Source organism: Pleurodeles waltl, chromosome 3_1, assembly GCF_031143425.1.
Source record: "Pleurodeles waltl isolate 20211129_DDA chromosome 3_1, aPleWal1.hap1.20221129, whole genome shotgun sequence".
NCBI classification, from domain to species: domain Eukaryota; kingdom Metazoa; phylum Chordata; class Amphibia; order Caudata; family Salamandridae; genus Pleurodeles; species Pleurodeles waltl.
In genome coordinates, this window is record NC_090440.1 from 292,915,609 (window position 1) to 293,059,787 (window position 144,179).

The following is a 144,179-nucleotide window of genomic DNA, read 5'->3' on the forward strand; positions in this document are numbered from 1 at the left end:
AGTCGGGTATTTTTATTACAGAAATAGTTGTCGGAGGTTGTTATAAGGTAGGTAGTAGATTTTCGGTGTTTGTTATGTTGGTTATGTTTAATTATTTCTTTTCGTATACTTTTGTATACGATAGTGGTTTCGTAAAAGTAAACAAATTTGTTTAGTAGTGTTATATCTTATACATGATTATACTGCTTTTGTAGTAGTTGGAAAGAATTTAATATATTTTTGAAAAATTTAGTTTTGGGATTTTTGAGAGAGTTAGTTAGTTTTATGAAAAAAAATGTAGTTTATTGTAATAGGTTTTGTGGTTAATTTTTTTTTGTGTTAGTAGTATCCTTTATATCATTTTCATGTCTTTTTCTTGATAGTTAATGTTTTAATTAATGATGTGGCTTTGGTTAGTATGTGATTAATTTTTTTACTTTTTTTTGGTAAAAAAAAAGTATATTTGGTATTTTACGTTTCTTAGATATTTTTCCAATTTCTGGTTTAGTAAAGTATTATATTTTCTTTCTTTGATTGTTATTATAGTATATAGAGTTGGTTTTGTTATCATCAATTTAATCTGAATATTTTTGAATTGTTTTTGGATGATTAATGTTTTTTTTTTTCTTTTCTCAGTATGAGATGCTTCTTTCTATTTTAATGAAGAAGATTTATTCACCATTATGTGTTTACACATGGTCCGGACACTACGGAACGCAGCGAAATTATCTGAACGCGGTCTCCCGTTCCCTACTACTTCGCTTTGATTAGGATACTCAGTGGTATAGGTGTTTCTACTACCCGCTACTTCTATTTATCCAAGGTACCACGAGTTTCAGATTCCTGGGATGATCAGGAGTCCCATTATTGATAGATGTCTCGATTTTAGCTCAGCCCTGATGAAGTCTTTGAGATTTATATCTCATAAGACGAAACATGTGTTGGCGTTTTGCTACTTGACTACCTTTCGGATGCTATGGTCACGGATGTGTTGACCTTAAGGATTGTTTTTCCATCACTTTGATGTAACCTATCTTTCAAGAATAAATTGAAGGTTCCTGTTTTCACGAGTTCCGGGCTCACAACGAAATTCCTGATTAGTACATTATGGACACTAAACACGTCTTATGTAATTATTTTTGATTCATGAGTGCCCTGACTTCTGACTTATCTGTGTTCGGTCTCTTCGGAAACCTCAGAGGATAAGGGAAGATCCTCTTGCCAGGAGCACCGTGTCCTATCTGCTATGTTTATCTATTACCATGTGGATTCACTGTGAGCGCCCAATTTCTATGTTCTTTCTTCCTGGTTGCTAGTGCCTTGGTTATTTAGTAGTGTTATATCTTATACATGATTATACTGCTTTTGTAGTAGTTGGAAAGAATTGAATATATTTTTGAAAATTTAGTTTTGGGATTTTTGCGAGAGTTAGTTCGTTTTATGAAAAAAAATGTAGTTTATTGTAATAGGTTTTGTGGTTATTTTTTTTTTGTGTTAGTAGTATCCTTTATATCGTTTTCATGTCTTTTTCTTGATAGTTAATATTTTAATTAATGATGTGGCTTTGGTTAGTATGTGATTAATTTTTGTACTTTTTTTTGGTAAAAAAAAAGTATATTTGGTATTTTACGTTTTTTAGATATTTTTCCAATTTCTGGTTTAGTAAAGTATTATATTTTCTTTCTTTGATTGTTATTAGAGTATATAGAGTTGGTTTTGTTATCATCAATTTAATCAGAATATTTTTGAATTGTTTTTGGATGATTAATGTTTTTTTTTTTCTTTTCTCAGTATGAGATGCTTCTTTCTATTTTAATGAAGAAGATTTATTCACCATTATGTGTTTGGATAAAGACATGAAAACTTCAAAGGTATGAACAATTTTTGTTGTGCACATTTAGTGTAAAAGAATTTTGAAAAAATGCCAATTTAATTCATGGTGTTTGTTTTTTTTAGAACTGGCAAGTAATTTTTTCAGTAGCTTAGTTGTTGTTAGTAATGTAGAATATATGCTAGACTGTTGAGGTAGTCTGATGGTGTTATTGTATCAAATTTTTGTATTTTTGCCAAAATTCTTTCGGTCATTTCTTTGCTTTTTTTACTTGTGCGTGGATTCAGGCTACCTGACAGTGATTGAGCAAGTCTCATTTCTTGGAAACTTTGTTCCTTTTTCAAAATTTCCATGAAATGATACAAGTTTGGGTGGGGTTTACCTATCACTTTATTGAAGGCGTTGTGCCATCCTTCTATGGCATTATTAGTCTTTGCACCACCTTCTAAACAGGTTTGGTAGCAGTTCCACCATTCTATTGGAAATCTTGGCTTTCGTCTGCGACCAGATCTGTTTAGGTGTCCAATCCAGGTTTCTTCAAAGTAATTTAGTAAGGGTTCTAATTTGTCTTCATTTTGTGTATAATAGTTAGACTCTGTTATTGTGGTGTAATACTCATCTACTTTTGTAGGTGGTACAAAGCATAATGCTGTGAGTTTTTTTAATTCAAATTGTAGTATGCAATCTGAGAAATATTTTCTACTTAGAGATGATTTTTGTATTCTACGCCAATATGCTTGTGAAAAGTGGAAAAAGCATCCTTGAATTTGGGTTTGTGGATATATTTTTAGTATTGTATTTATCATTGATAATTTGAAATCTAGTATTACTTTTCTAGGTGTTTTATTTAATGTTTTGTTTTTGATTGTTGATAAAAATTCACTGTAAGTAGAGGAATGTTTATCAGGTAGTAATGCATACACTAGGGGGATTGTAGTGTTATTTTTTGTGGCATGTATGGTGTAAATTTGAGTGAATGGATGGGGTGTAGATTTAAAGGTTCCATCCATCATCCAAATTTCACTATTTTGTAGGATTAGTAAATTGGATGATGTGCTGAATATCTTTTTTTAGGGTTTTCGTTGTCGTGGATGAGGAAAGTTTCTTTGGAGAAGGTAATTGTTAGTTCTGGGGGGATGTTAATGTCTTCATAGGTTTGTGGTGTTATATGTTGGGGATTACTTGCCAGTCTTTCTCGTTGAAAATATTCTACTAAGGTTTGGTACAGAAGGCATGCTACCGGAAATCTGTATTGGAATATTTTGTACTACCTCCCTTATAACCTGTCCGCAGGAGTCATTGGAGGTATGTGCAATGTTTTTTATTTTTTGTATGTTTTCTCTTATTTCAATTTCTATTGCAGAGGCAGAGTGGTTGTGATCTGTTGTTTTAACAACAGTGTTTTCTAGAGTTACAGCTCTGCCTCTACAATGTGAAGAGTAGAATTGTACACACCTCCAATGGCTCCTGAGGTTGACAACCTTGTCTCTGCAATAAAGATAACCTTCATACTTTAGTAGCTGGTTTCCGGTTCTTGAGGTTATGTAACTTGCTTCTCCTTGCGATGCCATTTGTGAAATATCTGTAAATAACATAAAAGAAATAGTTTAAAAGAAGTTTGCAGTTTTTATTATTAAATTTGTGGTGATTTAGTTTAACACTTAGTAAGTTAATTAATATATAATGTTTTCTATTTGTAATTATTTGGGGTAGGTGGTTTGTTATCTTTTATATTTGGTGATTGTGTGTTATTTGATGAGGGAAGTCATTTTTGCTTTTAGATTTGTATTTGTGGGTCTATTATGTTCCTAGTTTTTGTTATGAGGTAAGTAGTTGGTGGAGTTGTAATAGTATATTATTTAATAATTATTCTGTAGCAATTATGTTAATGTAAGTATCTAGTGAAGTTGCTTTGTTTATTTTATAATGTTTTGAGTATTTGTAATGTGATATGAGGTAAGTACTTGGTGGAGTAGGATTAGTAATTTTAGTGTTATTTACTGTGTAGCAGCTGCTGTGACGTAAGTATGTGGTGGAGTTGTTATAGTACATTTAATTAGGTTAGTGGGGGGATTTAGGTTTTGGGGAGGGGTTGGGGGGTTAGGGGGTTATAGGTTTTGGGGTGGGGTTGGGGGGGTGGGGCATTTTTGGTTTTGGTTAGGTGGTTGGGGTCAGGGGGTTTTAGGTTTTGGGGTGGGTTTGGGGGGGTGGAGTGTTTTTGGTTTTGGGGAGGGGGTGGAGGATCAGGGGGTTTTAGGTTTTGGGGTGGGTTTGGGGGGGTGGAGTGTTTTTGGTTTTGGGGAAGTGGTGGAGGGTGAGGGGGTTTTAGGTTTTGGGATGGGGTTGGGGTGTATTGGGTTTTGGGAAGTGGTGGAGGGTGAGGTGGTTTTAGGTTTTGGGGTGGGGTTGGGGGTGTGGGGTGTTTTTGGTTTTGGGGCGGGGTGGGGTTGGGGGTTGGGGGTGTGGGGCGTTTTTGGTTTTGGGGAGTGGGTGTGGGGTCAGGGGATTTTAGGTTTTGGTGTGGGGTTGGGGGTGTGGGGCGTTTTTGGTTTTGGGGAGTGGGTGTGGGGTCAGGGGATTTTAGGTTTTGGGGTGGGGTTGGGGTGTGGGGCGTTTTTGGTTTTGGGGAGGTGGGGAGTTAGGGTGTTTTAGGTTTTTGGGTGGGTTTGGGGGGGTGGTAAGTTTTTGGTTTTGGGGAGTAGGTGGGGGGTTAGGGGGTTTTAGGTTTTTGGGTGGGTTGGGGGGTGGGGCGTTTTTGGTTTTGGGGAGGAGGTGGGGGTTTTAGGTTTTGGGGTGGGGTTGGGGGGTGGGACAATTTTGGTTTTGGGGAGGGGGTGGGGGTTCAGGGTGTTTTAGGTTTTGGGGTGTGGTTGGGGGGTGGCGTGAGGGATATAGGCTGAATGGTGCTTATTAGTAATTCTTTTTTCAAGTATGGTTTTACAATGAAATATTGTTTTTAAGGTATTTGTAGTAATTTTGTTAGTAGTAAGAACAAGGTTGGTAGTTTGTCTTTGTTGTTAAGGTTCAAGTTGTTTTGGAAGTTGGTGTTTTGTTGTAAAATGTATTTATGTTTATTGTGGAGCAGCTGTTTAGAGGTGAGTGTTTGGTGGAGTTGTTATAGTTATTTTTTTGTATATAATATATGTACTGTGTTTGTGAAGAGTTTTTAATTTTATAGAATTTATGTGTGTTTGGTGTTATGTTAAGGGGTATTTGAATAAGAATGTTTGTTTTGTTTTATTTAACTAGAAAATCTGGTTGTATGTTATAATGAAAATATTATACTTACTTTGAGTTGTTTTTCTTATTTCAGATGTTATTTATTTTTTAATTAATTTCTTTCAATTTTTAAGGTCTTCTGGTGTTTTTTTGGGTTCATGGAGTCTGTAAGAAATAACAAAAAGTGTATTATTTAGTTTATTCTTTTGTTTTATTAATTATTTAGTTATTTTGATTGAGAAGTAATTTTTTTAGTAGGTTTCAAATTTGGTGAATAATATTTGGTTTTGGTTAAATTTATTAGGTGAATTTTTTTTTTTTGTTAAACTAATTTGTACTTTTAATATTTAATATATACAGTTTAATTCTATTATGGTATTCGTTATTTAACAATTTTTTTAATGCAATTGTTTATGGTTTAGTGAAATTGTTTTTGAATAATGGTAATGGTTTACCTTTGATGATGAAGGTGTTGTGTTTATTTTTTTGGTCAGATTCTTGATATTTATGCCTGTAACAAAATAGTACGAAAGGTATGTTAATTATATATTATTTTAGTTGTGGTATAGGTTAGTAAATTTCTTTATATTTACTTATGGATATTTTACCTTGTTATCTCAGTAGATGGCAGTGTTGGATATATTCTATTTTAATTCTTTTCCGTAGTGATATGCTTGTCTTCTCTGTAAGTTGTTCGGTTTAGTAATGAGTAGAAAATGGAGGTGGTTGGTATTTATATGTGTTTTTGTAACTATTGTTTTATTTGTAAATTGAATGTGTTTTGGATGTGTTTTTTTATTGCGAATTCGTTTGTGATGTTAGATTTATATAATTGTGGAGTGTATTTGTTTTGTACTTTGTATTTTTTTTTATGTTCGTTCTCGTTTGTTCAGTAGAGGAAGTACTTCCTGGGTTATGTAGAAAGTGTTGTAGGACTATCGTTTTATGTGTTTTTTTTTTTTAGTGTTGTGTTTGTTTTATAATTATTTAAGTATTATTTATTTTGTTTTAAAATGGTGTTTATATGTTTTGGATTTTTGTGATGTTTTGTGTTTTTGTATGTAGGAAATATATTGTTATTTTCGATTTCGTTTTTTTTTTTGCCTAGTACTGTAGTGGTTTTAATATTTTATTTATTAATCATTATTGTTTAGATGTGGTATTAATTATTAATATTTTTCGCTGTTTGGAGTTTGTTTTAAATATATTCGGGGCCGTATTTATACTTTTTGGCGCACAACTGCGCCAACGCAGTTGTGCGTCAAAAAATTTAACGTCGGCTAACGCCATTCCAAAGCGCCATGCGGGTGCCTTATTTATGGAATGACGTTAGCCGGCGGAGCTGACTGGTGTGCGTCAAGAAAAATGACCCACACCAGGCAGCGCCGGCGTAGGGGAAAATGGAGCTTGGGCGTCAAAGAATGGGGCAGGTCGGTCTGAGGCAAAAAAATCTGCCTCAACCCGATTTGCGCCATTTTTTTTTTACTCCCACCTTCCATTGACATGACTCCTATCTTAGCAAAGACAGGAGTCATGCCCCCTTGCCCAATGGCCATGCCCAGGGGACTTCTGTCCCCTGGGCATGGTCATTGGGCATAGTGGCATGTAGGGGGGCACAAATCAGGCCCCCCTATGCCACAAAAAAAAAAAAACTTACCTGAACTTACCTTAAGTTCCCTGGGATGGGTCCCTCCATCCTTGGGCATCCTCCTGGGGTGGGCAAGGGTGGCAGGGGGTGTCCCTGGGGACATGGGAGGGCACCTCTGGGCTCCTTCCGAGCCCACAGGTCCCTTAACGCCTGCCCTGACCAGGCGCTAAAAAATGACGCTAAAGCGGCTGGACGTCATTTTTTTTGACCCGCCCACTCCCGGGCGTAATTTTTGCCTAGGAGTATAAATACGGCGCACATGCCTCGGAGTCATTTTTTAGACGGGAACGCCTACCTTGCATATCATTAACGCAAGGAAGGTGTCCATGCTAAAAAATTACGCAAACTCCAAGATCTTTGGCGCTAGATGGGTCTAACGCCAAAGTATAAATATGGAGTTAGTTTTGCGTCGGATTTGCGTAAAAAAAAACGACGCAATTCCGGCGCAACAAGAGTATAAATATGCCCCTCGGTGTCTAGGCGTTTTCGGTGTTGGGTAGTATTTGTTTGGGTATTCGTTGTTTGGCTAGTCGTTTGTTTGGGTAGTCGTTATTTTAGGATACGTTGTTTAAGTATTCGTTGTTTGGGTAGTAGATTGTTTGGTTATTAGTTATTTGTGGAGTCGTTATTGAGGTAATATTTTTTGGGGTAGTCGTTTTTTAGGTAGTAGTTATTTGTGGAGTTGTTGTTTAGGTAGTCGTGGTTTACATAGTAGTCGTTTAATGGAAGATTTGTGATTTAGTGGTTTTCGTAGTCGTTAAATAGGTGTTCGTTGTTAAGGAATAATTTAGTTAATGTTTTTTTTCATTGTTTAGACTTCGTTGTAAAATAATTCGTTTTATAGGTTTTTTCGGTGTTGGGAAGTCGTTGTTTAAGTAGTAGTTGTTTAGGTAGTAGTGGTTTAGTGTCATATTCATGGAAAAGCCCAGCTCAGGGTTGTATGGATGTCCATAAGCACTCCTGTTAGGGTGCTTATGTTGGAATTATGGGCCTCCATCTCATTGGTACATGTTCCTCTGCAGCTGCTTGCCTTCCCAGAGTTCAGTTACTACCTGGCCCATTACTCCTGATAGACCCCCAAGATTTGGCTGATGGTGTCCTGGTCGTGAGTGGCCCCAGTGGCCTCACTCTGCCAGCCCACAATATCCCTCCCACGGACCTTACCCCCACAGGACTGTGCTCTTGGTCCAGTGTGCTCTCTTCAACTGGGGCCTGGTCCATCTGTGTCAGGGGTGGTGATTTGCACTTCAGGATCCAGGAAAGGGGAACTCAAGATTGTACTGACTGTGATAGGTACACAGGTTGGGGTACATTGCTAGCTGAGTTACAGTAGCCACAGGGGTGGAGAGTGTTGGTGTGGGCACAGTCAGACTCACTGTTGCTGTCTGACCAGGCTGCCCAGATGTGTCAGGTCAGTCATCCACATCCACATGTCCTGGAGTGTTGTCATCTCTGAGGTCTTCATCTGAGAGTGGGTTGGGAGTCTGTTCAGTGGGCAATATTTGGCCAGGTGCACGGCCAGTTCAACCTGTTGAGAAAGAGAGTACTCTGTTATTGGTAGAAGTGTGGCATCTACATCCAAATGTTTATTCTCACAATAAGTAGGGACCAAGAAAAATGTTAATAGGTAGGATTTCCACTTGTGATATATTTCCATGGTATTGACGTTGTTGACAAGACATTTGTGGAGGTTACAAAAATAATACAATTGTAAATAAGGAATGAACATGACACCTAAGAAAAAGTTAAGCCAACACGGTGGAGATGTCTCATTTCTAGTTGATCATTCCAAGGCCTAGTTGTATAAGATACTGATGACACAACTTGGTTATATATGAAGCAGTAGATATGGGAGCAGTGCAGAGTCAATGGGCTACCTGCCACTTTCTATTGGGTGAAGCAGCTTAACTACTTGAGGTGTCATTCATGGCCACAATAGTGTGATTTGGGGTTACCAGAACAGCATCAAGCTAGAATTAATCATGATATGTAGATTGCTTAGTCCATGATGAGTGAACATCAGTTGTGACATGGCTAACAAGTGTTTTTGTGCAAGTGCGTAAGGGAATCTTGTTTAGAGTCACAGAAAGAGGGCCTCATAGTAGTAGTTGTCATGTCACTCTCAGCCTCCCAACACTAGACAAATGGTGAACTCATGATGAGTGAACATCATTTGTGACATGGCTAATAAGTGTCTTTGCGCAAGTGCACAAGGGCCCTATGTTCAGAGTTACAGAAAGTGGGCCTCATGGTAGTTGTAGTCATATCACTTTCAGACCCCCAATACAAGACAAATGGTGAACTCAATGATGAGTGAATATCAGTTGTGACACAAGTAAGAAATGTCTTTGGCAAGTGCACAATGGCCCCATCTTTAGAGTTACAACTAGAGGACCTCATGGTAGTTGTAGTCATGTCACTCCCAACCTTAGACAAATAGTAACCTCCATGATGAGTGAACATCAGTTGTGACATTGCTAACAAGTGTCTTTGGGAAAGTGCACGAGGGCCTCTTGTTTAGAGTTACAAAAATAGTTCCCCATGGTAGTTGTAGTCATGTCAATCTCGGACTCCCAACACTGATCCTCTGATATCAAAACACTTTGAGACCCCATTCCAACATATGGCATGTGATGGAGATTGATACATGTGGTGTTATGTACAAGAATATACATTGACAAACTATGATCTCTGAAACTTTGAGTATTGCAGGTCGTGAAAGTAGATGAACAACACAACGGCAAAAGCTGAGATGTGAGAATGCAGGAAATTGTAGTTTTGTGACAGTTTTTGTGGTGTGACTTACCAGACTCCTTTCACCCAGCTATTACTGCCAAGCCTTCAGGATGTAGGATGGCCAAGACCTTCTCGTCCCAGGGAAAGAGTTGTAATGGGCTGCTGGGAGGACCACCACCACCAGTCTTTTCCTGGAGGCCAGGGAACACACCTTCCTCCTCAGGTCAGTCCACCTCTTCCTAATATCCTGTTTTGTGTGCAAGGTGGTACCTATAGCATTTACTCTGTTGACTATCCTTTGCCACATTTCCATTTTCCTACTGAGAGGAGTATGTTGGACTTGGGCTCCAAACAATTGTGCCTCTACTCTTATGATTTCAACCACCATGACTCTCAAATCGTCCTCTGAAAAACGTGGATTTTTGGGGGGGTACATGACTGAAAATAAAGTGAGTGACAGTAACAAACTGAACAAGACACATGATATTTGGGACAAAAAATGATAAAATAGAAGAAGTGTGTGAAAGATGAAAAATGGAAAGGAAAAAGGGGCTGCCATATGTGAAGAAAATTGCAAAAAGTACTGTGCTCTCTATCTTGCTGTGCTGCAGTGGAAAAGCAAAGGATCATGGTCTGGAATAGGGTGTTTTTTTATAGTGTAATTTGTAGGTGTGTCTTCTTGGCCAATGAATGTCAGCTGTGTAGTTTTTTAATCCATTCAATGGCCACTATCCTGGTGCTTTGCTGTGAGTGTACCATGACGGCCGACCTTAGTCAGCTAACCGCGGCAAGAGGGTTGCCATGTCAACTGTGTTTTTGTAAGAGGCTCAGCAATTGGCCGCAGCCATGATGGCAACAGAGTATGCACCGCCAACATTGCAGCCCGCCGAGCCTCTGGTGGTCTGCAAATGTCTACTCAGTTGGTCGTTCAACCTGCATACATCCTAATATGGCGGGCGGGAGACCGCCGGCACAGTGGTCTTCTTGGGACTGCCACTGTAGCGGACTGACGGTTCGACCATCAAAATCGGGCCTAAAATAACTCAGGGAAGGTGTTGGATACAAAAGGGCGACATTTACTATACCCACTGCAATCTAACTTAACTGAGGGAAGTTACCGGACACTAAAGAGGTAACATCAACCATTCCCACTGCAATACAACTTATCCGAGGTACGTTTTGGATGCTGAAAAGGTTAAATATACTATTTCCACTCCAAGAAAAATAACTCAAGGATGGTATTGGATACTTAAGGGGCACCATTTACTATTCCCACTCCAATCTACCTATACAAAGGGAAGGTGCTGGACACTAAAGAGACAGCGTTGATGTTAGAAATGGGGTCTCTAGTTGGCAGTCAGTTTACACCCTGTCCAAGTAGGGACCCTCACTCTAGTCAGGGTAAGGGGGTCACGTTCTTAAGACAACCCCTCCTCACCCCCTTGGCAGCTTGGCATGAGCAGTGCCATTTATCTCAGAGGCAATCTGTTAAGTATTTGTACCTGCACTCAGTAACACAGTCAAAACACTACAAATGGACACCACACCATTTAGGAAACATAGCCAATATTTATCTGAGTAAAACAAGACCAAAATGACAAAATTCCAACATACACAAGCCAAGATATGAATTTTAAAAGATGAAATCCCAATAAAGCACTTAGGAACATAATAGCTCCAACTGGTGCTATCACGGCATCTTTACAGAGTCGTTCCCACGGCACGGGCCCCAAGTACAGTACCTTAGAAACAAGACAGAGTGAATGATGTGGCACGGAGTCGGGGAGGTGTCGCTGGAGCCAGTGCAGTGTCAGATCTGTACTGCTGTGCAGGAGGTGAGGAGTCAGTTCCGTGTTGTTATGCAGGGGAGGTGAGGCGTCGGTTACTTACGGTGTCAAGGCATCAGTTATTACAATCCAGTGGGGTCAGTGAGTCCAGTGGGTCAAGACGCGATGGGGTGACCTCGTGGGGTTGTGGTCACACCACAGGGTCACAGGTGCCGCACCGGAGTCAGATGTCAGTGACACAGCATTCAGGACTCACGATGTTGTGGGATTTCAGCGGCGTTTGGCCTGCTGTGTCAGTCACGGTCGTCGGAGTTCAGTGGGGACCACGGCTTAGTGTTCCTAGTTCTTCTTGTTTTATGCCAGATGTAACTCAAAGGGCCCAGGAACTGGAGTAGGTACCTCTTGGCATGTCAGGGTCCTCAGCAAGGGAACCCAGGGGCTGGCAGGTGAAGTCTTTGATGTCTCTGAGGCTTCTTAACAGGAGGCAAGCTCAGTCCAAGCTCTTGGAGAAACTTAACAAGCAGGATATACAGCAAAGTCCAGTCTTTGTCCTCTCCAAAGCAGGAACTGCAAGCCAACCAAGCAAACCACATACAGCAAAGGGGAAGTGCTCCTCTTCACAGCGCTTCAGCTCTTCTCCATGGAAGAGTCTCCTCTTGATCCAGATGTGTTCCTAAAAGTCAGGGGTTTGGGTCCAATAATTATACTCATTTCTGCCTTTGAAATAGGCAAACTTCAAAAGAAAGTCTTTGTAGTACACAATACCCTGCCTTTCTTGCCCTAGTCCCAAATACACTCTAGGGGGTTGGAGACTGTATTGTGTAAGGACAGGCACAGCCCAATTCAGGTGCAAGTGTCAACTCCTCCCACCAGTCAAGGCCAAGAAGACCAAACAGGATGTGCAGGGCATGCCTCAGCTCCCACTGTATGACTGTCTAGAGTGAATTCACAGCACAGAAAGTGTATTCCACAGCCAGGCAGAGGCATGGAATGGTTAAGCAAGAAAATGTCCACTTTCTAAAAGTGGCATTTTCAAACACACAAGTTAAAAACGACCTTCACTAAGAGATGTATTCTTAAATTGTGAGTTCAGAGACCCCATACTCCATATCTTTATCTGCTTCCAATGGGAAATTAGGTTTAAGAGTTATTTCAAGGCAATCCCATGACAACCTATGGGAGAGATAGGCTTTGCATTAGTGAAAACCGAACAGGGCAGTATTTCACTATCCGGATATGTAAAACAAACCAGTACATGTCCTACCTTTTAAATACACTACACCCTGCCCACATTGAATTTGGTTGGCGGACCACCTAGTCGGAATTCGGGGTGTACGGCGCCTCTGTGATGGCAGTGACAAGACCGCCAAAATCGTAATCATAGAAACATTAGTAATCTCAAAATATAGTTAGACCTTACATTTATAATTTATACAGCACCTTCAAACTACTGTGGCCCTCATTACGACCATAGCCGTTGGCGGAGAAGTGGCGGTCTCAGGCTGGGTGTAAAAAAATTGGAATCATGACCATGGCGGTTACCGCCATAGTCATCTGCCACTTCTCCGAACTGACCACCAGGGCGGAGACGACTGCTGGGCTGGAGACTTGGGTCTTCAGCCCGGCGGCCGTCACAAGACCGCCGGTGGTATCATGACCCGGCTGACCGCCATGGATTTCATGGGGTTGGGCAACGCCATGAAATCCATGGCGGTAAGCACTATCAGTGCCAGGGAATCCCTTCCCTGGCACTGATAGGGGTCTCCCCATACCCCCACCCAGAGTCCTTCCCCGCCACCCCCACCCCCTGCCACCCCCCCTCTCCACCCCTACTCCCGAAATCACTACACAGACACACACCCAACACGCATGCAGACACCACCAACACACATACCCGCACACACACGAACAAACATGCCTACAGACACACACACAGTCATACACCCACACTCACATTCAGACATACACGCACACATCCATACAGACATACATACAGGCAGATACGCACACATTTCCAAACACACTACACCCCCCACATGCATACACGCACTCACACACCCCCTCTTCATACTCACATGCACACCTCCATGCATGCACACAACACACAACACCCCCAGCCCCCCTCCCCTAACGGATGATCAACTTACCTCGTCCGTTGATCCTCCGGGAGGGGACGGGATCCATGGGGACTGCTCCGCCGCCAGCACCCCGTCAACAGAACACCGCCACGCCGAATCACGTAGCGTGATTCGGTGGGCGGTGTTCTGTTGACGGGGCGGTGGAGGTGGAGCAACCTCCACTTCCCTGCCGACCGCCAGTATGGCTGCTGGCGGCTCTCTGTCCAGAAAAGGACGGAGGGCTGCCAGCAGTCATAATTTGCTGAGCGGAAAACCACCACCACTGGTGGTCTTCAGCACGGCGGTCCCTCGGCGGTCTTGTGAAAAGACCGCTGAGGTTGAAATTGCCCCCATAGTTCTTGATCCAGAAGCAGTCTGTTAGTTAACTCCCTAATGATAAAGTAGAGCTTCACCGCAGAGATCTAAGTAACAACTAGAGAGCAAACATTTTGGGAATCTTTAAGATTTTGGCGGACTGAAACATCCGTCTGCCAAACTCCCGATGAGAAGACCACCACAATGCTGGCGATCTCCCCACCAGCCCCACTACAATTTTCACACTGGGCTGACCAGTGGAAATCAAGGTTTCTGCCAATTAGCCCAGTGGAAAAGGTGCAGCAGCATTGTTCCCGGCTCATAATTGAGCCGGCGGCAATGCTGACGCACACATGGTGCACCAGCACCCTGGAAATGCACACTATCTGCAGTGTGCCTTTCAAGGGTGATGGGCAGGGGCACCCTTGTGGCCCCCTGCACTTGTTTGCCGCCAACCTTTTTATGGTGGTCAGACCGCATTGAAAAGGCTGGCTGAGAAAAAGATTGTAATCAGCACGGTGGCACATACTTCAGCGCCGATGTGGCTGACTACAACCACAACTGCTGTCATCCCGTCCAGATCACTGGACCTGGCGGAGACAGCAGTCTCTTGGAGGTCCGACCATCAAAGCGGCTGCGGTCCGGACCGCCACCGTGAGTCTGATGGTCTAGGACCACCAGATTTGTAATTAGGCCCTTTCTATGGAAGGCAAATGTGAGATATTCTTGAATGGCATTTTGTTGACAAGGAGCTTTTGAATTTACAGCATTTCCTGAAGTGCAGGCTGAAGTAAACGAGCACTGAGATGTTAGTGCAGGTATGAAGCTTGAGGGTTAAAAATGTTAGGGAAGTATGATTTTTAAAAATAATTTCAGACAATGTATCTTTAAAGGGCTGATCCTGGGGAATGTAGCATTTACCTGCTGGGCAAGTAGCACTACCTACGAATCAGGAACCAGGAAGCGCAAGTAACCCCCTAGGAGACACTAACACAGTCATGGCACAACTGCACCCAAGATTGCATTGTAGTCATAAACTTTGGAGGCGCCACACAGAGAAGTGGTAGGCCCCGGGGGACTTCACAATCAACAGGCAGGGAATTGTGACTGGACCAGCTCCCTACAACCATAAGGTTGCAGGGGAGTGAGGAGAGTCTAAAAAGCAGAGGGGCCTAGGGGTTGCCTGGCTCAACACCGATCGTGGCAGCAGGGTAGCATAAGGCAGTAGAGTGGACTGTCCAGTGACCCATGGTGAGGCTGCAACCTGAAAGGAGCAGCAGCAGGAAGGCAGAAGATAGAGTGATGAAGCACAACACCCAGTATGAAGCACTGACTGGAACTGTGCCTCTGTATATAATATGCCAGCCACACCATGATTGAGATAGAGCCTGCTGAGGGAAGAATGGAGCTCAATATGCGTGGAGAGTGCGGAGAAGGAATTTTAGTGCCTTTATGACATTTGTGAGGGCCGGAGTGCAGCTGCTAAGAATCATAGTGTTGTGACCTAGCAACCAAGTGCCTTGAATACTGGACGACCACGTGTGCACCCCCTACTAACTCACTGAGACTTTGAAGGTTGTAATGAGCAGAGGAAGCTGAGAACCCAGTTGGGAACAATATGAAGGTGATTGGTGGGGGTTCTCATGCCTGGTGAGCCACATAATGAGTGGGGGAGAAGGGGAGAATTTGGAATGAGAAGACTGCTTTTCCCATTCCTCACCCCTCCCAATTGGGTAGGGGACATAGACAATAGAATCAGCACTCTTGTGGCTCCTATTGGTGGTGGCCTCCCTTCCCTCCTGTGCATCTTCATCACTGAGTTAATCCCCGGATGTACTGTCCTTGCCTGTTAAAGGCTTGACATTTCTCTGACTCAGTGGTGTGGTACCCTATCGAATATTGGAGCAAAGGGAATCATTACCGATGGCAAACAATACTGACCCATGGCTCAGAGTTAACTGTTGTATGGAATATCGAGTGGGAGTGCTTGTGCCCAGGGTTCTGCCTGCAGGAACTGCAAAGGAACTGAATATGCAGAACTAGAGTCTAGTTCCGTAGTGCTGTGATCTTATGTATGGTAGAACCTGTCGGTGGTGGCTCCGGATAGGGATTTTGGGGGTTGAATTGGGGGACACCAGATTCCACAACAAGACAGTGCCAGAGGGGGAGAGCATGGTGAGGCCAAAGGTGATCAAGGTCCTTCAGAAGGACCCATTCCACCACATCGGAGTTGAATGGGAGCCAATGGAGGCTAACCAGACTGAAACTTGGAATCCCACACAGTCACCATTCTAGCAGCGATAAAAGACACAAGGACAGCACTGGAGCTCAAAATTTATGCAATGTCACAGGAGGTGTTTCTTCTCTAGACCAACCATAAGAAATTGGTGGATCGGGTGGCCGAGGCAGAGTCTATGCTGGCCCTCGAGTGGCCAACGTTATCTGAACATTCCCCAAGGCTGTAAAGGCTGGATCAAGAAGTGGCCTGGTTGCAGGAGTAAGTAGAAGACGCTGATAGCCACTCCCACCGTAACAATATTCGACTGGTTGGGGTCCCAGAATGGACAGAAGAGCTGATCATGGATCTCTTCCTGGAGTAATGGTTGGCATTGGTGCTGCTGGGGAGGAGGGGGAACCTCAAAGTTGCTTGATGTGGAATGAGCCCACAGAGTACAGGGTTGGCTACCACCACCCGGGCCCCCCTCCCGAGAGCGATGGTAACACAGCTGTTTAATTTTAGGGATCAGGACGCAATCCTGCAGGTGGCACGCATGCATGACTCATGGACAATAGAAGGACAATCTGTTAACATCTACCTGGATTATACAGCACTGGTTCGAAGACTGAGTGAGACTATCCAACGGGTGAAACAACATCTCAGAACTCTGAATATCTAGTACACTTCCATATTCCTGGTGACATTGAGGATCCTGCTGAAAAGAACTGCACCCACTTCTTCACTTCTACAGCAAAGTTCCGGGATTGGCTTGAACAGAGAGGACACCAAATACCAACTGAGAGGGGAGAAACCACTCAGTCCCAGCCTTGGCAGGAACAATGAGTGTTTCAAAGAAAGAAGACTCGGCTGCAAGCAACACCAATGAACACACAGGCGGAGTCTGAGAGGGCAAGAGTGGTCACCGACCTGCAAGGGACTCCATGACCAGAGACTGAGAACAGATGGATGTTACTGGTTAAGGTGGCGCCAGAATCTACAGAGGGTGAGTCCTGAGAGTGTGGTATGGAGGATGAGACGTCGCTAAGACAACAGATGAGATCCTTTGAGATGCTGGCTCTTGGCCACGGCCAGGGTGAATCATGAATCATGCCGGCATACCTCATGGCTGCCAGAGAGGACATAGAAATGTGGTGGGTCATCCCTGACCAGAATAGGGGACCTGTATTTACAGCCACTTGATGTTTGTGTTATGCTCAGTTAACCTTCAAGGGCAATAGACATACCATGAATTGGGGTGGAAACCAGTTAAGGGGCTGCAGCACAGTGTCAGGAATAAGGCCAGGTGCGGTCCAGGTCTCGCCCGAAACTCCGCTGCGCGGCTCTGCGGTGCCTGCGCACCAGTTGTCATCCCCTCTTGCTCCAAAGGTGGCCATCAGCGTCGTCTGCCCTGTGGCAAAGCTCATAAAGCTGAAGGTTCAGGACATTGGTGGACAAGATGCACTTATCAGTGCTATTCCATGAAGGGACTACAATTCCCATATTTTTAGAGGCAGCAGCCATCTTGGGGTGTGGCAGGCCTATAAAGCCCAGCCATACCCAAGCACGTTGCTCACTATTTTGAAGACTTCGATGCAGCCAGACCTTGTGGGGGTTTCTCTGAAGAAGAGCAGAGTTCCTGAATGGCAGAGCCGCATCCAACCGAAGTATCCTTGTTTCCATGGTGTTTATAAAAACGAGTAGGTTGTCCTCGTAGCGGTAAGGCCTTGATGAATCCAATTTTGGAGGAAGTTGTTATTTCCAAAGGCAAAGCGCCCCTTAGCACAACGAGCAAAGGTGTTCCAGTTCACAGATGTAAATCGCTTTAAGCACGGCAATTCAAGCGCTTCAGTTCACAGATGTAAAGCGCTCTTGGAAAGGCAATTCAAGCAATTCAGTTTACAGAGGTAAAGTGCTCTTGGCACGGCAATTCAAGCGCTTCAGTTCACAAAGGTAAAGCACTCTTGGCACGGCAATCTAAGCGCTTCAGTTCACAGAGGTAAAGTGCTCTTGGCACGACAATTCAAGCACTTCATTTCACAGATGTAAAGCCCTCTTGTGACCATAATTCAAGCGCTTCAGTTCACAGATGTAAAGCGCTCTTGGCAAGGCAATTCAAGCGCTTCAGTCCACAGGTTTATAGCGCTCTTGGCATGACAATCAAAGCGTTTCGATTCACAGGAGTAAAAGATTCATGGCACAACAATCAAAGTGATTCAGCACACTTGAGTAAAAGCGCTTCCTGGTATTATTAAGTAAAGCGCTTCAAGTTCAAGGAGTAGAAACATTTTGGCCTTTATTGTTGTGAATGTGAAAGTATTTCTGTAGATAAACAAATCATAGTTTTCATTGTTGTATGAAAAGCTTAAGATGTGAAAAGCATATTTAATTCTTTGAGATTTTCAAAGTCATGATCAAAGGTTTATGTTATGAATGTATAGATGTTACAGGATTGATATTCTGAGTAGAATCATAGTCCAAAGTTCTTGCCATCTCTTGATTCTGAGGTCATAGTTTACTCTTGTTCCATGTTTCAAAGAAGGGGCTTTGCCCTCATTTCAAAAGGGGGCTCCATCTGATATCTCTGAGACGCATTTAGTCAAGAGTCTAATGATGAGTTACATTTCTATGAATGAGCATGACTGGTGGTATAGGTCAGGGAATGGTGTGTGACTGGTTTTGTGGGTCAGCGAGTGGGTATATGACTGGCTACATTGGTCTCTTAGTGGGTGAGTGAGTGGCTGTATGGGCCTGTGATTGGATATGAGAGTGGCTGTGTGGGTCAGTGAGTGGGTGTATGAGCGACAGAGTGGGTCTGAGTGGATGTGGGATTGGTTTTGTGGGTGTGTGAGTGGCTGGTCTATAAATGGATGAGTGAGTGGTTGTGTGGGTCTCTGAGTGGGTGTGTGAGTGGTTTTGTGGGTGTGTGAGTGGCTGAATGGGTCTGTGAATGGGTGTGTGAGTGGTTGTGTGGGTCTGTGAGAGGGTGTGTGAGTGGCTGTATGAGCATGTGAGTGGGTGTCTGAGTGTCTGCATGGGATTGTGAGTTAATGATGCAGCACTCAAAAATATGTTATATCATGTCTCATACATGGCAACTCCATATATTAGAGCAAACTTTTATTTGATCATTTCAACCTTTTTAAATGTATTGCCTCGCGATGACAACTGCTACAGTGTCAGACGGCTTGAACAGGGTAGTTAAATGAATGGATTTTAGGAGCTGAAACAAAATAGGGCAAAAATGTAGAGACATGGTAATGGAACCCATCAGCGAATTGATGCTTCTATGCCTATCCCAAACCCACCTACTCTGCATAAAAAAAGACTATCTTTGCAAGGAAAGCCAATAATCCGAGTGTAATTTCTGAAGACAAACTAAACCTAAATCCCCACAGTAGGAATGTTAGTAGGTTTTCTCTCCGTTTAGTCCCAGAAATATACACCATTAAAGCACAGAAACAGTGTATGCTAACACTGTATCTGTGGCTCCAGGACCATTAAACTTCCTTATTACAGTCCCCAACATGCAGCTGTAAGACTATTTGCCATCAAAAGGAAATTGAACCTGTCTTGCGAGGTTTGCTAGAGATAAAATGGTTACACATTGTCGTCAAGATGGTGCACTGCTATTCTTTGGAATCATTTTATTTGAAATGCAATAAGTCTAGCAGCGAGGGGATGCGATCAGTTTTAGAAATCTGACACAGGGTATTTTCAGAAATATATATGTTTTTGATCTCGACCCTAACCTACCGATTGAGCGGGTTTATTTCCCCTCCTAGTCGGGTGTGATTTTCCTTCTCTCGGTATATATTTTCCCGTTATGCACGCGTTGAGGTACAGCTCTTATTCAGCAGCGATCACACATAAGATGGATGTGTTCAGATTTCATCGATCAACTGTCCACGTGAATAATTTGGATCCAACGTCAGCTAGCTAAGCATTTCCACCTAGGCACAAAATAGGTTTACAAATTAGCAATTGGTAATTAGTCATTTGTCAGCGACCAAAGGAAGAGAATCATTTTCAGATTTATTTTAGGAGCTGGAGGAGCAGTGATCTAACTTCTCAGTATCCCTTTTTCGATTAGGGAAATACTGTGCCGGGTGCAGCACTACCACCATTTATGGGGATTGCTAAATGACGTGTGCAGCGATCTGCAATATGCCCAAACACGTACGTAAACATAGACAGCGCAGTGGTCAGGTGCATCACATGATAAAACGAGGAGGCCCAATATACTAAGGAAAAAGTGGCACGGCTAAATGTAAGGAAGACTGAGAGCTTAAGCGCAGTCCCCGCCCCTCGCACTAAAAAACCCTCAAAGCAGCTACATAACGTACAATGATGCCCAGTGCAGAAAGTGACGAGGGCCCAGGAGACCACCTCCCCATCTCATCACTGTCATTAGGCATTATACAGAACAGAGACACCCTAAAAGCAGCCTCGCTCTCTCGCAGAAGCTTATCTACGCCCCCTCCCAAAGTCAGGAATCATCTAAAATGGATCGGAAATATTAACTTTGAGATTTACAAAGCAGGACACGGGAGCGGGGAAAGGTGAAGCTCATACCCGTTGCAACCATCTAGAAATAAACTTAAACTGACCAGAAACAAAGGGGTAAACATTATAAGTTATTGGAGCAGTTGTTGGCCGCTCGAACAGGATACATGAAGAGAGCTGCAGAGACAAAATGTGCCAGCCCAGAGTTACTGCTCCCTGCTCCGCTCTGTTTTAGCACCCACCTATAACCCCTTCGCTGCCAGGCCTTTTCCCTTCCTGTGCCGAGCCTTTTTTTGGCTATTTGGGGCAGAACGTTTTCTCCACACAAGCTACCCATACCAAATTTGCGTCCTTTTTTTCCAACATCCTAGGGATTCTAGAGGTACCCAGACTTTGAGGGTTCCCATGAAGGAGACCAAAAAATTAGCCAAAATACAGCGAACTTTTTTTTTTTTTAAATTGGAAAAATGGCTGAATAAGAAGAAGGCTTTGGTTTTCTCCCTGAAAATGGCATCAACAAAGGGTTTGTGGTGCTAAAATCACCATCTTCCCAGCTTTCAGGAACTGGCAGACTTGAATTAGAAAATCCAACGTTTCAACACAATTTTGGCATTTTACTGGGACATACCCCATTTTTACTATTATTTGTGCTTTCAGCCTCCTTTCAGTTAGTGACAGAAATGGGTGTGAAACCAATGCTAGATCCCAGAAAGCTAAACATTTCTGAAAAGTAGACCCAATTCTGAATTCAGCAAGGGGTAATTTGAGTAGATCCTACAAGTGTTTCCTACAGAAAATAACAGCTGAAATAAAAGAATATTGAAATTGAGGTGAAAAAAACAGCCATTTTTCTCCACGTTTTACTCCGTAACTTTTTCCTGCGATGTCATATTTTTGAAAGCAATATACCTTTATGTCTGCTGGACTGTTCTGGGGATATATAGGGCTTGGAGGTTCATCAAGAACTCTAGGTACCCAGAGCCAATAAAGGAGATGCACCTTGTAACAGGTTTTTATTGTATACCGGGCATACAGCAATTAATTTGATGAAATATAAAAAGTGAGAAATAGGTATCAAGAAAACCTTTGTATTTCCAAAATGGGCACAAGATAAGGTGTTGAGAAGCAGTGGTTATTTGCACATCTCTGAATTCCGGGGTGCCCATTCTAGCATGTGAATTACAGGGCATTTCTCAAATAGACGTCTTTTTTACACAATGTCTTACATTTGGAAGGCAAAAATGTAGAGAAAGACAAGGGGCAATAACACTTGTTTTGCTATTCTGTGTTTCCCCATGTCTTCCGATAAAAATGGTACCTCACTTGAGTGGGTGGGCCTAATGCTCGTGACAGGAAACACAACATGGACACATCACATTTTTACATTGAAATCTGACATGTTTTTTGCAAAATGCCTAGCTGTAGATTTTGGTCTCTAGCTCAGCCGGCACCTATGGAAACCTATCAAACCTGCGCATTTCTGAAAACAAGACACCTATGGAAATCCAAGATTGGGTGGCTTGTGGGGCTCTGACCAGGTTCGGTTACCCAGAATCCTTTGCAAACCTCAAAATTTAGCCCCCAAAAAAACTTTTTCCTCTCATTTCGTGACAGAAAGTTCTGGAATCTGAGAGGAGCCACAAATTTCCTTCCACCCAGCGTTCCCCCAAGTGTCCCGATAAAAATGGTACCTCACTTGTGTGGTTAGGCCTAGCGTCCGCGACAGGAAATGCCCCAAAACACAATGTGGACACATCACATTTTCCCGAAGAAAACTGACCTGTTTTTTGCAAAGTTTCTAGCTGTGGCTTTTGGCCTCTAGCTCAGCCGGGACCTGGGGAAACCTAGCAAACCTGTACATTTTTGAAAACTAGACACCTAGGGGAATCCAAGATAGGGTGGCTTGTGGGGATCTGACCAGGTTCTGTTACTCAGAATCCTTTGCAAACCTCAAAATGTGGCTAAAAAACACTTTTTCTTCACATTTCAGTGACAGAAAGTTCTGGAATCTGAGGGGAGCCACAAATTTCCTTACACCCAGTGTTCCCCTAAGTCTCCCAAGTCTCCCGATAAAAATTGTACCTCACTTGTGTTGGTAGGCCTACTGCCCCTGAAAGGAAATGCCTCAAAACACTATCTGGACACATCAAAATTATCAAATACAAAACTACCTGTTTTTGTGAGGGGTGCACCTGTGTTTTTGGTCCTGGGCTCAGAAGCCATCTGGGGAAACCTACCAAAACATGTCGAAATTGAGGGGGAAGCAAAGCGGGTCCAAAAGGGCAGTTTGAAAAAAACATTTTTAGGCTGACAAGTGCAGCATAATTTTTATCGGTAAAGATTAGGCAATGCTGGGTGGTAGTAATTTTATGGATTACTGCAGATTCCGGAAGGTTCCATCACGAAAATGTGGTAAAAATGTGTGATTTCCAGCAAAGTTGGAGGTTTGCAGGGCATTGTGGGTAAGAAAATGGTGCGGGGTGCATGTGAAGCACACCACCCTGGAATCACCCAGATGTTTAGTTTTCAGATGTGTGTAGGTCTTGTGGATTTTTCTACATGGCAGCGTCCCAAAGTCTAAAAAGTGCAGCCCTTACCATTCCAAGTGGGACAATTTTGAGAGTTAGCCAAGCTCTCATTGCCCAAATGTAAAACCAAAATAATCAAATGTCCTCTTGTTTGCCATGGGATAAGATGTTTTAGTGTGCGGGGGAGAGCTGAAAGACTGTTACCCCCTTCAGTTGGGGTGGGGGCATAACGAGGCCCATACTGGTTGGTAGCCACCACCACACTATATTTTTTCAAATTTCCTGGCATCTAGTAGACTTTCTGCCACCGTGGGGTGTGGATCAGGGGTAATTACTCCATCTTGGGGGGCAGATGGGCCTTCCAAAAATAGGCCAATCTGCCCCCAAGGTGGGCAGATATGGCCAACAGTAATGTGCCCCCATGGGTAGTGACCCTTATCCAAGGGGCTGCCCCTTCAAACAAAACACACACAGACACACACACCAATCCCTGGTGCCTCAGTGGTTTCTGCCCCCCCCCCCGGAGGTGGAACAGCCTAACAGAAATAGGCCGATTTGCCCCCAGGGGAGCAGAAATGGCCTAAAATAATTTTACCCCCCAGGGGAGCGATCCTTGCCTAAGGGGTCGCTCCCCTTGCGTGAAATAGGGGCAAAAAAAAAACCTGGTGCCTGGTGGTTTCTGCCCCCTAATAAAAATAGGCTGATCTGGCCCCAAGGGGTGCAGAAAAGGTCTAAATATAATTTGCCCCGTAGTGGAGAGACCATTGCCTAATTGGTCGCTCCCCACCTCTAAAAAACAACAGCAAAAAAAGAAAAAAAGATCCCTGGCGCCTAGATGTTTCTGCCCCCTCAGCGGGCAGATCAGCCTAATAACAATAGGTCGATCTGCCCCCTGGGGGCAGAAAAGGCCTTGAAAAAAATTGTCCTCCTGGGGAGTGACCCTTGCCCAAGGGGTCGCTCCCCTTATGACAATTTCTATTTAGAGAAAAATCCCTGGTGTCTAGTGGGCATTTCAGAAGCCGGATGGCTTCACAATCCGGCTTCTGAAATGCTCTGAGAGACTTCAAAGGGAAGGAAATTCCTTTCCTTGCCTTTGAAGCCTCTCAGGCCCCATCACGCTGGAAGCGTGATGGGGGGGGCCTCTGATGAGGTCAGTGCGCAATCGCGCGCTGACATCATCAGACGTCACTGGGGGCCTCAGGGGTGTCAGGGTAGAAGGGGATGGGGGGTGGGAGGGAATCTGAGCTCATGTGCAAAGACGTAATGGTTACGTCCTCGGCACAGGATCACTGTGCCTGTGGACCTAACCATTATGTCCCTGGCACAGAAGGGGTTAAGGCTTACTCCGTGGCGGGAGCACTGGCCCCCTCATGCCCTGATCCTCTTCATCCTCGCAGGTGAACAGGCTGAAAATACAGCAGCCAGCGCTAGTGGCAATCAGAGGAACGTTTTGAAATAGGAGTGTTGGCCTTGGAAGAAATCTATCTCTGCTTCTCCATTACCCTGTGTATATATACCACCAGATTCCAGAAATATTGTCTACAAATGAGCAAGAGCTTCACACCTTTAAAGACCTTGACTTGTCATTTTTAAAAAATAAAAAAATTCTTGGGGCTCGGCCACAGGACCCCACCCCCCAGGATCCGGCACATTTTGTGGGTGAGGAGTGCACATGTCCCCCTCTCTGGCCTGATTTTGGCCCACAGGCCCCCCACCATCTTGGGCTTGGTTCACTTTCTTAGGGGAGGGGGGAATGTGGTCCCCCTCCCTAGGCTATTTAGGACCCAGGGATCCCTTCCCGTGCACCACCCCTGCGTCCCTTCCTTACTAAAATGTGGGAGGGGGTACATGGCCCCACTTCTGGGCCAAGGTTTGCCCTAGGGACCCCATTCCTGGGGCCTGGCCAAAGTTATTAAGAGGGGAGGGGGGCACACAGCCCCCTCCTTGTGCCTGTATCAGTCCCAGGGAACCCCTTCCCCCTGGGGCCTGGCCAATGTGTAAAGGGGAGATGGGTGGCAAAGCCCCCCTCCCTGGGCTGATTTTGGCCCCAGGGACCCCATCCCCTGGGACCTGGCTATTTACTAAAGGGAGAAGGGGGCCACCTGGCCCCCTAAGTCGATTCCAGCCCTGGGGACGCTATCCCCCCCGGGCTTGACCATGAAAGGGTGGGTGCCCTTGTCCCACCCAAGCTACCTACCATATCTTCATTGGGCAATGTGGGGGTGACCCAAAGTCCCTGCAGCCCCAGACGGCTTCCCGCATCCAGTGGGAGCCTGCATTGCTCCTGCCCACAGGGAGCAGCTATAAATGCTGCTCCCTGCAGGAGGGAGCAATATTCAAATCTGTTTCCCTGCACACATCACTGCGGGCAGGGAAACAAATCTGAAGCCTGCTCCCAGGTGGCAGGAATATTTTTAAAGCTTAATGTTTGCTCTCACTTGGCAGGGAAACCGCTATGCCCCAGAGGTAGGCACTCCTTGGACATAGCAGGACCCGGTCCTGGGGATGAGGATCCCCAGGGCCATTAAGGGCTCTGGGAGTGGGGCTATGTGGCCCCACTCCCCTTTCTAATTTTGGTCAGGCCCCAGGGAATGGGGAATTTGGAGCAAAAATACACCCTCCTCCCCTGGGACCACCTGGCTCACACAGGGAGCACAAAAGAAACAAGCACAGAAAACCACACTTTAAAAAAAAATGCCTGTGGCAAAATTGAAAAAACAAACCTTTTGGCCCCAGAGTGGGTCCCTATGGAACACTACCACCAGGTGTAGGGGGTCAGGGTATTCCTACCCTGCCCCTTTATGGTATTATTTTGTTTTTTTACATGGATCTCAGTTGAGTCTGAGTCCCAAGATGGCTTCTACCACATCCTGGCTGAAGTGAGTGAGTGGGTGTGCGAGAGGTTCTATAGGTAAGTGACTGTCAGTGGTAGTGACTGGATCAGTGAGTTAGTGGATGGCTCGGTGAGAATATGGGTGAGTCAGTAGATGTATGAGTGACTAAATGCACAAGTGAGTGGCTGTGTCAGTGAGTGCATGGGAGAGTGAATGGGTGCGTGAATAACTCTATCAGTAAGTAAGTGGATGTATGAGTGGCTGTATGGGTGAGTGTCTCAGGTGTGTGTGAGTGCCTGTATAAGACAGAGAGTGGGTGTGTGAGTGGTTGTATGGGTGAGTGACTGGGTGTGTAAGTGATAGTATATGTAAGTGAGTGGGTGTGTTAGTGGCTCTATGGATCTGTTAGTAGATATGAGAATGCTTGTATGGGTGTATCATTGGGAGTCTTAGTGGCTCTATGGGGCTGTGAGTGGGTGTGTGAGTAGTTGCATGAGTGTGCTAATAGCTGAGTTAGTGATGTATGTGTGACTGACTGGTTATGTTACAGGTTGGGTAACTGAGTGTGTAGGTGTGTGGCAGTTCTTATGTTAATCTGTGAATGAGTATTTCAGTAGTTGTATATGTGTAGATGTATGAGAGTTTGTATGGGAGTGTGATTGGGTATGTGAGTGGTTGTGTGGATGTTGTCATCAGTGATGTCAACATTGATGTCATTTGAGATGTCATCAGTGATGTCACTGACCATGTCATGAATGATGTAATAGTGAGGTCATAAGTAGTGCGTTACAGGGCTGCAACTTACAGTTAGCATACATAACTATAAATGCTGAATTTCTCTGATTTGTGTGAATAAATTCAGACCCTAACTATAACATCCCTGAAACCTCTTTTCACTGAATTTCTATGGTTGTTTTTATTCTAGAATTTCTAACTATAATCTCCCTGTAACCTTTGACTTTTTCAGTGAATTTCTATGGTTTGTTAAATACTATTTACTAACTGTAACATCTCTGTCTGGTTTTATTTTTTTAGTGATGTTTTCAGTGTTTTTAGGGTTGTCCAAACATGTTTATATTAATATTATGTTTAAATATAAATATTATTTTAGTATATGAGTGCATCTAGAGTTGACTAAATGTTTGCGTGAGTGGTGTATGCGTGAATCTATTGACGTTGTAACATACTACAGTGTAGTTAGGTGTTATGTGGATGTATGTATGAATGTATACATTGGTTTTGTTGTGTGTTATGTCATCTATCAGTGTTATTATGTTTTATATATATTGGAGTATAGATAGCTAAGTTCATGTGTACCTGGGTGTATTAGTCTACCAGTGGAGACATAACTCACTTAAACTCAGCAACTCAAATTTTACCTTCTATTCATTGGGTATTGTGCTGTATATTTGTGCATAATGTTCCTCATATGTAAGGTTAATCTATTATAATAGAAGTATAACTCTTATTAAATGGGTTAAGTCATAAGTATATGTGAAAGCAAATATCCATATGAACATTCACCACTGGTAGGTTGGAAACATGATTAAATGACTGAATATTTTTATCACTAAGTAGGGAATAAGAGGTCTTGTCTTCATATGACAGTGTCTGTATGAGTTGCTAAGTATGTATGATACTACAGGATACATCGTTTCTGTCTATATCTAATAGGTATTAATACATTTAATATAGATATGTTTAATTTATTATTCTTATGATTATTATTTTTGATCTTTCCGGCTCTGTAAATTTGGGATTGCAGTGCTCGAAAATGTAGAGGGGCCTACTCTACGGTTTTTGGTCCCATCACATGAATGGATTGAAACCGTGGACCCGGATCCGTGGATCTCACTTATCATTAAAGTTACTTTTACTATACAGAGATGTGTTTTTTTATAGTGGAGTCAGGTTGCACCTATATGTAAGTAGATTGAAGTCTTCTATAGTTCTTTTATATTAAAATATGTGATTTTATGTGTTATGGGGAACCACTCCTCCACGAATTAAGCCGTTGATTCACTCAATGATGAAAGAGAAATACCAGCATTTCATTGGTTGTTTGTTGGCCACACCCAATAGCAGTTTCAGCCACACTCTACAGTGTTCACTATTGCTTTAGACTCTCTAGAGAGAGCAGTGCTGTTTTAAGGAGCTGTTCCTTTGGGTATTTTCCTTTCCATTTTTTCCTCAAGAAGAATGGCTTCAACTTCAACAGCAGTAGATTCAGAGGATCCCAGCATGGAGGAAGAGGAAGCTGCACCTCCAACAAAGAAGGAAAGTGAAATGTGGAGACACTTCACTATTAGCCCTGGTGAAAAGAAAATGACAGCAAAATCTGTCACATGCAACATTTGCAAGAAGCAACTTTCACTTGGGACCACCAAGAAATAATCCCTACAGAACAAGTTCCATATGGAAGCACCTTAGACAATCCATGAGAGGGCATATAACAGAATTCTTCATGAGAGAGAAGGTTCATCTCCTTCAACCAATGCTGAGGGACAGTCTTCAGATTTAACAACTGTGCCATCCATTTCTCCAGACCTGGCAAGAACAATTACCTACTGCTCAAAATGCCATGTTTTACTTGCTGCAAAAGTCTCATCTGTGGCTGATTTTTTCTGAGCAATTGCCAACCACCGTTGCTAGTTTTTCTTTTAATAGCTAAACTTACTTCTGAAGGTTTTTGAAGATGAAGCACGTTGCTTCTTAGTTTTTTTGTTTGCTCTTTTGTTTTAGAGCCATTAAAAAAAAATGAACACCAAAAAAAATAAAAAAAGTTCACAACATTTTGCAAAAAAACAAAGGCTCAGATTTACAAGACCATATTTCTTGCGCCTGCTCACTGCCACCTAACGACACCATGGGTATTCACAATACAGCACACCATGGTGCACGGTAGGCCAATAGCGTAAACATTTTTGGCGCTAATGTGGCACTTTGCTACTGTGAGAGAACAGGGCTGATTGCAGAGGCCCCCTAACTTTTTGCCCCCATTTTCCACTTTTTGCTGGTGTTTTCCTGAATCTGATGGTGCCCTGGGTACTGCTAACCAGTCCCGGGGCCTGTGCTCTGTGTAAAATCAGTTTGCACATTAGGCTAATTATAATTGGCTAAGTCAACCTACCTAAAAGTCACTAGTATATGGTAGGGCATGTAAGTTTAGGGACCCCAGCATAGGTAGTGCACCCATAGGTGCACTGCTGGGGTGCTCAGTGTCATTTTAAAGGCAGGTCTGCCTTGCTGGCTGCTTCTAAATTAAAGTTATATGCAAATTCGACTTTGGAATCAAAAGTAGTTCCAAAGTCCTAAACTACCTTATTTCTACATATAAGTCACCCCTAAGGTGTGCCCTATGTGCCCCTAGGGCTGGGTGCCATGTAACTATAAGCAAGGACCTTATAAAAATAGTTTTATAAGCCCTGGTGAGGTAAAAACAGCCAAATTCGTTTTTCCCTCATGGTAGTGAATGGCCTCCATAGGCTAGAATGGGGAGACTTTATTTTAATTTTAAAAATCCCCTTACGTAACAGATACCAGAAGTTTAGTATCAAATTAATTGTTATAATAAATCCCACAACTTCTAGTTGTGGGATTTAATATAACTTGTTCAGTTAAAGAGTTTTAAACTTTACCTGAAAAGTTGCCAACTTCAGCCCTGCAGTGTTTTTGCTGCTGTGCTCGGATTGGCCAGCCTCTGGCAGCCTAGCCAGGCTGCCTTGATGAGGTGTGAAGTGGCCTGGCTTCATACAAAGGGATGTGCCTTTGGGAGGAGATCTCCCCTCAGCAGATGGTGAAGCAGGAAGGGGGAGGGCTGCCAAACTGGTCTTCAAAGGCAGAGAAGGACATTTGGAGCAACCCAGCAACACTCCCACATCCTGCAAACCCAGACCTGCATCCACACCTCAGTTCCCTACCAGATCCCTACCAGGAAGAACTACAGAAGAAGAAGGACTGCCCTGCTGGACCCCTGGCCTGCACCTGGACCATGCACTCTGAAGGACTGCACCAGCTGCACACTTGGGCTTCACCACAAGAAGGACTTTGCCTGGCTTCAACTGGTTCAAAGAGGGACTCCCTGTTTGCTACAGGTGAAAAATTGCTAATCAGAGTCCCCTGCACCAACTCCTGAAGAAACCAACCAGCTGACCACTGCCCAGTGGGCAAAAAGGAGTTTGTGCCAGGTGCATTCTGGGAGTTGTAGTCCACACACCCAAGGAGCATCTCAGAGCTTCTGGAACCTTGGGGTGAGCTGTGGACCCCAAAAGAACCTTAGAAGAACATCTGGAAGAAGATCCAGAAGTTTGGAGAACTTTGGAGAACTTTTGGAAAAAAGCTCCATAGAGGGACCGACCCGCCACAGCAACTCTAGCCGGCTTGCCTCAACCGGGACCCGGCCTGACTTGCAGGTTCGTCCCGGTGAAGAAAATCTCCAAAAAAGAGACTGAGTCCGAACGTAGGAAGTTGACCGGGACTTCCCAGCCAGCATATCCAAGGAGGGCTCCAAGGACGTCGGATCAAGATCCAGGTTTGCCCCAGTCGAAGGATTTTCACCTCGAAAAAACTACTAAGTCCGAAGGTAAAAATCTCCACGAGGGCTCCTGCGATGCGTATCCGAGGAAGAGTTCCAGGAGGTCGGATTGGACTGGCAGGTTCGTCCCGCTGGAGAAAATCTTCAGAAAAACGACTAAGTCTGAAGGTAAACTTTCGACCGAGGCCTTCTGCGGGCTGTAGCTGAGCCGGGCTCCATCCCGGTCAAAGTGCGACCAGATGACCAGATTGGCGCTTTTTGTTTCTAGGCGCTAGAAAATAATAATTCTTTTCAAATTCATATCTCTGGTTCCCCTTATCCGATTTGATTTGTTTTTGTGTCATTTTAAAGATAAAAATATAGGGCCAGATGTATGAAAAGTTTTTGCACTCGCAAACGGTGCGAATCGCAAAAATCGGCCGTTTGCGAGTGCAAAAATGTGGTCTGAGATGCAGGAAAGGCATTCGCAGACCAAAAATAAGAAATCGCAAAAATTGCGATGTTCTGCGTTGTGACCTGGTTTTGCGAGTCGCATTTTGCGATTCGGTATTTCCAGTAGGAAATTCTGAGACGCAAAATGCGATTTGCAAATTCCAAGTCGCAAATAGATGCATAAAAAAATCGCAATTTGCGATTTTTCGCAGAATGGCATTTAGCACCTGCAAAATACCACTAAGTAAAACCAGGTGGTAACCAGGTGCAACCTATATAAAGAGGCCCAGAATGCCTCAGACTCTTTTCCACAATGGCTGCACTCTACGTCATGACGAGGAGGATGAGGATCTTGGCAGGTTTGAGGAGAGGGAGGAGGAGACAGGAGCGCATTTTCAGAGTGCGCATTACACTTTTTGACCTGACAGAGGAGGAAATATTTGAGAGGTATAAGTCGAACTCAGCCATGATACTTGATCTGATAGCTGAGCTACAACCCATACTGCAGCGCAGAACACTAAGGACTCACAGCGTACCCACCCATGTGCAGGTATTATGCTCCCTACACCTACTTGCCTCAGGGAGCTATCAAAGGGTCATAGCAGCAGCTGAAGGGGTTTCACAGAGTACCCTCTCCAGATTTTTCAATGCATTTATCAACGCCATGCTAAGCAAACTCCAACAGTACATCAGATTCCCCCACACCCCACAGGAAATAGAGCAGACAAAAATAGAGTTTTACCAGATAGCACAGTTCCCCCACGTCCTAGGTGCCATAGATGGCACACATGTGGCAATCTGTCCACCATCAGCCACAGAGTATGTGTACCGACCGTAAATACCAACATTCCATGAATATTCAGGTGATATGCAATGCCTCCTATATCATAACTGATCTCGTGGCCAGGTACCCAGGGAGCACCATTTATTAGTCCATCTTTCGCCACAGCGGCATTCACACAAGACTGCTAGCTGGGGAGTTGGGTGAAGGACATCTACTAGGTAATGTCACTCTGTACACTGGTGCATAGATGGCGAGACCATGTCACATGGCTCAGTTACTCATCACACCTTCTGTCCCTTCCAGGAGACAGTGCCTACGCAGTGCGCACCTACATGATGACGCCCTACCTCAATCCCACAACACCAGCAGAATGGAGATACAATGAAGCACACAGGGCAACCCGCAACGTGGTGGAGCGCACATTTGGACTGCTGAACAGTCGCTTCCGTTGCCTCCACAAAAGTGGAGGGGCACTACAGTACAGTCCAGATACCACATGTAGAATAGTGGCTACTTGTGCAATCTTGCACAATATAGCTACAACCAGGGGCATACCTATAGAAATCAGTGACACTGAATCAGATGAGGATGACGATCCCATACCTCCTCTACAGCCAGCAGACAGGACCAGTGCAGCAGAGGGAAGGCAAAGGCGTGCCGACATCACACACAACCATTTCAGACGTGAGTATGAATGACACAAATCCACTGACAACTGTACCTGTAGTGATATAAATGTATTACCTTACGTCAGGTAATGAATAATTGATAAATGAAAGAAACAGGTGATGTTAGAAACGCAAATTACCTAATGAACAGAGTCAAGCACTATTTCCTCATAGTGGCAACAGCAGTGTAATGGCGGCAAGAGTCACTTTCTCCTCCCACGCACACCACTCGGGTGCCCAGTTAAGTCACTGGCACCTTGATTGTCACCTTCAGTGGCAGTGCTGCGCCTGGCACTATGCCGTCTGGTGTCTGCTGCTGGTACGGCAACACTACTGAGGCTTGAACTGTCCTCAGTGTCCCCCAAGGCTACCTCACTGGGTGTGGCAGATCTCTGTCCCAATACATGTTCAATCACATTTGTGATGTGCACAAGTCCCTGGACAACGTCCCTGCTGCTATGTGCAGCCTCCACTTGTGCCGCCACTGCGCGACGGGCGATTAGTGCTGTTGAGTTCGCCATCCTGTTGGAGGACCTGCAGTAGTTGCCAAACATTGTCCGGAATCTGTGTTCCTGTCTGTGTCGGCTAACCCTTTCATGGCGCAGCTCCTGTCAGAGGTCACGGACAGCACTAGTTAGGTCCCTGGTGTCCTCATAAGCCTGCACCTGTCCCTCACGCAGCTGTGAAATATTGCTATTTAGTGCGTCCAGTTGCCGATGCAGGCCCATCATGTGTCGGTTGTGCACTCGCAGGTTCCGGTCCAAACTGAGGATCCGCTTGTTTTGCAGGCGCTGCTGCTGCAAAATAGCAGCCTCAAGGCCCCGAATAAGGACGGACCCTCACCTGCCTCATGATGTTGCTGCTGGGACTCTGTTGCAATCCTGCGTGGTGCTGGCTGACCCCTGCCCTCCTGATTCTGGCTGCGCCTGTCTGGTGCAGACGGTGTGCTTGGCCCTTCCAAGTGCTCATACGAGTCGCCGCTGAACTCTGGCAGTGGTAGTGCCCTGGGCCTGCGGCGGACAGTGGATATGTGGAGGGACCCACTGGTGTTGGTGTCCGAGGGCTGATGGGTGTCCGTCTCTCCTACACATGGACTGTGTGTGGCTGCTGGGCCTGGCCCACCTGCAACAACAATATGCAGCATGTCAGTTCTGTATGTTACATTATCTGTCAGAAAATGGCAATAAAGGTATAGGTACTGCTCTACACAGTGTTGTGTGTGTTGTGTTACCTTGGGTGTCACTATACTTCATTACATTGTTATGCTACTGTCTGTACTAGTTTGTGCACTGCCACTCCCATAATGCATTGTTGTGCTGCTTCTAAAATGTGGACTGGACTACTTCACACACTGCTTCACACTACTTGCTTATTCCTAAGGGGCTTTTGTGCATACACATATTGGGTTCACAAACAACATTGCACTTACCTTGGCTGGTACTCGGTGTGCCGGAGGTGTCGATGTCTGTGACCCCAGTCACAGCTTCAGGGAGGAGTGTGGATTCCACCAGGTCCTCCAATAATGTGGATGGTGCTTCGGTTGGTGGCCCGCCACCTGTACCCCTGGCCTCTGCAAGTCTCCTTGCCACCCTCTCCTTTGCACGGGAGCGCAGGTCGTACCACCTTTTTTTAATTTCCTCTATGGAGCGCTGTGCCACTCCAATGGTGCAGATTTTAGATTGAATGTCCAGCCATAATCTTCTTTTTTCGCTCTCAGGAACCTGGAGTGAAGATTTCCCAAACAGGCGGTCATGGCTCCTCACCACCTCTTCAGTCAGGACCTCAAGCTCCTGTTCACTAAATTTAAGCTTACGCTTCCTTTCTTGCTTCTCCTGTGATGGTCCTGGGGTCTCCATCCTGGCTCAGGTGTTTCTGCTCCTGCTGGGTGCTGCTCTGTGTGGCTGGGCTTCTCTCTCTCAGGATGCTGGTTTGGGTGTGGCACCTGAAACTGCCTGGGATGACTCATTTCCTGCTGGTGATGTCATCAGGCTCCTCCAGGTGTGCATTCTCGAACTTTCTCGCAATTTGCGATTTTTTACCGAATCGCAAAAAAATAGTAAATTGCGAGAATGCAAATTACGATTCTGTAAATGGGCCTCGCAAACCACAAATAGCGATTTTTAAGAAATCGCTAATTCCGAATCGCAATTTTGTTACATGGCCAATTGCGACTCGGAAATAGCGATTTCTTAAGAATCGCTATTTGCGATTTCAAGCTCATGTTTTCATACATATGGCCCATAATCTATTGTTATAATTTGGTTTGGGATTTTTAAACTGTTTCCTGTGTTTTATTTAATCACTGTTTTGTGATATTTGAATGCTTTACACTTTGGGCCTGATTACGATTCCGGCGGGCGGCGGAGGCCGCCCGCCAGAATTCCGCCCTCCATAATACCGCTCCGTGGTCAGAAGACCGCGGAGGGTATTATGAGTTTTTCCCTGGGCTGGCGGGCGGTCTCCAAAAGACCGCCCGCCAGCCCAGGGAAAAACTCCCTTCCCACGAGGATGCCGGCTCGTAATAGAGCCGGCGGAGTGGGAAGGTGCGACGGGTGCTGTTGCACCCGTCGCGTATTTCACTGTCTGCAAAGCAGACAGTGAAATACATTTTGGGGCCCCCAGGGGCCCCGCGACTCCCCCTCCCGCCATCCGGTTCCCGGCGGGAGAACCGCCAGGAACTGGATGGCGGGAGGGGGAGTCGGAATCCCCAAGCCGGCGCAGCAAGCTGCGCCGGCTTGGAGGATTCCTTGGGGGCAGCGGGAAACCGGCGGGAGACCGCCGGTTTCCCTTCTATGACCGCGGCTAAGCCGCTGCGGTCAGAATGCCCCGCGGGGCACCGCCGGCCTGTCGGCGGTGCCACCGCGTCCCGCGGCCCTGGCGGAAGTAATCCGCCAGGGTCGTAATGACCACCTTTGTCTCCTAAGTTAAGCCTTGTCGCTCGTTGCTAAGCTACCAAGGGTTGAGCTGGGTTTAATTTATTGAGACCTAACTGGACCTAAGTGGAGGTTAGTGGCCTATTGCTAAGTGGAGGTACTTAACTGCCTTTACCAATAACCCATTTTCCAACAGCTACAAAGTGCAAGGAGGCACACTGAATTCATTGGGTGCATCCTTTTAGCGCCTGCTTTGAGCAGGCGTTAAATATAATACCAAAAATGGTGCAATGAAATCTTGTAGATTTCATTGCACCATTTTTATGGGCCTCTTAATGCCAGAATGCCCCCCTTTGCATGCCTTATGCTTGGCACAGGCATAAAGTGGCACAAGGGGTTGCAAAGTGGCACACTGTATGCATTGAGCCACTTTGTAAACATGGCGCTGAGATTTTCAGCCTCGTTGAGCCACATTAGCCTAAAAACAATGACGCTATTGTGGTGCAAGGAGGCACAAGGGCCTTGTAAATCTTGTTAGAACCAGTTCATTCTTTTAAAGAAGAACTGTGTCTGTGTTCCTTTTATTACCATATGTGTGTAGATGTATAGTGTAATATATGCAAGTGTGCCTGCATCTGTTAGTGTGTGCATCCGTGTCTGCCTGGGTGTGTCAGTGAAAGGACCAATGTGCCCGTAGCTGTGCTAGTGTGTGCCTCAGTGTGTCATTGGATTTGTCAGTGTGTGCATCAATATCTGTATGCATTAGTGTGTACCTATGTGTATGCATTTTTGTGTGCCTGGGTGTTTAAGTGTGTGTATCAGTGTGTGCCTGGGTTTGTCAGTGCATGCTTCAGTGTGTGACCGGGTGTGTTAGTATATGTATGAGTGTGTGGCTGGGTGTGTGAGCATATGCATTAGTGTGTGTGTGTGTGTGTGCAAGAATCCTCAGCAGACCTCAAATTTAGCTAAAAAAACCTAATTTTACCCACATTTTTGCATGAGATCACCGACCAGCACAAATTTCCTACCACCCAAAGTTCCCTTCAGGCTCATGATAAAAATGGTAGCTCACTTGTGTAGGTGTGCCAAGTGCCTGTGACAGGGAAAAGCCAAAAACATGTCAAAATTGAGGGGGAACCAAAGCGGGACAAAAGGGCAGTATAAAAAAAAAAGTTTTTAGGCTGACAAGTGGGGTATAATTTATATAGATGCGGCGATGGTGGGTGGTATGAATTTTGTGGAAGGTTCCATCACAAAACTGTAGGGAAAATGTGTGATTTCAAGGAAAGTTGGAGGATTGCAGAGCATTGTGGGTAAGAAAATAGTGTGGGGGTGCGTGTGAAGCACACCACCCCGGACTCAACCAGATGTTTAGTTTTCACATATGTCTAGATCTCATAGATTTTGCTAGATGGCAGCGTCCCAAAGTCCAAAAAGTGCAGCCCTTACCATTCCAAGTAGGGCGTTTTGAGAGTTAGCCAAGCTCTCATGACCCAAATGGAAAATCAAAAGCCAAAATAATCAAATGTCCTCTTGCATGACATTGGGATGATATCTTTTAATGTGTGGAGGGGGGAGAGCTGAAAGACCCCTTCAGTTGGGGTGTGGACATAACCATTCCCTTACTGGATGGTAGCCATCATCGTGCTATTTTTTTTTTTTTTTCATTCCGTGGCATCTGGTAGGCTTTCTACCCCCGGAGAGTAGATCGGGGGTAATTGTCCCATCTGCCCACCGGTGGTCAGAACAACTTTGTCCCCATTTATTTGGGGTGGGGTATGGCCATTCCACCCATTCTTTAAAAATAAAAAAATCTTCCCTAGTGTCTAGTGGCCTTTCTGCCCCCCTTGGGGGGCAGATGGGCTTACAAAATAGGCTGATCTGCCCCCCAGGGGGTAGAAATGGGCAACATTAATTTCCCCCATGGGGAACGACCCTTGCCCAAGGGGCCGCGCCCCAATCAAAACACATACACACCAATCCCTGGTGCCTAAGTGGTTTCTTCCCCCCTTGTGGCAGATGGGCCTAATAGAAATAGGCCGATCTATCCCAAAGGGGGGCAGAAATATCCTAAAATAATTTGCCCCCATGGGGAATGGTCACTCCCCTTATGTAAAATAGTACAGAAAAAGAAATCCCTAGGGGCATATTTATACTCTGCGCCGGAATTGCGTCGTTTTTTTGATGCAATTCCGACGCAAAACTAACTCCATATTTATAATTTGGCGTTAGACGCGTCTAGCGCCAAAGTCCATGGAGTTTGCGTAATTTTTTAGCGTGGACACCTACTTTGCGTTAATGATATGCAAGGTAGGCGTTCCCGTCTAAAAAAGTGACTCCGAGGCATGTGCGCCGTATTTACACTCCCGGGTAAAAATGACGCCCGGGAGTGGGCGGGTCAAAAAAAATGACGTCCAGCCGCTTTTGCGTCGTTTTTTAGCACCTGGTCAGGGCAGGCGTTAAGGGACATGTGGGCTCGGAAGGAGCCCAGAGGTGCCCTCCCATGCCCCCAGGGACCTCCCCTGTCACCCTTGCCCACCCCAGGAGGACGCCTAAGGATGGAGGGACCCATCCCAGGGAACATAAGGTAAGTTCAGGTAAGTATTATTTTTTTTCTTTTTTTTGTGGCATAGGGGGGCCTGATTTGTGCCCCCCTACATGCCACTATGCCCAATGACCATGCCCAGGGGACACAAGTCCCCTGGGCATGGCCATTGGGCAAGGGGGCATGACTCCTGACTTTGCTAAGACCGGAGTCATTTCAATGGGGGTTGGGAGTCGGAAAAAATGGCGCAAATCGGGTTGAGGCGATAATTTTGCCTCAGCCTGACTTGCCCCATTTTTTGGCGCCCAAGCTCCATATTCCCCTACGCCGGCGCTGCCTGGTGTACGTCATTTTTTTTGACGCACACCAGGCAGCGCCGCCGGCTAACGCTGGCTAACGTCATTGAATAAATACGGCGCCCGCATGGCGCTTCAGAATGGCGTTAGATTTTTTGATGCACAACTGCGTTGGCGCAGTTGTGCGTCGAAAAGTATAAATATGGCTCCTAGTGTCTAGTGGTTTCTGACCCGGGCAAAATTACCTAATACAAGTAGGCCGAACTGTCCCCACTGGGGGCAGAAGTGGCCTAAAATAAAGTTTGCCCCCAAGGGAGTGACCCTTGCCTAATGGGCCACTCTCCCCCTGTAAAAAAAAACACAAAAAAATGTATCCCTGGTGTCTATTGTTTTCTGCCCCCCTCGGGGGTAGATCGACCTAATTAAAATAGGCTGGTCTGCCCCCAATGGGGGCAGAAATGGCCTAGAAATAAATTGCCCCCCTTGGGGAATGACCCTTCTCCAAGGGGCTGCTCCTCTCATGTGTAAACAAAAAAACAAGAAGATCCCTGGTGTCTAGTGGGCATTTCCCTTGTCCAAGTAGCCGCTCTCCTTGTTTCTAGTGTCTAGTCCCTGGTGTCTAGTGGGCATTCTAGGAATGCTCAGAGAGACATGAAAAGGAATGCTCAGAGAGACATGAAAAGGAAAGGCCTTTCCTTTCCTTTTCATGCCTCCCTGACCTCCCCTGCCCCTGTACTGAAGAGAAATAAATCAGTTTATCCTTGGATCACTCTGGAAGCTATGCTTCCACTGCGATGGAGGTGACCTCTGATGAAGTCAGCGTGCGATTGCACGATGATGTCATCAGGCGTCACTGGGGGGGATCGGTGGGGGGATGTTGGGGGTGGTAGGGGAAGCGATTCTCCTTCCATGTCTGCCCAGGGGAGGGGTGTGGGAGGCTCACACTGAGCGCTACAGTCCCCCCCATGGGCCAGGTGTAGGACATAACAGTTACGTCCTTGGCACACGAGAGCCATGGCTAAAGTTGTAACCGTTACGTCCAAGGTACCCAAGGGGTTAATGGGATGTGAATTCAGTATTGTCTTTGTTTGAACCCTGGCCAGAAAAATACATATTTGGATTTGAAGAAACTTTCAGTGTGATAAGCAAATTTGCTATGTTTAATATCTTGCAAAAGAGTATCAGATGTAAAGGCATTGGAGGTAAGTAACAAAATTTATGGACCAGATGGAGTTGTCACGGGCTACTCGCCGTTTATGCCTTTGGCCCACTAGAACTGCATAGAGGTCTTTATTCTTGCAGGTTCTGCCTTGACTCAGGTAGGGGCGGCCCTTCCTGATAGCCATGGTGCTGCTGACGGAGAAATGCCAAAAGCAGTCCAGGCCCTCCAGAAGGAGTCCCAGAGGAAAAAACCCAAAAGGGAAAAACCTCTAAGCAGGAACTCCCTGGAACACAAAGAAGCAAAAAGGTAAGTCTACCAACAGGAAAAATTATACTGAAAGAAGCTGGAACAGGCAAGGAAAAAAAACTGGTGAAAAAGTGGAAGTGTTGCAGTGCAAGGAGAACAAGAATCACTCACCTTATAAACCCAAGAACAGGAAATGACCAACATAAAGTAGAAAGTCACCATATTGGATTGGGAAATAAACATAGGAACATATAGAGAAAATACACCCTGTTGAAAAAGGTTCCTAAAGCATGCAGGGAAAAAGAAGGCATGTTGGGAAGAAGAAACAACATGACAGCTGAAGCACCACATAAATACATGAGGAAAGGAAAAAAAAAAAGGAAAGAAAAAAGGACAGGCTCACCAGGTAAGTGAGGGGTGTGGGGGAAGGTGCCCAAGGGAATATTGAGGCCGCACCATGCCCAAAACTCGCTGAGGCCCTATGCCCAATTTGGGGCCTTGAGCAAGAAAGTAAAGTATAGAGGGGGCCCGGCATGCCCGGCCACAATGAATCATGGCCGCGCCCGAGCCGAATGTTCAGCTCACGCCGCAGTCCGGTGCGGCATGACAGGAGTGTATTTTCAAGCTTGGAAGAAAACAAAGAGCCTCTCTGAGTCAGTCTTTTTTCCAAGTTTCCCTGAAAATAAGAAATTATGGCCGTAATTACGACCCTGGTGGTCGGCGGTAGTTTGGAGAAAGGTACTCTCAATAGGCTGGTGGTACGTTTTCCCAAATTATGACATTGGCGGTTTGGCTTGAGTCAAACTGCCAATGTACCACTCCTGCTGCCAGGGTGGTAACGGCCGCTGGGCTGGAGACTTTGGTCTCCAGGTAGGCAGCCATCACAATCCCACCCTTGGGATTATGACCCCGCCTACCACCATGGTTTTCGTGGCAAGCCTACCACCACAAAAACCATGGTGGTAGGCACTAGCAGTGCCAGAAAATTCCTTCCCTGGCACTGATAGGGGTCTCCCGCCTCCTCCCCCTCCCCAGAGTTCTCCCCCACACTCCCCCCCTTCTCCTGCCCCCTGCACATTTACACACCCACACGTGCACACATGCACAATCATACACACACGCATACCCACATCCACCCACGCATACACACATACATACCCATACACCACAACACACACCAACATACATTGTCGCACACACGCATTCACAACACACAACATACATGCACACTCACATTCAGTCATTCACACACTCATTCAACGCAACTCACACCCACATGCACGCATACAAAAACAGACACACACCCCCCACACACACAACACCCCCACACACACCTATGTGTAGTAGAATTCTTGACTAATTATCAGAACAGAATGATGGAATACGGAAGAGATGGGAATAATCAATTGCTGATATCTGATAATAAACCATATGATGCAGTGACTACTGCTACTTCTGCCAGGTGGATTATGTGGGTAATAGAACAAGCAGGAATAGATGCATAGCTATTTAAGGCACAGTCTTTAAGAGGTGCAATGGTAGGTAAAACGTTTTTGTTCAGTGGAAGATTGGAGGAAATTCTGAAAGCAGCTTATTGGTCTAATGTGAGTACCTTTGCATAGCATTACCTTAAACTAGTAATGCATGCAGCAAATGTGGTGTTGAAGGGCTTTCCACATGCATAATGGTAATCTCCGGTCTTGAAATGAAATGGCGATTCTCCAAATGTTGTGAGTACAGAGTCAAGATTTCATTAAAGACACAGACGCTAACATTAGCCTGTCCATCACTTCCATTAACAAAGGGGAATAAGTGGAGGGAAAGACTTATGTATATGGAGGTTCATCAACAAACTTTGTCCAACACCTATATTAGTGTACACTTGTGTGTAATTGGCCCAGATTCCTTGACAACACTGCACCGGATCCACACCCAAAAAATAGGTAAAGGTGCCTCAACATTATAATGATTTACAACTGCCAGTTAGCATACTTCACAACAATCTACCACGTCCTTCAAAAATGTTCCGGAGCCTGTCTTACAATCTCCCACAGTCTATTTATTATCTGTTTGGTAGGCTTGAAGAAAGACTACACAAGCACATGCGTACACAAAAAACTCAGTTTCCAGAGTTTCCTCTCACTTCCACCATTCCGTACTTCAACAACACATATTTCAGATACTTCACCCTCTCATGTACTTCCATTAAACTCCTATTCTACTAAAACTATAGAATGGAATGAATTTTTTTTATTTTATGCACAAAGAATAAGTAATCTATCAAAGGACCAGAGTCAACATTAACTGCAGAACTGCTGGAAGAACTTATTACTGTGATCAGTAAATGGAAAGTGGAGGGGCGATAAGCAGGCTGAGACAAAGGAAATCGGTGGTGGTTGGGCTGAAGAGTTAGTTCTGGTGACAGCAGCATGTGACAACAGAAACCAGTTACAGCAGAGCACAACTAGACACACAGGAGGTAGCCAGACCCAACAAGAGACACTGGAAGCTGCAGGATTCAACAAGAGAAACTAGCTGTACAAGGATACGATGAGTGTAGACGACACAGGGCAGACAGCCTACCACTTCAGAAATAGTGCTATGAACACATCAAGCAAGTAATGCTCCAAAACAAAGGGCCATGTGCGATGAAAAAGGACAGTGAATGTATGTCCAACTCCATATGACAAAACACAACATTGTAAATGTAAGCATATTGAGGTTGATTCACAAAAGCAATTATGAAAATGTAAAGTAGTATTGCAGAAGTACTTGTTTATGTAGTCATAAATATATTTGGGATCTGGCCAAGGAACATCCAAACCTCTATTAGTAAGAGTATAAAGAAGGCTCAGTTCTTTCAGTTTTTGCTAATTTGACATGAACATTTCTATTTTTTGTCCAATTGCGTTCCCATTTTAGATGTTTTGGAGCCAAATCACAAAGGCAAGCATCGAAGAGAAAGTTCAAGAGTACTGTAGGGGCACATTATATAACACTCCAAGATTCCTTTGTGAATAGGCCCCAAAGTTTTTACAATTCACACAAACCAATGAAAAACACACTCAAATGACATTGCATAGGCTTGATGGAGTGTTTACCCACAGTGCAATTGCTTTGAAATAAAAAAGCGCTAAGCAATTTGAGAAGACAGTGGACACTTTTCACTTTTAAGATGGCTTCAATGAGCAACAGAATAGGGCAAATGAGTAATAATCCTTATGGCACAGTAAGGGATTGTTGGAAATGGGGTTACTGATTAAGGGGGGGTGAAACCCTTCTCAAGCAGCAACCACAATTCTGGTCATGGTGAAATACAAGCAAACCCCAGTTTAACCTGTGCTTAACCCTTTGGTAGCTTAGCATGCAAGCAGTCAAGCTTTACTTAGAGGCCTGTGTAAAGTATTCATGTAGCACTTTAAACAGTAATATAGTGAAAACACAATGCAAGAAAAATCCCACACCAATTTAGAAAAATCAAATACAAATGAAAAACAAATTTGAGATGAAAAATTACAAATACCCAATCAGTAGAACAGGAGATATGCAGTTTCAAAGATTTCGGGTAAGTAAAGTACCTAAAAGCACAAAGCACCACTCATGGGTATCTGGTTGTGTGAAACTGGGTGAAAGTTACAAGTTCAGGCTGGCAGTGATGGAGTGCGGGCTAGATACAGGGACCATGGTAGCAGGGACAACTCCTCCGCTATGGCAGAGGAGGATCGCCCCCCCTGCCAGCAGCAGCAGCTGCAAACCTTTTACAATAAAACCAAAATAAACTATGTTTATTATGGTTTTATTGTTAAAGAGACGGGGCCATGGGCGATGACTGGGACGGAGGGGGAGTGCACAACACTCCCCCTCAGTGAGCATGTATGTTTGGCTGGCCATCTCAGGCCGGCCAAATACACATGGGCACAGGAGTCCCTCCTACTCAGCACTGTGTTGCTGGGTTGGAGAGAGCAGGCAGATGCTCCCACTCTACCTCAGAGCACCCAACCAGGGCACTCCGTCCACACCTAATGCTGCTTTCATGCTGCCAGCAGCATGAAAGTAGCATGAGGATTGGCTGCAGTACTGGAGCCAGAGGAGCGGAACGGACCAGCGTGGCGCAGGAAGGAAGGTAAGTTTTCTTTTCTATTATTATTTCTTTTGTCACCCCCACCACCATGGGGCCACACCCAGGGTCTAGGACCAGAGGGGCACCTCTTCGGGGTCAGGAACTCACTCCAGCAGATGCCAACAGAGCTCAGGCAGGTCCAGTTAAAGGTTCAGGCAACAAGTCAGCTGGGCAGATGTAGGGAGCCTCTGGAGATTGTTATGCCCCTGTAGTTCAGAAAAGGAGGTCAGTCAGCTGACCCTTGGAGACACTTCAGCTTGGGATGAAAGGTCCAGGTCCAATCTTCCTTCTTAGCAAGCAGGCAGCAGGGCAACAAAGTAGCAGGTCAACAGGGTAGCAGTCCTTCTGGCAGCATTGCAGCACAGCAGTCCCTATGGTGTAGAACTGACAGGAATCGGCATCTACTCAAGAGTTAAGTGTCAGGGTCCAATATTTATATGTTGTGTCAGCTCTGAAGTAGGAGAAGGTTCTAGAGGTTCCCACCCCCAAAGGTGTTTGGAATTCCCTGCCTCCCTGTCCTATCCCCAGCTGGTCTGTGGACACAAAAGACTACTGTCAAACCCTTTGTGACTGTGCTCAGGGAAAGACTTTGTGATGTGCAAGTGTAGTAGGTGACAGCTCCTCCCCCTCATCCTGTCGACACCTATTACCCTTTGTCTCACTGTCTGGGAGCAATACACAAAGATGGGCTGCGAGCTACACCTAGTCATGTGAATCAAGATTTAGGCTTCAGGCACCAGAAGGTTAGGGCAAGAACATGCCAACTTTCTAAAAGTGGCCTTTTCAAATTGTAATTTAAAATGCAACTTTACTGTTAAATAGGGTTTTAAGTTACAGGTCTTTAGATTCCAAACTCAACATTCCTATCTGCCCCCAATTGAAAGTTATCACTTCTTAAATGTAACACGGTAACCAAATGTTATCCTATGGGAGAGGCCCAGGACATGTAAAACTTGAAAGTACATGTCCATTTTTTTTAATAAACTGCATCCTGCCCTATGGGTTGTTTAGGGTGTTCTCTAGGAGTGACTAATATATATTAGAACATTGGAATGCTGGGGGCTCCATTGAAAACAATGGAGTGCTGCGGGCTTTTACTGGCCGGTAAAAGCCCGCAGCGCCAACATTCCAATGTTCGCTTTGTTTACAGCAACAGCTGTGAACAAAGCCTCACGGAGTCCGAGGGGATTTTAATCCCCTCGGGCTCCGTGATTTTTTTTTTTTAATAGAACATTCTGCCCTGAGTGGCAGAATGTTCTAATAGCCTTAGAACCCGCCGTAGCGGGCTCTACCGGCAATTAAAGTCCCTCTTCCTTGTTAAATGCCCTCGCCTTTGGCTCGGGCATTTAACGCGGGGAACGGGGCTTTAATAGCCGGTAGAGCCCTCTACAGCGGGTTCTAAGGCTATATAGTAAAAAGGAAGGTTTAGGCCTGGCAAAGGGTTTATTTTGCAAGAGTAAAATGCCAAATCAAAACTGCACACACAGGTTGCAACGCTAGGCCTGAGACATATTTAAAGGGCTACTTAAGTGGATGGCACAACAAGTGCTTTTAATTCACTGGCCCTGGGTACATGTAATACCACTTTACTAGGGACTTACAAGTAAATTAAATGTGCCAATTGGGTATAAGCCAATTTCACCCTTAAATAAGAGACCACAAGCACTCGAGCACTGTTCAGCAGTGGTAAGGTGTGCTGAGTACTAAAAGGCAACAGAAACAGGTTCTGAAAACAGGAGGGTGAAGGAAAAATGTTTGGGGATGACCCTGCAGAAAGTTTCAAGTCCAACAGGGATGATATTCCATTCTAGTAAAAGGCCGGGGAACATGTGGAATTAAATACTAGTTATCTTGTCGCAAGTTATTCCTTGCTTATCCAGCAGTTCTACTGCAGCAAGGTATTAATACTGGTTCAGCGCTCAGTTTAAAATGCGGACCAGGTCTTTTTCTTGACCTGTTAGAATTTAACATGGAGAAAAGACCCAGTATTTACTAGGACATCGATAATGTTGCACAGAAAACACCAAAACCGCATGCAAGTGCCCAAAAGGTAAGAATAATATTATAAGGTGAAATAATATTTGCATCCAATTCAGGCTACCCGCAATCAGGCAGATAGAAAATATATCCTAGGTCCCACAGAAATCCCTGAATAATTCAATAAACCTGAAACAGTCCTTCCTTGCTTTTTATTTAATTTTTCTTGTACCATTAAATCTTCGACTATTCTCAGACTCTTCTGCCACCAAGGAGCATCTGAAGTAGACCAGATGACACAGCTCAACTCATACTCTTCTAGAATGCCGTTATTTTTTGGCTTGGTTTCTTGATGTATCAGAATTCCTGATGAGGAGGAAGTAGTTACCAGCCACTGGGGAGCACAGTGCAAAGGGCAAGGAGTCAGCAATGAGGGGACCCTCATAGACCCTGGAATCAATAGAGAACTAGGTGAAGGTTGGTGTGGTTACACCTGCCTGAATTTACAATTAAATAAAGGTAATAACTAGATGTGTATGTGTGGCTGCAAAGCACTGCGGTGTGTTAATGTACATTAGAACATTGGAATGTTGGTAGCTCCATTGAAAACAATGGAGTGCTGCGGGCTTTTACTGGCCGGTAAAAGCCCGCAGCGCCAACATTCCAATGTTCGCTTTGTTCACAGCAACAGCTGTGAACAAAGCCTCACGGAGCCCGAGGGGATTTTAATCCCCTTGGGCTCTGTGAACATTTTTTTTTTTTAATAGAACATTCTGCCCTGAGTGGCAGAATGTTCTAATAGCCTTAGAACCTGCCGTAGCGGGCTCTACCGGCTATTAAAGTCCCTCTCCCTTGTTAAATGCCCTCGCCTTCGACTCGGGCATTTAACGCGGGGTGCGGGCCTTTAATCGCCGGTAGAGCCCGCTACGGCGGGTTCTAAGGCTATATTAGAACATTGGAACGAATGCAGCTCCATTGAAAACAATAGAGTGCTGCTGGCTTCTAATGGCTGGTAGAAGCCCAGAGCTCTCAAAGGTCTCACTGCTATTTTATTTATTAGAACATTCTGCCCTCTAGTGGTAGAATATTCTCATAGCCTTATAGCCCTCAGTAGCTGGGCTACACCTGCCTTCAACGCTGGAGCGGGCCTTTAATGGCTGCTATGCGGCTGCAAGGCTATAATAATAGCCCCTGGATCTCCCACTAAAGCCCAGTGCCGGTGACTGGATTTTAATGTTAAAAGGATTTGCCTCTCAGCCTGCTCCCATCGCAATTATCTCCAGATCCCGCGGATAGCTTAATGAAGGCTCAGCTGTAAAAAAGGGAATAGAACGTGAACAGATACCAGCAGAAGACCAACAACAGAATGCACGCCGGGACACCACATCTACTAAAAATGGCATTACTATGACTGGCAGCAGCATAGCATTCAAATATTGCTTTTCACGCTTGGGAGTTTACATGTAGAATATAAATTGAATGAGCAAAACAAATATATATTCCCACATCCTCAAACGGCGCATGTTTCTATTGCTCCAGGGTAGCACTGTATTTGCATCACATACAACCTACAGCCAACAAATAACATTTTGGTTTTCAGGAGGTAGTTAATGGAAAAAAAACTCAGTTGAGGCACGAAGCTGCACGCACGAATCCCATTTTAAATAAAACTCTGTATTACGGACGGAGATGAAATCCTCCTTCGTTCAGACAAATAACGTTTTTTTCTAAATGTCTGTCCTGCCTGCACGTTCACCGCATTAGCAGAGTCTGCGCTGGTGACAAATGCAGTAGGAGAGGAGACGCTTAATGCGAAGGGAAGGCGACAGTCTAATCTTCCGATCAGAGCCTCCCACGTCTACACTGATTGGAAGATGTTGACTTCGAATGAAACCATTTGATATTTTGTTTTCAAAAGCATTTCACATTCACTAGCCTGTGGAGTCCTTCCACGAAGCACAATTTCTGAAAATGTGCATTTTAGGAATGATCTGTTGCACTGTGAATATACAAACATCAGTCTTGTCAATGGAAGCAGCAGTATCAGCTCAAGGTGTGGTTCAAGAGCCGAAAGAGGTGGAAACCCACTTCAAGACATGGACTGGCATAATTTTTTATTAGGGTCGAGCACAAAGCGCTCTGTCCCTAGTGTAATCTCACTATAGTCCTTTAACCGCGCCCATCAGTGTGGTTGGTTCGTGGGTTTACCTTTTACAATTCGCTTCATTTCATTAGTGAAAGGCACGCATATGTCATGCCTTTTCCGGTGTTTACCCCTCTTCGAGCGTACGGGCCAACTACTGAAAACATGTGAGACTCCATTTTTTCCCTATGCTGGACTACTTTTTCTATTTATTTCTCAGGCACCGCGATCTCGCTGGGCAGCAATCGCTTTGCATGACATCGACCTTGTTTTATGGCTTATTGCACTTTTGTCGGTTACATGGTGCTAACGCAGATGTCTTAATTATAATTTATTAATGAGTGTTTATGTATTTTGAATAACGAATTATGTAGAAAATAAATAATATAGAAAAATAATGTGCACGTTTGAAATTGTTAACACGGAGAATGGCTACCAGTGTTCATGGAATGTACTAAATAAATTACTAAAATGTATGAGATATTGAAAATATATTAGATTAATGTAGTAATATGTCATATTATAGAGTTATGAAGTATGTTTTTACTTATAAATTGTAAGCCTTAACTTAGCGAGTGTCTTGGCCTAGTTTTGCCAGGCCTCATGCAAAAGTTGTATTTCTTAGTGTTTAATAGAAAATTCTCACAGAGTGAACAAACTGTGAGCTGTTCATTGTATTAGTAAAATGCTTAACCAAAGCTTATGTGTGAGCTGTACTTTCCCAGGACATGAACAATGAAGACACTGACTGGAGAAAAAGATGCAACAAAGTTGATACCTGACGAGCCGGATGATGAGACCATCGTAAGGCGAACCAATCAACGGCATAAGAAAAAAGAAATATTAGAATTCATAAATTTGGGACAGTTCATTCATTGGATAGAGTAATAACGTATGATTAATTGATCAATTGGAAATTGGGGGATAGTTTGGGTGACTTTGATATAACAATGTGACAGAGGAGAGAGATTCAGATTAGATTTATGCAGATTTAGAGAGAAGAAGAGACTTTAGAAGAGATTTGAGATTCTGTCATTGGGCTCATATTCTCTGACTGAGAGCCTGATGTGTTGCTGATCCACTGATGACCAGAGGACGAAGACTGATTCTGTCTGCTGACCCATATCGTGGATAGGTAGATATGACAATATGACTGAAATTTATTTTTGGGCCTTTTCTTTCTAGCTACCAACTGCGCTGTCTTAGTTAGTTTTCCTTAGCTAGATGTTTTCCAAATTCATGTTCTTAATTGTTTTGCATGAAGCCCCCCATGCTGATGCTAATCTGGGTTAGATGAAGATTTATACTTGACGATTGACAAATTACAGAGACAAATGGTTTGACGAACTGTTTTGCTGAACTTTATGGACAGTGTTGAAATATTGAAGCTGGTTTTATTATTGATCTATACTAATGCTCTAGACTGTATTGTGATACAAGCCTTGATTAGATTGTGTTTCTGGCGTTTTATGGCTAATTAATATTTCTCTCATATGCATTCTGAATTGATTTTGAGTTTCATCCACATGACTTAGTATTGTTAAAATAGGGACATAAAATGACTAAACTTTTACCAAAGGAGTGGTTATTCATGGCTGAAAGGTCATGGTGTGGGACAATTACTGACTCTATTGATTATTGATTATTGAGCTGACTAATGTTTGTTGATTGTTGTGATTGATTATTGTTTCGTATGCTGGAGCTGTGGTAAGATCATTTGAAACAAGTCAAAAGGTTCATCGACCTATACGCGTCCCCTTGTGAGTTTACTTATTAAGGACCAGCACGTTAACAATGGCTAATTGCACTTTTCCCAATTACATGGATAATTGCACTTTTTCCAATATGTTTCACTGCGAGCGAACGTCTGTTTCCTTTTGTGTGTCTCTGTCATGCTTCATGGTGGCCGCAGGCTTGCTTCTTTGAAACTGTTTTACTTTTCAGTTTATGTGGCAAGAAAAGTCCGGTTAGGAGTTTAAAACGCGAATAAGACCTGTTGCATTGCAAATGCTTGTTTTTCTTTGGAATTGTACCATTGTACTTACTGAGAAAGAAGCATTTCTTCTGGCACTAGATGTGGTTATTCACCAGGGGCCGATGGAACACACAATAGGGCACCTAAACAAAAGAATCACCATTAGTGAATTAGAGAGCTGAAAATATGTCCCAGGATTTCAAAACTGGGACAGTTTTGAACTCCTATGGACATGCTGCAATTTGTTTTTAGAGTTGCCAAACTGCATGGATTTGAGCTTGCTGCAGGCAGTGTTTGTTTTAATATTGATGAAATCAACAGTATAAGAATTGGCAAAGCAAATTGGTCTCGGCAATGCAAAGGTTTTTGGCATTGTCAATGTCTGTTAGCCATGTTGTACAGCAGCATAACTGCTTTTGAGCATCGCTGAAAGTCCTTGAAAAAAGTGGTACAACGTGGTCAGTGCAGGCAGTGTCATAGTATATTTTTGTCTGACAGCAAGGGTGGAAAAAGCAAGATAGCACAGGGGCCGGAAGAGCAACTCAACAAGGAAGGGGTGGATGGTGGGTGGAGAGAAGGTAAAAAGCATAGTATTTACTAACAGGTTCACCACACTTTGCATACATTTTACCAGCCTTGTGGTTAGCTGCATCATATTACACCAACTACAACAGTCTCCTTGAGACAGCACATCCACTTTCGAGCCTAGACCTAAAAAGGGGTTAAAACCTAGAAAGTAGGGAAAACAGTGGTTCACTTAACCATGTAGTTATCCTAGTCACTTAAAAGGACGTGACAGTCAATTACCAAACTATAGTTTAAATAGTCTCACTAATTAAAAATGCACATTAAATGTGCATTGAAAGAACAAGGTTCTCAAATGAACCTCAAAACACATGTACTGATTAAATCAGATTGGATCTAATGTGGTATAACTCATGAAGGGGAGCAAATCAACCACACTCACAAAAGTCCAAAAGGGTTAAAACCCAGAACCTTGAAAGTGATAGTTCACTTGTTTTTGTGGTTAAAAGGGGAAGCCTTACTAGCTTCACTATCACTTAAACAGACCAGACAGCCACTCACCAAACATGAATGTAAATATATTAGAACAGTGGTAATAGATTTAAAGGAAATACTTAATAGATTGATGTGAACAAAAAATCTTATCAATTGCTTGTTATCTCCTTGTTGTGTTTGGAGATAATGAAGCACGCCAGGAGTCCCGTTATATATATGGATTCTGCTGCCAACTGCAGCATCAGCGTGCGCATTGGTCAATACTCAAGGGCCTCATCCTAAGATGGCAGCCAGTAGGAGACGGTCGAGGCAATGTACAATTACAAGTATACTGAGCGCGGTGACTGACATTGGCATACTAGTGAAAAAGAAATCCTTTACAAAATAATGTATGCCGGGGGAGCATTCCGTCATTAGGAAGCCCACAAAAATCTACAAGATTTCATTATGCCATTTTTGGCATCATTTTTAATGCCTACTCAAAGCAGGCGTTAAAAGGACGCACCTATTGAAATCAATGGGCCTTCTTGAACTTTCCTCCACTAGTGATAACAATTTTGACACTAGTGGAGTGAAGCGCCACAATAGTGTCAAAAATATTGACGCTATTGGCCTAACGTGAGCCGTGGTGCGCCGTATTGTAAATATGGGGGGGCTCAAGAAATCTGGTGCATCAGTACTGATGTACCAGATTCTTGTAATTCTAGGTCATTGTATCCCTGTAGAGCAGAGCTTGATGACTGTGGTTAGTCCCAAAGACAGACTGATGATCCATGTGATATTTTACCTCAGTCTTTGAATGCATAGCGAATATGATGAGGTAAGAACAAGATTTACAGGCCTGCATACAGAAACAGAGCTTGGATATAGTGAAAACAGAAGCGTTCATGGAGTGTAAAAAGTAGTTCCTAAAACAGTTGCTAAAATGGAAGCAGTGGATGGATAATAGTAATTGGTCCATGCTCTCGGGGAGGGCTAAACACAGGAAGGGGCACAGCGCATGCATGCTATGGATAAATGAGGAAAAAGAATATGAGAGCGATGATAGAGCCAGCAAATTGGAAGCCTATGTGTGGGCTGAAGCCCACATAGTAAATACAACATGCCTCTACGAGAGACTTAAACTTTGCAGACCATATATGATGTCCACAAACTGCCCAAAAGCAACCCACACACTGTCCTTTCAGACCAGCCCTTCGGGCACTGCCTGATTGCCTTATTACATAGGCCAGTTCAACCCTGTTACTGACTGCATCCCTTAGACTTCGACCCTTGCAAAGAGACAAATAGAGCAGAACCACCTGAAGGGGGTCTTTGTAGGGAAACATAGCCTAATTCACTAAACGGATAAAGATTTATTTTTATTCAAAACCATTAAATATATATTCCACATAAAATAAAGCACTATTGTGTGTCATAAAATCAGTTAAAACGTGTACATTTTTGTATAAAAATGGATCAAGAAACGAATTAGTTTGGTGAGACAGTCTTTACTATGGCTATATAATTTGTCCAGCATTTCTGATACAAAGTTCATATACCGCACAAACTCATTCATTAGAATAGCCCCTGGACTGTTAAAAAAATCAGTAGTTGGGGCATCACAGGTTCATACGTTTAAGTGAGAAAGCTGAAGTTAAAAACTTCTTAGACTCACTTAAAAAACAACTGAAAGGTTAGTCAAGTACTAGTGAGGAGCCAGAAAATCAATTGCACACTTCTTTAAAACATACATTAAAAACAAAAATTGAACAGAAGATACAGAGCAAGACAGTTTTGTATTTTTCAATCTGTAATGTCATATAATACTTTAAGAAGTTGTTAGCAACTTGTTGAATTCAGAGCCCTGGGTAGCCAGTCTACTATGGTTGTTTTAATATTAAGAGAAAATGCACACAAGGAATGCCCAAAAAAATAATGTATTACAGGAAACCTAGGAGAAGCACTTACAGGAATTTAGGTCCTGTTGTGAAGATTGGCATTTGCATAACAGGGTGTTCCAGTGGCACCATTTCCAATTTCCAACACATTATTCATATTTAACGTTTGACATATTTCTGGAATTTACTGGAAGTATATCTTGAAACAACTGCAAGAGCATCTGGTAAATAACTGAGGTGAGTAGAATGCTGTTTGGAACTACCTGCTTCCAGCAGAATTTACCAGGCCACCTACACATGTGAATTCTACACCTGTTAATGCTCTCTATCCCAACAATTGTGCACAGAGCATACAGCTAGATGGGCACTTATATCCAGTTGCTGTCACAAAACCTGACGTAACCTCAAACCACAGGAAAATTATCCTATGAGGAGCTAGAACCATAGCCCCAGAGATAGCCATTTACTAAGAGTACCTCACTGAAGAGACCTCAGGTTCTCTTGGGGGAAAACCTGGACAAAGTGAATGCCATCTCACCTGTGACAGGAACATCAAGGACTTAAACAAAAGTGGAACATCCTCAAAGGTGAAGTCAAAAGCCTTGTGTTAGAAATTGAGTTTCTGGTTGGCAGAGGTATTCACCCTGTCCAAGCAGGAACCACAATTTTAGTCATTTTACACTAAAAGTTAAACTGTGTGCACCCTCTGGTAGCTTGCCACAGAGAAGTCAGGCTTAACTTAAGATGTAATGTGTGAAGTATTACTGCAACAATTCATGCAGTAAAACATGGAAATCACCACACAAAGATAATCCATGTTAGAACAATAGAGCTTAATATAATAAATAAAACAAGACCAAAAAGACAAAAATAGAATGGGTAGAAGTCCAGATATGAGTCTTTAAAGTATAAGTGTAGAGTTGCGCTTAGAAGGAATAAGCGATACAATGGGATTTCTGGTCATGCTGCATTGGGATAAAATCAAGAGTTCAGGCCATCCCTAATGTAGTGCAAGCCTGTTACAGGACCCATGCAGGGCCCCCTGAGCAACAGTACCTTAATCCTTGTCGCAGAACGAGATGCATCGATGATCCCGACGCAGTTGGGGTGTTGCTCTAGAATTCTCAACGGGGGTGATGGGTTCCTTCCGAGTGTGATGCGATTCTCCAGGTTAGTTCAAGCTGGCAGTGATGTGTTGGTTCCGAAGCAGTGGTTCTGGAGGTGATGAGGCGGTTCCGAGTGTGTTGTGCCAGTCCAATACCTGCTGCGGCGGTGATGTATTTATTCTGATCTCGCAGCTGGCGATGCATTGGCTTCTATTGGTGCAACCTTGGTGAAGCACAGGTTCTGGCAGATTCAGCACTTTATACTCACTTCCAAGGGCCCTGGACTGGGTTGGCACCACTTGGCAGAACAAGACTTGCAGCGAGCAAAGTCCAGGTGCTGGTTGTAGATGGAAGGGAAGTCTTTGATGTCACTGAGACTTCAGAACAGGAGGCAAGTCAGCAAGCCCTTGAAACCATTTTGGTTCTGGAATGGAGAGATGCAAGTCAAGTCCTTCTAACAGCCAGACAGGAGGGCAGCATGGAGTAGCTCAGGAGCGTGGCAGTCCTTGTAGCATCACTGCAGTCCTTCTTCATGGAAGAGTATCCAAAGGTCCAGAAGTGTGGTGTCAGAGGTCCAGTACTTATACCCAGTTTGAAGTGCACAGAGGTTCTCCCTCATGCCCTGACTCCAGACTCACTACAGGGGGGTATGCAGTGCTTTGTGTTTGGCAGGACACTGCCTTTTCAGTTGTAAGTGCCAGTCTCTTCCTCCAAACCTGCCCAGGCTGGCCCATTAGGGTGTTGATGGCTTATCAGCCACACCTAAGCTTCCTTTGTGGATGGTTGTCTATAAGGAATGCACAAGCTCAGCTGTCACTCCACCCCAGATGTGTATTAGAAACAGGCAGTAGACAAAAAAAAGCTGTAGTAAGAAAATGCTAACTTTCTAAAAGTGGCCTTTTCAGAACTGCAATTTAAAATCTGACTTCGCCATAAATTGTGATTTTAAATTGTGAGTTCAGAGACACAACACTTGTGAACATATCTCTTCCAGATTGGGAATTACACTTAAAAGATGTAATAGGGTAATTACAATGTTATCCTATGGGAGAGATAGGTCTTGTTTTTCACTACCAGGGCATGTTAAATTTAAAAGTACATGTCCTGACTTTGTAATACATTACACCCTACCCTGTGGGTCATATAGGGCCTACCTTAGGGGTGACATATGTATAAAAAGGGAAGATTTAGGCCTGGAATGAGATTTATCCTGCTATGATGACATTGGCACACAACCGTGAAACACTTTCAACTGAGGAGGGGCTACCCCATGCCTCTGGCTGCACTGCATGGTAGAACTGGTACAGGGCATAATGTAGATTGTCCTAGTCTTTTGATGGAAAGTCTTAATTGTATTAAAGACACGGAGGCGAGTATTATGCGTTTCTTTTCTTACTTTAATGAAACAGCAGCAGTCAGGAAACGTTCTAGAATTCCCAAGAGGCTAAGAAAAAAGAGCCAATGGGAACAAAAACTTAGTCAGAACATGTACACCAATCAGCATGTATATAGGGTATTATGACATCACTTGACTGCGAACAGCCCTCTTTTCTTGAAATATAAGTCAGTCAGTATTAAATAAAGGAAAAATGGCAAAGAGAATAAGAATAGCCATGAGAAAAGACAATAAGTCAGAACAAAAGTTCAAAATTCCAGGGAACCGAGAATGATCCCGGCAAACAGCTTCAGCTGGTAGTCCAACTCTAGAAGATGACAATGAAGTTTGGAGACTGGAAATCCAGGAAGAAGACAATGCCTTAAAAGGAAGGTTGAATGGTGGACGTTGATGCTAAAAAAAAAAGGAGGGGGAACAAACAAAGGTTAAACAGTGTGGAGGGATAATACTTGCATCTGTGTCTTTAATAAAATTAAGACTTTCCGTCAAAAGACTAGGAAAATCTACATTTTATGTCAAGACCGGAGGCTTCTATTATGCGAGTTCAAAGCATATTAATTATATTCAATAAAACGTTATCATCAGGTTTACAATAAAAAACATTGTCATTAGACCAGTCTGCAGATTTAAGAATATCCTCTAAACGGGGAACCTGCCCAGAAGGCTTTGGAAGCCATAGCTCCTTTGGAAGAGTGAGCCCCAAACATGGAAGTGTCAATACCCACCAAAGACATAATCCATTTGACCCAACGAACCAAAGTAGAGGCCGAAACAGGATTATAGGGTTTTCTAAATGAAATTAGAAGTTGGGATACAGAGGGCGTTCTTGAATCTGCAGTCTTTTGTTCATAGACTTTTAAACATTGTCCAACACATAGCTTTGGGTGATCTGGAAAATAAGGATAAAAAACTGAAGATAAATTGGTTTTGGTTCGACGAACCACAGTAAACAGTACTCTAGAAGGAGTATATTGGCGATTAGAAATATCTAAAGCTTTAACATCAGAAAGCCGTTTGATAGAAACAAGACATAATAGCATTGTTAGCTTAGCAGATAACATTTTTAAAGAAAGCATGACGTTATCGGGCCATGACAGGAGGAATTTTAGAACAATATTAACATCCCATAGTTGTCTATATTTGGGCATCGGAGGATTATAACATTTTACTCCCTTTAAACGACGTCAAATATGTTCTCCAACTGCTTTTCCATTCACGTAGGTATGGTTGGAAGAAATAGCTGATCTATATAAGTTGATGGTATGAAAAGCTTTACCTTTGCTGGCTTCGGCAGCTAAAAAATTAGCGATCAAAATCACATCTGCTGAAAAGGAATCAATGTGTTTTCCCAAACAACAGCTGTGCCATAAAGACCAGGATGATTTGTAAGCTTTCTTTGTCCCTGGAGCCCAGGATTGTGAGATATATTGTGAAGCTTCTGACGAAATGAAAAGGAAAGATTGGGAATGCCCAAGATTTTTCATGCAGACAGGGTTAGAAGATTGTCCAAAATGAGAGAGTGGGGACGACAAAGTGGATCTAACAACAGATTCGGGAAAAAAGGAAGAAGGAAAAGAAAGTATATTGAGAGTTCCAAGAGAGTTGGGAACCAGATTTGAATTGCCAAAAGGGAGCTATGAGCACTAAAGAAGCTTGTTGTCTGCTGAGCTGAACGAGCACCCTGCTGATCATGAGAAAAGGAGGAAAGGCGTAATTCAGGGAGATTGACCAATCCTGTAAAAAGGCATCGGATGCTAAGGCCAACGGATCTGGACGCCAACTGTAGAATTGAGGAAGCTGAGTGTTGAGGCAGGATGCGAACAGGTCGATAACTAAAGGGCCCCATTTGTTCTGTATCTTTTGAAAAATTGAGGCATGGAGTTTCCAATCGCTTGAGTCCCAAAGATGGCGCGAATGCCAATCTGCAACTGAAATGAGAGTTCCTGGAAGGTACTCTGCATGAACCGAAATATGGTTTGAAATGCAAAATTCCCAAAAGCCTTTGGCTAGTTCTGGCAAGGGTTTGAACTTCGTGCCCCCGAGGTGATTGATATAATGGACTGCCGAAATGTTGTCCATCCTGAGAAGGATAGCAAAACGACCTTTGTTTTTTGTGAGGCTTCTGATTGCAAAGGAGCCGGCAAGCATCTCCAAACAGTTGATATGCAATTTGGACTCCTCTAAAGACCATGTACCTCCAGCTGAGATTGGCCCACATCGGGCCCCTCAGCCTGAACAGCTTGCATCTGATTCTAACACTAGATCTGGGGCTAATGCAAAGATAGTTCTTCAGTTCCAGGCGTCTAAATGGTCTATCCACCATTGGAGTTCTGTGCGTGAATCGAGATGTAGTGGGATAGTGCCTGAATATGAAAGGCCTTTCCTTAAGTGACAAATTTTCAATCTCTGGAGAGCCCAATAATGAAGGGGACCTGAAAAGATTGCTTGAATAGAGGAGGAAAGAAGACTCACTATTCGAGCCAACGATCTTGGAGAAATTAGAGAGCTGCGTAAGATCTGCAGAATCTCTGATTTTATGGATTAGATTTTTGCAGAAGGAAGAAGGAGAGTGGCTGAAACTGAATTTATTTGGAAGCCTAAGAATTCTATAATTTGGGTGGGGGTGAGAAAGGACTTTTCTCTGTTGATGATAAATCCTAGGTCTGACAGAAGGGAACATGTTAGAGATAGGTGAGACAAGAGAGACTGAAGAGACTGGCTCATTATGAGAATGTTGTCTAGATAAATGATGAGTCTTACACCTTGAGCTCTGAGAAAGGCTACCACTGGTTTCATGAGCTTGGTGAAACACCATGGGGCCGATGATAGACCGAAGGGTAGAGATGCAAAATTAAAGCGCTGGTCTAGCCACTGAAATTGGAGAAACTTCCTCAAATCTGGGTGAATTGGAACAACTAAATATGCATCTTGAAGATCCAAACGAACCATCCAATCATGTTGGAGGAGCGTATCTCTGAGATGAAGGATGGTTTCCATTTTAAAGTGTTGGTAGACCACAAAATGATTGAAGAACTTGGGATTTATTACAGGCCACATCTTTTTGTTTTTCTTTCGAACCAAGAAGATGGAGCTGGTAAACCCTGACGGATCGGGTTGGGTAAGAGCGATAGCCTGTTTTTGCATGAGGGATTGTACTTCTGAAGAAATAAGGTCTGACATTTCTGTAGAAAAACGTGGAAGGGGAGGCAGCTGTGTTTGAACAGGGATTGAATAAAGTTTGATAATAGAACCTTGGACAGTGTTCAGAACCCAAGGGTCTGATGTGATTTCTGACCATTTTGAAAGAAAATAACAGAGGCGACCTCCTACGGGAATAGAAGCAAAAGGTAGACTTACTTGATTGATTGGAGGATCTGGAATTTCTGTAACCTCTGGAGTGGAAACCTCTGCCTCTCTGCGGGTAGAATTGTGGCCTATATTCCTGGTAGGACACATTGTGGTAGCCTCTGGAACCTTGGTTGGAATATGTACGGCCGGCAAAGTGGTTCCTTCCTCTGCCAGCCCTGCCAAAAACACGTTGTGAAAACATCTTTTTTAAGGATTGTTGGGCCTTATCTAAAGATGTGAACATTGCCATATATTTACTTAGTTCTTTGATGAAAGATTCTCCAAAAAGTAAACATTCGGTTTTTATATGAGGCTGAACAGTCGCCAATTTGACCAGCTTAGGATTAAGTTTTAACAAAAGTACTTTTCTCCTTTTATGTGTGAGCGCAGAGTTGGCATTCCCGAGAGGACAGAAAGTGCGCTGGACCCATAAGATGAGCTCTTCTGGATCAATAAAGGTACCATCAATTCTGGCCACCTCGGCAAGATCAAATATGCATGTGAGAGGTCCGAGGACATCTAACAGTTTGTCTTGGCAAGATGACCATGCCTTGTCCACTCCTTTGTGTGGATCTTTACCAAGTTTGGTAAAAATTGACTGAAGAGGTTGGTCAATAGAAGAGGTAATAGAGGATTTGTGGGAGAGGGAAGGACGAGGGCATTCGGACTTTAGCATGGCCTTGGTTTGTTTGTCTAAAGGGCAATTAAATTTGGCAGAGACATGTTCACACAGGGACCCACTCAGTGGAGTTGGGGTGAAGAATGTGGCAAGGGTCAAACATTGGAAAACCTTCAGGGTCCAAGAGAGATATGGGTTTGGAATTGTGAAGGGAGGATAACCTGGGGTTTTTTGAAGGAGGGGGTGAAAAAGAACTTGTCAGATAAATTGATATCTGAATCCAAATCAGGCATGTCGTCATCCGTATCAGGGATGGAAGTAATGATTATGGGGGGTATAATATTTTTTGATTTAGTTTTATGTTTTAAAGACGATTTTACATTGTCTGAATTTTTATACTCCTTGGAGTAGCCTTGTGAGGAACCGCGTCCTCTACCATGTGTGAGGAAACATCACTCGTCTTTGGTGCCATTTTTTGTAATTTTGTGGGATGTTTAATAGGAGAAAGGCGCTGACTGCATTCCCCCGCAGACTGGGCCGAAATAGTGCTGGAAATCATGCTAGGAAAAGATGATTCCCGATTTTTTGACAATTTCTGAATGGAATGTGAAACAGCTTGTTGAACAGAGGATTTAATAAAAGCATGAAGTTCCTGCCTGATGGAATTAATATCCTCAGGGGCATCATGACATAAAGGAGAGCTATCCATCTCCATAATATAGAATAAACTAAAACTTTAATGGAAAAGGTTGAAAAATTGGGAAAAAAGGGGTTAGAAATGAGGGAGGAGAAGGAACGAAGCTCTGCCTATGGGCGTTACCAGAGGAGAAGCAGGAAGCTGTGGCTGCCAAACGAGACAAGCACAGGTAAGAGGAGATTTATAATATTTTTATGGAGTAGAATAAATACTCCGTCGCTTATTGAAATGCGGTCGAGATCAGACGGCTGACAGAAAGAAGCGACGAAGCTCCGTAGTGTAAATAAACTCTAAAACTAGAGTTTTTGGAGCGCAGCACGAAAACTGGACATAAGCATTTTCTCAGACGCGCAATATGGCGACCGCTGTCTGAGGAAACGTTAAGACGGTTGGAAAAACTAAGCGTGCGAGGCACATTGCTCGGCAAGACCGTGCGGCAACTTGCCGACTAAATGGGAAACTTTGCAGAAACACAGCAGAGTGTGAAAGGAGCATATTAGAAAACACCATTAATAAAAATATAATGCAAATACAGATGAAACACAAGATACATTTGAATACAGAGAAATGAAGGTACTTAACTTGACTGCGAGCAGCAAGAAAAGAGGGCTGTTCGCAGTCAAGTGATGTCATAATACCCTAAATGCATGCTGATTGGTGTACATGTTCTGTTAGTTTTTTGTTCCCATTGGCTCTTTTTTCTTAGCCTCTTGGGAATTGTAGTAGGTTTCTTGACTGCTGCTGTTTAATTAAAGTAAGAAAAGTAACACATAATAGGAGCCTCCGGTCTTGACATAAAATTGATAGCACATCAGTCACTAGTGCCAAAAGCATGAAAACAGATGATAAATGTGGAGCAGACAGAGCTGTTATAAGCCACTGTGCAAATGGCAGTTCTGCTCCTCATCACAAAACATTCATGAACATTTACTCTGCCCTTTGTGTGGTATAACAACCTGTGCAGTAATTGGGTTACTGGACCCAAAAATACTTTTCCAGTAGTTCAGGAGTAGTGGGGACAATACTGTCTCGATTCTTTTAGTAAAATATGCTGCCTCGGGCAGCCCTTTGGCAAATGAGGAGAGTTTGTAATAAGAATAGTGGAAATAATTAATCTACAAGCTATGCACGTAAATCTCTCAACCCATGAAATACTGTGCAAATATCTGTCATTATTTGCACAACATCTTACTTAGGTTCCTACACTGGGACCAAAACATGCTGGTAATCTATGAAGGATTTGAATTGCTGGTAATCATTTCACGTACCTCCTGTAGTTTTGTGTCTTGCTTCTCTGGAATGCTTTCGCTGCTATATGAGTTGGGTCATAATGAGCTGTGCACGCTTGTTACACAAGAGCAAATCACAAAAAAGGAAAAGTTGCGGAAATGCCATACTGCACCAGACTTTTCAAAACATCTTAAGATGTGATGGAATGACTTTTTCAAATAGGATATGCCTAAAATGGCAATATCATTACCAACACAGACTTTGGTAACAACTGTATTTATTATGGGCCTGATTTAGAATTTTGCGAAGGGGGTTACTCCATCACAAACATGACGGATATCCTGTCTGCTGTATTAGAATCACATTACACAAAGGGAGAGTAAATGGGAGCAAGAGGAAAAACACGCCGTACTCAACTCCCACAGAAACACAATACTAAATCACAAATGTGAGTACGGGGTTCTAGTAACGTAAGTAGGTCAAAAGTGTACTAATTGTGACACTAGACCACTCGTATACCTCGACTAGAGGTGGAAAGCTGCGCTGTGAGGTGGTGTCAGATCTAAAGGGGGGGGGGGAAGGGAAATTTCCTTTACGGACTAGGGCCCATATTTATACTTTTTGACGCTAAACTGCGCTAACGCAGTTTAGCGTCAAAAGATTTTGCGCCGTCTAACGCCATTCTGAAGCGCCATGTGGGCGCCGTATTTATGGAATGGCATTAGCCGGCGCAAGCGGACCGGCACTGCCTGGTGTGCGTGGAAAAAAACCACGTAGACCAGGCAGCGCCGGCGTAGGGGGAAAATGGCGTATGGGCGTCTTAAAATGGGGCAAGTCAGGTTACGTCGAAAAAATCGTCGTAACCCGACTTGCGCCATGTTTTTTCGACGCCCATCCCCCATCAACATGACTCCTATCATTGTAAAGATAGGAGTCATGCCCCCTTGCCCAATGGCCATGCCCAGGGGACTTCTGTCCCCTGGGCATGGTCATTGGGCATAGTGGCATGTAGGGGGGCACAAATCAGGCCCCCCTATGCCACAAAAAAAAAAAAAAAATAATACTTACCTGAACTTACCTTAATGTCCATGGGATGGGTCCCTCCGTCCTTGGGTGTCCTCCTGGGGTGGGCAAGGGTGGCAGGGGGGGTCCCTGGGGGCAGGGGAGGGCACTCTGGGCTCATTTTGAGCCCACTTGTCCCTTAACGCCATGCCTGACCCAGGCGTTAAAAAGCGGCGCAAAAGCGCCGTTTTTGGTCACGCCCACTCCCGGGCGTCATTTTTGCCCGGGAGTATAAATACCACGTAAAGGCCTGGGAGTCATTTTTTAAGACGGGAACGCCTCCCTTGCATATCATTAACGCAAGGAAGGGGTTCACGCTAAAAAATGACGCACTCTCCGGGCACTTTGGCGCCCGAAGCGTCTAACGCCATAGTATAAATATGGCGTTAGTTGGCGTTAGTTTAGCGTCGAATTTGCGTCGAAAAAAACGACGCTAATTCGGCGCAAACGGAGTATAAATATGCCCCTAGGTGGTCTCACACACTATGTAGTGTCATGCTTCATCATATGACCACCTAGCCCCACCCAGGTAGGACAGTGCCACCTGGGCGGACTCAACCTTGCTGTTAAAGGAACAGGAGGGAGTGCGTAAATTAATTTTAGTGCTGTATTAGAATCCCATAATAGCCTATGGAGATCGTTATACAGCGGACAGGATATCCATCACATTTGGGGCAGAGTAACCCCTCTACCAAACTCTAAGTCCTACAGGCCTGATTAGGATCTTGATGGTGTTACCACTAAGCTGTGTTGGAGGCGGACCCAAAAAGACCGTTAAGTTGACGGTGTTCCACCCACTGTATTTAGATGTTACAGCTCTGCAAGTGGATGACTGGTAGCGGATGGCTTACAGAGTAAGACGGCGCTGGGACCCATTGGACTTATTACAATGACACTAGCTATGGAATAAGGGTAAGTCACACACACACTATCCCTTTGCCATATGTGTTCCCCTGCACTACACACTACACAACACATCACATATACACCATCATGCATTACATTTCCAACACAACACTTCTCATACATGCAATAAACACACATTGACATATATCCATGACACAACATACACACATCATTGACACTGTATCCGTACAAGACACATCCACAACAACCAACACAACTACTCACCCATTTACACAAACACACGTACATACAAGCACAACTACACACATCACAACAACATCCACCACACAACAACAATACTTGGTGTTGCCGTGTGAATGTCTCACATGGGAACACAACATACACAACAACATCGATCTTGCATGCAAGTGTCACACATACAGAGACAACCACAACACCCACTCCTTCTCCTTCTACCTCAAACAGCCAACAGTGTTCTCCACATATGCAGTCACAGTGATTTATGAAAAAAAATTACTGTGATGTGTATGCCTGCAGTGGTCCTGTCCTCCATGCAGTGCACACCCACCGTACCCTGTCAATGTGATGTCCCTACCTTCAAGTCCCTAACTTTATGGGGGGGTTGTGTTCTCTTCCTGGATTGATGGCGGCAGCGACGGCAGGTGTTGTGGAGTCATGTCCAGTCAAAGATGGAAGTGGAATGGGGAAAAAAGGTGAGTTTTCACCTCTTTTTCCCCAATCGCGAAACTCAGAAGTGGAGGTCAGACCACCACTTTTTGCTTTGTGGTAAGGCACATCCAGATCTGCATGGCGGGAAGGGTGGCTGGGGTCCTTGGGGCATCTAATTCTCTCTCTCCCAGAGTTGAAGTAGGTGACGTTTCGTGACACAGACGGTGGTTCAAAGGAGGGGTTTCAGCTATGGGACTGCCAACATCTAAATAGAGCAGGCGGACCATCATGGCGGCAGACAGGTTTTCAGTCAGAAACTCGACGACGGGAACAATACTGCCAACATCTACATCAGGCCCTATATTTTTTAGAGTGATTCAGTATAGACATCGTTTGTGTTACTTCTTAATGCAAATCTATTACAGTAGCTTCAGTGCCAAGCGGAAGCCAGAAACATGGGCAGTACAAAACCAGAGGTGTGTTTTGACACGCCTTTGAATCACACAGTTTTTATTGTTGTGCAGGTCAGAACTAAAAAGTAAATGATGCGATCCACATTCGCTAACATGTTTACTGACTTGCATGATTGCTGTAATATTCAGAATGACCACTTATGTAGAGCACACACTGCATTGCATACTCACCACCCTCAATGTAATGTACATAACCACATGTTACATTGCCATCAATGAAGACATCTACACTGTCTTTCAGCTGATAACCATGGTAGCTGATCCATCAGTACAAAATGATGAGGTGGAAAGGCCATTGAGTCCCATAGCCCTCTGTACCCATGCATCCGCAAAGGTCCTTGCTAACACGTCTTTTCACTTCCGTGGCATGTGTGGTACTGTAGAACTTGAGACCAGGCATTAAGGAGTATGTGGCACAGCCCGCCATATTGTCACACACTGCAGATGATCCAGAACAGTCCACCAAGCCCTGCATGCACCTCCCCTTTACTCTACAGTGCATACCTTGCCTGGCCCCAATCTAGCAAAAACCCTAAATTGCTGAAAGCAACACAAGAACACCTTAGCAATGATTACAAAACCATCTGTGAATCCCAGAAGGGGGCCTATGAAAGGATGGCACTATTTTGTACACAAGAAAGTAATACTCCCTCATGTCAGCCCCCCACTTTATCCACATCACAGTCACTTTAGTGAAGTGCAAGTGACCAAAGGAGTATTTTAGACTAACAAACCCACCCATCAAACCTCAGAGGGACTTACATCGGGTGAAAGACTGAGCAGCACATTTGCTTGTGAGTAACAGACTGCAATTTTGGGAATGTTGTTACAGGGTTTTTTGGTATTAGATGCGTGATAGAGAGGCTATTTCTATGGCATATTTTGGGGATAACCTGGGGAAACGAAGATAATACGCTTTTATGGGGCTGTTGGTAGTAGGAACTGAAGTACTGGGTTTTTCAGAACCCAGTGGTGCCAGGGAACACACCCTAAGACTTCGAGTCCTTCCTGTTTCAGACTACAGAAACACAGAGTCTTCTTGGTGAAGTCAAAGATCTTGTTTATTGGCTGCAGCCAGTAACAGGTATCCTAGAAGTACAACACAGTGTATATTCTCAGGAGACTGCTCTCCTTGCAAAGCTAACCTTCTCTTTTATACAAAATATTATGCTTTAGGCAAACATTCCTTATTTTACAGTTGATCATTCACATATTTTCACTACAAAGAAATAGCAGGGTTATGATGACAAGCCCATATTTCAGTTTGTCCAGCCCTCAATCAATTACCCGGCAAGGCTCAGTACTTTCATCAGATATCGACGGACCCCCAATATAAACAGGCACCTCCTCCTTGTAAAGCAAGTCATAAAGAAAGAAACAGGGATAGGTGCGTGTAAGATTAGGCATAGTTTGTGTGTGATGAAAGGTTTTATGATGTGTTGTGCCTTGATACTAATCTCATTCGGCCACTGGGAAAGAAACTGGCCGAACAGGTTTGGCTTCAGGCAGTGGAGTCAGCTTGCCCAGGTCACAGAGGAGTCAGCAAAGATGTACGTGTCCTTCAGACTCGTTTTCAGCATTAGACATTGGCCTATGTGAGGGCAATCACAAAATGGCTGTCGTTTAAATGGAACCCGAGGGTTCAGGACGGAAACTCTGATATTCGGGTGATTTCGTCACCCGAATATGAATACAATGCTTGTGCATACTATTCTAATCATTCTCGGTCTGCTGATACCAAAATCGTTGTGATACGACGATGTTTATAACACGGGTCCAGAATTTTCAGTACCACAGACCCTCCTTTTGCCCTTACATAGGCAATAACCTATACTCACGATAATCTGAGTCCAGGTCTATATTCATAAAGTCGTTGAGATGTTGCTGTAGCATCATCCTATTACTTAGCTCGTCCCTTGATACAGGTTTCCTTACACACGATGTAGCACAGAGGCCACATATTGCAGGAGCACACTGTACACACAGACAGGACAGGGAAAGAATGGCTAAGATCATCCCAATGACTACCAGAGTCTTCCATCCCCAGGCGGATATCAGCTCCCAGAACCACCCCATCAATGACCAATCTCCTTTATCCACGTGAATAGACTCGGAGATCTTATGCAGTTTGGAAATGGCCTGGTAGACTGTCGGAGCGTTATCTGGGATGAAAACACAGCAACTTGATTGGATCACTTTACATACCCCACCTCGGTCTGCAAGTATGATGTCTAATGCGACCCTGTTCTGAAGAGTCATAAGGCGATCCGACTGGAGCTCAGCAGTCAAATTACCAAGGGCACCGGCGGTTTCAACTACCGTGGATTCAACCACCTTTGTCAATTGCCTTATGTTCCTGCTGTTAACCATAGGACCCCAAAACGGCAGAAAACCCTTTACGAAATCTCCAAATTCTTGTCCTGTAGTGTCTTCTTTACTTATGACACCTCTAACTATCCTTGTCTTCTGGTAATCTGCCGCGGCCATGTAGGTGGGAGGTAACAGGAACAAAACAAAACATGTGCCTGAGAAGTCAGGGGGCAACCATCTATTATGGCAGATGAAATAGATACCCTTAGCTGCTAAGAACGAAGGAGAAGTCTGAGACGCAAAAACATATGTTTCAGTGCAGATACTTTTCCCTAACTGAGCTCTGGGATTCTTGCCATTACCTTGCAGACATAGGTGACCCTGATGGGGTACAATCCAAATCGTGGAGGATCTCTTTGCTCGCTGGTTCCCACTCAGAGTAACTCCATATCCTGTTATGTTCCATCCAATATATGCTAGTGTCTCATCTCTCGGGATAATCTCATAGGAAATATCTTCCCTAATCATATCTACTATACCCTTAGCTAGAGCACTATTCTTAGGATTATCTTTCACAGAACGTAGGGGGTTGGCTTCATACGCGTATATGAACACCGTTCTATATGCCCATACAGAACCATTATGGCTGAAAGGCAGGACCAGATAAGGGATACCTTTATCAGTAGTATGAGGCATAAGACCACACACCCAACAGTTAGTTGTGTTCACTACTAATTGGTGTTGGTGTAGAAGCTGAATGAATGAATTGTTGACAAATTCTAATCTTCTGGCAGACTCGTGTTCAGGCAGGGGGTGAAAAGAATGCGAGGAAACAGTAGAAGGAGGTATGGGCTGTGTAATGGGTGCAAATGTCACTTGAAAAGAGAATAAAACATATCCTATTCAAAACGTCATTACACTAAGCAACATAAAAATACATAATATCAAAAATCGTTTCTTTGTCATTATTATACCCATTCTGGCTTTAAAGTCCATCTGTCTGGCAGGTCTCTCATTCTTGAAAAACTCCATCCTCTCTAATTGCTGCTGGTAGGGTGTTCTATGCTAGGGAATGTTTCTGTCAGCCCAGGGCAACTCCCTTAGACCGACCAGAACTGTCGACCTAACGTCTTCAGCTGCACTCCAAAGACTTGGGCAACCACGACCCTACAGCTGAACCCGGATGGCGGTTCGAAAAGAAAAAAACAAAAATAAGAACGTTTCTCAGATGAGAGAGCCGCACTTTAAAAAAAAATAGCAAAGGAACGGGAAAAAAACTATTTGTCCTTAGTTCTTGGTCTCAAATTATAACGGCTTTTTCCAGGTACTGTCTGGTTCTGGAACAAGAGTTCAGGCTCTGTAGTGTTCAATCGAATTGACGGTGGCACAGCTTCTTGCAAATTATTGTCACTTTCTTGTTCAGAAATTGTTCCTATTACACGTGCATCGCTAAATGGCAAAAAACGAGGCACAGTCTCAGTCTCAGAGTCAGCGATCCCCTCCTGGACCCATCGGTCGTACGGTAGAGGAAAAGGGACTCTCTTGCAGTGTACGCCGTGGATCCAGTTCTTTTTCCCTTCCACTCGAACAGCTGATCTTGTTGAGAGAAGGACGAGGTGGGGGCCGGTCCAACGGGGCTGGTCATTCTTTGTCCGCTGGAAGTTCTTGACCAGCACCCATGATCCAGGATCGATAAGATGTCCTGGAGCTTCAGAGACCTAAGGCAGAGTATTGTGAACCTGTTGGTGTAGAACACGCAATTTAGCCGTCAATTCATACAAATAATCAAGCAGTACAGGGTGTTCGATCTCACTGAATTTTGTTGGTCTTGGCACTCCCCATATGTTGGCCGGGCGGCCGAACACAATTTCATAGGGACTAAGTCCCACTCGCGAATGCACAGTCATTCTTGTTGATAGGAGTGCTAGAGGCAGAGCGTCAGGCCATTTAAGACCAGAGCTCGCTTGTATCTTTGCCAACTTCAGTTTTAGCGTGCCATTATAGCACTCTACTAGTCCAGCTGATTGGGGGTGATTTGCAGCGTGGAAGTTTTGCTGGATACCTAGCCCCTCACATACTTTTTTCATCACTCGACCCACAAATTAATTCCCATTATCACTCCAGACCATTCTCGGCATTCCAAACCTAGGGAAGAATTCTTGAGCAAGGGCTTTAGCTGTGGATAAGGCAGTGTTGTCTTTTAAGGGATATGCTTCTACCCATCTTGAAAAAGCACAAACAACAACGAGTACGTATTTCAGATTGTTGCACCTTTCCATGTGGATGAAATCTAGCTGCAAAACCTCGAACGGATACGTTGGAGGAGCAAAATGACCAGCTGGAGTTGGGGTTCCCCTACCAGGATTGTATTTCAGACACACCATGCAATTCTTGACCACATTCTCTGCACATTTAGGAATTCCAGCATTTTGCCATACTGGAGCCAACAACTTTCAAATCCCTTTCACACTGATATGGGCCATTCCATGAGCCATTGTCACCACTGCAAGCACATACGCATCGGGTAACAACCATCGCTGATGTTCTGACAAGTCAACCCAACAACCATTTTCATCCAATTTACCCGTACTTTCTTTCCACACACTCAACTCTTTCTCTGAAGCTTCAGCTTGAAGAGACTTCACACCCTCTATCGTATCTTCACATATTCCAACGTCACCAACCCATCTTGCGGGGCCTGCAACATACATTCGATTCATCACATCTTTTGCTGTTTCTTTTGCGATTTCGTCAGCAAATGCATTGCCACGACCGACATCATCAGTAACCTTCTTGTGTGCACTGCATTTCACAATCGCAACTTGTAATGGCAAGGTCAGTGACTAAAGAAGCTCATTCACCAACTGACCATGCTGAATTTTAGCTCCATGCGAAGTCAGGAACCCACGTTCTTTCCACAATCGTCTAAAACTATGGGCCACACCAAACGCATACTGGCTGTCGGTATATATGGTCACTTTCATTCCTTTCGATAACACACACGCTCTCGTAAGTGCAATCAGCTCTGCTGCTTGAGCTGAATTATGTGGTATACGTGCAGCTTCAACAATCGTATGCAAAGTTGTGACAGCATATGCTGCAGTCGTATCACCATTCGGAAGCTTGAAGCATGAACCATCCACCCATAAGGTACCATCACACTTTACAAGAGGAGTATCTTTAAGATCTACTCTCCCTTTCGTTTCTTCTTCTGTCCTAAGAAAACAATCATGTTGTTCAACATCATCTGTCTCTACTGAAATCGGCAATAACGTGGCTGGATTCAACATATTGCACCTCTTTATGTGCACATGACTCGCTAACAGTGTCAACTCGTAACCTGACAATCGAGCACTAGTTAAATGCTGTGTCTTGGTCCTGTTTAACAACGTGTCCACTGCATGTGGAACCATCACAATCAACATATTATTCATCACTAACCCAGCAGACTGTCGAATGGAAACAGCTGCTGACGCTGTGGCTCTCAAGCAATTCGGCAATGCTTTAGCTACCGGATCCAAAGTTGACGAAAAATATGCGCATGGGACCTGCTTGTCTCCAAAAGACTGTGTCAGCACTGTCAATGCACAACCCTCTTTCTCATGGACATACAGTGTAAAGGGCTTACTGTAGTCGGGGGTACCCAACACAGGAGCCGAACACAATGCATTACGCAATTCGGAAAAACTTTTCTGACAATCTTCAGACCACGGAACGGGATTCGGTGAATCTTTATAGGTCAATGCTACCAAAGGTTTGGCCAGCAAAGAAAAATTCGGTATCCATTGTCTGCAGTATGATGTAATGCCCAAGAAAGCACATACTTCTCTCTGTGTCCTTGGCACACTCAATTTTGCAATTGCCTGAATTCTTTCTGAGGTCAGTTTCCTTCCCTCCTTCGATAAGAGATGACCTAAGTAGGTCACTTCTTGTCGACAATATTGCAGTTTTGAAAGGGACACTTTGTGATGTAAATCAGATAAATGACGCAACAACGACAAGGTGGCTTCTTTACAAATCTCTTCAGTATCTGTAGCAACTAGCAAATCATCGACGTACTGAATAAGGGTAGCGCCGTCAGGTAATACAATTGCATCAAGCTGTGTTTTTAAAGCCTGACTATATATTGATGGACTTTCACAGTAGCCTTGTGGAGCGCGTTTGAAGCGGAAACTTCGGCCTCCTAAACTGAAGCCAAAAATATCCCTGCTCTCCTCTGCAATCGGGATGCTGAAGAAAGCATTCTTTAAGTCAATCACCGAGAACCAGGTGGCGGAAGCTGGAATCATAGTCAATAGGGCAGTGATATTAGGAACAACTGGAAACTGTGGCACAACTATTTTATTTACCTCTCTAAGATCAATCACGAGCCTGTAAACAGGTGGCTTAGAGGGGTCAGTACGTTTCAAAACAGGCAGAACAGGACTATTACAAACGTTGCCTCTTGTCTCTTCAATTACATCTTTTTCAATTAAATCATAAATGATCGCTAGCAACGCCTTTTCACCTTCACTAGAGATCTTGTATTGTTGAATGCGTGGTAATTTAACATTGGCTTTCAATGTCACAACATAAGGTGGTATTTCCAACAGACCCACATCATTAGGACCAGTAGCCCAAATGGTATCAGGAAGAAACGACAATTCGGTCGGAAGTTTATCCTTCGACAAATACATTGGAGAGACCATTTTCCTACCCAGTGTAAGTTGTATTCCCGAAGGAGAACAATATAATGTTGCATACAATCTTTTCAACAAATCCAATCCTAACAAGTTTTCACCACAACCTGTCGTCAGAATAAGGGGTGCTTCCAATTCACAAGGTCCAACAGAAAGGGACATAGGACTAGAAATCGGGTTCCTAGCCGGGGCGCCAGAAAAACCTACTGAAACATTCATCTCGCCAGACAAAGGTGCGCCAGGGAGTTTTGAGTGCATAATAGAACTCTTTGTAGCACCAGTATCCAACAGAAAAGGCTCTGACACACCTGAGGTAATCACCTTAACATAAGGTCCATTCTGATCTACTGGAACTAAAAAAACTCCCTCTCTTCGTCTATGGCTGTCCTAGCAATTATTACCTTCCAAGTTCTCATCTTCTGCATAGTAGTCGTCAGCATAGTACTGAGCCGTCCTACCTGACACGTTATGTTGCTGGTCAAAACTATTCATTGAGTTTTGAGACGGAAAGGAACGCGTGTTCTGGGGGAAACTTCCACGTCCTCTACCTCTAGGAGCTTGTTGAACACCTCGACCTCTTGCGCCAGAAGCATCATTCGTACGCTGTAACAAAATAGGACAACTATACTTGAAATGACCCTCTTCTTTACAATATGAACACTGATTGGGACCTACAGGAACACGTGGTTGAGAAAACTCGAACCTTTGCGAGTTTCTCTGGATCTGTTGAGGTTGCTGATAGTTACTCTGACCACCACGTGGCGGATACGCCTGTTGTAAAAGAACCTTCGTCTTTAATTCTTTAGTTTTCTTGTCTGCTCTATCCTTCTCATCTTTATCCCTATTTTCGTAGTACTGTGCAGTAGCCAATATTTGTGCTGAAGAGGAAATGGCCCAAGAACTCTCTGAATCCTTCAATTTCTTACACAGCTCGGCAAGCAAATTGTGCACAAACTTGTCGACGAACAACCGTTGACCACCTTCTGTACTCATATCTTGACCACTGTGGTCAATAAACTTTTCCTCAAACCTGGTGAAGAAATCAGACACTGTTTCATCTTTCTTCTGCTTACACGCAGACAATTTATCCCAATTCACACGCATCGCAGGCATTAAAGTCTTCATGTAAGTAATGATCCTAGCAGGCAGTTCTGCTACCAAAGGCTCAGGCTTGGCACCACCAACTTGTCTATCATTTGCAGCACTAATATTAGAGCATGAGTAACCTAACTCTTGCGCATGATCTGTATGACGAATCAATCCCCACAAAGGCTGTGGAACAACATTCCCAAATAACATGTCTATGTCGGCTAAATTCATAATGCATGAGTCTGCAGTCTGTGATAATTCCTTATAATACCCTGCAGGGTTTTTACGGGGATCAGGCAAAGTCTGCTTAAGGGCTAAAACTTCAGCTCGCTTCCACGTAACATGTACCCAAACACGCTGAAAATGAGCTGGGACAGCATCAATTTGATTAGCAACATCAGCCGCAACGGCGTCCTTCCATACCGGAGGGACTTCTCTCATTGGGAACTGTCGCACCTTTTTTTTAACAGAGGAGTCATGTTGGAACAATGACTGAGAAGGATCCTTATTCCTAAAGGACAACAACGTCGCAACTGCTTTCTCAACATCGGAACCCACAATCGTGCCCTTTGCAAATTCAAGCCGTACACGGCACAAATCAGGCGGATTTGTTTCCAAATCATTATCCTCCAATTCCTCACAAAGGAAAGCACACATTTTCTCAAAAACGTATCTTTGTTTCGGTGCTTCCATTGACAGAAGACATCCATAACAGACTCTACATCGTATCTTGAAGGGTAAACAACCCATTTACGTGCCATATGGTCAAACATTTCTCTCTCTCGAGAATTAGGCAGTTGACTACGCGACTGCTTACGCTCCGAATCTGGGGTCACACCAGACGACCCAAAGAGAGGAAATATAAGGCTGGCAACAGTATCTGTCATTCTCTGTCGGACAGAAGGAGAAGTTGATGAAAGAACAGGAGGAAAAACAGTGGGAGGCAAGTCAGACGCAGAGGCAGACTCAGAGGCAGTATCAGGAAGAACACCAGAAGAGGCAGTCGATGTAGTACATAAAGTTGTAGGAGGTACAGATGGAGCAGGTAGCGAAGTCGGCGGCCCTTGAAGGGGCTGCGCCATAGTAGTAGGAGCCAACTGAAGAGGAGCTGGCGGCTGTGGAAGAACCTGAGGCACAATAACCGGAGGTTGCACAGCTAAAGGTTGCGGGGGTGCTGTAGCATTCTGTGCATAAGGGGGTGGCGAACTCAACAAGTGTGACATTAAAGGATCTTTCTCAAGTTCTTTTGCTGCATCTTGCTGAAGAAGCGGAAAAACTGGATAACATTTATCGGTCACCAATTTACGTTGCCTGTGCAACTGCTCATTCATCTGTTCTTCTTCATCATCTTTAAACTGCATGGCAGCTTGCATTATCGAGATACCCTCTTCCCTCTTATTTCTCTTTGCTAATTTAATTTTCTTCTGTTTGGCTTCCTTACGCCATAGGCGGAAAGAGTCAAACATCGCCGGCCGGGCTTTCTTCTTAAAAAGTTTAACCTGCAGATTATCCAAAATCTCTGTGTCGAAACTACCATATTGGGGCCATTTTAAAACACCATCTTTCCTGGTGTATCGGATCCATACTTCATTATATGTGAGGGGGCCTATACCATGTTTCACATATAGTTCATAGGTTGGAGTTCCAATCGGAGGAACCGGACACGAGTCCTCCAATCGGGAATCCCTATTATAACCAAGACAAAACAAATTTCCATGTCTGCTAAGACCAGGCATCTTCGCTCTCCAGTCTAGCTTCAAACTTCAAAGGATTATCGAACACGATAGCCTCGTGAATACACGAATCCCTCGGCTTTGGTACTTGCAAGTTCCAAATCAAAGATCCCAAGGGGATACCAAACTAAGAACCAAACTAAGGACTGGGAGACGCTCCACTTATACTTAACTGAGGTATCGATGACGTCACCAGAAGACTCGTTTATCGTTTCGCTCTACCAATTCATCAAGGGTCCAAAACAGGGCGATAGTCAGGGCAGCAGTCCTTCGTAGCCGTCGGGAAGCGGGGAACCTCGTAGCAAAGACTTTCGGACCACGTCGACATACAGGGGTCGATGAAGTGGCGGCCTCCCTCCAGAATTTTCACACGAAGCTCCTCACAAACCTCTGGCTTGGACTGGTACCGCTGAAGTCGCCCCACGTTGGGCGCCAACTGAAGTACTGGGTTTTTCAGAACCCAGTGGTGCCAGGGAACACACCCTAAGACTTCGAGTCCTTCCTGTTTCAGACTACAGAAACACAGAGTCTTCTTGGTGAAGTCAAAGATCTTGTTTATTGGCTGCAGCCAGTAACAGGTATCCTAGAAGTACAACACAGTGTATATTCTCAGGTGACTGCTCTCCTTGCAAAGCTAACCTTCTCTTTTATACAAAATATTATGCTTTAGGCAAACATTCCTTATTTTACAGTTGACCATTCACATATTTTCACTACAAAGAAATAGCAGGGTTATGATGACAAGCCCATATTTCAGTTTGTCCAGCCCTCAATCAATTACCCGGCAAGGCTCAGTACTTTCATCAGATATCGACGGACCCCCAATATAAACAGGCACCTCCTCCTTGTAAAGCAAGTCATAAAGAAAGAAACAGGGACAGGTGCGTGTAAGATTAGGCATGGTTTGTGTGTGATGAAAGGTTTTATGATGTGTTGTGCCTTGATACTAATCTCATTCGGCCACTGGGAAAGAAACTGGCCGAACAGGTTTGGCTTCAGGCAGTGGAGTCAGCTTGCCCAGGTCACAGAGGAGTCAGCAAAGATGTACGTGTCCTTCAGACTCGTTTTCAGCATTAGACATTGGCCTATGTGAGGGCAATCACAAAATGGCTGTCGTTTAAATGGAACCCGAGGGTTCAGGACGGAAACTCTGATATTCGGGTGATTTCGTCACCCGAATATGAATACAATGCTTGTGCATACTATTCTAATCATTCTCGGTCTGCTGATACCAAAATCGTTGTGATACGACGATGTTTATAACACGCGTCCAGAATTTTCAGTACCACAGAACAGGGCAGGATGATGAAGATATTTTCACAGGGCGTGTTGGAAGTAAGAAATGGACAGGATGATGGAGATGTTTTATGGACGGCTAGGGACTAGAGTAGGATGTCGGAATATGTTCATAGGTTTTGTTGGGGATAGGGTGGAGGCAGGAAAATGGATACAACATTTGGAAGTGGTGTGACGAACATGATGTTTTTCATTTAAAACCTTTAAAATATTTTCAGAAGGTATACTGACTAAACATTAGACTATAAGTGTCCTCAGTAAGGTGTCCAATGCAGGTGGTTTATGAATGTGATGGTTATTCTGTGAAATATTGCATGGTGTAGTGGCCCTCTACTTCTGTGCAAGCTCTGTAATATTGATTTGAGTGGTATGAGTGGCATTGTGACTACTCCTTTCCCATAGTGTATGTGCATAGCCTTCTTTATGGCTATTCGGTCTAAGCTGATGAAGAGGATATCATTTCAAGAATATGCCCCATTATCATGTACCTTTACTTGAATGTCCCGTAGCATTTTATATTGGGGAGTGCCTCAGTTGTAGTCAGTTTTGTCTAGTGTGGCTTGTGCTATTCTTCAGTATCCATTATCCCGCCATCTCTGCCTCCAACTTTTGAAAAATGGATCTTGAGCCAAGATTGGGGCATTATTTAATACGTCATCACTTGGATAATGTCATCATTTTAAAAATGACTGCTCTCTTCATCACTGAAATTGGTAGTTTACATCCCCGCTTCACATCTAGTATAAAGAATGATAGTAGCCATTTTTGGTTGCTGTTCAGAAACATCTCCCTTTCTCTGTTTGCCTCTATCACAAGTTATTTAAACCCCTGTTCAGTTACTTGAGTTTGTGAGCCTGTAACTCCAGTGAGTCATTATTGTTCATGACAAGATTTACACCAAGTCCTCTGATAGCCCAAATGCTCCTCAAATTCGCAGAACATGGACCATCAGTTTATAATGTTTTTTTCACTAGCCCATTCGTCAGTTGAAATCCACTAATTTGAGATGTATAACTGACCCAGCTCAGGCCTCTAAAGGGTTCAAAAGATTACACAAACAGAAGTAGGGAGAGCGGGAATCCCTGCCATTGCCTCTATATAAATGAATATTAGAGGAGAGTACACAGTTTATTCTCACCTTGATCTAGGAACTGTGGGGCTTATTTACAAGCCCCTTGTGCTGCGGGTAATCACTTTTTCCAATATAAAAAGTGACACACCGGTGGGACTAATGGCTTGTAAATAAGCCCTTGTGTATTGGTGGTATCCCTGTTTTGGAAACAGAAACCAAAGCAAACGAGTTAGACCTGGCTTCCTTAGTGTGGGTTCTCCTAATATTTTCAGATCTCCTATTTTTACTAACCTAGTTTTTGCTGGCTTCAGGATTCTGCACACTTTACCACTTCTAACCCGTACTAAAGTACTCGTGATTTTTCCTTAAAACATGGAAATATAGGCATACTCCCAGCTGGCATACTTAATTTACTTTTAAGTCCACAGCAAAGTGCACTACCTGTACCCAGGGCCTGTAATTTAAATGCCACTAGTAGGCTTGCAGCATTGATTGTGCCACCCACTTCGGTAGCCCTTTAATCGTGCCTCAGGTCTACCATTGCAGATTCTGTGTGTGCAGTTTTGAACTCCCAATTCTACCTTGCCCAAACCTTCCTTTTAATACATATCATTAACCCCTAGGGTAGCCCCTGGAAAGCCCATAGAGCAGGGTAAAATGTATTTAAAAGGTAGGACATGTACGTTTTAGTTTTACATGTCCTGGTTGCGAACAACTCTTAGAAGTGTTTTTCATTACTGCAAAGCCTATCTTGCCATAGGTTAACATTGAAATTGCTGTATTAAACTTTATAATCATAATTTCCAAATCGGGGAGGGAATACCCCTTAAAGTTTGGTGTCTCTGGAATCACAGTTTAAAATCCTAACTTATAGTTAAGTTGGATTTTAAATTACAATTTTGAAAAATGCCACTTTTAGAAAGTTGTCATTTTCTTGCCTTCAGCTGCCGGCAACATGTCTCTGATCACATGACTGGGTGTAGCTGGGAGCTGAGCTTTGTGTATTCACCCTAGCCAGCCACATACAACGGAAGCTTAGGTGTGACTTAATGTACCACCAGTGACGTGATGGGCCATCCTAATGAGATGGAAGGGAAGAGCTGAACACAGCCTCCCTTACACTTGAATATGCTGTGTCCTGTCTCTACACAGAGAGCTGCAGGGAGGGAATGACATCTGTGCACTTCAAAGGCATGTCTCTGAAGCATCATTAACATCAAAAGCACCAGTGACTATGAGAACTGTACCCCAGACACCACCACTTCAGTATACTTGTGGACCTGTGGCTACTCTGCCGGGAAGAAGGACTGCTGTGCTGCTGATGGAGTGCCACTCTCCTGGATTGCACTCTGCTGGACTCTGCTTTGATGTGCTGACCTGTTGCCTGCTGCCCTCTTGCTTGGGAGTGAGAAGGACTGGTCCTGCATCCCCCTAACCCAGGACTCAGAATGACTGCAGGGGTTAGTTGGCTGGCCTCCTGATCTGAAGTCTCAGGGACATAAATCACCACCCTGCTTCTGCACCTTGACTTTGACATCTGTGAGTCTACTCTGCCATCTGTGAGTGGTGCAACCCCAGTCCTGAACCCTTGGAAGTGGACCAAAGGGTCTTCCCAGGGAACTGGTGCATCCTTACTGCTGAGCAGTGCATAGGTGAGCAGAATTGATGCATCTCCTCAGCTGAGCTGCGCATCTTCGAGCAGAACTGATGCATCACCTCTGTTGCGTGGATTGGACCCAGTGCAGAAAACTCACATTGCCACCACACTTGGGTTCAACGCATCACCTTCAGAACAACCACTGTGTGATGCTTCTCTGGAGTAGGTCATCGCATTCCTCATCAACTGCAGCCTCGATAATGACACCAAAGGTCCGCATCGCAGCTTCACTTCTCATCAGAACCGAGACATTGCCTCAGCTGTGCAATGCATCCCCAACATTGACCTTTGCATTGGAAGCCCCATTGATGGGATCCTGGACAACGATGAAACAGGACCTCGCACCTCAGCCTTGCTGCATCTCAGAACCAATGTATCATTTCGGCTGTGCAACGCATCTTTGCCTCAGATCTACACAACACTCCGCAACTGGGCTTTAACATACTTTGTTAAGCAGGCCTAAATGAGTCTCTGTAGCCAGTCCACACTCCTTAGCTGTTGGCCTTAGATTTTGATTTTGTCCTGGTCTGGTGCAACCAGATACCCTGGGTTGGCGCTTTTTGCTTCTTAGAGCTATCCTACACTTATTCTTTAAAAATTCATAACTTGAGTTCTACTAATTTGATTTTTGTCGTTTTCATCTTGTTTTGTTTACTAAATTCAATTCTATTTTTCTAACCTGTTGTAGGATCCTTTTTTGTGGTGTTTTCACTGTTTTACTGTTTGAAGTGTTGCACAAACACTTTACATATTGCTTTAAAGTTAAGCCTAACTGCTCTGTACCAAGCTACCAGAAGGTGAGCAGAGGTTAATTTGGGGTTTGCCTGTGCTTTACACTGACAAGAATTGTCATTGCTGCTTGACCAGGTCTCACATCCTAGTCAACTATCAACCCAATTTTTCCTAAAAAGCATTCCCAAACTAGAGATAGATAACCCCAGCTGATAGAGTCAGATGCCACCTCAGCTTCAACGGAAAGCATTGCCAGTGGAGCTTTGCTGTAGCTAAGATTGCCCAAGTAACTATGAAGCCTAACGAAGTTTAACCAGGCAGATCTGGGACTCATGAAGCCCATTTGATCTGGTTGAATCAGTCTAGTAATGACACTCAGAAATTTGTTTGCTGGTATTTTGATAAGGATTTTCACCTCTGCATTGGGAAGTGAAATAGGGGGGTGTAACAATCAGTCAGTTTTTGCTGGGACTTCCCCAATTGCACAACTCTCTCTTTACATGTTGAGAAAGTGGGGGCCAAGCTGAGACACCATCTCTTTAAATAGTTCAGCAGGAAGACCATTGGACCACGGCACCTTCCTGTTCTTCAACTACTTTATATTCTCATTTACTTCCTAAAGGGTTGTATCATCATGTAAAGTTGTTCTCTCTTTATCTGTCTGTCTCAGAACTAATAGCCTCTCTAACATGGCAGCTGCATAGGCCACTACACAGTTTTCCTTCTCACTGTATAGGTCTGTATATAAGTGGGAAAAGAATTGTGCTATTTCCCAGCATGTGGATACACTCACCCCCTCCCTATTGTTAACTTCATATATCCATCTGTCTTTTTTCTTCCTTGTTCAGTATATCAGCAGCTGTAGCCGCTTCATCACTATAGGCCATTCTGGCAAGTGTAAGGTGCTTGTCCATTAATTCTACCTCTACCACCAGCTGAGATGCTACTGATCCAGAATTATCGGCAAAATCATTAGTAGTCGTGTTAGCCCATCTGACCTTATTTGGTTTCTTATGTTTAATTTATAAGGGGAGGCTTCAGAGGTTCGATGGACCTTTTGACTGTGCTTGGAGAAATTCCTACCGTAAACCCAATTCAACACAATTCATCAATAAACAGCAGTGAATACCTTTGGAGTCAATACCTCGTTACGCACCATGGCCCATTTGGCCATGAATAACCAGACCTTTTAGTGAAAGTTAGAAAGTTTATTTTCGTAAATTAACAATGCTAATATCACGTAAATTAGTCTTAAAAACATCTGGTACACAAATAAGAACAACATTGGTTGACCAAATCTTCTAAAGAATCCCAATATAATCAATGCATTGATAACTAAACCTTCTATAGTCACAGTACAACTTAGCAATAGAAGTAACTGCACAATGGAAATAGCATACATCTAGGTACAGCAACTGAGCAACATCAAGTAATTAGTTAATAGCAACTTATAAACTTGTCACGGTTTCCCTTACTAACCTTGGGATTAGAATAGCATGTTTGGGCTTCATACAAAACAATTTTAGTCAACATAAATTTGGAAAAACATCTAGCTACCGCTCTGTCAAAACAACAGTTGGTGCCTAGAAACAAAGGACAACATTTGCAACAAGAACATTAGCATTTGTTATACCTCTCCTCATATGGATCAGCAAGCTGCGATTTTCCTCATCAGCTGGACATCCGTTCTGCCAGCATCAGCAATGGGCCATGAAAGTGAATAGTTTGAAATGGGGGACTCTAAGTTCTCCAAACCTTCAGGAAGCAATGTCTAAGCATTTAGCATCAGAAGTCTAAGCAATAAAGTTAAGTAGAATCCTCTCAGGAGGAATCAAAATAGCAAATGAGCATACCTCTATGGAGGTACAATGACAGTGAGCACAAGTGGGCCTCCTCTCTCTGTGCAGTCGGGTTAAGTTAAAATCATCTAGAGAACTTAACACATTGCCATTGGTAAAATAAATCGTATGTTTTTAATTAGTCCAATAGATAATTCTAAGATAAAACTAAACTGTCTTTCATACATCGATGATTGGCTCCTCTTCTCCTGTTCCCACCGTCAGGCTCGTCAGGTAACATTTCAGTATTCATCCGTATTCTAGTCAGTGCATCCATTGTTAGCTCCTGGGAACATCGCCATCTCACGCCTCAACTATACATTGTTTCAATAACTAGTACACGATCTTCTAGCAAGAAGTTCTCATGAGAAAACTAAAGAGATCTGCTAACGTTTGGTTTAATGCAGTGGAGAAAACAATACATTAATTAATTTCCCTAGTCATACATTTTCCACAATATATTAGAACAGTATAGTTTAACATGAGGCAGTGCAAACTAGGTCCAGACCTCGCTAGCTTAAGGCCTACAGTTTCTAAAGCACATACATAACGCAAATTCATTAATGCATCCTATTACTGCATTTTCTTAGTGTAAATACTTAAATTAATATTAATAAGCCTTTAATAAAGACACTTTGTGAGTAATGGTGGCCACTCAAGTGGGCACATTGTCCAATACTGCACATTATTTTTCTATGTTAAGCCAGATTTTATACATATTCATAATCAAAATACACAAATATTCATTAGTAAAACTTCAGCAGTCACAATCTCTCCTCTGATGACTAAATATGTCATCACACTCACATCTTCCAACACATATTTTGCTCCGCTAAATTTTGCTCTCTTCATAATTCTTATTTCCTCTTTTCCTCTTCAAATTTTCCCTGAATAACTTCTCCATTTTAATTTCTTCCCTCCTCCGATCATTTTTCAGTCTCTTTATCTTAATCACATGGGACAATTTACATATTCCCCATGCTCCAATTATGCAAATTACAATAAACAATATCACTTTGTTAGAAATTGGGTTTTTGGTTGGCAGTCAGGTTACCCTCTGTCCAAGCAAAAACCCTCACTCTAGTCAGGGTAAGTCACACACAATCCAAATTATCCTGTGCCCACCCTCTGGTAGCTTGGAACGAGCAGTCAGGCTTAACTTAGAAGGCAATGTGTAAAGCATTTGTGCAATAAATCATACAATAACATAATATAGCACCACAAAAATACACCACACAGTGTTTAGAAAAATATATAATATTTATCTGGGTATTTGCAGGTCAAACATATCAAAGATGCAATATGAATTTGTAAAGATATCACTAAAAAGTGATATGAAGTGTCTTAAGTCTTTAAAAAGCAAACAGTCTCTTTCAAGCACAAACAACCTGGTTTGGAGTGGAAAATCTCCGCAGAGGGCCGCAGAAGAGGAGATGCGTGGAAAAATGGTGTGTGCGTCGGTTACACCCCTTCACACACTGACTTGCATCGTTATTTTTCACACGGGGAGACATGCGTCATTCTACAGGAGGAAAAATGATGTGTGCGTCGGTTGCCCCACTTCACACACGGACTTGTGTCGTTATTTTTCACTTGGGGAAGACGTGCGTCGTTTTCCGGCACGCAGACCATCTCCTTCTATGGATCGCGGGATTACCAGATGTCCCAGGGTCTGTGCGTGGATTCTTCGGCTTGTTTCCGGCTGCGCGTCATTCCGCGAGGCTGTGCGTGGAATTTTCTTTCTCACGGCAGGCGTCACGTCGATTTCCCCTCTGGAAGTCGGGCGGCGTTGTCCATGCGAGGCCGTGCGTCAAAGTTCCGGCCGCCCCGTAGGCGTCGCGTCGAGCAGCGTCGGTGTGCGGCGATTTTCTCGCCGCGGAGCAAGCTGTGCATCGAAATGCTTGGCGCACCAAGAGTCCAAATGAAAAAGAGAAGTCTTTTTGGTCCTGAGACTTCAGGGAACAGGAGGCAAGCTCTATCCAAGCCCTTGGAGAGCATGTTTACAGCCAGACAAGAATTCAGCAAGGCAGCAGGCCAACAGCAAGGCAGCAGTCCTTTGTAGAAAGCAGACAGGTGACTCCTTTGAGCAGCCAGGCAGTTCTTCTTGGCAGGATGTAGTTTCTGGTTCAGGTTTCTTCTCCAGCAAGTGTCTGATGAGGTAGGGCAGAGGCCCTGTTTTATACTAAATTGTGCCTTTGAAGTGGGGGTGACTTCAAAGAGTGGCTAAGAAATGCACCAGGCCCCCTTTCAGTTCAATCCTGTCTGCCAGGGTCCCAGTAGAGGGTGTGGCAGTCCTTTGTGTGAGGGCAGGCCCTCCACCCTCCCAGCCCAGGAAGACCCATTCAAAATGCAGATGTATGCAAGTGAGGCTGAGTTCCCTGTGTTTGGGGTGTTTCTGAGTGAATGCACAAGGAGCTGTCAACTAAACCTAGCCAGACGTGGATTGAAAGGCACAGAAAGATTTAAGTGCAAAGAAATGCTCACTTTCTAAAAGGGGCATTTCTAGAATAGTAATATTAAATCCGACTTCACCAGTCAGCAGGATTTTGTATTACCATTCTGGCCATACTAAATATGACCTTCCTGCTCCTTTCAGATCAGCAGCTGCCACTTCAACAATGTATGAGGGCAGCCCCAATGTTAGCCTATGAAGGGAGCAGGCCTCACAGTAGTGTAAAAACAAATTTAGGAGTTTTACACTACCAGGACATATAAACTACACAGGTACATGTCCTGCCTTTTACCCACACAGCAACCTGCTCTAGGGGTTACCTAGGGCACACATTAGGGGTGACTTATATGTAGAAAAAGGGGAGTTCTATGCTTGGCAAGTACTTTTAAATGCCAAGTCGAAGTGGCAGTGAAACTGCACACACAGGCCTTTCAATGGCAGGCCTGAGACAAGGTTACGGGGCTACTGAAGTGGGTGGCACAACCAGTGCTGCAGGCCCACTAGTAGCATTTAATCTACAGGCCCTAGGCACATATAGTGCACTCTACTAGGGACTTACAAGTAAATTAAATAGCCAATCATGGATAAACCAATCAATAGTACAATTTACACAGAGAGCATATGCACTTTAGCACTGGTTAGCAGTGGTAAAGTGCCCAGAGTTCAAAAGCCAACAACAACAGGTCAGAAACAATAGGAGGAAGAAGGCAAAAAGTTTGGGGATGACCCTGTCAAAAAGCCAGGTCCATCATGACCCCCCACCAGCCTAAGGCCAGGGGAGAACAATCACTATCCTGATGTACTTCCCTGTTTGAGGTGACAGAACAAGGACCCAGGCCCACAACAGCAGGGGCATGCTCCAGTTCTTCACCTTCCTGACTCCAATTGGATCCCTCTGTCCATACTCTCAGGGCCCACTAAGCCAACCCATGGTGAACCTTTCTCCTTACCTGCGGATACCATCTGTGCAGCACCTAACCTTACTTTGCTCACAGACGTATCCTAGGAGCAGGATAGTACCACCAGGACCAACACAGTGGTGTTGCCCACTCTACCCCCGGGGTGTGACACTTGTCCCCTCCCCAGGGATAACTCTGTCCACCCGGACAGCAAGCCACAGTGGTTACTGACAGCTGTCAGGGATGAGAGCCAGGCCCCATGCCTCTCAAAGCTCTCCCCACATTGTGGCTGTGGAGAGTGGGGGGCGGTAGCCCCAGGTGCTGGTCACCCTTTAACCCCTCTCCCTTCCACCAGGTCAGGGATGACAGCCTGAAACTGGTCCTCCCCTCTGGGGCTCTCTACCCTCCCTCCTGGAGCGGTACCCCCAGAGTCCAACATGGTCAGGGTGCTTATAGAAGCTGCCCTGTACCATTCCTCCACCAGTGCAGGGCTATTAACCTGCAACTGGCCCTCCAACCTGGGGTCTGTACCTTCAGGTTGGACTAGGGTCCGGGGTGAGGATTCCCTCCCCCTGCCCTCCCTTCTGGGGTCCATCACCCTCCAACTAGGAGTGGCCTCCTCAGAAGACAACATGGTAGGGGCACTGTTATCAGTAGCCCCTCCCTCCTGGTACAGGGGGACACCCTGAACCTGGTCTTCCAGCCCAGGGTCTGTACCCTCAGACTGGATCACTGCCTGGCAAACCAGGACTTTCTGGAGGGCACACCTACCCCCCACCAGGTCAGAGTTTAACCTCTGAACCTGGCCATCCAACCCAGAGTCACCACCCTGAGGTTGAACAATTGCCTGGCACACCAGGACTTCTTGGGGGGCACACTGACCCCCCACCAGGCCAGAGTTTAACCCCTGAACCTGGTCATCCAACCCAGAGTCACCACCCTGAGGTTGAACCATTGCCTGGCATGCCAGGACTTCCTGGGGGGCACACTCACCCCCCACAAGGGACACAACGTCCCCAAGAGCCACACTAGAGTCTGGTTGGCGCAGGTCTCCTGACCTCTGCCCATCCGGCAGAGTCTGGATCTCCCCCAAACCAGAAATGGTTTCACCTGGGTCATTACTGGGGGGCTCTGCTCTCAGAGCTGACCCCTGACTCTCCAGGACCTCCACTGGGGTCCGCAAACCCCTCTCAACCCTCTGTCTGGACTTCTACACCCCTTCACTAGGAGTGGTACTGCCAGACACCAGAACTGGTGGGATGCTGGCTAAAGTCACCCCCCCCCAAGTTCTTCTGACACTGCGGGCCTCCCTCAACAGGTGGCCCTACGGTACAGGCTAGGCTTCCCACCTGGCGTTCCCTCATGGAACCATCTAGGACCTGGGACCTACCTGGGACACTACAATCCTCTCCCACCTCACTTAGTTGGGAAACACCTAGACCACTCCCTTCAGGAGCACCCCCCCCAATGCCTCTTCAGACTCTCTGGTATTCACCCAGAGGTCTGCCTCCATTGTAAGCTCCCTGGGGTCAGAGAACTCACACTCCACCTGGTGTTGGCGTAGCTCTGGAAAATAAGGACCAGACATATGCTCTCCCGCAATTACATCACTCTGCCCTTTACATGTATTAACCACAGTACCCTTCACCCAACCATCCAGTGACTCAGCCTTGAAAAAGCACTCTACATCACCCTCCTGAGACTGGTGAGACAGTATCTGACTGTCCCTGACACTCAACCCATACTCTTCTGGGATGTCTCCACACTCTATATCCAGGACGTCCACCAGGGGGAACCCTTTTCCCTGTCACTCTCTTCTAGAGCCAGTAAAGTGTCCCTCCCCCCAGTAGGAATATGACTCCCTGTGCCAGTTCCCCAATCCTTCTCAGGGACCCTGTGCATAACGGGAACTACCTCATACCCTTGAACAGCCTAGGGTGTGTCAACTCCCTTCTTCAAGTTGGGCACCACATCTCTGGGCTTGTGCCCTTCTTCAGCAGTACTGGATGCAAGATTTTTGCTGCCACCATCTGAACTGGACTCAGCCCTTCCGGCCTCCAGTTTCAGCTCTTCACAGCTAAGTTCCTGTGCTGCAATCCTTTCTTTTTCCAGGGCTAAGGCTCTTGCTGCCTCAGCCCTTTCAATAAAGTCATCTAGCTCCTCCAGCAACCGCTCTGCCTCTAGGAGCCATTCATTTTTCACTGGTTCTCTTTCCTCATCTGAGTAGTCTTCCTCCTCATCTGAGCAGTCCTCCTCCTCATCTGAGGAGTACTTAGTCATTTGGTTTTTTGCTGCCTCTTCCTCTGCCCATCTTTCTTCCCCCCAGGTTATGTAGGTATCTAGCAGTTCCATCTTAGTAGATCTCCTTGACATAGTAAGTCCCCATTTTCTACAAAGCCTCCTTAGGTCATCCTTAGTGAGGGATTCAGTAGGCACAAAGAATGACACACAGTAGATACCCATTCTCAATCTGCTAAGGTATCAGAGGCAAAAACCAAAATCCAAAGTCCAAAATATCAATAATATATCCAGGAGGACATCAGAGAACCAAAAGCAAAAAGATGAAAAATCAAGTTGACCTTCAACTGTGGGTAGGTAGTGAAATACTTAGCTACTGTATGTCACTGCGCAAACACAAGTCCTATCCTCACCGCTCAACATCAATGTTAGAAATGGGGTTTTTGGTTGGCAGTCAGGTTACCCTCTGTCCAAGCAAGAACCCTCACTCTAGTCAGGGTAAGTCACACACAATCCAAATTATCCTGTGCCCACCCTCTGGTAGCTTGGAACGAGCAGTCAGGCTTAACTTAGAAGGCAATGTATAAAGCATTTGTGCAATAAATCATACAATAACATAATATAGCACCACAAAAATACACCACACAATGTTTAGAAAAATATATAATATTTATCTGGGTATTTGCAGGTCAAAACGATCAAAGGTGCAATATGAATTTGTAAAGATATCACTAAAAAGTGATATGAAGTGTCTTATGTCTTTAAAAAGCAAACAAAGTCTCTTTCAAGCACAAACTACCTGGTTTGGAGTGGAAAATCTCCGCAGAGGGCCGCAGAAGAGGAGATGCGTGGAAAAATAGTGTGTGCGTTGGTTACGCCCCCTCACACACTGACTTGCGTCGTTATTTTTCACAAGGGGAGACGTGCGCCGTTCTACCGGAGGAAAAATGGTGTGTGCGTCGGTTGCGCCCCTTCACACACGGACTTGCATCATTATTTTTCACTCGGGGAAGACGTGCGTCGTTTTCCAGCGTGTGGACCGCCTCCTTCTATGGATCGCTGGATTACCAGATGTCCCAGGGTCTGTGCGTGGATTCTTCGGCTTGTTTTCCGGCTGCGCGGCGTTCCGCGAGGCTGTGCATGGAATTTTCTTTCTCACGGCAGGCATTGCATCGATTTCCCCTCTGGAAGTCAGGCGGCGTCGTCCATGCGAGGCCGTGCATCAAAGTTCCGGCTGCCCCATAGGCGTTGCGTCGAGCAGCGTCGGTGTGCAGCGACTTTCTCGCCGCGGAGCAAGCTGTGCATCGAAATTTTCGGCTCACAAAGAGTCCAAATGAAAAAGAGGAGTCTTTTTTGTCCTGAGACTTCAGGTAACAGGAGGCAAGCTCTATCCAAGCCCTTGGAGAGCACTTTTACAGCCAGACAAGAGTTCAGCAAGGCAGCAGGCCAACAGCAAGGCAGCAGTCCTTTGTAGAAAGCAGACAGGTGAGTCCTTTGAGCAGCCAGGCAGTTCTTCTTGGCAGGATGTAGTTTCTGGTTCAGGTTTCTTCTCCAGCAAGTGTCTGATGAGGTAGGGCAGAGGCCCTGTTTTATACTAAATTGTACCTTTGAAGTGGGGGTGACTTCAAAGAGTGGCTAAGAAATGCACCAGGTCCCCTTTCAGTTCAATCCTGTCTGCCAGGGTCCCAGTAAGGGATGTGGCAGTCCTTTGTGTGAGGGTAGGCCCTCCACCCTCCCAGCCCAGGAAGGCCCATTCAAAATGCAGATGTATGCAAGTGAGGCTGAGTACCCTGTGTTTGGGGTGTGTCTGAGTGAATGCACATGGAGCTGTCAACTAAACCTAGCCAGACGTGGATTGAAAGGCACAGAAAGATGTAAGTGCAAAGAAATGGTCACTTTCTAAAAGTGGCATTTCTAGAATAGTAATATTAAATCCGACTTCACCAGTCAGCAGGATTTTGTATTACCATTCTGGCCATACTAAATATGACATTCCTGCTCCTTTCAGATCAGCAGCTGCCGCTTCAACAATGTATGAGGGCAGCCCCAATGTTAGCCTATGAAGGGAGCAGGCCTCACAGTAGTGTAAAAACTAATTTAGGAGTTTTACACTACCAGGACATATAAACTACACAGGTACATGTCCTGCCTTTTACCCACACAGCACCCTTCTCTAGGGGTTACCTAGGGCACACCTTAGGGGTGACTTATATGTAGAAAAAGGGGAGTTCTAGGCTTGGCAAGTACTTTTAAATGCCAAGTCGAAGTGGCAGTGAAACTGCACACACAGGCCTTGCAATGGCAGGCCTGAGACAAAGTTAAGGGGCTACTGAAGTAGGTGGCACAACCAGTGCTGCAGGCCCACTAGTAGCATTTAATCTACAGGCCCTAGGCACATATAGTGCACCCTACTAGGGACTTACAAGTAAATTAAATAGCCAATCATGGATAAACCAATCAACAGTACAATTTACACAGAGAGCATATGCACTTTAGCACTGGAAGGAGGCAAAAAGTTTGGGGATGACCCTGTCAAAAAGCCAGGTCCAACACACTTGTATTATCTTCACTATTATCCCTTTCCCCAGGTTGCCAAGCCAATTTCCTACAGAAGCAAATCCTTTGCCAACAATTTCCCACACTTCTGGTTCTTTCAGCTCTTATTCTGCTTAGCTATTCTACTCAGGGACTTAAATATAAGGACAAACGAAAACACCACATCGGGGTTCGAGTAGACGTACTGAATGTACTCCTGGTTATAGAATCTGGTTAGTAAAAGACTACAACTTATCGCATAAGTAAGAGGCAGACAGTGGTAAGTAATTCCTTCCTCCATTGATGAAGGAATCTGCGTGCAAACATAACAATCTCTTGCATCCTCGTATCGACATACTCATGCAATAAGCGATAGAAAACATTGGAAGAAAGTTCTCCCTGTGCATTATTTACATGCAAATGTCTCTAATCTATTCTAAATCTATTTATTTCTGCGAGTGAAGTGGTTGTCTCTATAGCTGAGGTATGGTTAGCCCCATTTCTGTCAAGAAAAGTCATGCTCACAATCAACAGCAAACACAATATATTAAATCAAATGCCAAACCAATACCCATATATTTACAGCATCTATTCGTCCTACCCTGTTGGCTAGGGTTACTCATGATCTGTAAAGAATCAGAAAGAAGAAGTGAAAAATGTATAGTTTATGTAGTAAAAATAAAATAAAAAATGAAAACAAAATCTTCAATCCTCTTTAACAGTTATTTACAGCTTTCAGTCTTTTTTCCAGGACCCTTTGTCAAAAACAGGTAGCTGTCCCAAAATTGGTTTAGCAGCTTGTCAAATCGGGTTATCAAAGTCTTTTTCTAGTTACTTTCAATCATCTCTTTTTCTTTTTTTATGACAGTTTTAGTTCCTTGATCTTCTTCACATTCCAAAATATTGACCTGGAATGTCTTGATGAAAACAAAAAGACAAACATTCTTTCTGCCGCTCAGTGGTTGTTACATACGCCCATTCAGGACGTGCATACCTTCAACTTGAAATTCTCTTTCTTTTCAATCTTCGATCTTCATATAACTCTCCATCACTCAAATCTTCTTTCATTGTTGGGTCTACTTCCTCCTCAGTTGTTGTCATTGTAATTACTTCCTTTCTCTTTTCTTGTGACTTCGGCCACTTTTCTCCTTTCAGTGGTCCTTTTGTCAATGCTCTTTTCAGTGCTGGATTTGCAATTCTGTTTGGTCTGCAGGATTTTCTCTTGATGTACCTACGACTGGTTCAGGAGGAGTAAGACCACTTTGGCTTTGATCCACCAACTCCTTCCCTCTCAGGATTTGTTGTTTGCTCTGTCTGACTTTCACGACCGTCTGCTTCTAGGAAAGCCCTCCTGTGACTAGACTCTCCTGCTATCTCAGTTGAGGTTGGTTCGCTGTCACTTTACTGTGGGTCTTCCCCTTCGTCGAGTATTTACTCTGGATTCAGTTTGCTCAGATTCAGCCTCTGACTCTCATTCTCCCCTCTCCAATTATGGAGCTGGCCTGGATGTTGTTGGTACTCTCAACAACTCCTCTTCATTGTCCAACAGAAATGGTTCTCTTCGAGTATGGCTGTAATGGATCCAGTTCGGAACTCCAGCTTAACTTCACAGCTGTAGTAGTAAATCAATACTACTTGGTAAGGGCTCTTCCACCGAGGCTCCAGACACATCTTCCTCACATGCTTTCTAGTCATAACCCAATCACCCACTCTCAGGTTGTGGCCTTGGTCTTGCGAGGGTTGCAGTGTGGTGGCTTCCACCTGATGAGAGAAAGAGCCGGACCTTTGCAGTAGTCCAACACCATATCATCTGTAAGCATTGACAGGAACCGCTGGCAACCTTATTGCTCTGCCGATGAGGATTTAATGCTGCGACAATCCTGTCTTCCTGTTGGGTGTGTTTTTAATTGTCATCAGACGGTAGTGCGTCGGGCCATTTCAGATTCATGGCGAACACATTTTCGCCATTCTTGATTTCAAGGTTCCATTCACTTGTTCCACAAGTCCTGAGGCTTCAGGGCAGTAACCACAATGCAATTTCTGCTCAATGTTTAAAGCTAAACATAGCAATTTGATTACTTCATTTTTTAAGTGACTTCCTCTATCTAATTCTAACGAGACCGGAAACCCAAGACGTGGTAAAAGTTTCCTAAGCAGTAACTTCGCTACTGTGAGGCTGTCATTCCTTTGTGTAGGTTAAGCTTCAATTCAATGACTAAAAATGCAAACAATCACCAACACATATCTCAAACCTCTATACACAGGCATCTCAATGAAATCCATCTTCATACTGCTAAATGGACCTCCCGCTCTTCCAATGTGGCTCAAGGTTAACCACTGTTCCTTTATCCACGTTCATCTGTCGGCAGATGACGCAACAATGGCGAGCTGCTTTAGCAACCTGTCTAAAGTTTGGATTGAACCAGGTTTGTTTGAAGGTACGGACAATTGCATCCCTCCCAACATGTGCTTGACCATTATAATATCTAGCCATCTATGTTAACAGGCTATAAGTAGAACCATTTGTCCCTCCTCAGACACCCAGATGTCATCTTCACGTTGAACACATTTTAGTTTTACCCAATTCCTTTTTTTATCTTTGTCAACATTATTCTGTAATGCTTTCAACTCTTCCAGTGTATCTACAACATGCAAAGCATAATTTGGGCACACTTCATATTCAGGTACCAACTCCCACTTATCTTTGCATGATATACAGTTTAAAATCTTGTGACTTGATCCGCAAATCCGTTCCCCATTGAAACATAATCTTGTGATTTCAGGTGTGAACTGCACTTCACCACGGCAATCTTTTCAGGCATTTGAATAGCGTGTAACAACTCATGAATTCTCTCACCATTTCTAACTGGTGAACCAGAAGAGGTCAGGAAACTTCTCTGTGACCACAGCTGTGCAAAATCGTGGACTACTCCAAATCCATACTGGCTGTCTGTATAGATGGTAACTTTAAGCTGTCCAGAAACATGGCATGCTCTAGTAAGGGCTACCAATTCCATCACTTGCACAGAATACACTGCTCGAAGCCAGGATGCTTCAAGTATACCAGAAATTGTGCACACAGCATATCCTGCTCTCAATGTTCCTGTGTTATCTTTTAAAAAGGAACCATCAACAAAAATAATTTGGTCATTTTCCTCCAATTGAGTATCTCTGATATCAGGTCTTGGTATTGTGCATAATGTATTTACTTCCAGACAGTCATGTTCAATTTCATCCAATTTGTCAACTTCGATATTCTCCTTTGGAAGCAAAGTTGGCGGGTTGAGCACTGTACACCTCTTGATGGATACATTAGGGAACCCCAGGATGACTGTCTCATAATGTGTCAGCCTGGCACTGGTGAGATTCTGAGTTTTGGTTCTGGTGAGTAAAACTTCAATGGAGTGCGGGACCATGACAGTTAAAGGATGTCCCATCACAGTGCTCTCACTCTGAGTGAGGCTCAGTCCTACCGCTGCAACGGACTGCAGACAGCCTGGTAAACTGCTGCAAATGAGTCCAAAGTAGCTGAAAAAATGCTACTGGGTGGTTTACACCATCATGGACTTGAGTCAAGACAGAAAATGAACATGCATCCCGCTCATGACAGACATGGTTTTGTGTAGTCAGGCATTCCCAAAGCCGAGGCTTTACACAGACTTTGTCTCAACTCAGTGAAAGCTCTCATACAGGCTTGGTCTAACACTAGTGGATCAGTAATTTCTTTGTGTGTCAGCTTCTGCAATGTCTTTGAAATGACTGAAAAATTGGGAATCCATTGGTGGCAGTAGCTCACCATTCCCGAAAACACCCTGACATCTCTCTGTGTTGCTTGTGTATTCATCTGCAATATGGCTGTGACCCTTTCTCTGGATATTTTCTGAATTCCCTTCTCAAGTAGGTGAAACACATATTTAAATTCTTTCTGACAGTGCTGCAGTTTAGCTGGGTGATACTTTATGTCTGTTCTTCCCTAAATGGTTCAGCAAGGCAATAGTAACATCCTTGCAGCGTCTTTCGTCTTGGAAGGGATTAACAGGTCATCAATGTACTGTAGCAATGTCGATTGGAAAGGCATTTCCTATGACTCCAAGTTCTTTTTTCAAGATCTGATTGAAAATACATGGTGACTCTGAAAATCCTTGAGGAATTCTACATCAACAGTAAAAGCGATCCAGAAATTGGAAACAAAAGAGAAATTGACTTTCCTCGTGAAGAGGTACAGAAAAGAATGCTTCTGACAGGTCCACTACGTTGAACCATTCAGCGATGAATGGGATGTGAAACAAAATCACTGCTGAATTTGGCACCATGGGACAACACTTAATCACAATGTAATTTACTTTCCTCAAATCCTGAACAATAAGAAATTTCCCACATCGCTTTCACAATCCCATTATTGGTGAATTACATGGGCTGCTCAATAACTCTTTCAAAACACCTCGGTTTCCAAATTCTGCAATTATGGGTGTAATCCCTTCAACTGTTTCTTGTGTCATGTGGTATTGAGGAATAGAGGGAAAAATCGCATTTGGCTTGACTGGGACTTTAACTGGCTCAACACTCCTTTTATTAGAAAAATGTATTTTCCTGTAAAATCCAACACTTTCATTTTGACTGTTCCTTGTAAGTAAGAAGGACGATCTCTCACTGTGAAAACTGGAAAGAAGTTAATCAAAGGGCACTTCTCATTCACAGTGTCACAATTGGTTTCTGTGGGTAAGTCATCTTCATCATCACTATTTGTCTGGTTGGCAATTCCATCATTCAAGCAAGTGATTGAACATCTTGTTTTGCACAACAAGTCCCTTCCCAGTAAGGATACCGGACTCGAGTCACAAACAACACATTTGTGTGATCCTTTAAAGTATCCAAACGTAACCTGAATTGGTTCTGTAATTGGGTTTGTCAAATACTGATTTGCAACTCCTACAATCTGGACTGTTTTCCCTGAAAGGGGAAGGTTTGGAACTTCTACAGTTCTCGCTGTAGAGCGTGTAGCTCCTGTGTCAACTAGAAATGAGACTTTGTGACCCATTGCCTTTCCCTTGACATATGGACCTTTCTGAACCACCTCTAATGAAGCCATCAACATGCATTCTTCCTCATCCGAACTGTCACTCACCCAATCATTGTTTATTCCATCCTCACTGTGTAAGGGGAATTGGTGTACTGTGATATTACTTTGAGTATACCTTTGACCTGTGACCTGCTGAGGAAACATCACTTGCTGCTGCTCCATTGGGGCTTGAGATATTTGAATTTGCTGTCTAGGTACCATTTGATCTTAAGGTTCCATTTTTTGTGACTGAGGTATGTGTAAACGTGGCAATTACACCTATTGCATGGACTGGAAACATTGCATCTGATTCATATTGTTTTGAAAAGTTGGATTGTGACCTCTCGTTCTCGGTCCTCTCATGTTTTTAAAAGAATTGATATCACTCATTTGCTGAACTGTATCTTCCTGACTTACCATCGGACACTCCCGTTTCCAATGTCCAAGGCCTCCGCCAGCATGACATGGCAACAATCTCTTCATTCCTGTACATCACGCTGAACTACTACAGTACTCAAATCAGGACCACGCTTCACATGTCCCATTCCTCCATGACCTCTACCCCTTGCTTGATTATAGAATGATACGTTTCCCTGCTACTGCTGCAGAAAACGCTCTTCATTCCTGTCTATGCCTCTATAATCTGCATCGCCATTGCCTTCTCTTTTAACCTTCTCTGCTTCAATTCAATCTCATCACTACAGTACTTTGCATACTACAATGCTTCATCAATCGGCTTTGTTTGCAAGCAAATCAAATGACTCCAAATCAACTGACAAATTTTGGGTCTTAATCCTTCAATAAATCTGAACACAAAATGTATCATGTCTTTCGGCTCAATTGTCTCTGTACCACTGTAATCCTTGAACGCCTGCAACAATCTCTCAAAGTATGCACGTATGGATTCTTTTGCTTCCTGGGCTGTCCTGTCTATTCTCTGCCAATCAATATTCTTGGGGAAATTCTCGTTTTCAAAAATTCAATCACTTTATAGTAATATGTCATTACATCAGAAGATGGTGCACCTGTAACTGGATCTCTCTGAGGTTCTCTTGTTGGCCAATCTACGCTCCTTTTGCGTTCAACCCATAAGTCTGCTGGAACCACTATCTCCAACAGAGTGTTCAGGTCTGCCCATAAGCATTTTGCGAGCTTTACAAACCTATCTGTTTGCTGGTACAATTCTACTGGCTTCTCTCCCAATCTGGGATAATCGTTTGTGAATGACAGAATGTCACTTCGGCTCCAGGGAACATGGTCAAACTTCCCTCCCGGAATCTCTCATTGGTAGAATTTTCACTGGGTCCTTGACCTGCCTTCCCACTTGTCTAAAGCTCCCTATATTTGAATGCTCTGAATCAATTCCCTGAGGTGCATTTTCATTCCCGGAATTGAAATCTTATGTTTTCAAAATCTTTTGAGTCAAAGTCTAACCTATAACTACTTCTCAATTGTTTTGTTTTCTCACTTTCTATATCATATTTCTTTGCTATGTCCGCTAATTTCTGATGTGCTATTCCTGCTTTGTTAGTAACCAACTTGCACAAGTACCGCAACTCATCCTCTTTCAATGTGTCAATCCTGTCTAGCCCCTTTGTTCCCCCAATTAGGTCTTCTGCCTCTAGTCTAAGCCTGTTCAAATTCAGGGCACTTCCTCTGCTGGAATCTCCTTGAACACTACTCAGTTTTTCTAACCACTCGGTTAACTGCTGAGCTGTCAAACCCTGGAATGAAACATTGTTATGTCTTACACCTGGCACCTGCTGTAAGGTTAGGTCTGGAGTCTCTGGTGTCACCATGCTTGGTTTAGGGCCTATGTATGTCCTCACCTCACTATTTGGAGGAGTCCTGAAAGAACTTAAATCAATTATTAGACCTGTTCCATCAAAAGATGGTCTCATGGGGGGTAGTCATTCTTGCAGCTTCTTTGAGTCTTTCCTTCACTATGCTTGGGCTCATGATTTTTTGCTCACTGTTTCAGTTATTTCCCTGGGTAAACAATGGAATGACTGGACCTATGGTAGCTGGTACTGACACTGCATCCGGACTTGGGCCCTCATTATGAACTTTCCGGTTGAGACCGCCATGCCGGTGGCCTCGGAATTTACCGCTTCCGGCATGGCGGTCTCGACCGCCATATAATGGAGACAGTGGGGACCGCCACAGGAGGCCTTCCACCACTGCCAGGCTACTGCCGAGAGGTAGCATGACGATGGCGGAATTCTTCATTCGACAGGGAAGCACTGCCCTGCGGATAAAGAACTCTTGTTCCGCCAGCCAGGGAAAGGCAGACAGAAGGGGTGCTCTGGGCCCCCCTGCCATGGGCAGTGCAAGGGCCCCCATACAGTGTCCGTCGTGCAGGTCACTGCCCGATTTACTGGTAGTGATCCGTGCGATGGGTGCTGCTGCACCCGCCGTACAGCAGCATTGACAACAGCTCCATGTGGACCCATTGCAATATCCCGGCCCAGCTGGCGGAAACACTGTTTCTGCCCACCAGCCCAGCAGAATGTTATTTATTCGACCGGTGGGGTTTCAAGGGGGCTGGTGGTCTGTGATAAGACCGCCAGCATGAACATGACGGGGATTCCCGCCGTGTTCATACTGACCCCCTTGGTCTGACATTCGGGTCTCTCGGGCTAGTCAATGCAGACATTTCTGTCTGTGATCCTGATATGTGAGTATATCTCGGGATCGTCTGTGTCTGAATCGGGGACATCAAGTTCAGAGTAGACTCTATCTGAACCAATGTCTGCTTCTGGTAAATTTGTCCTGTTGGCACTACTAGGTTTGTTGCAGTATCCACAATAGGTACATCAGCGTAAATTCTGGGAATATCCATCTATGGCAAAGGCTTTTGGATTACTGAAGTAGTGGGTCCACTATGGGTAACCTGTATCCTGTTCTGGGTCCGGTCAGCTGGTACCGGGGCTGTAGGGTCTACATCGGTGCTTGAGCTTCCCTCATGTGCTGGACATGGTGGGGGTCGATTTCTCATTAAATGTAAGATAAACTCCTCATCATCCGACTCTTCATCATGTGTCAAAGACTTTCTAGACTGTTGATCTCTGGTCTTTGTCATTAGATGGATATGAATCCCTCTTTCTAGTGCTCTTTCTAGCTTTGTTCCCGTTCTCTTGGGTAATTGCAGGAAACAACTTTATTCCCTGTAAAGTCTTCATTCTCTAAAATTTCTGCTCACTATCCCATCTAGCCTCCGCTAGTGTCTTCTCAGCTTTTCTCATCCTTCTTACAAACTTCAGCTGCTGTTGCTGTCTAGCTACTCCCAGATTGCTAATGCTTCAAACTGTGCTGGTCTCGGAGGAGGTTTCAAATCATACAGCACCCTCCTCAAATTCTCAAAAACCCTCAGATTAAAGGTTCCATGGTCAGGAAATGCTAAACTCCCATCTTTCTCTGTCTCCTTGCACCATTGTTTCAGCCAAACACATGGCGCAGCACCTTGCTCTTCAAATACAAAATAGGCGGGTGTACCTTCTGGTGGTGTAACTTCCCCTATCCTTGTTGGAATTAATGTATCTCCCCTTAGGACACTCTTTAAAGCTTTGAAAAATTTAATTTCTGTAATTTATGCTACTCTTAATCAGGAAGTGACTTAAATCCCAAAATCCTTTTCACCAACCTTCTCAGCCAATTGCACTTCACGGTTGTCCACCAATCCGTGCACAACCTTTCTCACTAACTGACCTATCCCAGCGCAGCTCCAATGACATCACACTCACACGTACAGCAGCTGACAAAGTCCATCGGCTTCCCCTCAACTGAATTTCACGCAAAACTAATGCAAAATATTGCAAGCACTAAGTAAAAGCAAAACCCAATTTGTCTGTTTTACTACAGGTAGGTAATACAATTGCTTCAGAAACCTTACTGATTTTTCACAGGCGACCCTTTCGCTCTACCAGCTACTCTTTCTTTCTCAGTTTTCCTGATTTTCAAGAAAAATTTGACCTGCAAATTTCACTCTCAACTGGTCATTGGGTCTGTCCTGGTTTACATAGGTGTTAGACTTCTCATCCTTGGCATGGCCAACCTTAACAGGTTGTTGATGTGTGCTGGACTCTGTTTTTGCTGTTTTTGTTACTCTGGGCACATTACCACTGCTATACAGTGCTAAAGTGCAAGTACTCCTATACAAAATGTGTATGTAATTGGTTCATCCATGATTGGCATATTTGATTTACTGATAAGTCCCTAGTACAGTGCACTAGAGGTGCACAGGGCCTGTAAATCAAAGGCTGCTAGTGGGCCTGCAGCACTGGTTGTGCCACCTACATTAGTAGCTCTTTAAACATGGCTCAGACATGCCACTGCAGCGTCTGTGTGCAGTTTTAAACTGCAAATTCGACTTGCCAAGTGTACCCACTTGCCAGGCCTAAACCTTCCCTTTCCATACATGTGAGACACCCCTAAGGTAGGCTCTTGGTGTATGTCTAAGGTAGGACATATACTAATGTGTTTTATTTGTCCTAACAGTGAAATCCTGCCAAATTCACTTTTCACTGTTGCAAGGCCTATCCCTCTCATAGGTTAACATTGGGGCTGTGTAGATTCCCTTTGGGAGTGGATAGACACATGGAGTTTGGGGTCTCTGAGCTCACAATGTAAAAATAAATCTTTTAGTAAAGTTGATTTTAAGATTGTGTGTTGGAAAATGCCACTTTTAGAAAGTGAGCATTTTCTTGCTTAAACCATTCTATGACTCTGCATGTTTGTGAATTCCATGTTTGGGTCAGTCTGACAGTTAGGCTGTTCTCTCTCTAGACAGTGACACCAAGGGAGCTGGGGTGTAGCCTGCATATCCTGATGAGCCATCTGTGATAGGAGGGAGGGGAGGAGTGGTCACTCACACCTGAAAGGGCTGTGCCTGCCCTAACACAATGCAATCTCCAACCCCCGGCGTGTGTCTTGGGCCTGGCCTGGGCAAGGCAGGATTACACAAACAAGAGGGACTTTTCTTTGAAGTAAGCCTACTTCAAAGGGCAAAATGGGTATAAGAAGGGCACCCAAAACCACAGACTTTAGATCACTTCTGGAAACCAAGAGGAACCTCTTCCTGGGGAAGAGCTGGGGAGCTGAGGAAGAAGAGCTGCCCTGCCTGTGACTGTGCTTTGGAGCTATCCTGCAGTTGCTGCTTCTGCCTGTGCAAGAGGAGAAAGACTGGACTTTGTGGGCCTTCATGTTTGTGAAGAACTCTCCAAAGGCTTGAAATTGAGCTTGTCTCCTGTTGTTGAAGTCTCAGGGACAGCAAAGACATCTCTCTACCAGCTCCTGGAGCCTCTGCTGAGACGCCTGCCCTGCCAAGTGGTGCCCTATCCAGTTCCTGAGGCCTTGACAGGTGATGCTGGTAGACCAAGGTTGGAAATCCACGCACAGATCACCGTGCTGGGAAATTTCCGACGCAACCTCCAAGAGCGGCTAAAGAAACAACGTGCCACTAGCTCCGCGGCTGAAACTGAACCACAACGTTTGTAGTGCAGCTGTGAAATCGACACACGTGGCTTGAGAAATGATGCTCGGCTTTGCTGACGGAGGCTGCAATGACGCAACATTGCTGGGCGTAGAAAAACAATGCAAGCCTGACTGGACCCGATGTGTTTTGTCTGGATCGATGCATCTCTCTCCTGCGGGGAAAGAAATGCCGAATGCCGATCGGATCGGGGAAGGAGAAACAACGCACGACCTCGCTTGCGGGTGAGAAATCAACACACCGCTTACCTTTTTTGATGCCCGTGCAGGTTATTTTGACACGACCCAGGTACATTTTCATGCTAACAGCATTAGCGTTGTGTTTAAAAGAACATGAAGACTCTTTTTGCATTTTAATTAATAGCTTGACTTGTGGATGGTGGATTTTTGTTGTTTTGGTCTTGGTTTATTTAGATAAATATTTTCTATTTTTCTAAAACTGTGTTGTGTCATAGTGTAGTGTTTTCATTGAGTTACTCTGTGTGTTGGTACAAATACTTTACACATAGCACTCTGAAGTTAAGCCTGACTGCTTGTGCCAAACTACCAAGGGGGTGAGCATAAGTTAGCTGAGGCTGATCCGCTTTTACCCTGACTAAAGTGAGAGTCCTTGCTTGGAAAAGGGGTAACCTGACTGCCAACCAAAGACCCCATTTCTAACAATAGGACTCGCCAAATCTCAGACGAAAATCCTTTCGCTCACTTTAACAAACACGCTTGAGTTGTCAACCACGACCGATTGACGTATTAAACCAGACAAATTACAACAAAAACCCAAGTGTCTCATGCACTATTCAATACTCCAGAGTCTTAGACCATGGAGGGTTCATATACCAACAACCACATGGACAATTTTTTTTTAGCACAAACCACAACACCCATGTGAAGTTCGACGACTTCCCTACTCTCAGACTTTGGAGTAAGCAAACTCCTTCAACGACTTGATTTGGAGTACGGAAACTCCCTAAATCCTCACAAACATCACAATTCACCTGTGATTTGCTTTAAGCTCTGCAATCGCAAAACCTATTTCATTCACACTATCATTGGAACGCTGCAAACATCATCAAACAAGCATTGGCAAGTTCCAAGTTTCTGGAAAAGCCACTGTAGGTTCTTAGGGCAACATTTTCTTTCCAATTTGGATCATCGAATCCTGAGGATTTTAACTTTTACCAAGTTCTCTCACCTAATCCACAAATTATTCTCTTTTGGAGACTAACCATACTACTCTGTCATTATTTCTGGTGTGATGGGCTCTTAAGGAGACAAACCATCAAACCCTCTTACCACTTCTAGAGAGCAAAAAGGACCTTATGATGAGCTCTTAAGGAGACTAACCATGTACCAAACTTTATTCTGAGCTCTTAAGGAGGCAACCCATTCTCTGCTAACATTTCTGATGACCTTATTTGGTTTCTTATCTTTAATTTATAAAGGGAGGCTTTAGAAGTTCAATGGACCTTTTGACTACGCTTAGAGAAATTCCCACCATAGACCCAATACAACACAATTCATCAATAAACAGCAGTAAATGAATTTGGAGTCAGTAACTCGTCATGCACCATGGCCCATTTGGCCATGAATAACCACACCTTTTAGTGAAAGTTAGAAAGTTTATTTTCCCAAATTAACAATGCTAATACCACATAAATTAGTCTCAAAACCATCTGGTACACATATATAAACAACACTGATTGATAAAATCTTTTAAAGAATCCAAATTTAAATGTTGCATTGACAACTAAACCTTCTAGAGTCACAGTACAACTTAGCAATGGAAGTAACTGCACAATGGAAATAGCATACATCTAGATTCAGCAACTAAGCAACATCAAGTAATTAGCTAATAGCAACTTGTTAACTTGTCAGGGTTTCCCCTACGAACCTTTGGATTCGAATAGCATGTTTGGGCTTCATGCAAAACAATTTTAGTCAACATAACTTTTGAAAAACTTCTAGCTATGTCTCTGTCAAAACAGTGGTTGGTACCTAGAAACAAATGCCCAAATTTGCAACAAGAACATTAGCATTTGGTATACCTCTCCTCACATGGATCAGCAAGCTGCAATTGTCTTCGTCAGTTGGACATCCCTTCGGTCAACATCATGAACGGGCCATGAAAGGGAATGTTTTGGAAATGGGGGACTCTAAGTTCTCCAAACCATCAAAGGGATCAGCATTCAGCATCAGAAGTATAAGCAATAAAGTTAAGTAGAATTCTCTCGAGAGTAATCAAAATAACAAATGAGCATACCTCTGCTGAGGTACAATAAGAGTGAGCTAGTGATCACGAGTGGTCCTCCTCTCTCTGTGCATTCGGGTTAAGTTAAAATCATCTAATGAACTTCCCATATTGCCATTGGCCAAAGAATTGTACGCTTTCAATTAGTCCAATAGAACAAAAAGTTTAAATTCAAGATATAACTAAACTGTCTTTCACACGTTGATGATTGGCTCCTCTTCTGCGGTTCCCACCGTAAGGCTCATCAAGTAACATTTTAGTACCCATCCGTACTCTAGTCAATGCATCCACTGTTAGCTCCTGGGAACATTGCTGTCTCACACCTCAACTATACATTGTTTTAATAACTAGTACACAATCTTCTAGCAAGCAGTTCTCATGAGAAAACTAAAGACATCTGGTAACGTTTGGTCAACGCAATGGAGAAAACAATACATGAATTAATTTCTCTAATCATACATTTTCCACAATGTATTTGAACAGTACAGTTTAACATGAGGCAGTGAAAACTAGGCCCAGACCATGCTAATTTAAGGCCTACAATTTGTAAAGCAAATACAGAACACAAATTCATTAATACATCCTACTACTGCATTTTCTTAGTGTAAGTACTTCAATTATTATTATTAAGCCCTTAATAAAAACATTCAGTGAGTGATGGTGGCCACTCAAGTGGGCACATTGTCCAATATCGCACAATATTTTTCTATCTTAAGTCAGATTTTATGCATATTCGTAATCAAAATACACAAATATTTATTAGTAAAAATTCAGCATTCACAATAGTTTCCATCAAGATAATTAACATTTCTCTATCTTTTAGTTCCCAGGATTCTCACCACCAGGTAATGCCCATCTATCTGGGCTATGCTCCAATAATCATCACTCAGGGGAAGTTGTCAAGTCGAGTTCTCGATTGTTGGGATGAAGAGGTAACCTAATGTCGAGAGTGAACTATGTGCCCTTCAGAAGCATTAATATTCCCAATTTGCAACATGCTGGAGGTCTGTCACTCCCATGTTACTTGGGTATCGACCTAACTATGTGGGTGTATCTATGCCTGCTCTATTATCTCCTGACTTGTCGATGTCCATGGGCATGATGTCATCAATATCTCCCCTGTGGATGGATTATGATGCAGCTATGGAAAGATTTGTGTAGAAAAGCATTTAAAATAGGGGCAGATTGGGGGGCCTACTTGGAATCCCTGCCATCAGAGGACTAGCTCTTGTGCAACACTCTTGTTAACTCTGCTACTGGGCAATGATGGATTAGGGATCACTACAGCAGTCATTCCAATTGTTGTTTTACTTGTACGTAACCATGAAAACCTGCCATCCTTGGTATGGTTTCCCCTAACCTTTTGCCCTCTGACCTCCTGTTTTACTAACCATACTTTTACTGGCTTTTAGGATTCTGGGCGCTTTCCCACTGCTGACCAGTGCTAAAATGAAGGTGATATGTACTCTAAACATGGTAATCTTGGCATCCCCACAATTGGCACATTTAGGGGCAGATTTAAGAGCCCTTAGCGCCTTCTTGCGCCACATCAGCGTCATTTTTTTAATGCTAATGTGGACCAATGAGGCCAGAATCGCCACACCAAATTTACAATGTAGCCCAATGCACACATTGCACCACTATGTAACCCTTTGCACTACATCATGCCTGTGCCAGGTATAATGTATGCAAAGGGGCGTTCCCTGTTAGGGTGGGCTAACAAAATGACACTAAGAAATCTAGGAGATTTCTTTGCATCATTTGTTTGGGCACTTTTAACGCCTACTCGAAGCATGCGATGAAAGGAGGCACACCATTGTTTACAATGGCCCTCAATGTGCTTTGCAGGATTAGAGTAAAACTATTTGACGCTAATCCTGCAAAGCTCTGAACTAACGTCAAACATCTTGATGCTAGTTCCCTAACTACCGCCATGGTGTGCTGTATCTTAAATACTGCGCACATATGGTGGCGTTAGGGGGTGCTGAAGGGCACAAGAAAACTGGCACTACACCTGGTGCAGCGCCACTTTTTTAAATTCTGGCCTTTAACTTACTCGTAACTCCTTAGTAAAGTCCACTGTATGTGCCCAGGACCTGTGAACTAAATGCTACTAGTGGGCCTGCAGCACTGATTGTGCCACCCACTGCAGGAGCCTTTCAAACATGCCTCAGGCCTGCCACTTCAGAGCCTGTGTGTGCAGTTTTAAGCTGCTCTTGTGACCTGGCAATACATCACCCCTAGGTTAGCCCCTAGTTAGCCCCAAGGGCAGGGTGCAGTGTATTTTAAAACGTTGAACATGTAATTTTAAGTTCAACATGTCCTGGTAGTGAAAAACTAAGGTCTACCTCTCCCATTGGTTAACATTGGGGTTGCCTTGAAGCAGCCTTTAAGTGTAACTTACAACTGGGAAAAGATAGAAGTTCAGAGTTTGATGTCTCTGGACTCACAATTTAAAATAACAACTAATGGTGAAATCAGATTTTAAATTGTAAGTATGAAAATGCCACTTTTAGAAAGTGGACATGTTCTTGCCTTGAGGGAGAACGACTGGATCTATACTCTACATCCTTGAACCCCAGATTCTCTAAGAACCCAAGATTCTCGTATAATAGTTCTGTAGTTCTTTTGCTCCTGAGATAAAGACCCCCAAGCACCTAAGAGCTCACCTGTGTCAGCTTTGAGTTCCTCAGGGGTAGGTTCTGTCCAGGGAATTGAATCCTCCTCCTCAAAGGGGGAATACTCAGTGGAGGGTGGGGTAGAGGATAATCTCTTACCCTTCCTACCCTTGCTTTTAGGAAGCTCTTGGTCCATAGTTTCAGCATCCAAGTTTCCATGTTCTCTTTGCTCTTTGGCCTGAGCCCTTGTCAAAGCAAAGATGTGCCTTGGAATCCCAAGCTGAAGTCTCCAAGTCATTCTCTAGTAGACACTCTACAAGTAGGTCTGTGAACACTACAACTTTTTTAGGACCAGTAAACCCCCCCAGATGAGATCAACAACTGCCAATGGGGTGGCTCACAGTATTGTTGTGGGCGTTAGTAACTTGGTACTGGTGACCAAGTAGGTGTTGCTCTGGGGACACCAGTTTTTCAGTCCCCAGTATGACACTAGCATCTGTGTCCTTGTAGGCCGCAGCCTGAACACCATTTATCAAGGGATGCTGCTTGTAATTATCCATGTTAAGGGGCCAAGCAGCAAGGGTGGCAAGATCAATGCCCCCATCAGAGACTAAAACAGCCTCAGTGATTTCCCTAACTAAACCAGCCCCCACTACACTTCCCAAGTTGGATTGGTTATTGTTATTATTGTTCCCACCACTACTGCTATTTCTGGGAACGCTTGATGAAGGGGTGGGGGTTTTAGTGGCGGGTGGCATGGTGTTGTTCATAGGGCAGGAGCTGTCTCCTGGCCTATGGCCTTTGTTTCTACACATGTCACACCAATGCTTTTTTACCTGTTTGTGAGAGGAAGAGATTTTAGACCCACCTCCAGAAGAGTTTTGTGGGCCTGATGAAGACTCATTTTTAGGGGCGAGTGCAAAGTGCTCCATCCCCTGCTGTAATCTCTCTTTGGGCTTCTCACCACGCCCATGTCACGTCAGTCACTTTAATTGGTTTGTGAGCTTGCCTTTTAAAATCCACTTGCTTTCATTTGTGAAAGGCATGCATATGTGTTTAGCCCACCTACACAGCACCGGTAAGCTACTGAAAACCCATGAGACATGATGTTTTCAGTTTGGTTTCTGGACTACTTTATATTTTTCTTTCTACGCAGCACGATCACGCTGGGGATTTACATAGCGCGATCTTGCTCACTTTTTCCGTTTTTAATTTCAGCGCAATCACGCTGCATTTTACATAGCACGATTGCACTGCGTTTTATTTCTTTTAATTTGTGTGGAATTAAAAGTCCTGTTAGGAGTTTACAATGTCATAGCTCTAACTCAAGCAAATGCGAGACCTGTTACATTGCAAATGCTTGTTACCTTTTTCCCCACCTTTGTCATGAGACTTACCACCTTCCTTTTTCTTGTCTTTGTCACCATCTGAGCGTCCTAGCTCTGACCCATTTGCCTCCCTTCTTTCCCAGTTCTTGAGGAGAGGTCAGATCTGAGTCTGCCAAGCATTGGTGCAACAAATGAGACATACAATTATTAAGTATATGGTCTCTCAGAATTAGGTTGTACCCACCCTCATAATCAGACCCTTTTCTGCCATGTAGCCAGCCCTCCAAAGCTTTAACAGAACAGTGCACAAAGTCTATCCAATGTTGTGAGGACTCTTTTCTGGTCTCCCTGAACTTTATTCTGTATTGCTCAGTGGTAAGACCAAACCCATCTAAGAGTGCTGATTTAAGAATATTGTAGTTGTCTGTATCCTCTTCTCTGACAGTGAGCAGTCTATTTCTCCCCTTATCACAGAATGCCTACCAGAGTATAGCAGCCCACTGCCTTTGAGGGACCCTCTGAACTTTACAGGCCCTCTCAAGTGCAGCAAACCACTTATAAATATCACCCCCAACCATGTAGTAGGGAACACTTTTGTGTAGGTTTCTAAAGTCAAAAGAGTCCTCCATGACCCTATACTCTCTAAAACTTGAGCTGCTGCCACCATGGGGTGTTAGGCCCAACCCCTACCTTTCCTTTTCAACTGCTAAGGCCTCCATATTTAGGGCTAGCTGTTGCTGCTCCAGCCTCAGCCTGGCCTCTTCCAACCTCAGTTTCCTGAGCTCCCTGTCTATGTAGACTCCCTCTGGGTTCGAACAGTTGGTCCCCTCAAACACTGAGGTGAAATGGGAATGGGCAGAGGAGGATCTGTCCCTAGGCTTACTGACCGTTTCCACCAGCCCTCTAGGTGTAAAGGAAGCCCTACCAGTCTGGCTTCCCCTCCTACATCTTGAAGTGCTTCCAGCTATCCTAGTGGGTCTGCTAGGGACTTCGTGACCCTCTGAGGAATGCTGCTGATCCTCCCCCAGATCTAGAATATCTTTTTCTACCTCTGAGTTGTTAGAATCAACTCTCTCCTCCTCCTGATCACCAGCTTGTTCCTGGTCATCGTGAAGGAGGAGGCCCAAGAGCAGGCTCTTATTAGCATTCCTCCCCATGTCTAACTTTCTCTCAGCACACATCCCTTCCAATTCCTTGAAGTTCAGGTTCTCATAAGGAGAATCTATTGTCTTGGAGATGTGCCCAGTTGCAGACATGGTATGTGTTATAGTGGTGTAGGGTCTGCCTAACCTCCCTAACTTCTAGTCTCTCTGGAGAAGTTTGGAGCAAGGGCTATGCCTAGACCCCTAGCTTACCCCGACCTAGAGACTAGGGGCCAGATGTAGTAAGCGTTTTGCATGTCGCAAACTGCAAAAATCGCAGTTTGCGCCATGCAAAACGCGCATCGCGATGCACATTCCCATTTTGCGAGTCGGGACCGATCCCTTCCTATTTGCGACTAGCACCACGATGCAGAATTGCTTTGTGACCGCGAACGCGGTCGCAAAGCAATTCACAGTTACCACCAGTGTCACACTGGTGGTAACCCATTCACAAAAGGGAAGGGGTCCCCGTGGGACCCCTTCCCCTTTGTGAATGTTGCCATTAATGTTTTTTCAGCGCAGGCAGTGGTCCAATGGACCACTGTCTACTCTGAAAAAACAAAACCAAATGGTTTCGTAATTTGTTTGTATTGCAACTCGTTTTCCTTTAAGGAAAATGGGCTGCAATACAAAAAAAAAAACTGCTTTATTTAAAAAGCAGTCACAGACATGGAGGTCTGCTGTCTCCAGCAGGCCACCATCCCTGTGAGTGCAGGGAATCCCAATGGGGTCGCAAAATGCGACCCACCTCATTAATATTAATGAGGTGGGTCTTTGCAACCCCATTGCGATTCGCAGATGGTGTCTGAGACACCGTTCTGCATCCGATTTTGCGATTCGGAAATTGCGAGTTGCACCGACTCGCAATTTCCAAATTTCAAAATCGGAAATTGCTACATCTGGACCTAGATTCCTAACACTAGGTACTATGTGTACCTCTAAGTAAGGAGTGGTCTTTCTTGTAGAAAGATGATAGGTGATAGAGTGATAAGGCATTTGCAAGTGCTTATCCCACCGCTTCTACCAGTGTAGGAAGCTGGCCTGATGTGTAGTGGGTACCTAAGATACTTACTCCTTATACCAGATATCCCCTATTAGTGAAATGTAGACAGTGTCTATAAGCCAGGCTCTCTAGAGGTAGCTGTGGATGATCAGCCAAGGCTTATTTAGGCGGCATGAAAAGCTCATGCAATACCACTGTAGTCACACAGCACTCACGCACATGAAAGAATGCACTCAGTGTAACAAAAATAAAGGTACTTTACTATGGTAGTACAAAACCAAAATCACTATAGAGGCAATAATCCCTTAGAAGGTAAGTAACACATAAGTTATATACACTAGTTGTCAGATATAGGCATAAGAATAGTTAGAGAACTGTGTAAATATGGTAAAACACAATAGAGAATAATGGACCTAGGGGAACTACAAATCATTTACTATAAAAATGGAATGCGAGAGTGTCACCCCCGCCTAAGTAAGTGGAGTGTGTAGAGGGTCGCTGGGGGTACCAGGAAAGTACAACGGTACGTACCACAACACCCCTAGCAACCAGGAAAGCAGGAGTACATTACTAGGATTGCAAAACCCAGAAATGACTGCAAGAAACCAGTGGTGGAGTCGTGAAGAGGAAGACCTGTGGAAAGAGGGAACCAAGTTCAGAAGACACAGCAGAGTCCAGTGGGGGTAGGAGCCCCTACCCCCCAAGCTGAGGATTGCAGGAGTTGGTCGACGGTGAAGAAGGAAAGTCAGTACTGCAGCCCTGGAGTTGGAGTTGAGTTCCTGGAGGATGCAGGTGATGCCCCATGTCTGAAGGAAGATTGCGGTTAGGTTTGTGTGTCCAAATTCCACTAACAAGCCTTGGCACAGGCAAAACCTGTGGTTGGTAGAAAGTGGTGCTGTCGGGGACCTGCAAGGCCCAGGAAGACTCAACCCAGGAGCGGGAGTGAGAAGGAGCCCTCAGTGTTTAAGAGAGCACACAGAAGCACAGGCAGCATGCACAGGAGTCCCACAGGATGGGGACAGAGAAGGTGCAAATATAGCCCATTCAGCACTATGAAAAGGGAACACACTGCAAGGGGAATTGGTCACCCAGCTGGGTGACCACCTATCAGGAGGGGGCTCTTACGTCACCTCCTGGCCTGGCCACTCGGATGCTCCCAGAGTTCCCTGCCAACCTTGGATCCAAGATGGCAAAACCGAGGGACCCTCTGGAGAAGCTCTGGGCACCACCCCAGGGGTGGTGATGAACAGGAGAGTGGCGACTCCCCTTTCCATTGTCCAGTTTCGCACCAGAGCAGGGACTGGGGGTCCCTGAACGGATGTAGACTGGTTTATGCACGGAGAGACACCAAATGTGCCCTTCAAAGCATACCAGTGGGTTGGGGAGGCTACACCTCCCAAGTCTAGTAACACCTATTTCCAATGGGAGAGGGTGTAACACGCCTCTCCCAAAGGAAATCCTTTGTTCTGCCTTCCTGAGCCCTAACCGCTTGAGCAACAGGAGGGCAGAATCCTGTCTGCGAGGTGGCAGCAGTGGGAGCTGTCTGGAAAACCTCAGAAGGCTGTCGGAGCAATGCTGGTGGTCCTCTAAGGAGCCATTTGACTTGATGAATGCCCCAGCTACCTTCCAACGGTTGGTTAACAGGGTCCTACCTGGGAAGGATGCATTCTGCGCAGCCTACCTAGACGACATCGCTGTCTACAGTTCCAGCTGGGAGGAACACCTGCTCTACCTCAAGGAGGTGTTTCAGGCTCTGCAACAGGCTGGCCTGACCATCAAGGCCAGTGAGTGCCAGATTGGGCAAGGTTCTGTGGTGTACATGGAACACCTAATAGATGGTGGCAAGGTGCAGCCCCTCCAGGCCACGATTGAGGCAACCACCTAGAATACAAACTGAGGTGAGAGCCTTCTTGGTACTACCACATATTTGTTAAGGGCTGTGGCAGCATAGTAGGCCCCTTAACAGAACTCACTTATAAGAAGCAACCTAGGTTGGTGAATTGGACAGAGGCTTGTGAGAAAGCCTTTGACTCTCTAAAGGAAGCCATGTGCAGAGCACCCGTGTTCAGGGCCCCTGACTACTCCAAGGAGTTCATTATGCAGATAGACTCGTCAGAGCATGGCATAGGGGTGGTTCTAGCACAGCTGAATGAGGAGGACCAACCAGTAGTCTTTATTAGCAGAAGGCTATTACCATGGGAACAGAGGTTGCGTGTCATAGAAAGAGAAGCATTTGCTGTTGTCTGGGCACTGAAGAAGCTGAGACCCCAAATATTTGGGACTCACTTCATGTTTCAAACAGACCACAGGCCCCTCAGATGGCTCATGCAGATGAGGGGTGAAAACCCTAAACTCTTTTTCCATCCCTCACAAATCTCTCTTTATCCCCTTCAGTCAAGGCGATCTGCAGGTGCCCTGACGTGAGGTACTGAGGAATTTGGCAGTGCCTAGCCTGTCTACAAACTCATAAACACGGGGGATGGGGTGAGCGTCTGTCTTTGTGACAGAGCTGAGACCCCGGTAGTCCATGCAGAACCTAAGCTCTGGCTTGGCACTGGGTACGGCAGCCTTGGGAACCAACACCACAGAGCTGGACCAGGGACTGTTGGACTTCTCAATCACCCCAAGAGCCAGCATCTTGGCAACTTCCTCCTTGATGCTCGTCCTCACCATGTCTGACAACCTGTAAGTTGTCTTCTTTACAGGGGGACTGTCACCTGTGGCAAAATCATGGTCACACAAGTGTGTGAATGCTGGGGTGAGGGGAAACAGGGAGGAGTACTGTTCCAGTAACCAGTAGCAGGCCCCTCTCTGATCCAGGGTCAGGAAGTCAGAGAGATTGCCACCCTCCACTATCCCATCACCTTCCTTGGCAGAGAGGAGGTTGGGGAGAGGTTCACTCTCCTCTTCCATTCCCTCATCTGTCACCAGAACCATACTGACATCAGACCTCCTCAAATGAGGCTTCAGTCAGTTCTGATGGAGCACCCTGATGGGGTTTCTAGGAGACTTGAGGTCCACTAAGTAAAGGGCCTCCCCCTTACGTTCCTTGATTTCAAATGGGCCAGTCCAGCGGTCCTGAAGGGCCCTAGGCTCGACTGGCCCCATCACTCAAACTTTGTCACCAGATTGAAACTTACCAAGGTGGCCTTCTGGTCATAACATTGTTTCATAACCTCTTGACTGGCTTCGGGGTTGCTCTTGGCCTTTTTCCAGAAGCGCTGCTTCTGGTTGCGGATGGCCAGCATGGTACTGACCACTTCCCAGGTGGGTTCCCGGGAGCTTTCTCCCACCCCTCTTTTACTATGTTTAGGGGTCCCCTGACAGGGTACCCATCAAAAAGTTCAAAGGGACTGAACCCCACCCCCTTCTGGGGCACCTCTCTATAAGCAAAGAGAAGACATGGCAAGAGGACGTCCCACTTATGCCTCATGGCCTCAGGGAGGCCTGTGATCATGCCTTTCAAGGTGTTGTTGAATCTCTCCACAAGACCATTGGATTGAGGATGTAAGGGGTAGTGAACCGGACCTGTTTACCTTGCCCCTTGCCCCTCTCCTTGGCAGCTGCCTGGGCCATTGTTTCAGGCTCCAGACATCCTTGACTCCCTTCCTGGGCAGCCATGGACCTTGTGGTCATGCAGACCAACTCAGGCAAACCTAACATCTCCAGGTGAGACCTTAGCTCTACCTCCTTCCAGGTGGTAAGCTCAAGGTCGTTGCTTAACTGACAATCCACATGCATGGCAGGACTCACAGTTACTCTCAGAGTACCAGAGACTACCCCCAACTCAAAGGGAACAAGAGCTACCGGTAAGTGGCTCTCACGACTGTCAGTGACTGTGACCTGGTGGAATGTATTAGGGATGACCTGCTCTGCTGACACCAGCTGACCCCTGACAATTGTCGTGCTGGCTCCTGTGTCACGCAGAGCCTCCACCCTTTGTCGATTAATGGTGACCCACTTCCTATACTTGGAAGTATTAACAGGCATGTGATCTTTTGGCACCTTTTCCTTGTCTCTCAGGGACACTAGGCTCACTTCTGTATGTTCCCCAAAGTTAACTGGGACTACCTCCTCCCTGAGCACTACACTAGCCAGCCCAAGTGTCTGCCCTCCAGTGGGGGGCTGTACCCTCTGGGGACACTTGCATTGGAGTACAAACCTCCCTTTCTTAGGGTCAAAGAAACCTCGTGTCTTTGCAGAATCAGGCTGTGAATGGGTACCACTCTCCCCTTGGTAATGCTTTTGGGGACTTCTGAGAACTCCTTATTTTGAAGTTTTTCTTCCCCCTCTTTGTTCTAGTGGGAACCTTTTGTCTCCAGCAGGTCCTGTATGTATGCTGCCACCATCACTACTGGACTCAGACTTCCTAGACTTCAGGTCCAGCTCCTTTAGACTCAGTTCATGAGCCATAAGTTGTTTTTTTCAGCCAAGGCCCTCTCAGCTGCAGCCTCAGTTTGCTTGGATCCTCTCTCCATGTTTAACCTTGCAATTGCAGTTGAAACTCCCTCTCGTCCCTACTTTCCTCTGTGGTCAGGTTGTGACTTGAGACACTGCTCCCTGGTTTAGCAGGGGGCACAAATCCAGGGGTGTCACCCCCCACTGCTATTGGCATATCTTCTGGGGAGTAATACTGGCCCCTCCACCTCGACATCCTCAACATCCTCTTGTGAACGGGCTTCTGCCCAGGTCCTCAGAGCCTTTTGGTACTCCTCATTCCTGGAGGCACCCCAGGTAGGTAATCCAATACCCTTGCAAAACCCTTTCAGCTGGCTGACAGTGTGTGTGTCTCCAGTTTGGCTAGGTCCAACTCTCCAGCTCCTTTTTGAGCCCAGCCAGAGACATGTTGTTTGGGACTGGATTAAATTGACAAGCAGAAAAAGAAAAAGAAATTGCAAAAAATTGACCTCTAACTCTGGATAGGTAGTGTACACGTAGCTATTGTATGCCACTGCACAAAGATAAGTCCTATCCTCACTGCTGATCATCAATGTTAGAAATGGGGTCTCTAGTAGGGAGAAGTATATACCCTTTCCAAATAGGGACCGAAATCCTAGTCAGGGTAAGTCACACACAATCCAAATGATCCTGTGCCCACCCTCTGGTAGCTTGGCACTGAGCAGTCAGACTTAACATATAGTAACACAGTGAAAGCACCACAAAAATACACCACACAGGTTTAGTAAACTATATATTTATCTGGTTATATTAAGGTCATAACAATAAAGATTCATCATCATCACTTTATTTCAGTAGAGATATACCATAAAAGCGCAATACAAATGTTTGAGAAAATAGAGATAAGTCATAGAATCACTAAAATTTGAAATAATTTAAAATAATACTCCAGAATCCTAAAAACTTCAAAAAGCAAGGTGCAAAACCTAAAAATTTACATAAATATACAAATATAGTGGGGGCATGCAATATCAATTGTGCATTGTCTAAGATATAATGCTAACCATGCGTTATATTTCGCAACTATAAACTACGTCGCCTGCTGCTGATATCTATGGCTAAATTTTATTTTTTAGAATTCCGAGTCTAAAATGCCAAATGGATTCAAAAATTTTTGCCAATGAGCACGCCAATAGCACAGATGAATCCGACTTGAATATCCTCAAGGCCGGTAAACAATTCCTAAAGCCTATTCGTTTACATAAAGGGATGACCCAAAGAGCCCTCTGTTTGGAATATGCAGGGCATTGGAAGATGACGTGAATCATAGATTCTTCGTTCTCACAACCCATTGGGCATGACTTGGAATTATTGGTTGTGTTAGACCATTTGTAGGTTAGGGTACACAAAGGAAGGGACCCTATTCTAAATCTGATATACAGAGCACGTGCAAGTGGAGAAAGTAATGTATCCATAAAGTGCTCAAACTCATAGTGGCATTTGATTTGTAAAAAAACTGCTGGTCATAGTAGAAGAAGAGACTTCTACCAAATGCGAAGTTTGGACATTAAGCCAAAATGCATCCTTCAATATCTGAATAAAATTTTTTGGAATAGAAGAAGGGTCCTTCCAATAATTCCCCGCACAAGAGAAGAAAAGGTCTGCTCTACATAAGTGCACCACTTGATTGTTGTAGTAGAATTGGTGCTCACCAGGTTGATCAGCCCAAGTCCATATGGTATGAGAGAATCTAATGACCAAAGTCGGATCCAAAAGAACAATGGCCTTAGGGCGGCGATCTGGCTGTTTGGAAAAAGATTTCAATCCATTTGGATTGGCAAGGATGGGGTGCTAAGAGGAACTCTTACCAACATCTTTAAGAAAGAACTTGCTCATGGGTTTTGTGGCCTATTGTAAAGATCATGGCTGAGAAATCAATTCAACAAAAACTAAATACATAGAGGGTCATTCTGACCCTGGCGGGCAGCGGGAGCCGGCAAATGGCCGCTCCGCGGACAGAAGACCGCGGATGCCATTCTGGCTTTCCCGCTGGGCCGGCGGGCGACCGCCAAAAGAGCGCCCGCCGGCCCAGCGGGAAAGGCGCTGCAACAAGGAAGCTGGCTCCGAATGGAGCCGGCGGAGTTGCAGGGGTGCGACGGGTGCAGTTGCACCCGTTGCGATTTTCACTGTCTGCTAAGCAGACAGTGAAAATCTTTACGGGGCCCTGTTAGGGGGCCCCACGACACCCGTTCCCGCCATCCTGCTCCTGGTGGTAAAAACCGCCAGAAACAGGATGGCGGGAAGGGGGTCGGAATCTCAGCGCCGCCATGGAGATTCAGCCCATGCAGGGGAAACCGACGGATCCCCTTTTCTGACCGCGGCTTTACTGCCGCGGTCAGAATGGGCTGGGAAGCACCACCAGCCTGTTGGCGATGCTTCCGTGGTCCCCGGCCCTGTCGGAATGACCCCCATAGTGTTTGGGGACAAAAAGCAAAAGATGGGGAGACCCATTCGTCTGGAGGGTGTCTCATTGGAAAGAGTGGGTGACTTTGATTATTTAGGACTAAAACTGGAAGATTCACACAAATGGCATGCTCATCTCCAGAAATCAGCAATGTGTTTGAAACAAAGGGCGGGTGGCATTGTGAGATTTGCAGCCAGATCCCCCAGATTTGCCATATCTCCCACTTGAGAAATATATAAATCTCAAGCAAGGGGGGGCCTTGTATGGAGCTGAGCTGTGTGGCCATTGCAACCTGGAGGATTTGGTAAGGGTGAAATAAAGATTCAATAAGCACAAGATGAGATATCACCTTTGCAAGATTAAAAAGAGTCTTAAATCATAGAAATCAACAGTTGTCTCTTGTTTGCACAAAGTACCTGGTTTGTATCCAAAATAACATGCACGGAGACCACAGAGGAGGAGATACGTGTAAAAATGGGGTGTGCCTCGGAATTTGACGATGCGTCATTTCTTTCACGCTGCAAGGGGCTTTGTGTCAATTTCCAGTGCGCAGTCTTGGTTCCTCACTGCGATGCTGGGATCTTTTTGATGCCCAGGAGCGATGCAGGGAAAATCCTGGGCACGTGGGAAGAAGTCAAGTTCAAGTTCAATTTCAAGTTTATTTAAATGCGTAGTTAATAAAAACCAATGCATCATACATACAATTTAAAAAATATATATATATATATATATACATCCCTTCCCTTACACTTTAAAAAGGATCAAGACTTTCCGTTCTAGTCTAAAATTTCTTTCTGGTGTTAACGTGCAATCCAGCATGTCTAACCGTGACTTATCTAGTGTATATTACATATAAAGATAATGTTATTAAATGTTATTGCTGGTAGTAACCTCCTATTTAGAGGTGGGTATGTTATTGTAGTACAGTATTTGTTGTAAAATACATCTTTTTCCGAGTGCCCCTCATCTTTATACATGTGATCCAAATATACTTTAAGGGTATATTTTAGGTCCAATTAATTTTATCTAAAGCAAGGAACGGAAAAGTGCTTTCATAGAATCAATGCAGGTCTATAAGTCAGCAGGTACCTATGTTATATTTATACTTGTTATGAACTTGAAGTAATTTTTTAGATATCAGACGTAAAAACGTTGTAAATTTTAAGTTCAAAACAAAGTCAGAAGGTTTGAAGCAAGCAATCACTGCTTGTCTACAGGACCGTATTCCCCTTTGGTTGAATGCTGCCTTTAATAAAATTTTACATTCATTTCGTAAGTCATTACAGATGCAGATCAGGTGAGTTATATCTTCCAGTCCTCATCCGCACATCCTACACTGAGGAATTGTTACAGTGCGTTCCCATGGGGATCAATGGGCACCACCAGGAATAATGCCAAATCGATGTCTAATGAAAAGATCCTTGTCTGCTTTTGACCAACCAGCCTCCAATTATGGATGATATTTCAGGAGTTTGTACTTATTTATTACCATCCAAGAGTGCGATCTGGTAGCTAATAGGCTCTTATCCATAATTACCGATCTTTTCTTCACTGTTGGGTTTCAGATTTTTTTTAACACATAGTAGGAGAGATTTGAGTCCCATAGTTCCCATATTTCCAAGTCTTCTAATGCCTTATCTAAGTACTGTCTTGACTTGGCTTTAGGATTTGAACTGATCTCCTTCCAGAGTGCTTGGCAAAGCTGATTTTCTTTTGTTAGCTCTAAATGTTTCCAGGTTTTGATATAACTGGATTGCCTAGCTAGGCACTGGTTTATATATCCAAACTCCAGCCTAATTGTGCTTGAGAGGTATACACTGGTAACTTGAATAGAGACCCAAATATTTTTCCAGTAATTCTGTTTAGGATGGTGGCATCTTGTCCACACAGTGCTTCACTACCATATCCTACAGTCAACTTTAGTTTAGCTGCATGACTTGCAGGAAGGGACGGTAGCTAGGGCTGTTGAGCAGCTTCCTCAAGGTGTGAAAAGCAAGCAGTAGAACATTTCCCTTTCTATATGGTTCCTGCTTCTGAAGGAGAAAATACCCCTGTTCGTCAACTAGTACGCCGAGGTATAGAGATTGATTTACTTGTTCCAGTTCTCCCCTTTGAGTGTACCATATTTTATCTCTGGAGATTTTATTACTAATTTCCATCACTTTGTTTTTTTTCTGATTAATTTTCATTCCATTCTTTTCAGCATACTCGGATAACTTGACGATGAGCCAACAAAGTCCTACTTTCGTTTGACTCAGAAGTACTTCATCATCGGCGTATAACAAATTGGAAATAAGCGTGTCACCAACCTTAGGGGAGTGCGCATTCACCTTATTTAGCTTCACGGTCAGCTCTGACAGAAAAAGATTAAAATGAAACAGTGCCAGCACACAGCCTTGTTTCAGACCTTGTTTTGTCTCAATTTCCCTTGAAAGGAAGGAACCGTTTCCTATCTTAACTCTAATCCATGTATCTGTGTATAACAGCTGGATAGCTTTTAGCAGTTTTTCCAGTATTCCCCAGGAGGCTAATTTCTCCCATAGAAGGCGTCGCTGTACCAAATCAAAAGCTGATTTGAAATCTAGAAAGCACAGATACAAGGGTTGGTTCTTTTGTTTGCATTTGTCAATGACAAAGGAGAGAGTTAGAATATTTGTGGCGGTTCCTGTTACACTGTTCTCGGTTGCCCACCTGCGAAGATGCTCCAGTAGTGGCCCAGCATAATATTTGGCCTCTACATCCATTAAGGTAATACATCAATAATTCTCAGGATAAAACTTACTACCTCCTTTAAATATTGGGTGGATTATGGCCCCCCTCCAATATTTTGGAATACTTCCTAGTTCTATGCAGTGGTTGTAAGTCAGGACCAGTTTTTCTCCTCAAAAGGCTTGGTTCATTTTGAACAATGCATTTGGGATCCCATTTGGACCTGGAGCACCTCCACATTTACTGTTCTCTATTAAATTTACAACTTCCGACATTGTCAATGTTAATTCTCCAGATGCCTTTTGGAGAGTAGGGGGCATTAATGTAACTCCTTTTGGGCTTGACTCATTTGTTGTCTCGTCTGGGTTTTTGATAGTTCCCTTTTTTCCGCCAAAGTAGTGAATTAAATAATCAGACCATACGGATTCCGAAATATTGGAGCTAGTCAGGGTCATTGGAGCCTTGTTCAAGTCATTTACCATTTTACAAAATCCCTGTGTATTTGATTTTTTTGCTTATAAATGAGGTCTTTCCCCAAAAGTCATTATTTTCCTTTCGCTTATGATCCCATATTTGTTTCTGATAGAGATTGTTTAAATTTTTTAGGTCAGCCTTCACACGGCAGTCAGTTAGATTTGTCTTATGTAATCTTAGGAGTCTAATTCATTGTCTTCTTAATTTAACCATGTGTACTGAACTTTTTATATTCTTGTTGTTTTGGGCTGTTACTTGCTTTTGGTAATTCTTTTGTGATCTAGCTGTGAGAAGGACAGCTGCAAATCTATCCAGGAATGTCGACCAGATATTTGTTGCATTCCTGGATGTATTGTTTTAGCAGTGGTCAATGACCGTTCTCCAATGGATTCCATTGATTTTTCAGTCCATCGAAGTTTTTTGTAGTTTGTTGTAGTTACATCCCTTGGCGCAGTTGGTGCAGAATTAAATATGGGAATGCCACATCCAATCTCCAAGCATTGTTGACCATGGTCACTCTTATCTGATTTTATGATGAGATACTTAGTAATTAGAGTAAGTAGAAATAAGGAGGCCACAGTATGATCAAATGTTGCTTGAGTTCCAGTGACATAACAGATGGTTGCCGGTGGAGTATCTTGCAGAAACCTACCATTTAGGAGTCTGTGCCCAAGGGCCTTAAGAACTTTTACTAAAGAAAGTGCTGTTGTGCTGGGCTTACCTCGCTCTATTGACCCCACTGACTGGTGTGGTTCTGCCCACAGTTGATCTTGTATGATGGCTTGGGCATCCCTTTCAAAGGGATTTAGTAGCTTCAAGTTGAAACCCCCAGCTATTAGAAACTTCAGGGATCCCAAATCCTGATGGACAGTTAATATTGTCTATATCAGTTTGGAAGATATATGTTTCTTAGATCATGCATCTGGATGGATGTAAACATTTATTAGCAAGAGCGTTCTTTGTTCCATCCGTCTAACTTTACAAGCAGGAACTTTTTGTTTTCCTCATATAATCGTGTGCATGATATATTTAACCCTGCTGAAATAAAAATTGCTAATCCCCCCTTTGGATGGCTGAACCTTTTCTCCCTGATTGCTGGGGAAAACAAACCATAAATTCGTCAATTGCGAATGGATTTGTAGCCCAAGTTTCCTGCAGAAGGATAATTAGTTATTCTTTAAATAAACTTGTCAGATCTTTTTGTTTGGTATTTGATCTAACCCCATTTATGTTCCAGGAGCAAACTTGGAAGGGTTTGTCAAGTGGAGTTACCCACCCAATGTGAGCCTGGCTGTTTGGAAGTCACTGATGATTTTCTAAACAAATTACTTCCAACATCCAACCCAAATCTAGCTGCGATAAAGGGTGTATATTAGATACTTTGAACCGTGTGGATTGATCATCATTTTTCGCAATTGCAGATCTGAGAACTGAAAAAGGTTTATTTAACTCTTTTGAATTTATTAGGTTTGGCATATTAATATGGTTCTCTAGAGGGTCAGGATAGCCTGTTTGTTTGGGTATACTGAATTTAATTCCCCATTTTAAGAAGGAGATTTTTTCTTTGACAACTCTTCTAAACACTTGTGATGTCTTCCAAGTTACCAGGCTTGATTCATTTGATCTTCCTTCATTATTTTTGACCAGCTGTAGAAATTCTATAGAAACAATGTCAATAGATTTTACATCTTTTAGAACCGGAATAGCCGGTAACAATTTTAATATATTTCCTATATTTAAAATGTCATATGAGCCCCTGGACTGGTATTGTGGTTCCAGAATTAGTTGTTTGCAGTCTCTAGACAGGATGTAGTTGGGGCTTCTTATAGAGTCCTCCTCTGTTACCTCTGTCTGTGATGGAGAGTCTCTATCTGACCATTCTGAATTTGCAACAAATTGCCTCGCAGCTGATCTATTTGAGGACTCTCCTTCTGAGAGTGGTCTAAGCATACTTCCTTTTTTTGGCTGGTGCCAAGCCATTTGTGCCCCTCTTTGAGCTCCTTGTTGCTCAGCATATTCAGAGTTGGCAACTGTAATTGTTACGCCCTCTTCATCAAATAACCTCCTGTTAGTTACGGAACTAAGGGCCATTTGTACAAACACTTTTTCCCATAGACACAGAATGGGTAAAAACCTTTGCTACATCTTGCCCTAAGACTTGATTCAGCTTTCACCTCCTTTTGATGTTGATTGATGTTCTGTGATTCCTGCTTGTTTTGGCCTATAATGTTTGGATTTGGCAAAACACGTTGGTCCTTGCATTGCATTAACTCCACATTTGGGTATGGTTCGCTTAGCCCCTCATGGTTTTGGAGAAAGGGGCCCCTTATTTGAGAGTTGAATAATGGAAACAGTTTATGTGCCGTTGGGATACTTTTTTTTGCTTTTAATGGGGTCATAGGGCATTGACGTACCATTACTTATATCCAGATTTGAAGACAGGCTTGACTTAATGGTGGGGGGCCCATAGAGACACCCCCTATTTTGTTTCTTGCGTTTTGCTGTTTTTTCTTTTGTCTTTTTGTAGGTGGCTTTTCTAAGCATAGCAGAGGCCCCACACATTTGGGGGAGAGGTGTATTTATTTGAAACTGAAGTTGACATCTTTTCTCGATCTCAGGAGATTGTAATAAGCGTCCATTTTCCTTTGGTGCTACTTCCAGACCGCATCCTGATTCTTCAGGGGATTCTATTTCCTTGTTAGTAATTTTCACAGGACAGCCATAGGCTGTTGCCCATATTTCTGTTGTAACCGGCCTACTCCCTTTGCCTAAGTGATTCTTCGGCTGAAATTTCACCCCCTCTTTTTATATTAAGGTTTTCTTTGAGGTTAGTTATCATTGAATTTAGTGCTTCTGGAAGTGAGGCCAGCCTGTTCATTATGGGCTCACAAGTGCAATCAGTTATTGTCATTTCTGTAAAGGTTCTAAGCTTGCTTTCTCAAATTGTTTAAGTTTGCCAGTTTCTGATCGATCCCTGATACTGATTCAGCCATAGCGTTCAGTAAGTCTGCATGGACGTCCATTTTAGAGCACTGATAGGACAGGGCATCCAGCGTAAGTTGTGAGGTTTTAAAAAAGATATCCCAAACAGCATTTTGATCCAGTTGTTTTTGTGTATTTTGTGAAGGTAATACATTCTCATATTTTTCCTCCTTAGTTCTGAGTTCTATTATTTTTGTTTTTAATGTGGCAGAGGCATTTGGGGAACTGTATTCAAGGGCAGAAGTGTCCAAATGAGTTTCTGAGATTGCAGCTTGCCCCTCATTTGGATTTTCCCTCATATCTTGGAGGAAGGGCCCGTTAGAGGTGTGTGTGGTGGAACTCAGATCCAATTGTAGACAAGAAAGATTTAATTCTGGTGATTCTGGGTTATTAAAGTCCTCCAAGGTGTGAATAGTTTCTAGAGGGTGATTCCCTTCCCCCACTTTACCGGCCTCTTGTGGCCTCAAGGCAGGTAGACCTATTGTGGAGTCCTTGGCTCCTTTAACATATATGTTTACCTCAAAGGTTGGTTGAATACCTATTTGTGGAAAGTCAGTCTGATTTTCCAGAGATGGAAAGTGGAAGTATCGGGGGGACGGCGATGATGACTGGAGAGTCAGTAATTCTAGGTCACTGAAATCCCAGACATTTTCTTTATGATTGTCGTCCGTTGATATTTTAGTGTTACCAAGGGCAGTTTTTTCAGACAGCTCCTCTTCCTTCAGCTCGCTTTTATCACCTTGCTCATATAGCAAGCTGCTTTCACTTTTTGTAGGGGAAATTGGAAGGGGAAGAATCATGGACCCATTAGGTAAGGAAAAAATCGCATCCACGGGATCCTTCGGGAAGTCAATTTTGTGGGGGATGTTCACAGATTTTTTAAATCTTTGAAAGAAAGGGTTTATAGGGGAAATCAAGGGTTGATGTTTTGACTTCATCTTTGCTTCCCATTTTGACGTTGAAGACGGAGAGGAGGATTTGTTAAGTTTCTTACTTCTTTTTGCTTGCGGCTGAAAGGCCCTTTCTTTTCCTGATCGCTTCCTCGCCGTCTGTAGAGTTTTCCTTAAGATTTTTTTATTTACTTCTTTCTTGCCTGATAAACGTGCCCCCACACCTCAGGTTTGAGGGGCACGAGCACGAGTGGTTCTCCTTGAATGCTGCCCAATTTTACTGTTGGCTCTTGTTGAGGTCGTTAGAGGTCTGGGACTGCTGTGGCAGCTGTGGCTTCCTCCTGGACTTCCAGAAACCCTTTGACTGTGGACGCTCCGCCTCACCTCTGCTATTGAGTGGCACGAGCATGCGCAGAGTTCCTCGATCTATTCATGGATCTTGCTGGGCCCAAATGGAGAACTGTTATCGATCTGAGTGGCCCTTGCGCACTTGGTGTATTTCGAGAATTGTGTTGGTTTATAGTTGGTTTATAGTTTGAGGTTTTGGTGTTTTGGTGTCTTTTTCTAGGTCATAGTATGGCGAGTATGGTGAGTGGGACAGTTTCACCGCCACAAGCTGCACCCAAACCTGGCTGGGCTGCTTCTGTGGTGGCCAGGTCTCACCCGACCTTTCCTACACAACCCTGCTGCATGCGTAGTGTGGCAGTATAATAGTGTGGCAGTATGGCTGTATGGTGGATGGTGTGGCAGTAAAGTGATGTTTCAGGATTTTTTGGCAAAGATCAATAAAGGAGGGGGTCTGGAGCAGCACCAATTTCTTTCAAGGGAGGACTACTGTTGAATCGGAGGCTTGAATGCTAATAGTGATTCCTTAATGGCGGTGCAGAATGTACTTTTGTGATAGTGCATTTGTTGTTATTGCTCATACCAAGATTGGCCGTGGGGTACAAGTAGCCGGTAACAGGAGTGGAGTGGAGGCAACAGCATTGATGCCTTATCAAATTATATTGCCTGGATGACTAGACAATTTTAATGAAAGTTTTTTTCCCTTTTTATGCCTTCAGGAAAGGCTGTTCCCACTTGCTAGTGTCGTACCTCTTTTTCCCAGTTTCCCGGTGGCGTATCCGCCGCTTTCAGCTGCCTCCTGGGTGCTTCCTAGTTGCACTGCAAAATGCGGGCCCCCATTTGCCAGTACCACCAGGTGTGCATGCAGGTGGAAGTGCAGGTTTTTAGTGACTCAGGGATTCAGGGTAGATAACCGGCTGCTTAAACCCCCTTCCGCCTCCGTCCACTGGAGCGAAGTCATACAGCTGGGGTAGACTTGAAAACGGGAGCGCGAGCTGAGGCTGCTCCTGCTCCTCTCCACGAACACGAATGCCTATGCACCAGCAACAGTAAGGAACACAAAGGAAAGACAAAGAATCGCACTTCACAAGATCACAAGAAGTCGCAGGCGTTGCGTTGATCGGGCAGGCGATGCGTCAAACTTTCTGTCGCACTGCAGGCACTGCGTCGATTCTTCACTCAGGAAGTCGGGGTGCATCATTCAGGTTGGGCTGTGCGTCGATCCTGTAGGCTGTGTGTCAAATTTATGACCGTAAGGCAGGCGCTACATCGAATCTTCACTCAGTAAGTCGGGCTGCATCATTCAGGTTCGGCTGTTCAGTGATTTTCTCGTCGCAAGTCAGGCTGTGAGTCAATTTTCGCTGCTCAAGGAGTTCCTTGAACAGATGAAGCCTTTTTGGCCCTGCAACTTCAGAAGACAGGAGGCAAGTTCAATCCAAGCTTTTGGAAGGCACTTCTCAGCAAAGTCAGAGGGCAGCAGGGCAGCATGACAACAGCAGGGCATCAGTCCTTCTCAGCAAAGCAGTCAGATGAGTCCTTTAGGCAGCCAGGCAGTTCCTATTGACAGATTGCAGGTTCTGGTCCAGAAGTGTCTGATTTGGAGGGGTCAGGGACCCAGTTTATATAGCCCAAAATGACTTTGATGTGGGGGAGACTTTAAAGAGTGATTTTGAAGTGCACAAGGTCCCCTTTCAGTTCAGGACTGTCTGCCAGGGTCCCAGTAGGCGTTAGCCAGTCCATTGAGTGTGGGCAGGTAAGTGTCAGGCCTTCCACCCTTCCAGCCCAGGAACGCCCATTCAGTATGCAGATGAGTACAGGTGTGACTGAGTAGCCTGTGTTTGTGGTTGTCTGGGTGAAATGCCCAAGGAAGCTGTCAACCAGCCCAGTCCAGATGTGGATTGGAGACAGGCTGTAAGGCAGAGATGGATTTTAAGTGCAGAGAAATGCTCCCTTTCTAAAAGTGGCATTACTAAAATAGTTATATAAAATACCTCCTCACCAATAAGCAGGATTCTGTATTACCATTGTGACCATAATAAATATGACCTGGTTACCCCTTTCTGATTAGAATCTACAACTCAAACAGTATATGAGGTTAGCCCTAATGTTATCCTACGAAAGGAGCAGGCCTCACAGTAGTGGAAAATCAATTTAGGAGTTTTCCACTACTAGGACATATAAATCACACATCCTGCCTTTTAACTACATAGCACCTGGTCCTATGGGTTACCTAGGGCCTACCTTAGAGGTGACTTATATGTAGAAAAAGGGGAGTTTAAGACTTGGCAAGTACTCTTAAATGCCAAGTCTAAGTGGCAGTGAAACTGCACACACAGGCCATGCAATGGCAGGCCTGAGACATGGTTAAGAGGCTACTTATGTTAGTGGCATATCCAGTGCTGCAGGCCCACTAGTAGCATTTAATCTAAAGGCCCTGGGCACATGTAGTTCACTTTACTAGGGACTTACAGTAAATCAAATATTCCAATTGGGTATGAACCAATGTTAGCATGTTTGAGGGAGAGAGCATATGCACTTTAGCGCTGGTTAGCAGTGGTAAAGTGCGCAGAGTCCTAAAACCAGCCAAAACAGTGTCAGAAAAGTAGAGGGAGGCAGGCAAAAAGTTGGGGAATGACCACCCTAAGGCTGTCAGGTCTAACACTGGTGTTGCAGTACTCTGGAATAGTTTCATGGAAGAAATTAAATTATATACGGCATCATAACAGCTGGTGTTTTAATTAGGTTGCTTTGGCTGCGGGGTGGTAGTTCATCATCAATAAAGCAGCAGATTTGCAAGGCCAGCCTTCATACAGAATGTGAAATGAGCATCCAGCAGCAACATAACCACCAGCCTTCAATTAAGTTTGAACTCTTTGAAAAAGCAAATGGAGTTTTAAAGCCTCTCTTGCGTGCTTGCTATGGGGAGATCAGAGAGATAATGGTCAACATTGATGAAATTGTATTAATCCATAACAATGAAATTAAGATTTTTCTGGTGAGAATGTACAATGACAGAATTCGTTTTTGTCAGTCTAACAAAATTAATGAGCCACTTATAGGATCACAGGATGCTGTAAAATCAGCAGGAACTATTTTAAGAAACACCTTGAAAGATTTAGATTTTGGACTTAATGATAACTTTTGTGATGCCCCAGAGCCCAGCAAATCATGGAGGTGAACAAGAATGCCTGATGTCGTCTAAACATTTTTGACATCATTGTTTATTAATGTCAGCATAACAAAACTGTTGAGTTCTGAAAAGAAGCCGACAACATTGATGATGGCTTTGAAGATATAGGCGAAGAAGTGGAAGACAATCCCATAAAAAGACAGGATTATGCTGTGCCAATGTACTGTCTTTTCCAAATCATGTTTTATAATTTCACTTCAATGAATAGGATTGGTGTATCAATAAGTTATAATGACATAATATGGAGCAGGAACTTGTTAGCAGCTCTTTATGTAAAGTCTTGTGAATCCGACAGCACACCACTTCCGTGTGATTTTACCAGGAAAGGATTTACAATTGCTGCTCTTGATAAATCTGATTTTGAAGACAGCTCTTCGTTGTCTGGACCAGCCAGCACACATGATAGTGCCATGGTGCTTTTTCAAGACTGTATCAATGAACTGGCTGCTGGAAAACAAGGTGTGTCAACTGTATGCATAAACAAACAAAGCTGAAAACTTATGACCCAATTGCCTTGCCAACATGTGCAAAATCACTACAAGCCATCAACAAGTTTTAGTCTACCAGAAAGTTTCACTGTGGCGGAGGACATGGATCTTCTTCTACCTGATGCTGCAGTCCACAAAGCTGATTTAACTGAATTTATTATATTGCCTATTCGGTGCGGACTGTAGGATGAAGAAAAGCCAGTTCTTCCGTGGGCTTGAATTTATGCTCTGATCTCCGAGAATATCATACCACTGAAGAAGGAGGGGTTTTTACCAGTAATACCATCTCCAGTCACAAACTATGCAACTGTATACATAGTTCTAAAAAAATTCCAAAATGTGCATGCTCAGCTTGAAGACTAGCTTATCTTGCCAATTTTCTGTGATGAAGATGTTTTCCATATTGTAGCTGACATTTTCATGAGCAATCCAGGGGAATTTGATGATCTTTATCTAATGATGGGTGTTTTCCACATGAAAAAAAGTTGTGTTGGGGTGTGCAGGAAGTTATCTCAGTGGATGTGGCATAGACAATACACTTCTTGAGGCTGAAATCTTTGGCAGCAAAGCTGTCCAGTGAGTATTGACTGGAACTCATTATGGGGGTCATTTTGACCTCGGCGGTCTTTTGACAAGACCGCAGAGGGACCGCCGTGCTGAAGACCGCCAGTGGTGGCGGTTTTCCGCTCGGCGTATAATGACTGCTGGCAGCCCTCCGTCCTTTTTTGGACGGAGAGCCACCAGCAGCCATACTGGCAGGTGGCGGGGAAGTGGAGGTTGCTCCACCTCCACGTCAACAGAACACCGCCCACCGAATGTCCTGTGATTCGGCGTGGCGGTGTTCTGTTGATGGTGTGGTGGCGGCAGAGCAGCCCCCATGGATCCTGTCCCCTCCCGGAGGATCAGCGGACCAGGTAAGTTGATCGTCCGTTGGGGGAGGGGGAGGGGAGGTGTTGTGTTTTGTGTGCGTGCATGGGGGTGTGTGTGTGTATGTAGAGGGGGTGTGAGTGCGTGTATGCATGCAGGGGTGTTGTGTGTTTGGCAATGAGTGTGTGTCTGTCTGTATGTATGTCTGTATGGATGTGTGCGTGTATGTCTGAATGAGGGTGTGCGTGTATGACTGTGTGTGTGGCCGTTGGCATGTATGTTGGTGTGTGTGCGGGTATGTGTGTTGGTGGTGCCTGCGTGCGTGTCGGGTGTGTATGTGTAAGGTAATGTTGGGGGTAGGGGTGGGGAGGGGGGTCCTGCCACCTTTGGGGGGTGGCAGGGGTGGTGGAGGTTGTAGGGGAAGGACTCGGGCTGGGGGTGGAGGGTGGGGTGGGGGAGACCCCTATCAGTGCCAGGGAAAGAATTCCCTGGCACTGATAGTGCTTACTGCCATGGATTTCATGGCGGTTCCAAACCCCATGAAATCCATGGCGGTGAGCCGGGTCATAATACCGCCGGCGGTTTTGTGACGACCGCCGGGCTGGAGACCCAGGTCTCCAGCCCAGCGGTCGTCTCCACCCTGGCGGGCGGAACGGAGAAGTGGCGGATGACCATGGGGGTAACCGCCATGGTCATAATTTCAAAGATTATACCGCCAGTCTGTGCTTCTCACCCGACTGCCAGGGTCGTAATGACCCCCTATGTTTGTTCGCTACAAGATATGGTCAACATATCTAAGGCTATAGAAACATTGTGTTGGAATGTTTTCTGGAGCAAGAATGAGAAATTAGGTTTTGAGTATCTTATCTCAGAAGTGAGCATGGCACAGGGTGCACTTCATTCAAAAGACATAATGCAAAGTCAGGCAATGTTCAATAGATATTTCAAAATCATAAAGCCTGAAAACCAAGGTCCATATTTATACTTTTTAACACAAAACTGCACAAATGCAGTTTGGCATCAAAAACATTAGCGCCTGCTAGTGCCATTCTTGAGCGCAAGCCAGGTGCCATATTTATGAAATGGGGCTAGCCGGCGCAAAGAAATGGTGAGCGCAAAAAAATGACATTAACCATTGCGCCATGTCATAAAGAAATATGACATTAATGCTGCAAAAGTGGTGTAAAACCGTTTTGCAGCACATAAACATGTCGCAAAAGGGTCACCACCATTTTTGGCCCACATTAGAGCCAAATTTAAATGCACAAGCAGGAAAAAGTGCAAGTGCAACTGAAAATGGAAGAAGCAGGCCATGAGAGACCCCATGGAGATCCTAGTTGCCCAAGCACCAGCCAGGAGGATCCACAGAAATCCTTGGAGAAGGAGAAGAAAAAGCGCACGTGTCGCTTCAGTGAGGAGAAGCACAACATCCTTGTCAGAGAGGTGACAGAGCACCAACACCTTCGTCACCTCCAAATTGCCAATTGGTAAGAGAGAGGCTATATGGCAGCAAATAGTGGACAAACTCAACTATGTGACAGAGGTGAAGAGAACTGTTACTGAGTGCAAGAAGTGCCAGCAAGATTACAAGCATAGAGCTAAGTGGAAATTGGCCAAGAACAGACAGGCAGCACTGCAGACTGGCAGTGGACGTTCTGCACCACAGGAGCACATGGATGAGCTGAAACAGATGGTTGCAGCGGTCATCTCTGAAGAGCTGGTCACAGGAATCCAAGGACAGGACATCAACCACAAACACAAATGCAGGGTAAGTCGCATGGGGAAATTAACATGAATCTTACAAATGCCAGAAGGGGGAAGTAGATAGGAAAAACCCAATTCATTGTAAAGGGGTGCATGGTGGACACATACGCCCTGAATCCATATACCCCATCCTGCTACAAGCAACACATCTACACACGCCTTGGATGTGCTATGCCCCCCAACATATACACAACGTGGATGTACACCTATCACCGGGGCTATACTCCACCACGTAAATATGCAGCACATTGGCTGGGAGGGACATGTATATACCGTGCCTGGGGCTGTGCCATCACAACACCCCTTGCATATTGTCAAATTTCCTGTACCCACACAAATTAGACATCTGACACTAGGATGGAAGTCAATACCATTGAGTGGGCTCAGGGTGGTGTATCTTGCAAAAATGCTCCCCTACCTCCTTGTAGCATTGCCAGTATACATGTTTGTCACACAAATTGACAAAGGTAAAAATGAGGAGAAAGTATACGTTGACATTGCACCCTGCTAATGTCACCTCTGGGGTGGTGATAGATATTGGTGCAGCCTCAGGTCTACAAAAACAAGTAAGTCTGGGGCTGCGTAAAAATTCAATTGGTGTTGGCCTGGGCCACCCACAGCAACAGCCAATGCATGCCCCTTCCACACAAAGTGCAGCATGGGAAGGGGCAGGTATTTACTTGGTGGCATCCAGGTAAAAGAAGTGGTTGAATGCCACCTTGTAAATACGACGCAGCACATTGGGCCACTCTAGTGTCCCTTCATGTGACACTCCAGTGGCACTAGGGGCTAAACGTGTATGCCACATAATGTACAATAACAACCTTGGGCCTTTAACTAGTCACTGAGCCTCCACTACTGCATGCATTATGTGCCACGTCAACTGCCACAACAATCTAGGATTGAATCCAAAATATCTCATTGCAGAGGATGATGGCTTCCCTCCTGCCGACCTGCCTGTCCTGGGTTTCAATAATGATCTGGATGACCAGCTGAAAATCATCAATTAACCAACTCTCTGGGAGGTCCTAGGATCCCTCCAAACACCACATCCAGTTGCAAGGAGGACACACAGCATTGTGGGGTCTCCACATGGACTACATGGACCACTCAACAACCAAAATATCCCACCTGCCAGTACTGACACGGTCCTGGACACCGAGGACCCAGAGACCACCTGTCAGAGGACAGTGGACAGTGGTAGGAGTCCAGCGGGAGCTGGCCAAGCAGGGGCGGGTGGGGATGGAGCCTGTGGAAGGCAGCCTAGAGGGAATGCGGACATGCCTCATAACAGGTAATGAGAACACAGCTGCCATCCAAGGCACACACTCCCCACTGTGTCCTGGCAGACATAGCTGCTTCCATGAGTGTGAAGCCACAACAATTTCATTCCCAAACTGGCAGCAGCATAGCAGACAACAGGCCGGAGTCCATTCAGAGGGAAGTGGCCTCCCTCAGGGTAGACATGGCTGTCTACCTCCACGATGTTGCTGCTACAAATGGTTGCTGCTGGGAACTTGGACTCCACATCTTTATATCCAGAATTGTGTGTGGCCCCCTCTACCTCAATTACAACACCACCAATGGCACAAGAGGCACCACACACATCGGAGGATGAAGATGAAGATTACTTTCATTAGGAAGAGTACAAAGTAGCACCAGTTTGTGCTACATGGACAATTCTCCTTAGTTCTGGCCTCAAGATCATGCCAGTGTCATGACAGTAGGAAATGTGCTCTCTTCACCCACCCACTGTTGACTTGCCTGCTATGTACTGTCATTGTCTCTGACATACCAATTGGCAATAGGCAAATTGTTTCACCTCACTAATGGACTTTACTCCAGAGCATGTCTCATGACATGTCCCTCAACCCTGGACTCTGATTGTGTCACATATCCATGACTTCCACTAATGGGGTCTCAGACCGGGACATTGTAAATAAGTCACTTTCAGACTACCACCTGTATATAAACACCTTGTACACATTTAGTATGTCTACGTTTTCAGTGAACCAGCTACTCAGCTACATTATTGCATTGTGTGAATCTAGTGCAATTATTAAAGTAAAGCAGTACATGAGTGCAGGACTGTGGGACACCAAGCTCGACCCAAGGTTGCTGACACGAGAAAGCTGTAAGATGGCTTTGTCTGATACAACCAATTCACTCAGTACAAAAACCGTAATGTTTGCTTTTACCATTTATTGCTGAAATAGGGCAGGTATGGCCGAGAACCAAGTCAATGCTAATATAGAAAGATAGGAGTCCCAGAACAACTCATTTGTGTGGTACAGAGGTAGCTAACCTCATCAGTGATGGGCACCTGTCAGTGTTGCAGGATACAATTCCAATTGTGCCTGTTGTCAGATGTGTCACAGTTCTCAATGTAGAAACTATGGGACCCCACCAATGACAGCTGAAGTACTAGACTTACCTGTCCAAAACAAAGTACACATGGACATTGTGAATGGCTGGTACACTGGATGGCAAATGCATGGACCAGTAGACGTGATGTTGCAGACAAAGTGAAAGCTCCTTTGTCAATAGGGGAAGCACATGGCAATCACAGATTACAAGACAGGAATTTTTCCATTAGTCATTCCCCCAAATTGCCCAGTGCACTCATGAGAAGCCCCAGATACTCAGGCAACTGACACTAAATGAAAGTGAATATCAACAATTACTAAACTACACATGTACCAACTTATCCTATTTACTATACACATATATATTTTTTAGTTTTAATGTTTTTTTATATATATATTTTTTAATTGTTTTTATATGAATACACATATCCCAACATTACCACCACCCAACCCCCACAAATAAAAATATTAGAATAAACCCCTGAAACATACTTAACCTAACTGATGCCTACCCTACTCTACCCTACTACTAAATCTCAAACCCAACCCAAAACTAACAAAAAAGCAATAGGGAGGAGAAGGAACTGAGGGTTGTCCAATTTGTCCTGAAATTCATTTGTGCTGTTTCTTGATCTTCTTCTTTATGAACGTCAACATTTTACGGTTGTCAGCTGATTCCTCTTTCAGTTTCTCCATGCACTTGAGGATGGCATTCAAGTCACTCCTGAGGTCCAACTCAAACTGGGTGGAAGCACCTGCTGCTGGTGGCTGTACCTGTGGATGTGTGTTGACAGGTGATGCTGATGTTGATAGTGTTGGTGGAGCAGGGACCCCCCTCATCCCTGAGGTGCTGGCTCCTGTGTCCCATGTTGCCTGCAGCATGAGACCACCATCTAGAATGACATGCCATTCCCCAGAAGCTCTATCATGCCTGTAACGCTGGCCCATCCTGCGGTATCCAGCTTCCACGTCTAGGATGAGGCTGGAGTGGTCTGCCCTCTTCAAGAACACCCCGCTGTTCAAGAGTCATGTTGGCAGCTGAAATATGAGGAGAAGCAAGCATCAGTATCAGCATTGGGTGGAGTTTGTACAGAGTAAAAATTTACACTGCAACAGCAACTAACACATACAGTCCCACACACATGCTACAACACTTACTTCTACCTCATTTATGTCTAATACCAACCAGACATCACCAGTATCATGTACGTCAGTGAGATGACGGCGATCCACAAAAAAGTAAAAGGGCGCAGGGTTGACAGGAACTAACACAACCCTCATCAACATTTGTGTCACCTAACTCTTGAGGATCACGTGCCTCTACAGGTCTGAAATAACTTTCTCCCTGGCCATTAGGGGGTGTGAGCATGCTATCCACCTCCTCAACACCCCTGGTGATACATAACGGCCTGATCACTCATTATGGAGTCAAGGTGTGGCCCATTCATTGTGGGGCTGCTAACTGCCAACCTGCTATTCTGAGATCAGGTAAATCTACATTCATGTGTCCTGATGTAAGACCTGCCCTGAGTTTATGTTACAAGGAGTCACCCCTTATTCCATTATGTGCCCACATGGACAACTGATGCCGAAGAATGATTGAGCAAGGTCTGAGCTGCACATTACAGTTGTCAGCACATTACAGAACTGCAGCCCCCTACGCTGTGCTATGTAGTCCTACATGTGTACAACCAGCACATACAAGGTGGCTGTATGGATGGCCTTAGGACCACATGGATATTGGCACAGCATTGGTTGCTGCAACTGTCTTCTGAAATCTGTGACATCATTAGTACATACATGTCAGACATCATCAAGGTACCAGCTACACACACAAATCACATAATTTGCATATGTGATGTGGCCTACATCAGTCACAATTATCCTGGTCCCAGGACCATGGTGTGAGAACTGCAGACATCTGGGCCCATATTCATGTGAAAATGACAGAGCATGATGCACCCCCAAAATTCGATGTGCTGGGTTCCGTCAATTTCACCACGCAGGGACGCGCCTTATGTAACTGGATAAGGCGCACACCTGTTTTGTCCCCTGCATTGGTCCTAAATGTATCTGTCTGGGCCAACAAAGGCATCCTTGCACCATTGTGCATGGATATCTGCATTGAGGGCCGATATGGTTCATGTGCGGGAAGGTGCCCCTTCCCGCACATTAACATTATTTTCTGGAAATTTGGCTCTTTCTGTGCATGCTTCAGAAAGGAGCATGCATAGGAAAAGGGAAGAAGGAGGAGGACAAAAGTATTCTTCCCCATAGCACCTTGCTAACGCCATTCCTGTGGTAGCAATTGATTTTACTGCTGCCTCAGGTTTATGGAATCTTGTAGATCTGAGGCAGCATCAAAATGCAATCAGTGTTGCTGTGGCACACCCACATCAACACCCATTGCATGCCCCTTCTGACGCCAAACACTGCGTTGGAGGGGTCAATTTTTACAAGGAGGCATACCACTACTAAAAAAATGTGTCACATTTTCTTGTAAGTATGGAGCTGAGTTAGCGCAACTGGAGCCTCACGTCAAGTGATGCTCCAGTGGCGCTAGGGACTCTTACATATGGCCCCTGCTGTGGGAGAATCATAGACTTTACCCACAACCATCTGGAGTGGAGTTGTCCACAAACTGTGTACACTACTGCCTGTTGTGCAGAATATTGTGTCTCAATGCTGTCCTACAAACACATTAGGTCTGAAGGTTACTTAGGCACCTGTGGTGTGTGTTTTCTACATATTCCCCCTACTGACATCTGCAGATAGAACCCACATCTGTACCATCATGTCAATAAGTGTATGCTATGTGTGGCACACAGTGCTGACAATGGTGCTGTGACATAGTGGTTGTCAAAAGGCATGCTATGTACATGTCCAACTGCCCTGTGACCCACAATGGAAGATAGCTATGAATATGTAGTCAGCCTTAACTATTCCCATTACACACAATTCCATGCCATCACACGTTGGCCTGTGAACTATATGCAGCCCATCCTCACTGCATAACATTCCAACATACATGATGTCACTATCCATCCTCCTATGATATCAGATCAGTAGTCAGGACCAAATACTCCTGTCATTGTATTCCACACCTCTGATTGACTCACAGCATTCCCTGGATTGGCTCACAGAATGCACAATGTGACACTGGATGCTTCGGGATCTTGTATACGCGCCACCTCTCCAATGATGTAGGGGGCTGGTCCACCTGCAAGACATGAATGGAAAACATCAGTTAGTGTAAAAGGAAAGTTGCAGTACATTGACAGCATTGTACAGTGTACACTTGTTAGGCTGAATGAGATAGTTGTCCTAGTGGTAGATCACAGTAACTGACCAACTTCTATGATCACTCTAACACTCATACTCTCAGATAAGATAGACCCACGCACATCCAAACCATCTCTGTCCCTGACACTCCTGTGATGCTTCTCACTGCACCATATATACATGACATTGTCACGCAGCTGTCTGATAGCACAACACCTCCATTGCCATATGGGACTGCTTGATAACGTTTTTTCCATCTGAGGGGCAGGCAATGGTTGTCGCAGTGCCTGGCCCATTGTAACACCCATGGCTTTCAGCCTGCATCTGATGTTGTAAATATCTACATCATTGTCACAGCTAACTGACAAACTACTACCCTGGGGTTGTGTGGGTATTCCAAGGTCTTGACGAATGACATCATACATCCTTCAGTCAAGTAAGTAATCTAAGTGTGCTATCTCAAGGCACACATACTATTGAAATAGCTATGGGAGTGTACACATGTGATGTTGAGGTACCTACCTGCACATTGACTGGATTAAATCATGGATGTAGTGCCAATACTGTGTAGCCTGCCATTGCTGCCATAATATACTGTTATCCGTCTATTGAGGAATAAGTACATGGGCACATGAATACGCCTGAACATGGACACACATGCTCAGTTGTCAGAGGATACATCTAATGGTGCAGGTTAGTGAGGGACATGCCAGTGATGGAGATGATGCAGGGCAGCCCCGTACTGTCAGTGACAAGCGGCAAGCCTGTGGAACTTACTCAGCTTGTCTATTTTTTGACATTGCATAGGCTGTATGATGTACACAAGGAACTGGACCATGTAACTGCCAGTAGTCTAGAACGTTGCATGTTCAGGCACCCTTACATGGCCATAGCTATTTACACAAAGGGCATGATAGGACTACAGTGGTGCATTACCAATTGCATCTGTACTGTCCTCGTAGCCCTTAGTGGACCCCTCACTCACTGCCATGTGTATGCGTAGTCAGAAATATGTCACACCATGTTGCACGTGTCATCCAACATCATCTATTAATGTGAAGGTCAATGATGCACTCAGGAGGAGATGCAACTGATCATTAAAACTACTGCTAAGTAAAGGGGGGCCCTTCTCATACATTTGTATGCCCACATTACACAGCTCCTCGCAGCAGCCATTCTGAGTGCTGGAAAATGATACCTAGGGAATTATCTACTGACTCAGCGGATGAAAAATTGGGATCACAACAAGGTTTTGGGGACCCCGTTCATGCATGTTGCATGTCCCAGGCCTCATTTGTAGCTGCTCATTACCCAGTTACAATATGCATTCATCACAGCACTTGGAGAGGGTTTACATCTGTCCTGCATTTGCTTCCTTGTTTTGCAATTGAAATCCTGCCCTAACATGGGGCATTGACTCTTCATACAACTCCAAAATGACATGTCCCCATGCACTGCATGCAGCACTGAAATTTAACAGTAACTATCATGCGTATGCTCACAAATTTAGGTTGTTTGGCAATGGATAACTTGCCAACTGTTCCACCAATCTCTACTCCCAAATGGTCTCTCAACACAAGATCTGCCCAGCGGTGCTTGATTTGGTGGTTGTTCCTTCTGGTTTTGGATATCTGTGTCAGATGATAGAGCACCTTGCTCCACCGCACCTGCCTTGCCTCTGTGGGGTAGCCTTGGATCACCGGCCACCCAGTTGTAGCATCATCGGGAGGTAGTGTGCCACAAGCCAGATCAAACCACCCCAGCTCATCAGCAGACACCCGGCTCATCCTCCCTTTCCCAGAGTTTACCAGGGGTGAAGGCAGTTCACACCAAAAATGAAATGAAACTCAACCCCTACTCCTACTCCAACTAACCAAATTACCCCAACTACTTAACGACCCCAGACGAACTCCCAACAAAACAGAGACAATTATAGTACACTCAACATACTAAAGGCAAGTATTGGCACAACAATAGTACAATGTTTACACAGGGCACAGCACAATGTACAAAACACACAGTGCAAACACTCCACAAATTCACCAGCAACAAAAACACAACCTCACACAGTCACAGGGAAACAGACTGCAAAGTGAAAGTGAAAGTGTACTCACTGTAGCAGGTTTGCAGGCAGGATGTCCTGGTACTTCACTTCCTGGGTGTGTGCGTAATGTTTTTCAGTCATGCGTTGTTTTTTTAAAGCATGACGGTTTTGCACTCTATTTTCAAACCATTAGCGTGAAAAATGCATGTGGACGTGCGATAGATGCACAGGGGCTTTGCGCCTATTAGCCTAGGGGAATTGTATGGCAAATGCGTATGCATGACATTTTTTCCCACATGATGGTATTGCGTGGATTTTTAAATTGTGACTCTTGATTGCACCCTGAGTAACTTGAGATGTTACATGGGGTGTACAACATTGGGGGATATGTGTGACAACATGTGGGTGCATGTCCAGTACTGTTATCATGGTGACAATGGGATGTTGGACCTATGGGTTCATTTTTGAGTGTGCTGCATGCGATTACTAAATACCTCATGCACATGCGCATGTGTGACTACATGTTGGCACATGTGTGCTATATGTGTATACATGTGTACGTAAGCTAAATTTGGTGTGGACTACATTGTTATGTCAGAGATACAACCCAGCCAATTTGCCTGTGTTTGTGTGTTCACTCTGTGCTGTGTAGTTGGATTTCCCTTCATGTTGCTCTGCTACATGTGTGCCATTTGTGTCCCCAAGCACCGTAGGTGCAGGAGATGTCATGTACACATTTGTAGTGCAAGTTTGGTATCTGCTGTGTGTGTGCAACAGTGGTGTGTTCATGAGATGTGAAATCTCACATTACATTCTTCCTGAATGGACACATGTTGGCATTTGACAAATGCATGTGGTTTGTTGCATCAGTGGCACCCATGTGTTTGTATGTTGGAACACATGTGTAGCTCATTTCTGTCAGTCACTGATCTTGTCACACCTGTGGCGTACGTTTGTGCTAGGTTGCCTTTTGGTCTAAATCCATACCCATGTCCATGGCTGAGCCAATAAAGTGGTCCATGTGTGCTGACATATGTGGCATATGTGTCGATGTCATCAACTAGGCACCCACATTTGTCCCCATCAGGTTAGTAATGACTGTCACAAACAATGGCACACCACTGTGTCACAGTATTGCATTCTGGCATAGCTGCCACCCTACTCATCATCACAACAGTGTGAGTTCCTAGAGCAACACAAAAGCATGGTTGTATGTAGGAGGTTAGTCAATGGAACACAAGTCTGATCACACCCCTGTACACATGCATCAGGCCCCTGACAATGTGATATGTACATGTAGATAGAGCAGTGGTGTGAGGGTAAATTGAGCAGGGGCCTAGCCTCTTCACGTTTGCCACTCAACTGCACTTTGCACCCCCCCAGACACATGCACATTTGTGGTCATAGAATCCTGGCTCTCCCATCTGCCACTGCCGTACTTGATGTCAGCTTTCCCCTCTCACGTACAGCACTCTGATCTTGGACGTCTAGTACATGTGACATGCTTCGATGTCCTTGGCATATCCCTTGGGCATCTTTTTGGCCTAATAGCTCTGTTGTGTCTTCAACATTTGAAACATGCCAGGCTACAGATGGTGGTATCTGTCGCAGCCACCTGTCATGCTGGCACGCGAGGGCCAAATGCAAGGGGGCAACATGACTGGATGATGTACTGACCCGGCCACCCTCTCTGTACAAACTTGTGATATTGACATCTGCACATTGATGTGTTTTACACTCAGTGTTAGTCTATGTGTGTCCCTTTTCCATATCATCCCGCATTACTGGTGAGGCATGTTTTGTCACATAGATTGCTCCCATTCTTTAGTCTGTTGGCAGTTTGTCCACATCTTATACTGCAACATTGTCTATTAATACATGGACATAATGCTACATGTGACTGGTGTTCATGGTAGATGTGCACATCTCCTTCTCCTGCCAACTTGATAGGTACAGTTACATTGTCTGTATTTGTGAGTTGTCATGTGTTCCATACGCACATGACATCACTCCTGCCACACCACCTGATTGTCTGGAAGCAGTCCATCCAGTATGTCTATTGTACATGTGTTAGCATTTCTTCGAGTATGGCACAGCCTAAATAACTCTTACCATGAGGGACTGATATTGAGGTGTCACATCATCTCAGTACTGGTGAGTTCATTAGCCAATTGCAACATATATGGGTAGGTCTGCTCCCACTCTGTTTGGCATTATGTCCCAGACATATTTTAGCAATGCTGGACAGAGTAGTACATAAATCACCTGATTGTGATGTTGGAGGCCACAACATGTATCTGAATAATTGACCACATTGCCACCTTGCACTCGTCCTGTCCTGTCATGTGAGTGACAATGGATGGTGTGTATTGCTTTGTGCTGTGTGATGTACTTGTGCATAGCACACTAGTTGTACGTGCAGTCACATAAAGCATTGTTGATCCTGGCAAAAACCGTTGCTATCTAGAATATACACCCTTGCATCAGTATGCACATGTTTGTCTAGATTTGGGCTTGCTATGTATCAGGGCAGGAGATTTCTGAGAAAAGTTAGCACCTTATGTACATTGTGATCATTTGCTACTCTGACTACATTCAACCCGGTTGAATATGTGGTGGTGCATTGTCCCTAAATATCCATGGATGGTCACACTGGATCATGTGTTTGGATATTGATTCTGCACCCATAGCTGCTTATGTAGTCAAGGCAAGTCATTGCTCACTCCACAGACTACGTGTGTGTGACATACGTGAGGTACAGCCCATCATGTCCCTGGATTGTGCACATTGGCAGTGCTGGGACACATTTCCCTGGTTACACTGTGCAGGCTCAGGCATGCGGCATTGGTTACAATCGCTGACCTTTACCTGAGGGACCACAGTTCACAATGATATACCGCCCTTGTCACACATGTACAATGAAGGCAATGCCACTGTCACCATGAGTTGTGACAATGTACTGTTCCCATATGACTTGTTATCCATTTTGTGACTGACCCTACCTCGTGTGTGCCCCCTTGCATTAGTGCTGTTATGCATAGTGTCATTGTGGTTGATGGTCTAGGTATTGGCATCTTTCCCACTTAACAGGACAATATCTGAAGTGGTGTATGGAACTAGACCTTCGGGATTCCACTGCCCACAATTTGCGTGTCATTGACATTTGATAAGGTGGCAGTAGACCTACTCATGTCACAAATGTTGTTGCAACTATACTGGACACTTTTGTGTTACCTTCCTGCTCACTGTGTTTAGGGTCACATTCCAATGGAGTATGTAGTCAAAAAGTAGACCAAGGAGATTCATGTGCTAAGTGATCTATTAGTGTTATTTACAAGGTGATGTGTAAAGTATTGTGCTCACATACCACTTCCTAGCAGTACAGTGGTGGTAGGTGTTGATACAGCATTGTTGCCCTAAAAAGCAAGATTGTGCTGACCTTTTTGACATGTTTCACTGTGCATCCAGTGTGATACTTAGGGCCATTATCATGAGCACCTAGTGCCACCAGAGCATCACTTTTATTGAAGCTTTGGTGGCACTATGCCCTGCCCCATATTTCAATGCAGCGTTATACCATTTTTTGTTGCTTGATGCCACCTTGGGACTACGGCCCCTTCGCATACAACCCTTTGGGTGGAAGGGGCGTGCACTGGGTGTTGCTCTGGGTGTGCAACAGCAACACTCATAGCATTCCCTAGCTGACTCTGATTTGGGAGTTTTTGTTAACCTGAGGCAGCACCAATACCTCACCTCACCCCACCACACACACCAACACACACAGGAACACAACATCATCACCCACACTACATCCACGCACAAAACACCACACACCACCACACACACCACACTCATCACCACAAACACCACCCCACACCACCCCATGGCACCCCAAAGACACCCCAGGTTCTCGGACTAAGAACTCAGGGTCATGGTGGAGGAAATAATTAGGGTAGAGCCCCAGCTATTCGGCACACAGGTGCAGCACACCACAATAGCCAGGAAGGCGGAGCTATGGCAAAGGATCGTTGACAGGGTCAACGCTGTGGGACAGCATCCCAGAAACCAGGAAGACATCCGAAAGCGCTGGAACGACCTACGGGGGAAGGTGCGGTCGATGGTGTCAAGACACAACATCGCTGTGCAGAAGACTGGCGGCGGACCCCCACCCACTCCACCCGAATTCACAGCATGGGAGCAAGAGGTCTTGAACATCCTGCATCCTGAGGGCCTCGCTGGAGTAGGCGGAGGAATGGACTCTGGTAAGTCTAATCTCAACTACCTTACCCCCCCCAACCACCAGCATGCCAACCCACACCCCCACCCTCACCCCCAACCCCCCAGCACACATCCTCCCTGCCAATGTCTCACCAGCACAACCCACCCAACACAACACCAATCCCTGAATGCCAACACAAACCATGGACACCCATCACCTAAGCATGACCACTGCACATACCCATCCCCCCCCCACAAACCACCCTCACAACTCCTCCCACAAGGGAATGCCAGCACTGGGGGACAAGGGCACCCACAAATCGCACGCCATGGCACACACAGAAGCAATACCCATACTCTTTTACCCCTGCAGGGCCCGAACGCCAACACACCGGCCAGGAGGGTCCAGATTTGTCCATCTCGCCCCCAGAACAGGCCCCCAGTGATGACAGCAGCTCTGTCGACCTAGAACCTGATGACCAGCCCGGACCATCGGGGACCTCTGGACAGTCGGTTCCCCACACACAGACACAGGCCACAGCAGACCCAACCCCCTCTGGGAATACCAGCACAGCTCCCACCCAGCGGGCCCATGCCTCTGTCTCCAGGACGCGTCAATCAGCGGTGTGTCCGCCACTACAGGGCACCCAGGCTGACCCACCACCCCGACAACAACAGGGACCTGGGGGCAGTGGTAGTGGGCACACCGTCCAGGGGACAGAGGCCCGGGGAAACATGGGAACTGGGAGGGCTGCAGTGCGAGAGGGTGTGGACCGGCCCAGGGAACCCACTCTCCAAGAGGCCCTCACCACCATCATGGGAGCATACCACCACTCCCAGGAGACGATGGCGACGGTACTGGCCAGGTTCCAGGAGATCCAGGCACAGCAGGAGGAACGGTACATGGGGTTCAGAGACAAACTCAGGAACATAGGTTCCGCAATGGGGACCATCGTCCTGGCCCTCAACCAGATAGTCACCACATTGCGGGACCATGTGGCACCCCAAAGGGCCCCTGTCACTAGCCCGGACCACGAACAGCCTACCACCTCCGCCGGCGCTAGTGGACAGGAGGCCCCCACACAATGACCAGAAGGTGGCAGGAGGCCACCAGAACCCCACCTCCTGCTGAAGATCAACCACCCCGCAAGCGGAACCTGAGATCACACAAGAAGACAGAGTAGGATGCCAAGACCCCCGCCAGCATAAGATCCCCCCTGATGTCATCCCACTGTCCCACATTGTCACCCTGTCCAACCTTGAACTGCCCCTGCTCCATCCTTCCACAGGCATATGGACAATGCACCTGTGCGACTGAGAACTGGACTCTGCCATGGACATTACTCCACCCCCACCCATCACCGTTTTACTATCATGGACCCATATGCTGCACTTAAAATAAATCACCAATTGCACTTCAAAAATCAGGAGTCTGCTTGTATTCTTTACAAATGTATTACACATAACGGTGCAATAATGTTCAGTCACATTGTGATGACAACATACTAATGTCTATAAGCATTAGTCCATGGGCAAACAAAGCAGCAGTCACGCTGTGGGTCATACAGCTCTGAAAAGGGAAGGGAAAGTCAAAAATCAGTTAAAAGGAACTGGGGGGAAACACAGAAAGTAGAGATGCAGGAGGGCAGAAGTAAATGTAAAAAGGCGTGGGTGATTCTTACCTGTGTGCTACTGAAAATACTGTTGTATAACTGTGTCCCTGTTGTCCGTGTCGTCCCCGTCGTCTTCCTCCTCTTCACTCTCCACAGGCTCCACAGCTGCTACAACACCACCATCTGGACCATCCTCCTGCAGGAAAGGCACCTGGCGTCGCAATGCAAGATTGTGAAGCATACATCAGGCCACGATGATATGACACACCTTCTTTGGTGAGTACATTAGGGATCCACCTGTCATATGCAGGCACCTAAACCTGGCCTTCAGGAGGCCGAAGGTTCTTTCTATAATCCTAGTTCGCCCATGGGCCTCATTGTAGCGTTCCTCTGCCCTGGTCCGGGGATTCCTCACTGGGGTCAATAGCCAAGGCAGGTTGGGGTAACCAGAGTCACCTATTAGCCACACACGGTGTCTCTGTAGCTGTTCCATCACATAAGGGATGCTGCTATTTCGCATGACATACGCGTCATGCACTGATCCAGGGAACTTGGCATTTAGATGGGAGATGTACTCGTCAGCCAAACAGACCACCTGGACATTCATCGAATGGTAATTTTTTCGATTTCTGTACACCTGCTCATCGTCTTTTGGGGGTACTAAAGCCACATGGGTCCCATCAATGGCACCAATGATGTTGGAGATATGTCCAAGGGCATAGAAATCACCCTTCACAGTGGCCAAATCACCCTCCTCAGGGAAAACAATGTATCTTCGCATGTATTTCATCAGGGCAGACAACACTCTGGACAAAACCTTAGAAAACATAGGCTGAGACATCCCTGATGACATGGCCACTGTTGTCTGAAAAGACCCACTTGCCAAAATATGGAATACTGACAGAACCTGCACCAGAGGGGGAATCCCTGTGGGTTGGCGGATGGGGGACATCAGGTCAGGCTCCAGCTGGGCACACAGTTCATGTATAGTGGCTCGGTCAAGTCGGTATCGAAGTATAATATGTCGTTCTTCCATTGTCGACAGGTCCACCAGCGGTCGGTACACGGGAGGATTCATCCTTCTCCTCGCAAGTCCCAGCGGACGGTGCCTAGGAAGGACAACATGGAGCACAGAGTCAAGCAACCCACAGGTACGTTCACCCAGCTTGCACAGTACACGCATCGCTATGCATTGAAAGGCTTGTATGAGTGGCAATGCAAGGCCTAGGCCTGTGTGACGCAGTAGCAATTAAGCCATGTGGGCCCTTGTAATGGCGGCTGCCTGACCTGAGAAGTGTGACAGTGGGATATGAGGTCAATGCGCTGGCGTGGCACACCGTGGCGGTAGGCGGTCAAAGACCGCAGTGCGAAGGCGCATTGGTTAACATTGAACCCTATGGGTCTCAGGAGCCAATGACGATGTGCGCCGGCGGTCGCGGTACGCACCGCTGCGGTACGCACCGCCGCGGGCGTGACCGCCATTTTCTATCTGCTTAACCACTCGAGACCTGACCATCCACAGGAGAGGACCTATACTGCAAGTGCTGCTGTGACCTCGGTCCGGAAGAGACAATGGCTGCTGCGACTGGGGAAAGGGCCCCTGCCTTCACTTCAGAAGAGTTGGAGAAACTTGTGGATGGGGTCCTGCCCCAGTATGCGCTACTCTACGGTCCTCCAGACCAACAGGTAAGTACACTGGGTGCACGTTGAATGGGCTATGCCTGGGTTGTGTGTGGTGGATGTAAGATGGTGGGGTGGGGAGCGAATGAGGAGTGCAAGGCACGACAGATGAGAGCATGTGCCACATGGCAGGGTTGGGGAGGGGGGGGCAATCACATCTAACATGCAGAAAAATGATGAAAATTCCTTTCCCACCCTGTACATGTCAAATAGGTGAGCGCCCATCAGAAAGTCGACATTTGGCGTGCCATCGCCAAGGAAGTCCGGGCCCTGGGGGTCCACAACAGACGGGGCACCCACTGCCGAAAGAGGTGGGAGGACATCCGCCGCGGGACCAGGAAGACCGCCGAGTCACTGTTGGGGATGGCCTCCCAACGTAGGAGGGGTGCCAGTCGCCAATTGACCCCCCTGATGTCCCGGATCCTGGCGGTGGCCTACCCCGATTTGGATGGGCGCGTGAGGACATCACAGCAGACACAAGGGGGTGAGTACCAGCACATTCTGCTATCTTTACACGCAGTGGAGGCGTCTGGGTGGGGGAGGAGGGCTGTGGGTGACATTAGGCCAGGGCGCTTTCTGTAGTGTAGTCCCCTCCTTTAGGCATGGCCCTGTGCCCCCGCCCCCCACCTCTGAAGGGTGCTAAGTACAGCAATCGATGGTCCAGCATCACCCATGTGCGCATTTGTTGTCCATAGACCTGTTGGCCTAGTCACAAGTACTGAGTATTGTACCCCGATTGCGCGGCGTAGTGCATGAGGCTCCTGTGTCTGTCCTCTCCGCCAACGGTGTTGACAATGCATGCACTCAACCTGTTTTTATTTCTCCCCCCACCCTTTTTCTTTATCTTCTTGTGCATGTGTGCATTAGCATCATCAGGCGGAGGAGAATTGGCATCGGAGCACGAGGGAGCTGCAACTCACAAGGCCCCGGTGGGCCATGGTACAGACACCGAGGTCACCAGTGATACGGAGGGCGAGGGGAGCACCACAACGGGGACCTGTGGTGACACCAGCGACATCGACACGTCCTCGGAAGGGAGCTCCCTAGCGGTGGCGGCAACATCCGGGCCCCCGCCTCTACAGGTACAGCCGCCACCCAGCGCACCAGCTCCGCCCTCCCAGCAGCCCCTCAGCCTTCGCTCCGTGCCCGCTCG